General features: G+C 51.2%; 1 protein-coding gene across 12 annotated transcripts; it reads left to right on the forward strand.

The window, feature by feature from the left end:
* The first annotated feature begins 53695 nt into the window (after positions 1 to 53695).
* Tle3 (TLE family member 3, transcriptional corepressor) lies at positions 53696 to 101734 on the forward strand. Of its 12 annotated transcripts, none has more exons than XM_052762979.1 (20): positions 53696 to 53802; positions 54297 to 54397; positions 54861 to 54924; positions 55876 to 55920; positions 74640 to 74702; positions 76189 to 76293; positions 83779 to 83983; positions 85419 to 85435; positions 89376 to 89495; positions 90366 to 90416; positions 90861 to 91013; positions 91382 to 91523; positions 92064 to 92263; positions 94256 to 94332; positions 95318 to 95567; positions 95915 to 96162; positions 97017 to 97164; positions 97777 to 97927; positions 98716 to 98792; positions 99793 to 101734. In XM_052762979.1, the coding sequence occupies exons 1-20, from the start codon at positions 53779 to 53781 to the stop codon at positions 99898 to 99900; spliced, it is 2349 nt and encodes a 782-aa protein (XP_052618939.1). In that variant the 5' UTR covers positions 53696 to 53778; the 3' UTR covers positions 99901 to 101734. The 12 variants fall into 12 exon arrangements, with proteins under 12 accessions (XP_052618939.1, XP_052618961.1, XP_052618955.1 ...); XM_052763001.1 differs by having other exon boundaries at positions 92064 to 92248; XM_052762995.1 differs by having other exon boundaries at positions 91382 to 91514.
* Positions 101735 to 142120: the final 40386 nt, after the last annotated feature.

Below are 142120 nucleotides of genomic sequence, written 5' to 3' on the forward strand. Positions count from 1 at the left end.
CCTGACTCAGGGGTGAAGGCTGAGTGAGATCATAGTTAGAAAAGGGCTTATGAATGACACAGGGCTCTCAAGGGCTCCTCGCCTCCAGACCCCTGTGGTGCCTCCCTCCAGTGAGCCTCCTGGGATGGACAGCGTTAGACAGAAGGGCTGATGGGGGATCCTTCCTTCCATTCTCTCCAACGTTAGGTGTGAGGTGAAAATGAGGAACAGAGGACCCCTGGGGGCTTGGTCCAGTTTGGCCTCAACCTCTGTCGTCCAAGGCCCAGAGCTCACTGCTGAGCCCCACCCTGCCTTGCTGAGATCTGCAGGTCTTGGTGCTGCTTGGAGAAGCCCCACAGAGTCGGAGCAGAACCAATCGAGGGCAAGGACTGTGCCAGGAGGAAGCCCTGAGCATGTGCCAATACTGAGCCAAGATGGGAGGTTATTTTTAGAGGCAGCCTGGTGAGGTAGCCGTCTGTCCTGTTCTACACTGACAGGGAGATACCCTCTGCAGGAGAGAAGAACTTCATGGTCTAGCCCTCAGATTCTCCTGGCCTCCTCTGAGCCTGACAGAGCTTTCTTCCTCCAGGGAGCCAGCCAACCTGCCAATGGTTCCTTAGTCTCAATTTTGTGTGCACAGAAGCAGGATGGAATAAGAGAGTCATTAAGTGCCTTGAACAGCCTCTCCACGCCAGGTGTCTTAGAGGTATCTTTCATATAATTCTCCCAGAAAACTGCAGAGACAGCCTTGCTCTTTCACGTTTTACAGGGGAGAACACTCACCCTCAGAGAGAGTAAGTAACTTGCCCAGGATCACCCAGCTTGTGGATGGTAATGCTAGAACTTTAACCCAAATCTCGCCTTCCTTTCACTTCATGCTGATTCATGAAAACATGTCACTCCCTCTGAGATGAGGACCCTGGAGACTCTGGTCTGACCACAGCGCTTCCTTCATTCCTGTGACGTTCAGCTCCAACCTTCCCCTGAACCTTGCAGGCTGCTTGAGTGAGTCAGCCCTGGCTCCAGGATACCACTGAGGACAATGGACATTTATTGTCTACTGTAAACCAGGCCCTGGGCTCTGTTCAAGCCTACAATCAACTCATGAGGTAGTGGAAAGACAGCCACACACACTGGGGCTCCTGAGATGCTCATCCTTTGTGGCCCAGGCTGCGCCTCTATTCTTCCATGTATTCAGCTCAAGGACAATGCTTAAGACCCCACAGATAAGGAAAATCAGGGCTGGGAGAGCATTTGGGGCAGGACCCCTATCCCACTGTGTGGCTAGCTAAACTTCTCTTCTTTTCTTCCTTCTTCCTTGGCACGTTTGAGTCAACTTCTTCTGGCCCCAGGCCTCGAAGACCCCCTCAGACACGCACCTTTAGCCCCCGGCTTACAGGCCAGAGCCCCTGACCCCTCTCACTCTGCCATTTGCAGATGAGAGAGGATGGAAAGGCCTGTGAACTGCATGCTGACAGACAAGACAATGGTCTCTTCTTGTTTACTTACTCTACCCTCGTCTGCTCCAGCCCTCCAGAGAGGCCGTCCACCCTGAGCAGGGAAGTTCAGAAGCCAGGACCAGGGTGTGGTGTGTTCTCCTGGTACCTGTATCTCTCTGGGAGCCAGAGGCCTCGGGCAGAGTTCAGCGGGGTTAAGAGACTCAAGTACATAGAATGGAGATGCACATTCGAAGGTACAGGAATCCAGCCTTTCGTCAGAAGTCAAGGTCAGGGGAAGGCCTTGGGAGTCGGGGGAGACAGAGAGTAGGTTCTAGAGGAAGAACTCGGATGGGAGCCCAGAGCCCAGGGTCCTGTCTCTCTGGCCACCCGTACTACTTGGGCTGAGGTTGGGGTCCATTCCATCATGGGGGTAAGGGTCCCTTAAGTATCCTCTTAGTTCTTTAAAGTAGTGGGTTAAGATGAGCCCACCTCTGGGCTGTCGTAGGGGCCCTAGTGACAAGGCAGCACATGTGAGAACATGTTAGATAGGCAGGGGTCTGCAGCGTGTGCATGCAGTCAGCCACTGCAGATTGTAATCCCTTCCACTCACCAGCTCATGTCTTCCCAGCCCCCAGCACAACTGGATGAATGGCTGGTTTTCCGAAAGATACAGCAGTTAATTTTAGTTTAAGAAGAAGAAAAAGAAAAATTACAGAAGGAAAATTGCAATAGGAATGGGAGGGCTTACAGAAGGAAGAAGATGGACTAATGGAGATGGAGTCACAATAAGGTTTTCTCCACAGTAATTCCAATAATTAAAATGTCTCAGAGCCCAAACTCAAAAGAATGGAACAGCATGTTTCCCCACACAGAGGCTATATTACGTCATCACCCACTGTGATTACATCATCCTCAGTGGCAACTCAGTAATAGGTCCCATGCTTCCCAATTAATCAGCCCCATCACTTCCAATTCAAGTCATGAAGGGGGTGTGTGTGTGTGTGTGTGTGTGTGTGTGTGTGTGTGTGTGTGTGGTGGGGGAGGGGTTGCTCCACCTGGGTTTATGGCCCTATCTTTGTAGATGGGGAAATGGGTCTCAGACTCAAGCAAGGGTCCCTTAGCTCGGGAGAGAGGCCTGATTAGCTTTGCAAACAGCCTGGGCAATAATAACAGGGCCTCCTTTTACTCCACTCCCCAGGACAAGGAATGGCCTTGGTGACTGGTGCCTATTGACAGCCCAGATCTGGGAGGAAGGACGGCCCAGATGGGGTTCCAGACAAGGCACATGGGCCCAGGAGCCTCTCCAGCAGTAAGGAAGCAAAGGTGATCCCGCTCCAGCTGAGCTGGCTGTCCCTTTCCCCTCAGGGAACCCTGATTAAGCTGGGCCCTTTCAGAGCAGTGAAGGATGGAAATGAGAGAGGAGGGGATGAGCAGCAGACAGGCAGGGAAGGGCTTCTCTCTTGGAGAGGAGACAGTACCTATTTAGGCTAGACTCAGGGCAGGCTCTGCCCAGCTACTGCCTCTTAGCACTTTAATCAAATGCCTTGCGGATGGGTTAGCTCAATGTCAAAAATCCAATCGGATACATTTATTGGCCTGACAACCAATTTTCTGCGATGTATCATCAGGGACTGATGGTCCGTTCCCTGGCGGCAAAGGAGTTGGCGATAATGGAGCTGGGAGAGCTACTGTGTGCCCTCAATATTGTCTCAGGCAGTCACAGGCAGTGGGGGGGGACGAGGGGGGAAGGAGGCTGAGCCCAGAGGAGCAGATAGGTGGACAGATGGGAAGATAGATGGAGCTAGATTTGAACCTCCTCTCCCTCCACCAGGCAGGCCCTTTACAGGCCATGTGACCTGGGGGCACTGCCACCTCCTAGCCTCTGTCTCCCTTCCCAGCATCCTTGACAGCCCTTCCAGGTAGACTTGGAGAGGATCGCTGATGCAAGCCACAGACTCAACCCTGCTCACCCTCCCCCCCTCCCACAGGGCTTTTGCTCAGGTTCCGGTTACCTGGAGCATCCATGATGCATTTCTTTTTTCTATAGCTTGCCTGCTTGTTTTGCCCCTGCTCTGGCCATCAGCTCACACCATCCTTCCCCACACAGCGTCCCCCAAGCAGAGCAAGCAGGTCCAACACCTTTGCTCTAGTAGCATGATTTCCGAGCTGCGGCTTCCGACATTCTGCCCGGCTCTGTGGCCAAGGTTGGCAGCAACACCACCACTCAGCCGTAGCCCACCACGAGCACACCTGTGGCTCAACAAAGATGGGAGGCTACCTGTTGTACAAAAGGCACGTGTGAGGTAGGAAACAGCGGGGTCTCTCAATGAGAGGCGGAAGAGTTAAGCATTTCTCCCACCCCACTAGCACCAGGCAAGGGGAGGATTTTTTTAAAATTTTTTATTTATGTAAATCGGTGTTTTGTCTGCATGTATGTCTGTGTGAAGGTGTTGGACCACCGGAACTGGAGTTACAGACAGTTGTGGGCTGCCATGGGGATGCTGGGAATTGAACCTAGGTCCTCTGGAAGAGCAGCTGGTGCTCTTAACCACTGAGCCATCTCTCCAGCCTGCAAGGGGAGGATTTAAGGAAGGAAGGGAGCACTCTACATGGGAAGGTAGTCATGAATCTCATCCAGGAGGAAGGATCCATCAAAGCCAGGGTTTATGATCTTGAAGGCAGCCATGGACCCTGATACCAGCCAGGGTTGGGAATATGTGGCCATCCCTATGAAATGACATTCTTGATTATTGTCTGAGTTCAGATGTCACTGAGCAGTCTTATCTGTGTTTTGTTCTTGGCCTTGTCTGACAGTCCTGTTCTAGAACCCTGCTTATTTCCAGGAGATCCTGAAGCCAGTTGAAAGGACCTGGCCAGCTCCTGCTGTCCAGGGCTGTCTGTGTCCTCCAGAACAGGGGTTAAGCCTGGAACAGAGCACACTGGCAGCTGTGGCCTCATCTGCCCAAGAGGTTGCAGCATGCAAGGCAGGTCTGTGGGATTGTGCAGCTGAAACCAATGGCATGGGGGTGCAGCCGGAGGTCAGGAGCAGACCCCGTGTGCCAGCTAATCATACAGATAACAGAGTGACAGCTCTCTGCAAGGTAAAAGTGCGGGCTCTGGCGAAGGATTAGCTTTATCTCCGGCTCCTTCCTCCCTGGACGCTGGCCTGGAGGTTCACAAGCTGTTCAAAATCTCAAAGCCTTGAGAGACAGGAAGAGAGAGGGCTCAGAGTACCACAGAAGCCTGAAGCCCAACCCAATCGGGCAGGCTAGCAGGACTGCTATTTATCCTGAGGACGGCCCTGACCTTTCCCCAACAGGGACAGATGCGGGGAGCCTGGCTGCATCCTTCCCCTTTAAAACAAGAAATGGAACCATTACTCACAAAGCCCAGCCATTTATCATGGTCTGGGGACATTAATTTGACAGTGTGTCATTTTCCATTTGGTTTGGGCCCGGTGGAGGCTGCCCTCGAAACACCTTCAATTAAATGCAGCTAATAGCACAGAGCTATTTTGAGCAAGGAGGGCCTCTACCTCCCCCCAGGGCTGTGGCATGCGTGTGCTGGGGGAAGGGGTGCTGCTGGGAAGTATGGTGCAGGGTGATCCAGGGACAGATGATTCTTGGGTTCCCACGGCAGGCAGAGCGCACACAGGGTGGGCAGAGTGAGAGAGCATCCTCCTTGTCTTTGGGATGAAAAAAAAGATCCCAGTAAGCAGCTAGGCTGCACTGTGGCCCCGGCCATAGGAAGAGGATAGACCAGTGCCCTTTCCTGGCACGGACAAAACACAAGTTTTAGAGTCTTAAGTGCTTGGGAGTGGATCTAGCTGTTCTGTCTCCTGAGGAGTGACCTTAGATAGGTCCCATAATCACTCTGGGCCTGTTTCTTTCGTAAATGGAGCCAAGTCTTTTCCACAGCACATTTTGATGGTTCTTATTATCTTGTGAATACACAACAAACAACATACCCCAGGGATGTATTCATTTATAGAGGATAACTCAGAATAGCCTTGCTTACATTCTGAATTTTAGAAATGAGCGAAGACCGCTGCATCCTGAACACACAGGTCTCTTCCTTCAGTGGGACTCAGGAAGTACAAAGTGCTTCAGGCTGAGCCTTCGGGCTCCAGAGTTAGACTCTGGATTCTAGTCCCAGCTTGATCACCTGTGTGGCCTGGAACAATCTGCTTGACTTCTCTGGGCCTTAGTGCCCTGGCCTGGGAAATGGAGATCAGCCAGCCAGCCAGCGCTCCCTGGCAAAGCTGATCGGATGAGAGGCTGTGAACGAATACCAGCTTCAAGTCAACCTTTTATGATCACTGCTCTGTTCTCCTCCTCGCTTAAGCCCTGGGTTTAGAAGATGGCCCTGATGTCACTGGTTACCTCATTTCAGACACATGCTAGGCATTTAGTGTGGAGGACTTTGTTCTAGCCTCATGGTGTTCGAAGGCAGGTGGCATTAGGAGATCTGTTGTTTCTATTTTCGAAGAAGACTATAAAGGGGCTGGAGATGTGGCTCAGTCGGTAGAGAGCTTGCCTGGCATATGAGAGATCCTGAGTCCCCTCCCCAGTACCACATAAACCAGATGTGGTAGTGCAAGCCTGCAATCCCAATACTTGGGAGGTGGGAGCAGGGGGATCAGAAGTTCAAGGTCATCCTCAGCTGCATAGTGAGTTTGAGGCCTGCTTAGAGTGCATGAGACCTTGCCTCTCTCAATCAATCAATCAATCAATCAATTAATGCAAGCTGGTCCTGAAGGCATAGGCCTATTAGCCCAGCTACTAGAGAGGATGGAAGAGTCAGGAAGATTTTAAGTTCAGTAAGTTCAAGGCCTGCCTAGTTCAAAGAGAGAGAGAGAGAGAGAGAGAGAGAGAGAGAGAGAGAGAGAGAGATCACAGCCAGACTGGGCAACTTTTTAAAATCCTGTCTCAAAATGAAAACCAAAAAAGGACTTGGGATATAACTGTAGCTCAATGGTAGAGCACTTTGCTATGTGGGGCCTAGGTCCAATTTCAAGTACTGGGGAGGAAAAATTGTCCGCAATTCCACACGTTCACACTCACACCTTCTGCTCTACTGAGAAGGGCCCTGGGGCTCAGCCTGATATGCTCAAGGTTTGAGGGTGAATGGTGGAGTCAAGATGGCTCCAGGCAGGTAGCATCAAAGCCTGTCCCTCCAGTCTGTGGAGCACAGAGCTCTTCAAGCAGCCCATAGGTCTGCAAGAAGCCCCAGGCTCTAGAGGCAAAGAGTAATACAAAAGTTCTGCATCCACATGTCCATCCATCCCCAGCTTAAACCTCTTGGCACTACAAAGCCATGGTCAGTTAGGAGGCTAGAAAGACCCTGTAAGAATCAAAGCAATGCTTTATACATGGGGAGGGGTACCCAATGGTCTGCATAGCATTCAAGCCATCAGGCACTTGGGGATGCTGGGACCCACACTCTAAGTGTCAATGCCCAGTCAGCCTCATATCAGCTCTTATCACAGGAAGAGCTCTGACAGCCACAGGCACCAAGAGCCCCAATTTACAACTCATCCAGCAGAGCTTCCTGCTAAGTGCAGTATTGATTCCTCCAGAGCACTGTGCTGGAGGTTAGCCACAGCCCACCTTGTGCTACCACAGAGATGCTGTTTGTCACAAGCAAGACGCTTTAAATCCCAGCCATGCTCCAGACCTGCCTGACTCAGATTTCCTTAGCTAGGCAGCGCCAGCACCCTGGGCTCTTTCCCAACCAGGAAAGCTTTTCCCAACACAGGCTTTTCTGTGGCCCTGGTTCAGCACTGGCTCCTTTCTCTCTCTGGGCCCTGTCTTCCCATCTGCAAAATGGAACCTTGTAAAGAAGGGAACTGAAGTCAGACATGATCGTACAAGCCTGACTTGTATTGTAGGTACTCAGGAGGCTGAGACAGGAAGGTAGTGAGCTCAAGGCCAGCCTAGACAATTTAATGAGATTCTAATGCCACATTAAAGGCAAAAACTAAGGATAGGGGTAGGTCCGAGGATGTCACCAAGTAGTAGAGAGCTTGCCTAGCATATTCCAGGCCCTAGGTTCAATCCCTAGTACTGGCTAGAAGGAGGGGGGTTACCATGGTGCATACCTGTAGCCCCCAATTATTAAAGCCATTCAGGAGGCTGAAGCAGGAGGATTGCAAGTTCCAGGCTAGCCTGGGATAGATAGCAAGAATCTGTCCCAGTTGAGTGGACACAAAGGGATGGAAGGGGATAGACCAGGAGAGGAGAGGAGAGAAGGGAGAGTGGGGAGGAGAGAAGAGGAGAGGGGAGGAGAGGAGAGGAGAGTGGGGAGGAGAGGAGAGGAGAGGAGAGGAGAGGAGAGAGGGGAGAGTGGGGAGGAGAGAGGGGAGAGTGGGGAGGAGAGGATAGGAGAGGAGAGGAGAGAAGGGAGAGTGGGGAGGAGAGAGGGGAGAGTGGGGAGGAGAGAAGAGTGGGGAGGAGAGGAGAGGAGAGGAGAGGAGAGGAGAGGAGAGGAGAGGAGAGGAGAGGAGAGGAGAGGAGAGGAGAGAGGGGAGGAGAGAGGCCACATTCTCTTCTTCCCTCAGTATTTTTTTCCTAATCGGTTGAGGCAAGCATACAGACATTTCTCAGCAAGAATGGATGCTTTTGTCGCGTCCCCAGACTGCCCAGCACAGGGCGCCAGGGCAGATCACAGGCGACCAGAATTTTATTTTATTTTTTTTTTTTTTGGTTTTTCGAGACAGGGTTTCTCTGTGTAGCTTTGCGCCTGTCCTGGAACTCACTTGGTAGCCCAGGCTGGCCTCGAACTCACAGAGATCCGCCTGGCTCTGCCTCCCGAGTGCTGGGATTAAAGGCGTGCGCCACCACCGCCCGGCTGCGACCAGAATTTTAAACAAGACACCACATACAGTCACCAAAAACCAAGCCGGGTGGTTTCTCAAGACTGTTTCTCTCTCTTGCCCACAGGTGTAAGAGCTCTTAGAGGGCAGCCTGGCAGAATGGGCCAGGGCTTTACAACAGTTCATATCCTTTGCAGCCATCCTAAGACAAGGATGCGACGTGTAGGAGCACACAGGCTGGTGGGGAAAAGTAAGGTCAAATACATGCCGAGCAATACGGGACTTGCTGGTTAAGTAACCATCCCACGTTTTCTTGATGAGATATAAAATATTATATCACAATAAAGAAAGAAGTTTATAAAACTCACAGCTACAGGAAAAAATAGATGCTTCAGCAGTAGGAAAAATAAATCATGGTTCCAATCTGGTTAAACATAGTCGATTAAATATACCTTGACCTTCTCTCACTAGCAACGTTTCATTAAACTGACAATAAAGGAAGATGAGGACTGAAATCCGAAGTCTGAAGTGGTTTGTGACATCAGGGGATGAGAGACTTCAACAACTACCTGGGCTCTGGAAAGCAGACGGGTGAGCGGTCGTTGACACAGCGAAGTGGCGAGAGCTACAAACCACAGCCCTCCCGGAGGGGTCCCAGGGAGAAACATGGAGCTGTCTTAAGGAATTCTCCAGAGACTCTTAGCTTCAGAGCATCGACTCTGCAAAGCTCCACGGTGGTGTGCAGAGTTGAAGATGATTAAAAGTCCCCAGATGGGGCAGCTGCCCTCTCAGGTCCCTTCCACCTCCACAACAGCCACGCCATGGTGTCTGACTTCATTTGCAACTACAGAAGTAGAAAACAAGGGCATCAAGCTTTCAACCCATGACAGAAATGTCATTTCCAACAGAAATCTGTACTTAGCCTGATCATAAATCAAGCATGACTATGGAATAGCTATTGAATCCCATGCACCTCTTCTTAGGAAGTTACTATAAGATGATGTGCTTCAGACAAGCAAGGGAGTCAACAAGGAAATGGGAGCACGTAGGACATGGGAGGCAGAAGATCTCACTCAGGCAGCATTTCAGAAGACTGGGATGGAGGGGGCTGGAAGCCTTTGAGAATCCGGGAAGCTGTCTTGAGGCAGGCAAGCACCCAGGATAGCTTGGCAAACTGGCATTCTGCTTGGTTTGGGCTATGACCATTCCCACTTCCGATAAAGGAGCAGCAGCCTAGTTCTTTGACCTGCACACTGTGCACACACACTCCTCTTCAAACACTACTCCTAGCAACTTCAGAAACCCACCTCTGTCAGGCTACGACCCCTCCGAACAACCATCAACACTGGACAGTTTCTATTTCTCTGGTAAATCCTGGTCTAAGAGTAGGAAGACCGATCTAGTCTGAACTGGTTTGGGGCACATGCCTAATAAGGTAAAATTTTGTCCTCGAGTGAACTTTTAAGGGAGAATCCCCTATTTGCCATCTTATGCTCATATATAATTAGGTGTAAAGATGATTAAAATCAGATGCATTATGGGAAGGGATATGCCCAGTAGAAAAACTTATATGACCGAATCTATCAATCAAAACATAAAACCACCCTCATCCCACCCCTAGTAGCCAAACTCCTCTTCGGCCCCATAAAGAAGAGGCCCACACAGTGACTGGAGCACTGGGGAACGTCCCTCCTCTGTGGCTTGCTGTTCCCTTGCAGCATAGTCTGACCCTTTCTGTAGTTTTGCTTTGAGTCAAACGTCCTTGCTACGTGTGAAATCTGTGTGAGCCTTCACTTCAACTCCTTGATTAAAAGGCCGAGAACCTGGTAACACCTGGCCCACACCCTGATTGTCATTAACAGTCACAGAAATGCAACTGAGGGGGGAGATGAGAGAGGCACGGAGGTAAACTTAAATATTATCCAGGGTGCTGTTTCAGACTTTTAGAAAGCGGTACTGGTAGGCATTCAGTGGGGTTCTCAGAACAGAGAAAAGTGAGCAACTGATAAAGGCAAAGAGATGTAATACCGAGAAAAACCAAAGCGACATACCAGAAGCGGAATGGAATCCTGGTGGTGGGGGAATGGTGCTACAGCCATGGTAATGTAAACACAGTCCCAAACTGTGATTTAACGGACAACAGGAGGGCAGAGAGAGCCCCTGAGCAGGCACAGCAGCTAAATCCTCAGTGACCAAAGCCAGAAGTCAATAGGTTATGTGGGCAGCCCCAGAGCAAGGCATTTAGAAACATATGAAGATAAATAGGGGGCTGGGATCAAACTCAGGCCCTCATGACATAAAGCAAATAGTTTACTGACTGGTTATTCCTCCCCAGACCCAAGCAACCTTTTATTTTTTTATTGTTTCAGATGGGGTTTCTCTGTGTAGCTTTGGCTGTCCTGGAACTCATTCTGTAGACCATGCTGGCCTCAAACTCAGAGATCTACTTGCCTCTGCCTGCTGAGTGCTGGGATTAAAGGGCTGTGCCACCACTGCCCAGTTAAGGTCCCAGTCTACCTTTTAATAAGGAGGAAAATCTGGCCTGCAAACTAGCTCAGTAGGTAGAGGTGTTTGCTGCCGGACCTGATGACTGAGTTCCGTCCCTGGAACCCATGCAAATTGTCCTCTGACCTCAGCACAAGTGCTGCAGTGCATGCACACACACAAACCCACACACACACAAAATAAAATAAATGTAAAACAAAGAATTGGATAAATTAGAGACGCAGTAACTAAGGCGGATGAAACTGGTTTCCTTGGAGAGTAATGGAGGTGTGTGCACTCCGGGGCAGGGGACAGCTCGTTTGCATACAAAGCAAATGTTTGGATTTATTTAGATTACTTGGAGAAAGGTAAGAATTAATTTCCAATTTCCTCCAACTCGGTTGTAAATGTCAGCTCCCTGTGTGGTTTCTGGAGCCAGGCTGACCCCTCTCCACATTATGCCCCAATGGAACTGCTAAGTGTGAGCATCAAGACTCAGTCCTTTACTGAGTTCATGAATAGGACTGTGGCTTCCTGTTTGCTCCCAACCCGATTCTTTCACTTTCCTGTTCCTCGCTCTGATCCCCTACAGGGTGTCCATATTTTTGGTCTCTGGTGTTCTGTGGTTTCAGAGATACTCTTGGTCTGAGTCAGCACTTCAATCTTGGTTTTCTCTCTCTCTTCTCTCCTGGGTTCCCATTGCCCAGGGTGAGGGCTTCTCACCCAGCCCCAGGCTCCTTGGCTGCCCTATTTACACTGCCCCTGCCTATCAGCTCGCTGCTGATTGGAGCAAAGAGGAGTGCTCCACCCAAGCCCAGCCAATCCAATTGCTCTCTTTGGGAAATTGGTAATTGAGTTTGAGAGTCAGACAGCTGGGCTGCTTTCTCAAACACTGGAAATGTAAATGAAGGCACTGTGGGCTGGATGAGTTCCAGGTATATGGGCATGAAGGGCAGACAGTCAAACAGTCATCTGGAGAGACAGCAGGAAGGAGAGACTTAGACAATCGGTGGGGACGCCAGCTGGAGACTTGCGGAGTTAAGTAGACAAGACAAGGGAGGAGCTGGTTACTAATGGCCCTTCTTAGGGCTTTGAATCCATGAGGAGTTTGTTTCCTTAGGCCAAAGCACCTTTCATGATAAAGGTGACTTGAATTAGTGTCTGTCACTTATGACCCCAAGAATCTTAAATGAAAACCAACTCAGCCCATCTCCCTGTCCTTGGCCCGGATGAGGCAGTGATAAACAGACAGTTATGTCTCTGAGGCTCCAGTAACCTATTCCTCCGTTGGGACTGCCCTCCCGCTGCCCTGTAGCCAGGGATGAAGCATAGCATCGATAGACTCTCTTTTGGTTTTTCGAGACAAGAGTTCTCTCTGTATCCCTGGCTGTCCTGGAACTCACTCAGTAGACCAGACCGGCCTTGAACTCAGAGATCCGCCTGCCTCTGCCTCCTGAGTGCTGGGATTAAAGGCGTGTGCTACCACCACCCCACCACTGGACTCAGGACCAACAGACTTCTTAAGCAGAGGCTGGGAGGGTGAGGCTGGGCTCCTTTCCCCAAGAGTAAGCCTCCTTACTCTTGTTCTGTAGGACAGTCGCTGCCCCAGGGACACTCAGGGGCCACTACTTCTCCAGATTTTTCCCCTAAGTTCCTTCTTGTCTGACTTAGCCTAACTTCCTGTCACAGGAAGCCCAGGAGCCTTAGGAGGGAGGAATCAGGGCAGACTGGGTGTGCAGGCCTTGCATGTAGCTCTGGCCATTTCCATGGCTTCAAGAGGCCATGCCTTGTTTGTGGGGAGAGTGCTCTTCTCAGCTGCAGTCGTTGGAGGGTGCCACTGGGCTTGGCAGGCAGTGGCCACTTTGGAAAGAGTCCCCAAATGACAGATAGTACATGGCCACTGGACAGACACAGCCCCAGAGAGGTGGAAAGAACTTGAAACATGGGCCTGCAGATCCGTGGAGCCCGCCCTGGGCTGTACAACTGTGTCCCTGTGTTAACCACTAGGCTACCTGGACCTAAGAAGCAAGCTAGGATCTGGCTGCAGGGAGATTATAGAGTGCAGAGAGACTGATGGAGAAGAAGTAGTTTGTTTTTCTCCTTTTTCTTCTAAGAATTCTGTCTCCTTCTCCAGTTTTCATACTGTCATCCCTGTGACCATGTCCTCTCATGCCCAGATTCCCTTCCTACCACTCCCCCATCTCAGATAACCATGTGCCATATTCTTTCTCTTACTGTGGTAAAAACACTCTGACCAAAAGCAATTTGGGGGAGGAGAGGGTTTATTTGGCTTACACTTCCAGGTCACAGTCCATCACTGAGGGAAGTCAGAGCAGGGACTCAAGCAGAAACTAGGAGCAGAAACCATGGAGGGACCCTGCTTGCTTGTAGACCTATGCTGAGCTATCTTCCTTATACAGCCCAGGCCGCCATACCTAGGGATGGCGCCACCCACAGTGGGCTGGGGCCTCCCACATCAATTAACGTCAAGACAGTCCCCCACAGGGATTTCTGATCTAAGCAATTCCTTAACCTAGGCTTTCCTCTCAGATGACTCTAGTCTGGCTATCTCATGTCAACAATTAGAGCTAACTGGGCCACCAAGTGAATTTGGTATGTATTCTTCGGTGTTCCTACACAAGTGGAACCAATCCTAAATAGACGTTACATAAGAAACACAAAAGCAGGTCATAGTGTTATCCAAAGTGTGGATCATGTTGCACACATTTTCCTGCATCTTGCTTTTTTCTCTCGACATTATCACTCCATCCCCAGTGAACTGGTACTGATTCTCTTTAATGGGTTTGTAAGTGCCCATGGTTTATGTACTAGCATGTATTCGACATTCTCTTAACGGGGGCGGCGGGGGGGAGGGGGGTTGGTGGTGGTGTGTGTGTGGCACTGTGTTTCTCTCTCTCTCTCTCCCTCTGTGTGTGTGTGTATGTCTGTGTGTGTGTGTGTGTATGTGTTTGAACATTCTGCAATAAACATCCTTTACTTACGTTTACACTTGATGGAGTTTTCATCTCCCCAGGCCAGATTCCCAAGAGTGAGATTGCTAGGCCAAAGGGGGTGTGCACTTGATTTTATTTTATTTTATTTTATTTTAGGAGCTGTTGCCAGGGTGCTTCTAATAGTATTGTGTCTCTTTGCGTTTCCTCTGCTACATGAGAGGGTACACTTTCCCCACATTCCATAAGAGTAGCAAGGAATACTAGAAATACTAAGATCAGTAGCATTGGGATATTGAGACAATGGAGGTTTGTCTCCCCTGTGTTCCTTCTAATACCATTTTTCAATGTTTTCCCCTTTAAAAACAGGAAAGTTGCAGTGTGTCTATTTGAACCATCCTCAGCCTCACCCTACTTTTCCATACAGTACTCCCTGCCCGAGTCCCAGCCACCTTTAGCTCCATCACAACTTCATTAGTTCATTCTCACACGTGGCAGACCCCAGAAACTTCAGGAGAACCCTGACCTTTCTAGAGTGGATTTGCTGAGGTCACCTGTGTCAAAGACACGTGGCACTGCAGTAGAGAGACTTCTGGAACTGGTCTGAAGTTGAAATTGTGCCTTTCCCAAGTCACAAACCTGTGAAATAGACACGAGGGTGGCTACATCACATGGTTGTAAAGAGCTAAGTGTAGATGTAACCAACCGCCTTATTAAATAAGAAACACAGAACCAATGCAAAGAAGAAAGTCAAGAGATACCACATAGCTAAGTGCTTAATATTCAGAACTGCTCAGAAAACGCCTGGCTTGCGGCACAGATGGTCTGGTCTGTGACATCCGTGTCACTCTGGTGCTGTCACTGTGAGATCAAATGTCCCAAGATGCTTTTCTGGGCATGCTGAGAATCTGCAAGGGTCTCGTGTAGGTCTCTGAATTGAATCTGATTGGACTCTGTGCCTTCCTCTACATGCCAGTGTGGCATTGCTCTCCCTGTTCTTGGAGGACCTACAATTAGGTCAGGTGATGTGTCTGCATCTCTACTCCTCTAGTGTCAGCCTGCTGGACAGGCTGCTCTCAGCAGGCCCTGGATTTGGCACTTGCCTTAACTCGCCGGGTCACCATTTTGAAAGTCTTGAGGACTGATGCCACTTGTCACAGAATCTGTCCTGTTTTGCACGAGACCCAAGGTCTCAAGTATCCCATGCTGGCCTTGAGGGAGTTAAGTAACCAAGGATGACCTTGAACTCCTGATCCACCTATCTTCAGCTCCCGAGTGCTGGGATCACAGACAGGCATCGGCACACCTGGTTTAATCAGTGATGGGGATGGAATACAGAGCTTTGGGCACGCTAGGCAAGCACTGTCCCGACTGAGCGATTTCTCCAGGCCCATAAGTGTGTGTGAATGGAGTCATCCAAACACCCAATGATACTGTTCCACCTTCTAAGTGCTACAGAAACTGAAGTGCACCAGGGACCATCCACGGAATATGGTGCGCGGCTACTTCCAGCCTTGGCTAAAGTCAGACGTGCCCAGACTCGGTGCCCATAAACCAGAAAATGACTAGCTCAATCAGCCCAGGAGTCAGCTCTGTGGTCTCCACGGCAGGCCTGGGGCTGAGACGGTCGCAGGAGGTGTCTGTCACCCAGGCTTGGAGCTGATCTGGGGCATGACAGGCTCTGCCTCTGTATTCTGTGAAAGGCCTGTTTTCCAGACCCCTGTGGGCAGGCCTTCCAGTCTGTTTGGGTGTTCTGAAGTTGGCCATATTTGGGGTACACCCCTGAGGACTCTGAAGTGGGTCCATCTCCAAACAAGGCCTTCCCTTAGCTTAAAGGGGGTAACCTTTCTCTACATGTAGTCTGACTAAAGCAGGGAGGTCACGGGCCTTAGAGTGATGACAGGCCATATTAGCAAACTGAGGCTCCTAGAGGTCCTTTGATGTGACACTCAGCCTACTTCCCTCACCCTCATGTCCTGGGGCCACGTGCATCCCTAGTTTCTCAGTGTGGCCTTTTCTCTTTCCTCCACTATCCTCCTCTGCCCTGAAATGTCCTCTCCCCCAACATGGCATCAGGTCCGGGGCACTTGGTGCTAGGCATGATGGCATTGGATCAGCAGCTGCCAAGCTGCCTTGAGTTTGCAGAAAGTGTGGGGCCCCTGAGAGACTGCCAACATTTCAAAAGCCCTGCTCGGAATCACACGTGGGCCTAAACTTAGATTCTATGGAAGGCACGCTGGACTCCAAGGGCTGAGATGTAGGTGGAACCCAATCCACACGGCCAGCTCAATTTATTTTACCCGGGCATTCAGGCTGGTTAAGAACGATGAAGCGGGGCTAGGGCGTGCCTCAGTGGGTAGAATATGATGAAAGTTCAATACCTAGCACTGCATAAAGCCAGGCCTATTGGTGCACATCTGCAATCCCAGTCCTTGAGAGGTAGAGGTAGAAAGGTCGGGAGTTCAAAGTCATCCTCGGCTACATAGGGAGTTAGAGGCCAGACTGGAATGCATGAGGCTTGTTCTCAAAAAGGGAGTGCCTGTGATAAAGAGCTGAGACCAGGTTAACCGGAGCAGCCTCGCTAAAAAATTCAGATTCCGTTGCCTTGAGTCCATCCAACATCTGTCTCACCCCAACATTGCCACCCCCTGCATTCCTCCAAGGTCAGTCTTCTGCCCTGGGTCTAACCTAAAATTTACGTTTTGTAGGACGCTTCCTGTAAGCTCTGCCTAAAAGTTATATGGGCTTTCCAGTGTCTGTCCCTTCCCTACTCCTCCCCCAGGGTCGTCCTGAGGACATGGGGTTTACCCGCTAAGGGGGAGCAGGGATGTCACATCCCCAGTATCAACGAAATTTATGAGTCACGGATATCGTCAGACCTGGCTTTCATTTGACTTCACTCGCCACTTCCTTTCTTCTATTAATTTCTCCCAACAGCCCACTTATCTTCCCTCTTGGAGGCCTGCCCACCATCACTTTCCCTGCCGCCGATAGAGCCTATCTCTAATAGGCAAAAGCACTCAGCGCAGTGATTGCAAAGAGCTGGCCTGCTCAAGCACTCCCAAGTAACTCGCTGTGGCTCATCAAATGTCAAAACAACCTCCCAGGTGATCTGGAGGAGCTTGGTGACAGGAAGACAGTGACCACCAAGCCACCAAGAACAGACCACGTTTGGTCAGTGGAAAGCAAGGACGCCAGTTTCCATCAGGGTGGGTTCCTGGTGGCAGAGTGTGGCTGGTTGTTCCTGGGATCAACTGCCCTGCGGTTGGTGGCACTTGGCCTTTTTTAATTTCCTCTTTTCCTTTGAAGGCAAGGAGATGCGCTGTGCCAAAGGTCAGCTGTGTGGTGGTTGAATTTTTTTTTTTTTTTTTTTGACGACAAAGTGTGGCAAGGCCTCTGAATCACAGGAGCAACAGGGCGGTGAGGGGGAGAGAAGGCACTTCTCACTTGGACTTGGGCAAGCTGATGCCACTCTAGACTTGTGTTCTCTGCTGGAATAGGAGTGAACTGGGTTAAATGGTCCCTGAGGTCCTTGAAGCGGTAGGGTGATTCAACGCTTTCCTGTACTCGGCAGTTTAAAGGACATTTCCATGCTTGCTACTTCATTTGATGTTCAGGGTAACCCCAACATGGAGCCAGGAGAGGGGTAATTATCTCCATTTTATAGGACTGAAATGAACCAATCACGGGCACCTTCATCTCCACCCAGGAATTCATAGACCTCCCTGCCTACCTCAAGATCTGCCAAGAGGGAAGTGGAAGGCCTCCTCCAGCTCATACCACAAGGCAGTCCCTCCTCCTGTCACACACAGAGATGCCCAACTGTCCTGCTGTCATCAGTCCCATGGGGGCAGGAGCACCCATGGTTTGGGCACGGAAAGGTGTCTGGCAAGACTTGGATCCACTGGGGTTTGCAGGCACTGTGGGGTTACCACCCACTGCCTGCTTCTGGCCTTCGAAAATGGTCGCTGCAGTTCTCTGGTGACTGTTGTGCCCAGAGAGGTCATGGCAGAGCTCTTCTAGTGCACATGACCCTAGCACTCAGGGGTCACAGCAGCCTAGGCTCCCCAAAGTCCCTTGAGTTCCCCAGAGGTACCACCCACCACTCTATCCAACCTCAGGCTTGAGAGTAAGTGGTTCTCTGCCTGCAGCCCATTCCTACCTCAAGTTTACAACAAACAGCTGGAAGGGCCTGTCTGGTGCCAAGCTGCTGTGCCCTCTCCTTACTTGGCACATGCTGAGTCTCCTAGGCACGGCTCTGTAGAGTAGCGAATGCTTCCATGTCCTATCCCGGGATTCAGAGCCCTTGTGTCTGGCCTGGAGACCACTGGTCCACAGACCCATCTTCCCCTTAGCTCACAGCTCCTTGAAGGCAGAGGCTGTGGCCTAGTCCTCTGCAGCTCCGGCTGGACCCCAGCTGTGCTGAGACCACCGTGAAGGGAGGACATAGCTTAGGAAGGTCCAAAGGCAAGCTGTAGCTAGGAATGCTCAACCTTTGATGCTGATAAACCATGTTGTCATCTACAAAGTTCATGTCCCAGAACCACACCATTGTGCCGCAAGAAACAAACAAAAGAATCGGGGCGGGGCACCAGGGGGAGCTCCAAATTCCTATTTTAAGAGTAAGTTCACAAGTTCATGTTGGACTTAAAACTGTCCCTGCCCAGACGTTGTCCAACCCCTGCCCCCGCGCTCCTGGCTAGGCTGCGCTGAAAGCCAGTTCTATCTCTTATCAATATGTCATTCAAGCCTCTCTGAGTCTCAGTCTTCCCATCCACTAAATGGGGACAGTGGCATGACTGATTTTATCCAGACTAGAGAGAGGAGCTTAGCACATCCCAGGCGCAGTCGGGAGCCGCAGACATTGCTGTCCTTGGGGAATTCCCTAAAGATTCCTAGGAGCACCAAGAAAGCCCCGAGGTCTCCAGAGTCTGCAGGACTGCACAGGGAGAGCTGGCAGCTCCTTCTCTCCGCTCCCTCCTCCAGCCCCAGTTGGTTGGAAAACCCCCTTGTCAGGTTGGCCAGACAGCTGGGCTGTTTTTCTTTCACTTGTTGACACAGGGAAGACCTGGCTACCCGCAGAGCCTGGCTGGGCCTCCCTCTCTTTGAAGTGCAAACACTGGGCTGTGTGTTTTGGGCCCCTCTGAAGGGCCATTCCTGGTGAAAGACCAGGTTTTGAAATACTTCACCCCTTGTTTGCTCTTGGAAACTTGTTGGTGCTCAGATCTCTCAAGGCCCATGTTCCAGGGGGCTGAAGGTGCTGAGTAAGGACACATTTAGGTCCCAGCTGGGACATACCACCCTCTGCTCCCTGACTGAGCCTGCATGAGCCACCTAAGCTGAAGAGGATCCCTACTCAGGAGTGCAGGCTTAGCTTTGGAGAACCCAATGCACAGGGGTATGAAGTGAGCCAGGAGCATGGGGGTAGCTCACGCAGGAGAACAAGCAGGGCCTGATGGGGCGGCAGAGCTACTCCACAGCAGGATTTGGGGAGGTTTGATCTGCTTCTCTAGGAGGATGGGGCACAATCTGGATGCCATCTGCACCAGGAACTTTACAACCCTATGTATTCTAAGTCTCTTGAGGTGGGCAGGGCCAGCCCAGGCCACGGACAAACCTGATGGAGAACAGCTGGGCGGCGGTGGTGCATGTCTTTAATCCCAGCACTTGGGAGGCAGAGACAGGAGGATATCAGTGAGTTCGAGGACCTGGACCATGGTGAGGAAAGGCCCTGATGGGCTCTTCTGTCCTGTTCAGGGCCCGCTCGGTGAGCAGCCTTAGATGAAGAGGCATTAGGGAAGAGCCTAATGATGAAGGAGCTGAATCTCCAGAGAGCCCGGCACAAAGGCATCAAAGAGACGCAAGTATGCTGGGGGCAAGTTCAGGGCTTGGTTCTGCCAAACAAGAAGTGGAGAGGGCTAGAGAGGTGACAGAGCTGCCCAACTGCCCAAGAGCGGACTGTGGAAGGACCTCCTGCTGGAGGGCTAGAGAGGTGACAGAGCTGCCCAAGAGCTGACCATGGAAGGACCTCCCACTGGCCCTGTGTGTCACCACAGCTCAGCCTGAGTTCTCATACAACTCAGGACCACCTGCCCAGGGATGGCACCACCCACAATGGTCATTAATCATTAATCAGTCATTAATCAAGAAAATATCCCACAGACTTGCCTACAGGATAATCTTATAGTGGCATTTTCTCAATTAAGATTCCCTCTTCCAGGATAGGTCTAGGTTTGTGTCAAATTGACAAACCCCAACCAGCACACTGTGCGAGATCACAAGCTTTCCAGAGCTTCTGCCCCAAACCGATGCACCTTCTCTCCAGAAAGGGAACCCTTCTGGAGCTGGAAGGATGATGACTCAGTCAATAAAGTACTTGTCACATGAGCACGAGGACCTAAGTTTGAAAAGAAAAGGTGACCCACATTTGTAATCCCAGAACTGGAGAGGCAGAGGCAGGTGGAACCCTGGGGCGCACTGGCCAGCCAGTCTAGCTGAAAACCCTGGACTCCCGAGCCACAGGCAGACCAGAACCTCTGGTTCAGAATGCTGAGACATGGGAGGGTGAGGAGATGGCTTGCTAAGAAAGAATACTTGCTGAGCAAGCAGGAGGACCCAAGTTTCCATCCCTAGCACCCACATAGTATGGTCACCTGAGTGGCTGTAACCCCAGCAGTAGGGGTGGTGGAGACAGGGTGATGCCTGGGGCTTGTTGGCTGCTAGCCTAGCTCCAGGTAAAGTTAGAGTCCCCATCTCAAAGGGATAAGGCCTATTGAAAATGCAGGACCCATGACGTCTTGCCCTGGCCTCTGTACAAGCACATGGGCATGTGCACCCCTCCCCCTAGACGCCAGGATGGTGAGCTGGGGCAGAGGCCGGAACACAGTCAGCAAGGGGAGATACACGGCCGGGAATCCCAATGAGGAAGGAAGCACAGATACCCAAAGCAAGGAGAGACCATGGTTGAGATGGAGCTGGTACAATGGCTGTCATACCGTGGAGCTTGAGGATGAGACAGCTGATAGTCTCAGCCCGGCTGCTACCTAGTTAAAAGAGAGTGGGCAAGTCCCTACTAAGCTGAGGCTCACTTTCCCCATCTGAAAAGTAGGTCTAAGATTACTGGAAAACAAGAGGGATTAAGGATACAGGGCACCTGGGCCAAAGAGCACCTGGGTGCTGTGCTGGATGGTGTGTGTGCGCGTGTGTGCGCGCGTGTCTGTTCAGGTTTGTGCAGGTGCACGCATGTGTATGGCTATGTGGAGCACAGAGGACATTGCTTAGTCGGATCTACCTTGTTTTTTCAGACAAGATCCCCCATTGGCCCGGAGACCACCCAGGAGGCTAGGCTGGCCAGCCAGCCAGCTCCAAGAATCCACTTGTCTCCACAAGAGAGCTGCGATTGAAGACATGTGCCACCACTCCTGGCTGTGGAGGCGGGGACAGGGCATGGGGGTGGGGGTGCTTGCAGAGGCCAGAAGCCAGGAGAGGGCTTCACATCCCCTGAAGCTGGAGTGACAGGTCGTTGTGAGCCACTCAACACAGGTGCTGGGAGAAGAACTCTGGTCCTTTGCAGAAACAGCTGAGAGAGCTCTCCAGTCCCTCACACCTTGCCTTTCTGTGTGTGTTCTGAAGCTCAGACTCAGGTCCTCATATTTCTGAGGCCAGCACTGTGCTGACTAAGTCTCCACAGCCGGGCCCTAGATGCTGCTTTCGATTACTGGAGGAAAAAAAAATGGTACTCCTCCAACCTGCCTACATACGGGCATCATCGGGGGAACCGTGGTAAGCCCTCAGGCCTCAGTAAACCACCCAGAGACTCCGGCTTCAATAGCCTGAGGTTAGCATGGGCATCGGGAGTCTCCAGGGCTCTCGAGATGATTTGAAAGTGCAGCTGAGGCTGAGAACCACCCTCCCCAAAGCCATTGTAACTCAACCCAACCCAGAAACAGATGTGGAGGGTCCAACCCAAGTTGCTGAGAAGCTGCCAAACCACTGTCTGGGTGCCCAGGGTCTGGAGGCAGAACCACATGCTTTAGAGAGCCTTCTGTCAACGTGGTTAATGTCTTTTAAGCTCTGGCTCTTAGGGGAATAAAGTTCAATTATCTGGAAAACTCACTTATGTGGAACCCCTCATTCCCTAATGACACCAGCTAAATGAGGTGTTACCATTCTGTAGATTCTCAAATTGGAGCCTTTGTGACTCTTCACCCACAAAACAGTATTATCCAAAAGCTTGTATTTGAAGTACACCCTCTCTGCCCTGGCGCCTCAGGCTGCTGGGGCCTGGTGAAAACATGCCTTAGGGCAAGGCCCCTTTGGTACAATGGAAAGATTTTTACTTCCAATAAAAGTGACATACCCACTCCGTGTGGCCTCAGCTCCGTGGGGCCTTGTAGCTCATTTGCAATGAAAAGGCACGTCCCCTTCGCTTCCACAATTAGTAAGCATGCCCAGCATGCCACCATGGATAGTCCGCTTCATCTCTCATCCTGAAAAGGCATGGATCCTTGGAGCATCACGTTTTTAAAAAAATATATAAAGAATAAACACCGGAGTTAAGATGTATCTTGGTGGGTAGAGTGTTGTAGAGCATGTCTGAAGGCCCAAGTTGGAATTACAGAATACACTGCACAGACTGACTGGTGGTGCGTGTCTGTAATCACAGCCCTAGGGAGAGGGAAGCAGGAGCCTCAGAATTTCATCCTCAGGTGCATAGCGAGTCGAGGTCAGCCTGAGCGATATGAGATCCTGTCTCGAATGGAAAGGACAGGGGGAAAAAAAACAGAAAAGTATAAAAATAAAGATGCTTCATTGGACATTTTTTTTTTCCTCTTTGGGTAGGGGGATAAGAGGGAAAGGCAGTTCTTTATTTTAAAGTCTCCTTTTGTTCTTAGGGACCCCACATAGGCAAACCCAGAGACGGAACGTTTTATCGATGGATTTTTATGACTCTCATAAAGAAAGAGTGAAAAGAAGGGGTCATGGCCCAGGGTGTTGCCACTGCCATCACCAAACAGGCCCTCGTCTGTTTACTTACTGCCTGGCTCCCCACTGGAAAAGGAGCCCCTGAGAAGGGACAGTGCCCCTTTTGTTTATTTCCCAGGCCCACAAGAGAGCCTTGCTGATAGTCAGTATGCAGCCAACGTGTGGAATGAAAATGATCTGGGAAGTATGGTTCGGACGAGTCCTAGGATGCACTCGACACCTGCTGTTGGACTTTTTCTTCACATGGGATGGTCTGTTCCATCCCTCACTCCAAAATGAGCATGAACCTTCTAAACACCTTGTATTGAGAGATAAAACTTGGAACTGATGCTGTACTAGTCGAGGACTAAACCTTGAGTTCCAATCCCCATGCTAAAGAAACTAGGCACAGTGGTACAAGCCTGTAATTCCAGCACAACGGGGTAGAGAGGAGAGGGGTATGGAGACAGGAGAGTCAGGTGTACATGCTGGGAGGAGTCATGCGTGTGTGCAGATGCTTTTGCATGTGTTTATGCACCTGTGGGGAGGCCAGAGGTCAACATTAAGTGTCCTTTTGGACTGTTTTCGGACTTATTTTTTTTAACTCATTTTTAAATGTCTTATTTTAGGTGTGTGTATACACGCATACACACCTGTATATTCAATTTTACTTATTCTTTAAATTAAAATTTTTAAATTAGCATTTCAGGTATTAGCTACCATGGCATTTTTGAACAAAGTATGTAGCAGTGATTCTTTCTCTCCCTAACCGCCCCCCCGCCCTTGGTCCCTGTGTATCCCCCCTGTCCACATCTCTTTTCCTCTCTCATGTCCCATATGTCATTTTACTCCCTCTCGCATGTCCTTCCTCATCACCGGAAAGTGTAACATTAAACAAGGTGACCCAAATTCAAAAAGACAGAAAACACACATTCTCACATGTGGATCTTTGCCTGTCAAGTCTTTATAAACAGGTATAAAACCGACGGTAACTAAAAAGGAGCTCCAAAGAGGGTAGAAATGGGCACTGGTATTTTTAGCTTAAACAGTACTTCTCAAACTTGATAGCCACTTGGAATCGGGTGGTATACTTTACCAACACCCAGGGACCCTGACTTAATATGGCTGAACTAAGGCTCGGACTTCAACAGTTTCCTGAAGGTGTCTAAGGCACTGTTGAGACTGACTTGCTTCTCTGTGAGGCAGGTGCCGGGAAGGACCCGGGGTGTTCAGAATCATCTTGTGGGTAGTGTCATACGAGTCACAGTGAGAAGATGAGTGTCCTGAAAATCTGCACCACCACCCGTTGGGATACAAATGTGCCGTCCTCAAGCCATCCATCTGTGAACCAAGACCAGCATGCTGCTGAGTTCAGGCTCGGCTTCCACTAGGCAGTCTGCAAGGCTGGGACAGGCCGCGCAGAGGCCGGACAGCTTCCAAGAGCAATAACAAAAGGAGCCCCGGCTAGGGCCAAGAAACGGCCACCTAAGAGCAGTGTCTTAACCCGCACACTTTTCAGGGCAAGCTCCTGGCTTTGGACTTCCAGGTTGTAAATGTATCCCCTGGCTCTCAACCCCTGGCCCTTGTTCTCTTCCATCACGATCCTTCCTGTCTCCAGTCCTTGCTGCCTACAGCAAAACCAGAAACAGCAGCCCAGCTTGTGCGGGGCACAGGGCCTATAAAACCTGGCTTCAACCTTCAAACACACAGGACAGGAGAGGAGAGGGGAGGAGGGGAGAGAAGGGGAGGGGAGAGGAGAGGAGAGGAGAGATATCTCCCTGAAGAGATTCTTAAAGCAGAATCAGAATAGATCAAGTCAGATAGCAAGGCCCATACCTGTAATCCCAGCATTCAGGAGTCTGAAGCTGAGCTGGAGGTCCACCTGATCTAAACAGCAAGACCCTTCCCCTTAACACATAGCCAGGGCTGTAAATGGCCAGCCACAGAGAGATGGATGACAGGTTAAATCAGGAATAAGGGAGAGCGCAGTTCAGAATTGTCAGGTGGATGGGCCAGCCACAGACCTTGTACATGTCGACAGCCCTGAGGCAGGGGTGGTCTTTGCAAAGGGGTAGCTTGGTGGGGTGGGTAGGAAGAAGTGACCACTTGCTCAGTGGCCAGTCCATGGTCATCTCTTATGGAGAACACCGTGCTTTATGTTATGTTGCTCCCCAAAGGTCTCTCCAGGCCAGTTTGTGATACTTCTCCAGGTTTCTATGTATTTCCTGCTGAATCCTCTGAGACTTGGCTATTGCAGAGATTCGGCCTCTGTGGAGAGCTTCTATGACCCCTGCCCAGTCGAACCCAGTGTCTCCTGCCTCTGTCCTCTACCCCCACACTTCCAGCTTTGATGAGATGGTTTCTGTTGCACTCTAGCTGGGCATCAGAGGAGGAGTTCATTGGTTAGTTTCAGGTCCTTCACAATATTACCATGGGGGAAATGGAAGTCAGCCTCACTTTTAGGGGAGTATGTGATAAACTGGAGTGGGACCTGGTGCCAATAATCAAGGTACATGCCTGTAGTGGTTTGAATGAAAATGGCCCCCATAGGCCCATAGGGAGTGGCACTGTTAGGGGGTGTGGCCTTGTTGGAGGAAGTGTGTCATGGTAGGGGGACTCTGAGGTTTCAGGAGCTCAAGCCAGACCCGGTGTCTCTCTCTTCCTGCTGCCTGCCAATCCAGATGTAGTACTCTCAGCTACTTTTCCAGCACCATGTCTGCCTACATGCCACCATGCTTCCTGCTATGACGATAATGGACTAAACCTCTGAACCTGTAAGTCAGCTCCAATTAAATGCTTTCCTTTATAAGAGTTGCCATGGTCATGGTGTCTCTTCACAGCAACAGAACACTGACTAAGACAATCCCCAAAGCAGATTGACAAGTTAAGCCCCAGGATCAGGTCTCATTCAGTTTGGTGATATTCTGATTCCAAGAGCCTCTGACTTTGGAAGTTGGCAGAGTCCCTACTTGAGCATGTAATCTGTCTTCTGTGTAGCATTAAAGAGAGATCCCTAGAGTTGGAAAAAACAAGGGCCAGACTACCCAAAGGCTGAACACTAGTCAGAGGACCATTGCTGACACCAGAGGCAGCACCCATGTACCCTTTACTACTCCAGTCCTGTTAGTAGCTAACAGGGTTCAGAGGTCTCAGGAGGTTGTCAATCAGCACTTCAGTGTTGATTTGGTCCTGAGGATGGAAGCCAGGGCTTCACGTACGCTGAGCACACTCTACCCCTGAAGGTGGCACTTTCTGTGCCCTTTCCTGACACTTAACATGCAGCCATCCTTCCTCCTCCCCACTGGCTCTGAGATGTAAGATGTTTACAAAGCACGGTCTCAGAAAAGGCCATTATGAAACCTGAAGGACTACTCACATGGCAACCCGCTCAGATTCTGAGGCTAAGAGGACTGCATTAGACCAACACCTGAAGTCAGAGGAGGTACTGAGGAGATGGCTTCGCGGGTAATGACACTTGCTCTGCAATTAGGAGGACCTGAGTTCAAATCCCCAGCTGCTGCACAAAAAGTTGCGCATGGATGTGCATATCTCTAACTCCAGGATTGGCGTGGGGGCAGGAGCCAGGCAGATCCTAAGAGATCACTGGCCAGCCAGTCTAGCCAAAAGGACAAGTTAAATGAGAGAGACCCTGTCTCAAGACAAAATGGCGGAGAGCGACAGAGAAAGACAGACACCTGCAATGTGCACCCAAACACACACACACACACACACACACACACACACACACACACACACACACACACAGAGAGAGAGAGAGAGAGAGAGAGAGAGAGAGAGAGAGAGAGACTTCCTAGGTATACTGTGCTAGTCCTGTGGAGGGGGGCTGTCTTTGTTTTTAATATCTTACTGATTATTCTTTCTCAAATATCCCTGGAAACAAGAGCTCCTGGTCTGGTAGAGGCAGGGTCATCTGGCCTGGTGTGGAGGCAGGGTCATCTGGCCTGGTGGAGGCGGGTGGGAAAGCAAGTCTTTTTAAAGATGCATGGGTTCTCGCTCTCTTTCATGGAATAGCATTTTACATTATTCATCACTATACCACAGCTGAGCAGACCTGGCAGACAGATAACTCAGAGGGTGAACTCAGCCACCACTGAAAGATCAGGGCTGCAGAGACACTCAGGGCCCAGAGGTAGCATCTCCAGTGTTTGTTTTCAAGTCATTAAATACTTAACAGAGGGGGAGCCCGAAAGCCCACATGTTCCAAACCACTGCAGAGGAAGCATTCATCAGAAATGAAGATAGAACCAGCCTGAAATCATAGCGTTCCTTTCTAAGGGCAAGATCATGTCCACTGAAAGATAACTTTAAGAACTCTGTCTGACAGGAAGCTATGCAACTGGGGCATGTGCTTAGATACAAGCAACCTGGACTCTCAGCTAGCTATCACTCTTCTTGTCTTATGTGTAAGAAGCCCAGCATTGGGATTGGCAACATGTCTCAGTAGGCAAAGGAGCTTGCTGCCAAGCCTATTAACCTGAGTTCAATTCCTGGGACCTACATGATAAACGGAGAAAACTGACTCCCGAAGTTGTACTCTGACCTAAACACACACACACACACACACACACACACACACACACACACACACACACACACACACACACACACACACAAGCTCAGTCTCTTAATAATGATGATGATAATAATCCCCAATGAGTGTTTTCAGATTCCCTGAAGCGCTTGCTCCTCAAGACTGGGGTTAGATTCTAGAAGGCTAAAGAACCCATGGAAGAAGTGCCCCTGACTGCCCACCACTCCACACCTTACGGAGGGATCACCTTCCGGTCCTTTTCCTTTCGTGGGGTTCCCTGGCAGAGCCCCAGCTCTTCTCATGGTGGTAGGAGACTCTGGGCCAGAGACAGTGACTTGGATGCTGACTGACTACTTCCTCCCTTCTAAACCCTACCTCAGATACATCACGATCACCACAGTCCCCAGGTGACGCAGATATCTTCAGGAGTCTCACTGGACTGACCAAAACATGGAGACCCAGACAGGCCGAGTCACCTGAATAAGTGTTGAAGCCATCTTGGAGCACAACTAGCTGGATTCCTGGACCCCAAGCTTGGCCTCGGGCAGCTGGGCCTTGCCCAGGTACAGGTGGAGCTTCAGCCTTCTTGGGCTCCTGGACCTCACTCTAAAGATGGGGGCAGGGTGGATATCTGGTGCCAACCTTCTCTAACTGGTTCCTGATCCACAGTGTTTCCAGAGTCAAGGCTTAACTGCCCCTTCAAAATGCAACGGAGGCCAGATTTGGGGCCAGGTCTTATGCCTCAGTCACTTTGACACTTAATTGCTTATTATTTAATTGCTGTATTGGGTAGTAAAAAGAAAAAGTGATCTACTGCAAAGTTATTAGCAAATTCCAGTTTTAGGGGAATAATTACTGAATTCTCTCTGTCTGGGTTGAGGAATTCCTTCCAAGATGCTCAGGGACATTAAGCATCTTCGCCAGGGCTGCTCACAGCTCTGTAATATGCAAATAAAGTAACTCTGTAATTACCAATAAAATGCTCACTGAAGTGACAAATTTTACTCAGTAGCGAATTGGGGGGGAAATGGCATCATTTGTTTTTTAAGGCTCCTTTAACCTTGTTAGCTGGCACTTGTCCTCAGGCTGTTTCATGGCCATTTAAAAAGACAAGGAAGCCCATGGGCCCCCTTCGGCAGGAAGAAAGCCCTCCTGGGAGCCCTCTCTTCACCAGCCCCGCTTGGTTCTGTGAGGGCATGGAGGGGCCACTCTGGGTACACAGAGTGTACCAGGCTAGCCAAAAGGTTTCTACATGTGCCAGGCATGTGTCTCAGGGCTGATCTTTCCAGACGGACTAAAAGGGACCCAAGTAACTTCTAATCCAGCCTTTCTGAGATCCGGCATGGTCGCTGGCCCCTGATTGTAAGACCTGTCCCTTGTACCTCAGAGGTGACCAACACTGAGCCCAGCTGCTCTGGGGCCTCAAGGCCTTTCACTAACAGTGTTCAATCAAGGCGACCTCATTCCTAGAGCTATCCAGATCCTCCCAAGGGTCTTTGGGGGTGTTGTTGTTGTTTCTGTGACTGTGATAAACACCCCGATGAGGTGTTTATCTTAATGGGGGGTAGGCTTATGAAGCCATCACGTGGGGGTTGGGGGGAGGTCACAGCAGCCAGAGTTTGAGGAACCTCGTCACATCGCGTTCACAGTCAAGCAGCAGTTATGGAATACTTGTGCTCCACTCCCTGTCTCCTTCTCATTCAGTCCAGGATCCATCCAGCCCACGGTATATGATGCTGCCCACACTCGGGGTGGATCCTCCCATCTCAATTAACCCAGCTAAGAAGAGTCCTCCCAGTCATGCCCATAGGTCAATCTGATCTACGATATCCTCACGGAGACTGCCTTCCCAGGTAACTCCAGATCCTGTCGAGTTAACAATCAACACTCACTATGCTTTGGTCAGCACGGGCTGGGTCAAACAAGTCCAAACTCCCACGGTGTAAATAATCAAACCGTAATTCTGGCTAGTCTTCCAGGTCTACCCTGGGTCAGTGAGGCACTCAGCAAAAAGAAAGCTGAGGAAACAGCCACCTAGTCAAACACGGTCACCCTGGTGGAAGAAACAGGAAATGCTCGGCACCCTAGAATGATGGCTACTTCCTCTCGCACGTCATTGGCTGGAACTGTTCCCCGTGGCTCCACCCAAGCCCTTCCAGGTCAAGAAATGAAATCCCACTCTGTGCCCGTGAGGAGAACCGGAAATGTAGGGCAAGAGCACTAATGACGACTGCAAAGGTGTGCTGTAAAGCTAAGAAGGGAAGCCTACAAGACGCTCAGTGGGTGAAAGGGCTTGCGGGCTAGCCTGATGACATGGGTTCAAGCTCTGGAGCCCGCATAACGAAGGTGGAAGGAGGGAGCCAACCCTGTCAAGTCGTTCTCGGACCTCTACACAGGTGCTGTTGCACACACTATCCCCCCGCCCCGCACCCCCCCCACACACACACATGTACACAATTAAAATTGTGTAGGAGTGAAATCCTTGGTGGGGTGAGAGACCGGGCATGCGCACAGAGCAAGTTCCACACAGCACCTAGGCTGAGCCAGTGTTGATTGCCAATGGATGCTAGGTGCACGCTTAGTGGTCAAGCATCCAGGTAACCCCAAATGCTCTGCCTGCCCCCCTCATACCCTTCTCTCTCCCTTCCATTCTTACTCTCCCTGGATCCCTAGGAACTGTGGCGAGGGGAGAAAGCCTTCAGATAAAGGAGGGCGACTCAACCTAGTGGAGGGGCAGAGGTGATGTGGAAGGAGGGAGGGCCTGGACAAAGGCAGGGCAGCTGGGGGGACCATGTGCAAGGTCAGCAGTATGGGGGGGGGGGGCAAATATCACAGTAGAAGGTCATCCAAGGATACTAACTACCTTCTCTAGAGGGGTCTCTTCAACAAACGAGGAAAAGGACTTCATTCTGTAGTCAATTCAGCACTCGGGAAAATTCCTTGATATGCCCTGCACATGACACTGAACTTGGAAAATTTTTCTGGGAAATGAGTCAAAATTGGATTGAGCAGAAACCTTGTTCCGAGGGCTGGGAGATGACTCGGTGGATAAGAGTGTTTGCTGTTCAAGCATGAGATCCTGAGTTCAAATTCCCAGTACCCGTGTAACAGCCAGGTGACCCTCCTGTAACCCCTGCACTGAGGAGAGGAGACAGGTGGATTCCCAGAGCTTGTCTAAGCCCCAAGTAGTGAGCTCCAGGTTCAGTGAGAGCCCCTATCTCAGGGGAACAAAGCAGATTAGTGGAAGAGGGCGGAATGTCCTCTCCCCCTGACTAATGCATGTGAACACAGGCATGTGCCAACCCTCCCCTCCAAGTCTTAAAATTGAAACTAAGACAGAGGAGAGATAGAAACGCTTATCTAAAACCCAGCTCCCTGCTGAGGCCTCCACCTCCCGACTGAAGTCCTGAGGCCTCGCCAAAGCCCCGGACAATTTCCCCGCAGCACAGAGAGCCTAACCTCCCCTTTCTCCTTCTGTAGCCAAAGGCTGCATTTCTGGGTGACCACATTTGCCCCTGGGATAAGTCTTTTCCCTTCTATTTGCATTAGTAACTGCTCAAAGTCTCACGAGGCCTTGGAGCCTTGCCAGCCACATCCTCTCACACTGGCCCAATTGTTTGTGGCAAATGCCTTGCTTTTGAACTCTGGACCTTTGAGAGGAAACAGTTTCAATAGGAATAACTCAGAACTCTCCCAGGCCCTGCCATCTGGGCGTCTGGAACGGAGCTTCCAGGATATATGGCTCTTTTGAAGGAAGCACATTCAATTGATGATTGTATTCTCATTTAATATGCCTAGGGAGTGGTCTTGTACACTGGCCAGTGGAGTTTTGTTTTGTTTTGTTTTTCATTCAACACTTACCAATCGATCTCCTACTGTGCCTGAGATACTGAGATGGATGTGGGGAAAGAAGATGGAGAGAGCAGAGAGACCTTATTTCCATACTATTTATTTATTTACCGGGCAGCCAGGGGGTGGGGGTGGGGGTGGGGGTGCTCCTCAAATACCTAGGCTGGCCATGAACTCACTAGGTAGTCAAGGATAAACTTGAACTTCCCATCCTCCTGCCTCCACCTCTGGAGTGCTGGGATTACAGATGTGTGCCCCATATCGCATTTAATTCCTACGTCTAGTGGGTTTGGAGAAAGAGCAGGAAGAGTAAAAGTATCTTTAAGGGGCTGGAGAGATTGCTCAGCAATTAAGAACACTTGTTACTCTTGCAGAGGACCCAGTTCGATTCCCAGCACCGACACAGTGGTTTACAACCATCTGTAACAACAGTTCCAGGGGATCAGAAGGCCTCTTCCGACTTCCTCAAGCATTAGGCATGCACATGGTGTACATACATACATGCAGGTGGTATACATACATACGTGCAGGCAAAACATTCATACCCATAAAATAAGATAAATCTAAAAAGATTTTCCAGTTATTGTTAAATCACTTCTTTGCTTCCCCATGTAAGGTAAGAGGCGTGTGCAAAGCAATTTCTGGCTCTGAAATGTAGAAGGTACCAGAATGTTAAAGAATGACTTTTAAGGGTGGTAGACATTTCTCAGCTCTCCTCTTTGGTTCCCATACCAATCTAAGACAGTTGGCCAGAAGCAGCAAAGCAGCCTCACTCCCCATTGCCTAACCCCTCTCCCCCCACTCCCCCACATTGTCATCCCCTTCCTCAAGGACCTGAGGACTCATCTCACATTCCTTGCCTCAGGTCCCTGAATAGCTACTGGGAACTCATGCCACCACAAAAAAAAAAAAAAAAAAAAAAAAAAACTTGCTCAGTCCTCCTCAGAGGCATGTCGACTTTCATTTGTCTCTGAGTGAGTGGGATGTTGGAGATGGGGACCCATATCTAGGAGACTCAGAAGCATAACCTGGGACCTCAGTCTGCTTCGATTCTCTGACTCAATAAAAGAGGCTGGGCAGGCAGAAGTGACCTCACGTGGCCATGTGCAGATGACACTCAGTGTTGCTGAAAGTGGATCATTTTGTTTGCAGGGGATGTCAGGGACGGCCATAGATGACCACATCAGCTCCCTTCTGCCAGCCTTGGGGTTAGGGATTGGGAGGGGCAGGGAAGCATAAGAGCTTGTCTTCACTCTTGAACCCACCACTCCCACCCAACTTGTCTCTCTCTGTCCCCCATCTTCCCCCACCCCAACCCAATGATATCCACACCCATCCACCCTACACCTCAAAAGGGTACCACTCTGTGCCAGTAATGTCCTTGGCCCCGGTCTGATCAGAGCTTAGACATCATCCCTACTTCACAGAAGAAACAGTAGGCCAAGCAGCAGTGTGTCCAACCCATGTGGAATGACCACGTGCAGCAGGGGACAGCTAAGAATGTGACTCAACACCAAGTCATGAAATTGCTTAAAATCTGAGGTGTTCTTTTTAAAGATACCTTTTCTTTTATAAGTTGACTGTACAGTATAAAGCCTGAACTTTGCAGATGCAAATTCCTGTTACCGTGTCAAAGAGCTGGACATGTTTGGTACTGGATCCTTCCTCAGCTATCTTCCCACTAGGGAATCTGACCTCTTTCCCCAAGCTATCTCTCTCTCTTCCCAGGAAAGAAGGAACCTAGAGACTCAGTGTCCATAAAGAGAAGGTTCTAGAACCCAAGGCTCCATGCTTTCCCCCTCTGACTTTTGCTCATCCTTGCATCTCTAAGGGAAGTCCCTGGTCTCCCTTGGGTCCTCCTCCCAACCCAAGAGTATTTATCTTTACCATGGGGCATGCTGGGGGTGGGGTAGGGCCGGGGAAGCTGATGAACAGTCTGCCAAGGGCTTTGAAGATGAAAAGCAGCCTTCAAGTATAGCTATTATCCTTCAACATCACTGGAGCTAATGAGGCCCTGGCTCCTGGAATCGGGTGGAAGGAGAAGTGGTGAGGGCAGGGGTGAGGATAGGGAGGGTTGCGCTCTCCTTCACCTTCTCTGGCAGACCCCAAAGGTCTTTGGCTGAAAGCACATGACCTGGGTGTGACCTGGGTCCCTGTTACCCACCCCTACCCCAACAGTCTGAGTTTCTGCCAGAAGGAGGCCAAGCACCCCCAGGGTCCTGAGGCAAGTGGAGGAGTAGAAAGAAGCAGGGTTTGCGGTCCAAGACACTTGGATTCCATCAAATCTGTAGCACTGAGCTCAGAGCCTGGCACCAATGCAAGTGACCTGTGACTATCTGAGGACAGAGCAGATGCCTCTGGTGCTAATTTTCTGGGGTTCTGGACTTTAGGTCTGTCCCAAATTAGCTCAAATGGCAAGGAAGACTCCTCCTGGAACCTCAGGGAGTTTCCTAAAATTGTCTTTGTCTCTGTCTCTGTTTCTGTCTCTCTGTCTCTGTCTGTCTTTGTCTCTCTCTCTCACAACACACACACACACACACACACACACACACACACACACACACACACACACACCATGCAGCCCTGTACAAGGTTGGGTAGGCTAGCTGGAGCCCTGACAGGAATCCACATCTTCTGGACCCCCTACCCCCCCATCCCCATGCCCCTAGGATCAATCTCATTTGCCTCTGGGCCTCTAGTGCCAGCCACTGGGGCAAAGTATATGATGCAAACTCAACAGTCTTGAAATTAACTGGTAAAGTTATTAGATTAAGGAGTCCTTGGCAAAGTCCCCTCAAAGCTTAACACCTGGGCTGGGTGTGGAGTTCATTTGGCAGGGTTCCTGCCTAGCATGCAGGAAGCTCTGGGTTCTGTCCACAGAGCTGCATGAACTGGGTGTGTCGTGGCCTTGCAGCATCCAGAAGGCAGAGACAGGAGGATCAGAAGTTCAAGGTCATCCTCAGCTGTTTAGTGGGTTCAGAGCCTGGGCTAAATGAGACCCTGTCTAAAACAACAACAAAACCTAACACTGGACTCCATCTTTGCTGCTGGGACAAGCTGATTTCTCCCCTGTAAAATGGGGGCCCCAGTCAGGCTTTTCCAGGAGCAAAAAGCCTGGGGTAGATTCCGATTCTGTACTTACTAAAGGCTGTTAGACTGCATTGGGTTCTTATTACTTGGCTTGTGACTGTGGTCTTTGTTACACAGATATTAACTCTCTCTGTTCTTTCTTCTTTACCTGGAATGCCTTTCGCCCCTTCACAGAGAAGGGACATGGGGAAGCAGATGGCATTTGGACAGTCCCAAAGACTGACACACATTAGCACCCCAGCAGTTCATGACCTCACATCTGATCCTTACCACAGGCTTGAAACCCAAAAGGGCAGGTGGACACTGCTCTCCCCATTTACAGATGAGAACGAGGAGGTACAGGGGGCAGGACATGGTGACGGCTGGGAGGGGGAAGCAGGCAGACTGCCACATGAGGAGCCATCACTGTGCCATCCGGAGAAAGGTCCCAAGCACTGAAGCGGCAGACACCGGGCTGTGAGAAGCATCCCCCGCCCTGCAGGAGTCAGCAGTCTAGCAAACCGACAAGCCAGGAAAAGGTAAATTAGTATCACAACTTGTCAAGACGATAAAGATGATAGGCAAAGTTTTATCATCATAAGTGAGAACAGTTCTCCAAGAAAAATGCTAATGGGGAGGGTTTGAGCTGAGCCCCCCAAAAGAGGAAGGTGGAGCTTTCCTCTGCTTCTGGCTGCTTTCCTCTGCTTCTGGCCGGCTGGCCACTGATTCTTACTTAAGTGTAAACGACCAGCAGCAGGTCCCAGTTCAGAAGCAGGGTTTACAAGTGACAGGAAAGAGGGGATCAGGAGGCCCTCAGAGAAAAGAAGGTTCTGGAAAAAAGAGAAGGCTCAGAATATGGGGAGGACTTGCAGAGGTAAGAATGTGGGTTGCAACTTCCAGGGGCTTTGCTAAAAACACAAAGCTGGGCTTGGAGGTCTGGTGAGATATTCCTGTTGACAAGGAGGAAGGATGTGTGCCTGCAGCTCCTAAGAGACAGGCAAGAATCTGAAGCTAGCAGGGCGGAAAATGGCAATCATCTGTCCCTGGGAGGAGGGTGCAGGAAGGAGGCAGTGCCCTGAGTAGAGCAGACAGAAAGCTGTGCAAGGTTCTCCTGAGGGATTCCCCTCTCCTTCCTTTCTCTCACCTGTCCTGCCTCAGGCCACTTCCTGCCTCCCTGCGGCCCGAGCAGTCTCTACTCTCTCTCTCTCTCTCTCTCTCTCTCTCTCTCTCTCTCTCTCTCTCTCTCTCTCTCTCTCGTGTGTTGTATGTACTTGTGTGAGCATGTGTGCACATCCAAGCGCGCGTGTGTGGAGGCCAGAGGTCACAGCTAGTTGTCTTCCTTTGTCATTCTCTATCTTGGTTTTTGAGACGGGATCTCTTGTCTCGGTTAAGGTTTCTGTTGCTGTGATAAACCCTAAGAAACCTGGAGAGGAATGAGTTTGTTTCCCTTAAGCTTCCAGATCACAGTCCATCATTGAAAGAAATTAGGGCAGGAACTGAAGGCAGGAACCTGGAGGCAGGAACCTGGAGGCAGGAAGTTATGCTGAGGCTACAGAGGACTGCTGCCGGCTTGCTCCTCGGGATTTGCTCAGCCTGCTTTCGTATACCATCCAGGACCAGCAGCCCAGGAGTGGCACCATATGCCCCAGTGAGCTGGGCTCACACACATCAATTATTAATCAAGAAAATCTACTGCAGACTTGCTTATAGGCCCATCTTATTTTTTGCAGGCATCATCTCTACTGAGAGTCCTTCTTCCCACATGCTCTGTCTTTCATCCCATTGACACAAAACTAACCCAGACAGTCTCTCACTGAAACTGGGGTTCATCCACATCAAGGCCCTAGGATCCTTCTAGCCACCCCTGCCCCGTGTTATGATTACCACCTTACCCAGACTTCTAATGTGAATGTTGGGGATCTGAACTCAGGTCCTCATTATCTCCCAAGTCTCTACTACAGATTTCATACTAAGGAAGCCCCAGTGGAGTTGAGGTGGAACAAAAGAGAAAAATGTGCTCCCAGGAAAAGGCTACCTTTTGCTCCCAATGGGCTCTGGGTAGGGGCATCTGCCCATGACTGTGGTATAAATACCCTCTCACAGTTTATCACTTGGCTGTGGGCAGTGGCACTGGGCGAAACAAATGAACGGGTATTGGAATCTGAGCCGCAGCACAGAACATTAGAGCTGGTGGCATGGCTGGGCCCTGTAGGTCTTTGGAGGACATGTGCTTTAGTGAGCAGGTGACATGGGTAGACAGTGGCCTCAGGCCTCTGCTTCTTCCATGGCTATGATAAAACCCTTGACAAACAAAACTTCGAGGGGAAAGGATTTGGGTTGGCTCACAATTCCAGGTGACAGTCCATTGTGGAGGAGGTCAAGTCAACAAGAACTTAAAGCCTGTGTGATGCCGCTGCCCACATTCAGAGTTGGGCCTTCCCACCTTAATGAATAATTAAGACAATCTCTCACAGGCACGCCCACAGACAACCTCATCTAGACAATTCTTCATTAAGCTGTTTTTCCCAAGTGATTCTAGGTTGTGTCATGTTGACAATTAAAGCTAACCACCTCACAGCTTTATATACTGGCCCCAGAGCTCCTGGTGTAAGTAGCTAGGCGAGAATGAATGATGATGGGTTAGAGCCTCATGAAAATTGCTGGTGGCTTTTTTTTTTTTTCAGACAGTGTGTCATGTAGCCCAGGCTAGCCAAGTTCACTACACTTCTGTGACACCCAGGTTGCACATGGCCTCTCCATAGCTCGGTACTATTGGAGTTATAGAGAGCCCAGGTAATAGCCTTGCAAGATCCTTGACATCTAACCTGCTAAGATCCCCAGAAAGGTCTGCCTCAGGATCAAAGAGGCCTGCAGGAAGTGTAGCTGTAAGGGAATCCTCCATGAAAGCCAGGGCCACTGAGGGAAAAGGGAAAATAGGGTCTTTACAATCTTCCCTCTTCCTGGAGTGTGGATCTGTGCAGTTTATCTGTTCTGACTGCCTTAGGGTCGCTTCTCTCTATTAATCCTATCTCAAAAATAAACAAAACAGGCCAGGTGGTGGAGGCGCATGCCTTTAATCCCAGCACTCGGGAGGCAGAGGCAGGCGGATCTCTGAGTTCAAGGTTAGCCTGGACTACGGAGTGAGTTCCAGGACAGCCAGGACTGTTACATAGAGAAACCCTGTCTCAAAAAACAAGGGGGGAAAAACTCACAAAAAAAAAAGGAAAAAGAAAACCCCCATTAGTAATATATTTTAAAACCTGTTTACTTTCTGTGTGTGGATGGGTTTCTTGCCTGCATGTCTGTGTACCCACCACACGCATGGTTGGTGCTTGTGGAGGTCAGAGTAGGGTGTTAGATCCTTTGAAACTGGAATTAGGGATGGTTGTGAGCCACCATGTTGTTGCTAGGACTCAAAGCCAGGTCCTCTGCAAGAGCAACAAGTGACCTAAACTCCTGAGCCATCTCTCCAGCCCCTATTTTTTTAATTAAAATAAAAACTGAGTAGAAGATTCAGAGGGTACCCCCAACACCCCACATCCCTTATCCCATTAGCAACGTCTCCAAGGAGATAGCATGTGTGCTGCAGTCTATCAGCCAACACTGACACACCATTATCACCTGAGCCCATGATTTACAGGGGAGTTATACATTCTCTGACTACTTTTGGAAACACGTTTTCTATGGACTTGACAAACGCATGGCACATCCTATTATTTGACCAGTATATGACATACATTGGGCAATATGGTAGAGACAACTGTTACAATCTCACACAGGGCAGGCCTATTCCCCTAACATATCCCATATGTTCCCACCTCATCCCTCCTCTTCCTCCACCCCAGCAACCAACACATCACCATTTTGCCTTTTCCTATCACTTTGTCTGCAGCCCTTTCAGATTGGCAGCCGCCTTCAGTAACTTGCATTTGGGTTTCTTGCCTGTCTTTTCAGGGCTGAGCAGCATATATCCTCTTCACCCCCGGACAATATTCCATGACTTGTAGGGACCACAGTGTAGCCAATTGCAGCTTGAAGGACATCCATCTTGGTAGTTTCACAGTCTGGGAAATGATAAATAAGTGAAAATGCCAAGGTGAACACAGTTGCTATGCATATCCAAGAGCGGGTTGCGAGGACGATATAAGCTTTCAACTTACTTGGCTGATGGTTGAGTATCACAGTAGCTTGGTTTTGTTTCTGTGATGGTCAGAGTGGAGCCCGGGCCTCATACACTCTAGGCAAACCCTCTACACTGAGCTGCATGCTCTTTGTAACGTGACTCTCATCATCTTCCAATCTCACTGAAGAGTTTTTGGGAGGCAAAGGTTGTGTCTTGCCCTTCTATATCTCCAAGATGTATATGTAATAGGTCCTTAATAAACATCTGCTGACATGGATGATGCAAATATATCCCGGGTTTTCCACGGCACTTCAGATTTCCTGTCATTCTGTTCTTTACAACCAAGGTGATTTAGTGCAAACACAGCCAAGCGAAGATTGAAAATGCTGGGTAAAGCCTTCCGTGCTAAAACAGGTCGCTGCCTGGCTGATTCCAAAGTCCCCTGTCAGATGGAAGTCTGGATATTCAGCTGCTGGAGGAAGGGGAGTGGGTAGGAAGACTGGGTACCACCAAGGCCTCTGTGGCCTTAGTGGCTTCCCACATGGGGCCCGGGTACTCCCCTATAAAATTAAGCACAGGGATTGAACCATCACACTTCCAAATTCCTTCAAGAGGGGACATTCTAGAATCTGAGGTCAGGGAGCTTCCTCTACCACTCTCTTGAGTAGACAGAGGCAGAGGAGGCAGTTGAGTGAGTAGAAGGTTAGGACTCTGTCAGGTGAGGGCCCACTCACTAAATGGGCCTCCTCCTCAGACCTGAAGAGGAAGGAAGAATGTAGGAGCCACCCCAACCCCCCCACACCTTATGGGAATGATGTTTTGTGCCTTTCATGTTCCTAGCCCATCCATTTTAACATGTTAATCCTAATAACATCCTCTGAACACTTTCTGAGGGCCCGGCTGGACTCTGTATCCCTAATGGATTCACACACACACACACACACACACACACGTGCATGTGTGAGTATGTGTGCATGCATGTATGTGGAGGCCAGAGGTCAGCCTAGAATATCTAGAGTACCATTACTTAGGGATCATTCACCTTGTTTTCTGAGACATGGGCTCCCAGGAGGACTTGGGGCAGACTGCCTGGCCAACGAACTATAGGGACATTCCTTTCTCTGCTTCCCCAGGGTTAGGGTTACAAGCATGTGCCGCCACACCTGGCTCTTAACATGAGTGCAGGGATGAAACTCGGGTCCTCAGGCTTGCATGGCAAGTTAATGCCTTGCCATGAGTTAACACCTCAGCCCTGCATTGAAGTTCCAGCCTCTGCCCACATGTGTTTACTGAGTGTACCCCCTTGCAGGAGGGACTGCTTTAGAGGTACAACAGTGAACAAGGCGGAGGCCCTGGCCTCATGGGGCTGACCCTCCAGGGGAGGGGACAGACAGCCAACTTAAGCGAGTTCCATGATTTGCTAGGAAATGATGACACAGTATTGTCACAGTTGACTGGGAGTAAGGAGGGTGTCAGCAGTGGTGAGGCAGAGTGAGGCCGACTTCAGTGTTAAATGAGTGACCAGGGCAGGTCACCAGCTCAGAGCTGAGGTCTCCACGGCAATGTGATGGAAGTGGGGGAGTGCGTCAGCTCAGTGAGTTCCGGGGAAAGAACCTTACAAATTGGGACCAGCCATCATGAAGGCCTGTAGGGAGGGCTATGTCTATCCCAGAGGAATGGGCCAGTGATGGGGGCTGAGGACACCAGGACAGGTGCAGAGGGCCTGCTGGACCCCATGAGGACTTGGGCTTTTCTCAGATGGAACTGGGAAGCCAGTGCACGGATTGGAGCAGCTGAGAGGCATGATGCCCACAATCTCCATGGGTAGTAGACTAAGACTAGTGGCAAGGAAGAAAAAGAGGTCTGTTAGAGTCACCATAGCCATCCAGTGGACCTGACCCTGGTGCTCCTTGACACTCACTTTAATCTTGGCCTGGAAGCTGTAACCTGGGCCCTGTGCCCGGGGCAGCCCTCAGTGACCAGGGGACATGGGGGGTTCCCAGCCTACTTCTCTTCCAGGTAGGCTGGGGATACCAGCTACCCAAGAGTGGAAAGTACCTTTCACCCACTTCTGAGCTGCCTGAACAAGATGCCATCCCAGTTGTACTTACCATTCTTGTCAGTTGTGTGGTGGAGGGGGGTGGCTTCCCACTCCACACCCCAGAAGCTAAACTCCCAAACACTGGAGCATTCCAGCAGCAGGCAGACTCAGAAGCAATACTCTTGCTCAAACCCATACAGTCTGCTAGTTCAGGAGCCAGCTGGGTGGGTGGGAGTGGAGTCAGGGAATAGCATGGGGCTCCTCCCAGCATTCTGGAAATGCCATGTGTTGGCCATGGAGTCAAGTGGTAGCCACCAACCGTTCCTAAGTCCAATAAAGACTGGGAACAGTGCTGGGTCTAGAGAAGTAGGGCTCTTGCTGTAGTTATTGGCTACCTGTTGGTAGAGGCACCTGGGACGCCTCACTTATCTCCACAGTGTGGTCTCTATCCAAGAAAGCCAGACGAACTTGAAGGGAAACTACCTGATTTCTAGTGCGGCTGGAAGGTCAGGCTTGTGGCACTCTGGTGGCTTGTTGATGTGATAAATGGCCTGACAAATGCAACTTCAAGAAGGAAGGGCTTATTCGGCTCCCAGTTGGAAGGTGCAGTCCATTATCGGGGAAGTGATGGTATCAGGCACTTGAGGTAGATGGTCACAGTGCACCCACAGTCAGGAAGCAGGGAGGGATGACTGCTGGCACTCAGCTTACCTTCCCCCTTCTTACTCAGCCCAGGTCTGCAGCTGTGGAACAGTGATGTCCACATTCAGGATGAGTCTTCTTACCTCAGGGTAACCTAGTCTAGAACTTCCCTCACAGACATGCCCAGAGGTTTGTCGCCTCGCTGATTCCGGATCCTGTTAAACTGGTGATCAGTAATAACCTTCACCCATGGTTACTTCCTGGAGGAGGGACCTATAGGTGTCCAACCGCAGAAGGGCAGGACAGCTGGGTGAAGGCATCAACTACAAATCCAACACACCTGGGTAGCACAGCTGGGAAGTGAGTCTTCTGACCAAGGAGGAGGTACCGAAAAGACTTCACAGGAGAAAAGAGTCTTGGAATGGAAGAGGTGGGGTCTTCCCACCGAGAGGAGGCAAGGAGTCCAGGTGAAAGGCCAGGGCCGTGAAAGGACAAGGCTGATGGCTACGGGAAGCTAGAGAAGGGTTTTGAGCGAAGTGGAAGTGCCCTGTTTGCTCAGAGGTCACCCTGGCTGGGAGAGCGGTACCCGGTGGGATTGCTGGGCTGGAGGCAGGTCGAGGCTTGAGTCTACTGCACTCTGCAGATTCCAGCTTCCCTCCACATCCAGATCTGCTCGGAGAAAGGAGTGGGAAGCTAGTGAGGGTGGGTGCTTGGGCCAGGCTGAGGCAGCTGGCTGCCCGCACCCCTCCCCCCAGCCCCCGGGAGCCCCCAGACTTGTTTGTTTTCCCTCTAAAGGGGGGGGGAGTCCTGCCCTTTGTGGGATTTCTGCTTGGGATGGGGAGGAGATGTCTCCGTGGGCTGTGCCTGGATTTCCAGCTATTGACACAGACTCTGACAATGAAAGCAAAGGCCAAGAGAGGCAGCGACAAGGTGGCTGATTAAAATGTTCTTCCGAGGGGTTGCTCAGCTCAGCCTGGGAAGGCTGGCTGGAAAACCCGGGCTGGAGCTCTTTCCTCCAGAACTGGGGGCCCAGTGAGATACAGGTGGTGCCTTACAAATTCTTGGGGAGTTTTTGCACCCCACCCCCACCCCGAAACCCTTGCTTCTGTTTCCCTCCTCCATAGCACCCGAAGTCACGCATGTAACCACAACTCCGAGATTCAGTTCTCTTTCTAAAATGAGGATGCCACTTGCTGGGGTTTTAGAGCAGACCCCCCTCCCCAAGAAAAGACTCAAGGTAGAGCAGGGCTACCCAGGCAAATAAGGACAAGAGGTCTTGTGAAATCTGAGTGTCAGGTACATGGCTTTGTTTGTTTCTTTGTTTAGTATGAATTTGTCCCAGGCAATATTTGGGATATTACGGTGCTAAATAACAGCCAGTTGCTGTTTAAACAAATTCTGAATCAACTAGAGAGGCCTTGAATTTGATTCGCTAAACTTGGGCCAAGGCAAAGTGTAAAAGATTCTGTGTGCCTCTTTGGAAAGCTGGATGGGGAGTAGGGTGGGGGAGCTTGGTGAAGTCATACAGAGCCCCCACCCCCACCCCCAGGAGCTCTGTAGGCTTTCAAAATTGTTCTAACCAAGGAGAGGTCAGTAGGCCTGTCTAGGTGCACCCTGCCCCAAGTCTCTGGCTTTCTATGACCTTGGGGGAGGTGGTTGTCTTCTATTGAAGACTGTTCTTGGGGTCTCTGGTCTGGTGGTGCTGGGAAGCAACACCTCTGCAGCCTACAGTCCCGTGAGCTGGCTGTGCAGACATGGCCGAGCCCAATCCTGACACCCACCTAGTGGTTATTGATTTTAGTAGTTTGTGAATACCAGCCAAGTTGCTTAGCCAACAGTCAACCAGGGCTGAGGCATATGTTTCTAAGGGCTCTCAGCTCCTTTTGGGGAGCCCTTCCTAAATGTGTATGTTGGCATTTCATCTATGGGCTCCATGTTCTCAGTCCCCATGCGTTGATGATCCCATGGTCAGTCTTTCCAGCCTGCAGTGCTGTGTTTGCGCCAACACTATCATGAGCTCCCTGAAGCTCAGACCCACAGATGTGTTGGGTAGAGCTCTCCTGTCAGGGTCTAGCCTGGCTCCCTTGAGTAAGGAATCCCATGTCTCCAACTAACCAGGCCACAGTTGACCTTCTGTTAACAGAAGCCCTGCATGTCAACTGGGCAGCCTGATTCTGCCTCCCAGTCCTGAGTGTAGCCTCTGTAAGGAAGGAGGCTGCAGGTGTCAAAGACAAGATCCCATCTTTTCATTTCTTCACACGTGGATGCTATATGTTCTACTACCTCAAAAAGCTACCCAAGCTGCCTATTTTTGAGTCAAGGTCTCATTGTGTAGACTAGGCTTGTCTTGAACTCACAGAGATCTGTTTCCTCTGCCTCCTAAGTGCTAGGATTAAATACACATACCACCAAGCCTGACTCTACATTGGCTTTTCCCAGGGCTCTCAGGGCCCTGTGCTTACCACTGACTTCTAGTGTTTGGGTCTCTGAATATCTAGCTTCCTGCCTTCCTAGTCTCCCATCAATGTGGGACACATTTAAGTTTCAAGTGCAGAGACTCCAATTCCAGGTAGAAAAGCAGGCATGCTTGGATTTAGGTGGAAGCTTAGGAGTCTGAGCTCATTGAGACAAAGAAGCTGATGAGTCCTCACTCATTCAGAATCGCTGACAGTCACAGACGCCTTCCACTGACCTGTGTTACTTCTGCTCCATTTTCACAGCAACCATGTGGGAAGGTACTGCCATCATCCCATGTTACAGATGAGGAACCCAAGGTGTGTCTTGCACAAAACCCCACAGCAAAAAAGTCAAGTGCTCTTGCAGAGGACCCGGGTTTGGTTCCTAGCACTTGTGTTGAGTGGCTTACAACTGCCCATAGATCTAGTTCCAAGGGATATGGCACCCTCTCCAGCCTCTGAGGGTACCTGCACTCCCTTGCACATACCCTTCCCACACATACACATAGTTAAATAAAATAAAACCAAAATAATAATGATACAGAGAGGTAAAGATAGTCAGGAGGAGTCCAACCTGTCTACCTGTCTATGAACAGCTTGAGGATCACATGTCACCAGTATCAGTGTTCTTTCTTAGTGTGTGCACACTAGGAGCCCAAAGATCAACCTTGGGTGTCATTCCTTAGGAACCATTCACCTTGTCTTTTTAAGACAGGGTCTCTCACTGGCTTGGATTTCACTGAATAGGCTAGGCTGGCTGGCCAGTGAGCCTCAGATATTCACCTGTTTCCAACCTCCCCAGCACTGGGAGTTCAAATACACCCAGCTCTTTCCTGCACTTCACTGATGGGGGCGTTTCCCCAGTCCCAGAATCACCATTACGAATCAATAATATCAGGGAGGATCAGCAAGTTGGTCCCACAGGTAAAGGTGCTTGCCACCAAGTCCGGTGACTGGAATTTGATTCCCAGGATCCATAGTAGGAGAGAACTGATTTCCTCAAGTTGTCTTCTGATTCTCATATGTGCACCATGCTGTGTGTGTGTGTATGTGCTCATATGCACATTTGTGCGTGTGTACACACATGCACATTCATGAGTGAGCATACACACACACACACACACACACACACACAAAGTAAATTAAATGCACTTTAAAAAACAATTAAAAAAAATTAGGGAAAGATGACATATTCACAAAAGCCCAAGCCAGGCTGCAGGTATCTTGGAAAGAAGGTGCTGAAGGAAGCAGAAGTCTATGAGGCCAGGCCAGGCACCGGGTCCGGAAACCAGACACTCTTCTGTTTGAAACAGACCACACTGATAGAAGAAATTACTGTATTAGGATAGAAGAGAGGGCTAGGACCATGAGCTCCAGGAATTGAAATTAAAATGCCATAGAACTCACCTGCCGAAGGGGCTACCTCTATTTTTTTTAACTGTAGTAAAAACCATAGTATATAAAATCTGCCACCATTAGATGGACAAAGGCTAGTGTTAACTATTCACAGTCACGCAGTTCATTTTTAGACTTCTTCATCTTGCCAAGTCGAAACTCTGTAGCCCTAACCACTGCACTTGTCCCGCCCCCGCATGGCATCCAGCAATCTACTTTCTGTTTCTCTGAGCCTGGCTACTGTAGTAGCTCATTAGAGCTGATTCATAAAACAGTTGTCTACGACCACCTTCCCTCAGTGTCAACCTCTCAAGACTCATCCACACTGTAGCATGTGACTGGACTTCTTTCTTTTTAAAGGCTGAGTAACATTTCATTGTATACACGTGTCAAATATTCTTTATCTATCCATTTGCCTTATGGCCTACATTTAGGTCACTTCCACCCCTTGGTCATGGTGAACAATCCTGCAATATACATGCAGTTGTGCAACTATCTCTTTCAGACTCTGTTTTCAATTCTTTTGGGTACATACACAAGAAGTGGGGCCTCTCTGTCACATGGTAATTCTATTTTTAACACCTTGAGGAACTGCCACACTGACTTCGAATCAGTTGCACAATTTCACAGTCCCACCAACAGCACACAAGGGTTCGAGTCTCTCCACAGCCTCGATAACACTTGTTATTTTCTGTTAGATCTTAAAATATATTTATTTATTATTAGTGTAAGTGTACGTGTTTGTGCATGATGGGAAGGGGCACACATTTGTAGGTCAAAGGACAGTGATGCTACAGAGTCAATTCCCCCCTATTTCTGTGGGTTTCAGGACTTGCATGGGTGGGGAGTGTCTCTGAGGTCACAGTCTCTACTTCCCCGTCTTCTCTCTGCCCCATTACCTTTGAAGGCCCCAGAACTTCCCCCAGAACTCTGTTGGAAACCCTGACTGGTTTATGGAAAGAATCAGTTTCAGTACCAGAGAACCTAACTTCCACCCCCATGTTCTCCCCAACGTGAAGGACTAGACCCTCGGACTATGAGCCAAAAATAAACCCTTCCGCCCCTAAGTTGTTTTGATCTTGTGTTTTGTTATAGTAACAGGAAAGTAACTAATACAGTATATGCAAGTTACCCAGACTCCTCACTATTAGGAGTAGGAGCCATATAGTATATAGAATGTGGTAGCTTTCTTGGCACTGAAGTATGCTTCGAAGCCTCCACTCACTGCAGATATCAGTGGTGGGCTAGCAAAATGGCTCACCGAGTTAACCCATTTGCAGCCAAGTCTGACTACCAGAGTTTGATCCCTAGGACCCGCAAGGTAGGAGAGAACTGACTCCCAAAAGTTGTCCTCTGACCTCCACACGCACACTAACACAGAAATGATGAGAGAATAAACAAATTAATAATAATAATAATAATAATAATAATTATCTCAAACCAGATAACAGTGTACCCCTACAATTGAGTTGTGACAACAAAAAATGTCTTTGGATATTGCCTAATGTCCCCTAGAGGTCAAAATCACCCTCAGTTAGGAACCAGCAGGTAAGCACACTTGATAGGCAATTAAACTAGCATTGTGTGTGCATGAGAAACACACACTTGTAAATCCATGAGTAGAATTGGAAGGGTAAAACAAAAAAGGCTGTCAGGCAGATACCTTCTTCTCTCTCCTCCAACTCCAGCTCAGTCCCACCATCAAAGAGCATGTGCACAGGGCCGGAGTTCTGTTCCAACCTTCATCCAGGCCTGATGCTTCCCGAAGCACCCTCCCTCTCCCCAACCCCCACCCTTGCTAAGATGGATGCGTTAATACCAGCAAACTATTTCTTAATCTCCTAAGCCTCAGCTTTGAATCTTTAAAAAGGAAAGAGAAACGGCACAAATCTCTTAATTAGGACGCCCAATCACTTCGATAAATATTTACCCGGTTCCAGCATGAGGCATGGAAACCCGGCGCCATTAGTCAATAGAGGTCAGCAAAGTGCACCTTGGGAACAGCAGGATGCAATTCAGCCTAGCTTGGGAGGAGGTGTCAGGAGAATGTTTCCAGTCTCGGGCTTCTGCTAAAGACAGGTGAACAAACACATTCCATGCCTACTCTGCACACCTGCCCCCCACAAAGTCCCAGGTGGACATGATAGCCTATTTGTAAATCATCACCTGGTAGTCTGGTTGCCTTAGCTTTCTAAACAGAGGTAGTGGGGACACCAAGCAGATCCAATATCCCAGGGCTCTCCAGAGAATCCTAGCTGGGCTGCTTTGCTATTGTCTGGAACTCTACTCTCAGTCAACCAAGGCCACAGCACTTCACAGGCAGTTACTCGTACTGTCAACTCCAACTCAATACCCAGTGTTATTTCCTGTGCAGTTTGAACACCGAGGCTCTGTGACATGCAGCCTAGACTTAGATAGCCTTGTGTCTACCCAAAGGCAAGGGCTTCTCGTACATTCTAGTACCTGCATATTGTAGGCTTTCAGTAAACTCTTGATGAGTCAGCACCCAGACACCATTCTTCCCATTTTACAGCTGTAGGAACAGAGACTGCAGAGTGGATTCCTCCCTCCTGACCTTAGCAGCCTTCGGGACATCCTCCATCAGATGAGAAGGTTCTTAGGGTGGGTGTGGGGTGAGGACAAGGGTTTTTTAGAGAGGCCAGCGCTGTTAGGCAGTAAAGAAGCTATAAAGAAGGGAGACTACCTTGGAAGGCTGTGGGAGAGAGAAAGCTCCTCCTGGTCTCTTCCCCACCAGAGCTTTTGTCTGCCCTTATGGGCTGAGCTCAAATCCTACCTTCCCAACAAGTCCTCAGAGAAGCCCTTCACACCTATCTGGACTGTAGGTGGTACTCAGGTTTCTTTCTGCCTCTACCCATCCCCACCCCCTCAAAGGTTAGCTTCGAATTATCCTCCCTCCCAGTCTTTCCTTCCTGCCCTCATCAACCTCTCCCTGATGGGTTCAGAGGTTGTAGGGATAGCCAAGGTTATCAAGGACTATGGAAAAGAATGGGAATTTCAGAGTCAAGAGATAGTTGTGCATGCTCTGGGACTTTCCTGGGGGCTCAGAGGGACTCTGCTGCTCCTGATGGGCTTTGGTCGGAACCATGCCTGACTTTGCTGTCCTCGTCTGGCTGGACCACACACACACACACACACACACACACACACACACACACACACACACAAAATGTTACAGAAGCTGAATCCCCAGCTGTTGGTATGTTCTCATCAGGGCCACCACAGCTAACTGTCATCGATCACTTAATGTGCCAGGCCTATATACCAAGTGCCACTTGAATGGTCTCCATCGATCTCGGAAGCAATACTCCAAGGTGGACAGGACTGTTATCTTCACTCAACAGATGAGGAAATGGAGGCTTACAGAGAGTCCACAAATGCCCCAAAGTCACCGAACTTGACCCAGCTAGAGAGTTGGAAGAGAGCTTAAGAGACCGTGGGAAGTCCCTTCACCAATAGGAGCCTCAGCCCTCTTTCCTGAAGTGAGCTGTGTTCATCTTGCAGTCCTGACTGGCAGGGCAAGCGTCGTTAAGTTGTGGACTCTGGAGCTGAGTTGCTTGGATTCCAGTCCGTCAACCACTACAGTGACCTTGAGTAAGTCATTGTACCAGAGAGTGGTATCAGTTGCCCATCTGCTCAGTGGGAGTGCCATCAGTGGCACTGCCCTCATTCTTTGGGCCAGGATTAAATGTGTTAATATTTTCCCAGCGCTTAGGATGGAATCTGGTGCAGAGTAAGCACTGTCTTAAGTTTGTTAAACAAATACAAATTCCCCTTCTTCTAGCATGTCATGGTGAGGTGCTGCCTTGTGGAGGAAGGTCTGGAATGACTGACGGATGGGGGTGGGTGGGAAGGGGGGGCAGACTTGCTCTAGCACTGAACATAAACAATAAGGGAACCACAGAATTAACCAAAGGGGGTGGGTGGGGTGGTGATGAGGGAGAATACTCTCCTCTTTGGCCAGCTCAGACAAGAGCTTTCCCAAAAACCAATGCCAGTAGCTGTTGGGGGTTGGGGATGACAGGAGGAGAGGTTGTTTCCAACCCCATCCCAGACCCTGAGACCAGTTCCTCAAAGGGCAGGCCACAGTCTGGTGGCTGGCCAGAGGCAGTTCCCTTAATTCCCGAGAAAAACATAATAACACTCATCTAAGGTGTTTCAGATTTATTTTTAAGTAACCAGAGAAGCATCTCTGTCCCCACTCCAAGTTCCCACAGTCATCCTACATCCCAAATGAGGAGCTGGAGGGGGAGGGGGGAGGAGGGGGCTCCGCTGCTTCAGATCCACCCCGGTCTTTCCATCCCACCGTGTGACTTTTTTTTTTTTTAAATGTGCCAGGAATTCCTCTCCCACGTGGGGTGGACTCCGAGGTACTCAATTAAGCAGCCAATGAAAAGTCTGCTCTCCGGTAGCAAATGACCCTGACACTTCTTGTAACATAAACAGTTGAAACGCTTCCAATTAGAACTGGAGACAGAGCTGTTTGAAGTCTTTTTCTTCAGTCCCCTCCTTTTTAAAAATAGTTGTCAAGCCTTCGGACAGGGTGTTGTGTGCATCTTTCTCTAGCATAAAATAAGCATATTTCCTTTTCTTACAAAATTTGTGGGGTGGCATTCTGAGCAGTGGCAAGCTTTGAACTTAAGGGACTCGAACCTGGTTATGAGCCCTCTCTGCTCTGGGTTCTGGTCACAGAGAAAGGGTTGAGAGCCAAGGTGAAGGGGCAAACCGGGAGCCAGAGGCTCCACCTCCAGACCTCTAGAGGGCTAGAATGAATGAATGAGTGAATGTCTGTCAGCTAATGCTCATATGGATTCGTCTTGCACAAAGATGTTTCTGAGTTTGGCGGTGGATCTGGCTGTCCTGGATTCCAATTCTGACCTCTCTGCCTAGCTCGAGGCCCATTAGTAAGCTTTGTTTCTGTGTTTGTTTTCAGCCTCTCTTTTCTACCCTATAAGACGGGCCATCAGCCAGGCCTTGGGAGTGAAATGAGGACGTAGTGGGTAACCAAGGCCTGCGTTGTACCTATTAAACGCTCAAGGGCTGTCCTTCCTCACTGTGGGGCGCGCCGCTGCAGTTCGGCTCTGCCGTGGGGGCGGCGCTCGGCAAAACCGCATCCATCACACTCATCCTTCGTGTGGCAGGCCCGGTGCTGGCGCCCTGGGTTCACAGGAGAACTCAGTGTGGAGGCTGCCTTGCACCAGCTCACGCTGACTCGTGGGGTACTCGGGAACACCACTGTCCCGGCAGGAGACACGCAGACAGGAGACAGAGCTGCAATGCTTTTCTGTACACAGTCCGCGTAGACTCGACCTGGAAGCCCAGGGCCTCGGTGGCCGCCAGTGGGAGGGCGCCGTCGTCGTCGGAGACAGTCCATAGGGAGACCGAGGAGAGGGAGGCCGAGCTAGGCGCCTTGGCCCGGGCATCTTGAAGGCATTGTGTTTAATAAATCTGGGCGACAAGCACACCCGCTATCTCCCCCCTCTCTTCTCGGCTCCCAAATCAAGACCTGCTGTAGGACCCCCAGTTTAAGGGGTCTTAAAACCCCTACACTTTGATTAGCAGCTTCAAAGAGATCCCTTTAAAGTTCTCCTTTCTCCCCAACCCCATATCTCCTCCCCCTTGACATCCCTCCCCCACCACTCCCAGGACCAGGACAACAAAACACTAAATGCAAGTTTAAAGGGGGGCGATGAAGAGAGAGTCTCCGACTTCCTCCTCAACGCGGTCCATAGAAATTACCTATTTCATACGTGCGCACGAGTCGGAACATCGTGGAGTTTGGGTTTTGATTTTCTTTCTTTCTTTTTTCTTTCCTTTTTCTTCTTCTTCTTCTTTTTTTTAAACAGGGTTTGTGTGTGTTTTTTACCTTTTATTATTTAAATTGATACGTTTCATTACTAGGGAGAAAAATAAAATATTCCTTTGATACACAAAATCAAATTGATATTTAGCCTCTGCTTACTTTTTTATGCATGGCTCCTTTATACCACATGGTAGTGACAGATTGTTTGAGCTGGAAGGAAAAGCCATTCAAAGCTAATTAAGCAGCCATTCCAAGCACTATTTGCAAGCGGGAGGCTCAGAAGCCTCGGCATTTGTCAGCGCTCCCCCACCCCGCGTGGTTTTGACTGACAGCTCTAGTCAAGGACTGACAGCTCCCGGCATCTCCACCAATCAGTAGTCGAGAGGCTCTTTGCTTGTCTATGATTGGTCCCTAGGCTTGCTCTGGGGCGTGGCCGGCGCGCCCCACGTGGGGGCTGGAGCGAGAAAGGGGCGGGCCTGGTAGGAAGCGGGTGCGCCCACCCGTGACGTAAGGGGGAGGGCAAAGAAGGGGGAGGGGAGAGGGAAGCTCAAAAGAGGAGCCATTTTGAGACTAATGGATGCTGCGGCCAGATGCTCGCATCTGCCGAGCTGGGCTTCTCCCTGCCCCCCTCCCCTTTTCGGTGCGCGCCGTACACGATTTATGTTTTTATTTAGGAGAATAAATAAATGAAGAGGAGAGCGCGGTCGCGGCCGGCGGCCGGAGCGGGTTCTGGGAGGCTCCATCTCGGGGCGGCCGCTCACGTGGAGGTCCCCGCGCGCTCCCAACTCCTCATTAAGATGCAAACGCGAACCTCGGGCTCCTAATGAGGGGAAAAATATAGATTCCGGGGGCGCGCGGCGGCTCGCGCGCGCCCGCAGCGGGCCCGGAGTGCGTGCTTGCGTGCGTGCTTGGTGGGAAAGCAGAGAGGGACCCGGGGACACCTGGGCGGCCCACTTAGTGGTGGCTCTCCGAGGCCCGCGGACCCAGGGTGGGCAGTATGCCCGACGCGACCCCTGCCTGCGAGCAAATGGGCCCCAGAGTCTAATGTCTGCGCCCCCTTGGGCGTCAAGACTGGTTACCGTGGCAGCTCCAGGCTCGCAGTCGCTCTTCCACGGGTGGCTGCCGATGCATATGGTACGGGCCGGCCAGCAGGCCAAGAAACCGGGTCGGAGCTCTGGGTCGGAGCCGGGAGAGCCCCAACTCCGTGCATGCCCTTCACCACCGCGGGCCCGGAGCGCAGCTGAGGAGCCCGCTTTGACAAGGCTGCGGCCAGGACGTAGCTGTCCCCAAAGGGCAAGAACCCCGAACGGGGCCAGCCGCACTGCTGAGCCTGTTGTCCGCAGACAGCCGGGCCCTTCCATCTGCGCTGCCCGCCAAGCCAGAGTTCTCAGACTTCCCCCTCGGCGGCGGCCGCCGCGCATCAGAGGCGCTGTTTATTTGGCTTTCTGAAAAGAAGGGCGAATGAACAAAGGAGGAAAAGCGGGGCGCCCAAGGGTGGAAGAGGGGACAGGAACGGATGAAAGAAAGAGAAACTCAGTTTGGGGAGCAGGCTTAGAGGTCGGAGGTAACTTTGGGAGCCAGCATTTTATCGGTCCTAAATCTTCTGAAGTGAAAACATTAAACTGACAAAGTGATTCTGTTTGTTTTATAGTATCTAATTGGGCTGCTTTGCAGCCCTAATGAGATTAGAGGGGGCAATCGCTCGCCGCCTTTACAGAATCAACTGATCCATTACTACCAGCCACAGGTTTTGAGGATTGTACAGCTTGTCCTTTTTTTTTTCCCTTTTGTTGTTACTCGTTTTCTTTTCCTCCCCTCCCGCCAAATAATTATTTGCTAGTAGATCGTGGGAAAAAAAAGAAGAAAAAAAAAACCCTAGCAGCCCAGCACTATAATATATATCTATTTATTATATGTCTTTCGGTTAATTCCTGATGTGAGGAGCGCTGTTTTTCACTCCCAAGCGAAAGTCACCAGCGGGTAGGGCCTGATTGCTACTTTTCATGCATAGTTTTAGACACAAGAGGGCATTGTGACGTCGCGCCCAGCGGCGCCCAGTCGCAGTCCGAGTCCCGTGGCCCCACGTGGGAGCCTCGCGCTCCCATTGGCCGACGCTAGGCGAAGCCGCCACATTATTTTGTTACTTTTCAGTCCCTATTTGGAACTGCTCTCGCGGCAGTTCAGACCTCGTGCTCGGCCCCCTTCGCCTGTCTGTGTGTGGTATACGCAGGTCCGAGGCACTTTTTGTGTGTGTGTGTGCGTGTATGTGTGTGTGTTGAGTGCGTGTGTTTGGGGGGTTTGTCGGGGCGCGGAGAGGAGAGCCAGGCTGAGAGGAAGCAAAGAAGCCGCAGAGCTCCCGGGCTCGGGCTACGTCTTCCCCTCCGTGCTCTCCAGCCTGCGCGCTCCGAGGCGGCAGGGACGCCGACCGCTCCTCGCCAGGGACGCTGACGCTCTACTTGGGAGCAGAGAGGACCCCTTCGCCGAGGCTTCTCATGCCCGTTGGAGTTAGGATGCCAGGGCGCATGATTTGCACCGACTGAGCCCGGAGTTCCTCCTCGGCCCTGGGAAGGGCTGGCGGCGGCGACCGGAGCAGAAGGAACAGCAGGCTCTCCTCTCCGAGGGGGGGCGTCGAAGCGCCCTCGCTGGGCTGCAGCCCTCATCCTCGGTCCTCAAGCCGTCACCCCGGTGGCCTGCCTCCTTTCTCTTCTCGCTGCGAATTCCGGGCCCGGCCACCTCTGGGACCCGACCCGCGCGCCCCGGATGCTCTGGGCTGCCCAGACGCGCCCCCCTTCAGCCTCATCGTGCTGAGTGACCAGCGAGGGGGCAGGAGGATCCCCCCCTCCCCGGCCTCGGGATCCCGCACTGGAGCCACCAGGGAGCCGACGATGTCCGCACAGCCCCGGCTTCTGACACTGTCCACGCAGCCGGGGGAAGGCGGCTGGCCGAAGCTGGCCGAGCCCTAAGCGCACAAAGCGCGAGCCCGCCGACGACTTTGCCGCTTGCTCCGCCGCTCTTTGTCTGCACTTGGGGCGCACGCCCGACTCTGGGATTTCGCTGCGAGAGCGGGCTGGGGGGGGCTGGGGCGAGCTCTCGGTTCCCCGGCCGCCCCCCGCTCGGGCTCGCCTCCCCCCTCCCCCGCACATCCCCGGCTCGGGCTCTCGGCGCTTCCAAGCTCTCGGAATCGCGACCCCTCCCTGCCATGTATCCGCAAGGCAGACATCCGGTGAGTAATTGCAACTAGGCTTATTTAAGCATCTATCATGGCAGGGTAAACGAGGCAGTTTATCTAGCACCTCCATTTTGCTTGTTGCTACCTTTATGGTGCGCGCGCGTGTGTGCGTTCACACAAAGGGGCTGGGGTGGGGGGGGGGCGCAGTAGAGAGCTAAGGGTAATTGCGCTCGAGTGGCCGGGGGCGGCCTGTCTTGGAGGGGGACTCTGGCTCTCTCCCCGGACCCCTCTCCCAAGTCTTCCAAGTCACCCCCGTGGCACTTGGCCGTGGGAACCCTCCTGGCTTTGGGGATGGTCGGGGCGCCCTCTTCCCGGCCCCGTCGGGAGAGCGGAGAAAAACTTGCTAGGAAGGTTCTGGGCCATGGGGTGGTGGCCTTGCCGGTGGCGCCCGGCGGGAAGGAACCAGGGACCCAGCGGAGGCAAGGGGCTTCGTGGAGCCCGTCTGATGTGCCCACTCCTCTCCCCTGTGTCGTTCTCGTGGGCTCCAGGCTCCCCATCAACCTGGGCAGCCGGGATTTAAATTCACTGTGGCCGAGTCCTGTGACAGGATCAAAGACGAATTCCAGTTCCTGCAAGCTCAGTATCACAGGTAAGGTGGACAGGGGGTGGCCCGGGGCTGGCGAGGAGGGCGGCCGCGCGCGCGCTCCTGCTACCCCCCGCGGGGACAGAGGGGACGCCGACCCCGGGCAGCGGGGTGGCTGGGCCTCCGCCTTTTGTTTTCCCTCTCGGTGCGCGCCGCCTTAACCCTTTGCGTTCTGCGGCCGCCTCGCTCCCGACACCCCGCCCGGTGGGGGGTCAGGGTCTTGATCCGGCGTCAGGGGCCGCCCCCGCGTGGCCGCGATGAGTCCCCTCGCAGATCAAGGGAAGTTTGGAGTTGGTACAGCCAGGCTCCGGGTGGCAGGCGGCCACCCCTACTGCCCAGAGGATGCTCGATAATGGGGGTGCTCAGGGTGCTGGGGAAGTGGAGAGAAGTGACTCCGAGGCCCTGGGGTCCGGGTCTCTGAGGAAGCCGTGTAGGCGCCAGGCCTGAGCGCCTCCTCCTGCCCCCACAGCCTCAAAGTGGAGTACGACAAGCTGGCGAACGAGAAGACGGAGATGCAGCGCCATTATGTGATGGTGAGAGGCAGCCCGCAGCAGGGCGGAGGGAGGGCAGGGCAGGGCACCCAGGCTATGGGTCCAGCTGGGACCGTCGCAGGCCTGAGCCAGGCCGGGCTTCAGGACAGCCCTTTGGAGGACTCTCTTCTTCAGCTTCCTCTTCCCGGCCACTTGGAGGAGGGCTGGTGAGAGTAGGGGCCGAAAGAGAAACAAACCCGCATTCCAGGCCACCTTTGTAAAGAGCTTTTCATTTGTGTTTTGAAGGTTTCCCTGGGGGCTGGTTGCCTTAACATTGAGTAGGGTGAGCCGGTGTCAGAGTTGTATAAAAATCCCTCCTGGAGTCCTCCTGGGAGTCTTCGGAAACTTTTCTGTTTGGCAGCTGGGATCTAGCCAGAATGGGACAGAAGGGCCTGCCTTCCCTAGAGTTTTTCCAGATTGGAGGAACCTTTTAAAGCCCTCTACATCCGTGTCCCCTCCTGGAGGACTTCCTTAGTTGGGAGTCTGGACCTCCCCGAGCCAGACCATGTTTTAACTTAGTGTCTTCCTTCAAGTTGACACCTTCCTTTTGGGAGTGGGCATGGGAGCCACTAAAGGGCAGGCCAGCCGCTGTCTTTCCACATAAGAGACCTTCCACCTAGTGCTGAATAACTCTCAGAGGACAAGAGGAGGCGGGTGTGGAGCATTCCCTGTAGAGCCCGTACCTTGTATAAACAGCATGTATGGCACATGGGGTGTTTGTGGGAGGGGAGGCCCGGCTCTTCTTCCTATTGTGTGTAAGATTCTCTTGAGTGGAGAGGAACGCTTGGCCACTTCCCCTATCAGCTTTTGAACCTCCATAGGCTGTCTTTGTGGGTGGACTAAAGCTTCTTTGGACCCAGTGAATGGTTTAGCCAGAGCCTGGGGGAGTGGGGGGGGGGTAAAAAGGAGTGATGTCCCTGTGTTGCCTGCTAATGGCATTTTTTTAATTTGTAGTACTATGAGATGTCCTATGGCTTGAACATTGAAATGCACAAACAGGTACGTGCTTTTTCTCTTTAATAAATGTATATATGTATCTATAGAAAACTTAAAATATGTGGATATGGGGGGGGGCATGGGTCCTCATTTGAAAATGAGCCTGGTCTTCCCACTGGGCCATTAAGGGTGAATGTTCAGTGAGTTCCTGCTGCTGGGGCTTTGCTGTTCCTTGGTTATGTTGCCTCATTAGCATTTGTTCTGGTGAACTTAGGCCTGGTCTGGGATCTGGGTAGAAAGTTGGACTGTAGGTACCCCAGGATATGCCCTAGCTACCAACACCTGGAGGACTGCTTTTTTTATCTGTTTAATGTAAAATTCTCAAAAAGGAAATGCAGGCGAAGCCCCCCCTCCCCCCTTGCTTTTCTTTCTTTTTCTTGCAAATAAAAAAAAAAAAACAGTGATGTACTGCCTTGATAAAATTACACTTCAAGGGCCTTAAAAGCCAGGCTGAGCTGTCTAAATGTAAGGGAATGAAGCCACGAACAGCCTAGAGTAACTTAAAGCCAGAGTGAAATGCAAACCTCGCGCCATGCGTTTAGGGGGAGTTTCTCAACTCTTCCTTTGGAGGCAGCTATGCCCCCATTTCACAGGAGGCAGCTGAAGAAGCCCTTGGGTGAAGTAGCTTGCCCAGGGGCCAGCCTTGCCAGGCCTTTTGAGATGGCTGGCAGTTGAGCTCAGCTTTGTAATCCTGAAGTCAAACCAGTTTAGCTAGTGTGGTATCCTTTGATGGATATGTAAACTACCTCACCTTGTCACCCTTCTAATAACAGTATACCTCAAACCCAGCAAATAGAAACACCCTTTATCTCAGTGCCTATCAGTAGCTAGTCCTGAGCTAGGCCAGGCCGTGGGAGAGGCCTGTTTGTCTATTTGTGTTCCGAGGAGAGGCTGCCTATAATTTGGCTTGGCGGACGATTAGCATCGACTTGGCACGTATAAACGGCGCGCAGGCCGGTTGTTCTTTTTAACAATTGGTGTTCTTGAAATCTCAGAAGGCTGTTGACTCATTCTAGCCTTTGGTGACCGTGACTTGAATGGATTTTCTGCTCTAAATTAACAGTCATTTACAAGGTTTAAATTTTGTTCTTTAAAGGGGGCAGGACCCAGGGCAGGTGAGAAGGGCAGGTGACCCTGAGGGCAAGCGTGCAGATTCCTGCCCGCTCCAGTGGCTTCCTATAGAGCCTTTTGAATCTGGTTTCCTTTCCCTCCTGTAGGGAGCCCTGCTGTTGGGTGAAGGGTAGCCAGAAAGGGGCCAGCATTTAGTGAGCAATGTGGGAAGCCAGCTGTGGTTTCCTGAGGAATTGGTTCCCTAGGCATGCACACATGGAGGCCACCGCATTTTCACTTCTTGGCCCACAGAAATAATAAACAGACATTGCTTTATATGTAAAGAAGGTTCTCCTGGGGAGGACAGACCAGAAATGGGTTCTGCCTCATTCTAGGTAGAACTGGCCCAAGCCTGGCTGGTTTAGGAAGAATGCATGATGAAATGAAACTGAGTTTCAGGTGTTTTAAGGACTTTGGTGTGTTATACAAAGTACCACTTCTTCCCTTTCTCCAGTCCTCCCCTCCCTCTGTGAATAGTATCTTGGGCGTGTTTTAAAGAGAGTAATTGCACCCAGGTTCAAAATTTATAGCAGTAGTTGTTGTTGTAAGAGCTTCTAATTAAGGTGTAATATGTCCTTGCATGTTGAGGTCTGCATGGGTGGTGTTGCCCGTGTCTGAGTGGATGGTTGTTGGGCACAAAGAAGTCACCTTGGCTGGCAGAGCAGAACTGTCTGAGCCCTGGGGATGCCGTGAACCCAGAAGGGTTAAGTATCTCAATGCTCTTGGTGGTGGGGCTTCTGTACAGAGCAGCTGTGTTCGTCTGGGATTCCTGGCCATTTCCCAAACAGGGTTCTCAGATGGGAGAGTGCCTGAGATCTGGCCACATTGTCTTCATTAATCCTCTCTCAGTGGTGGATAGAGCGATCTTTGCCCTCTTTTTATAGGTGGGGAAACCAAGGCATCCAGGAAGCTGGCATGGCAAGAGCTAGGGCTCATTTCAGAGCCTCTGGCTTCTGCAGCTAGGCCGTTTGCTCCTGGTGCCTTACCTTTGCCTTCCAACCCCTTCCCAGCACCAACGCATGCCAAGACGTCTCTGGGTTGGGTGAACTCACCCTGTGGCTGTGTAGGAACAAAGAGGCAAAGAGGTGGAGAAACCCTGACTGAGAGAGGAGAAACACAACCCTGACCTAATGGCGCGCTGGCCACTCCCTAGGCCTACAGGGTTCTGTAGAAGAAAACCCTGCCACTAATTGTAGTGTGGGTCTTGGGTGCATTTGGCGATGGTGGTTAGGCCTGAGCAAACAAGTTTATCAGCTGACCTGTTTAGCGGTTGACTGGTGTTTTATCTGCACACACAATCAAGTGACTGAAATGCTTGAATTATTCATGCAGTGTCCTGCCCTCTAGACTTGACTGTGTGATTACATCTGCCTGGAACAAACAGGCTGGATTCTTCATCTTTAAGCAAGTGGGGGTGGGGACTGTATGTACTTTTATATAATAGATGGTCTACAGAGCCAGCACCTTGGGAAAGTATGTCTGTCCATCCTCGACCTGCACACACACACACACACACACACACACACACACACACACACACACACACATTTCACCACCGCCACCACCACATATTTTTTCAAAAGCTCTTCTTCACTGGCTCCATGGGAAATGCCAATTAGCTGAGAACCTTGCGTTCTGCCAGATGGTCCCCAAGTATTGACAGAGGGCAGCTGATGAGGTACGTCCAGCCCGCTTTTATTTTACTGAGAGGTTAAACTCACTGAGGCTGGCTCTGTCCCTGGCTGCTGCTCTGTCCCCGTCTCCTCCCCCCACCCCCCATCTCTCTCTCTTTCAAGCTGTCAAATCCCAGAAACGTAATAAATGGGTCCTCCTACTCTTTTGCCTCCCTCCCTAATTATGGCAAAGCAAAGATTACAGAATCACAGGCCTGGCTGGGACTCTGAAGAGGTCACCACCTCCCCCGGGCTCCCGCTTCCAGGCAGGGTGTCAAGGATGATTCAGCGAGGGCCAGGGAGGCGATGATGGCTGACCGGCTGGCTCATCAGTTCCCGTCTTGTTCCTGCAGCCTGCAGCGCCTTTCCAGTGTCAGCAGCACATGACAAAGCCAGCTTAGAAACAGGCTCCAGAGCAACTGTCATGCAGTGCTGGGGGAAGCCGGCAGGCTGGCCTTCCACCCTCCGGTGGTGAGCACTGATGTTTGGCAAGCTGACTTGAGGCGTCTTGATTTGGGGGCAGCATCATGCCGATACTAGACAGTCCCTGTTTTTGGTAACCCAAGCAAGTTCCAGAGCCCCAGAGCTGGAAGAGCCCTTCGGCTTCTTAGGCAAACCTTTCATGTCATGGATGAGGAAACAGGCCCAGAGACTGGAGCTGCTATACCCAGATCCCTGCTGCTGCTTTCCTCCTCCGACCCCTGGCCTCTCCGGTAGCCAGCCTCTCCTGGTAACTCACAGCACGCTGTGCCTTTAATTACCTCCGCTTGTTCCACGCTGTGTGATCCAGCCAGGTTCAGGCTGCAGACTTGGCTCCACCAAAGTCCAAAGTATCCCGTTTGGGGTTGTATAACCGTGTCAGCTGAACCCTCTGTGTTCAGAGTCCCATCTCCCTTCGCCAGCTATTTGCACAACTAATGATTGGACGGGTTTGGTAATAACACAGAGGGCAGCTGCCCAGATGAGGAGAGGGCAGGATAACCTGTGACTGTTGTACCCCGGCCACAAGGTGGCCATCTACCCAGCACTGAAAAGAGCTGAAGGCTTCCAGGCAAAGCAGCTTAAAGGACTGTGTGGCCAGAGAGCCACCAGGCGACAGGGTTTTCTGGAAGGATGCTGCCAAGGAGTTGACCGGGCTCGGTGGCAGTAAGGTGGGGGTGCAGGCACTCCAACCCTAGGGCAGTGCCTGTTTGTGTGGCCTCTGGGTTGAGCTGTGAAATTGACTTCTTTACTGGGAGCACCTTCCATTCATGCCCTGGATTCTGTGTGATCTCAGCTGCCTTGTGGCTCCTCCCTGGAAATATGGGGGTTGTGTGATCTCCCTGGAAGGGTCCCATCCCTGCTCTACCTTGGGAATGACCGTGCCTGAAACTCCTTTTACTTTGTCCTGTCCAGCTAGAGGGTGACCCAACCCTCAAGGCTGCCTGCCTCTCATCTCCGGCTTCTGTGGATCCCTTGTCTGTAGGAGACGATAGAACTGTACAGAGCGACGCTCTCTGTACTTCTCGGGCTTTTCCTTCTTGTGCATTTGACCGTTGAGACCGACTCTAGAACTAGATAAAGATAGCTAAGCCTGCTGGGAACCCTACTCCCAATTCTACTATTCCAGAAACTTTCCTGAAGCAGGAGTGGGTGGCGGGCCAAGAGTTCCTCCCGCTCCTCGTCCTTGTCCTCGTCCTCCTCCTCCTCATCCTCCTCGTCCTCCTCGTCCTCCTCGTCCTCCTCCTCCTCCTCCTCCTCCATCGTCCTCTTTGGAGTCCCCCCTCTGCCCAGGAAGGGTCGCCTTTCCTGAGGCCCTCGATTCCATATTGTTGAAGGAGAGTTAGCCAAGGAATAAATTCCCTTTTTACATAGGAAAATGTTTTTCTGTATCGTTGTACAAAATCCTGGGACACCGGGAGGCGGTAAACACCTCTCAGCGGGGCTCTCCCCTGTGATCTGCCACAACACAATGTGAACCTTCTTATCTCATTTCGGAGCTGTGGAGGATGCCCCTTTGCCAAGCACACTCAGTGTGTAATAGGTGCTCAGTAAACACGTGGGGTTTCCTTCTTTGGGTTGTGGGTGGGTGGGTGGACCTGCACTGCATAGAGCCCTGAGAAGGAAGTGGGGGGTTGTGACTGTGGGTTGCCTGCCGGTCTACAGGCTGCTCTCTGTGGTTCAGCACACAGTCTCCTCATCAGCAAAATGAGAGAGTTGGATCCCTTCCCAAAACGGTTATTAGGGGTCTGGGATGTGCTTGGGTGTGGGCCGGGCTTGGTTACGCGGACAAATGAGACACCATTCCCTCCGCTGGGCCATCAGGCCTCTAAATAAGTAATTGCGATGCGGTGAGGTAAGCGCTGAGGCGGCCGCTGCGACACACTTGCTTCACTCTTCCTGGGAAAGCGGAGACGGGTCAGAGAGGATGTCCCTGCAGAAGGACTGTTACTTGAGTGGGGCCGTCTCAAGGGAGGGTGGGAGGGGAGTTGTTGAAGGCAGAAGCCGGCAGCCAGAGCTGCTCCCAGGTGACAACAGCTCCTGAGATGGCCGTGAAGTACATTCAGGAAGCCACGGTCAGGAAGAATGGATGGGGGGAGGGCAGAGGCCCCGCACTTGAGGAGTGAGGCGAGGTGGTGACATTTTGCAGCACAGCATTATCCAAAGGCCTCTCCACCCTCACAGTCACCACGACTCAGTGGCTCCCTCCGTCCCCATATGGCTCTCCGGGCTGGGCCTGGCTCCAGTCCATCTGGCATGGAGTGGGGGTGGGGGTGGGGTGCTTGGGGCGTCTGCGGCCGCCCCTGTCTGCTTCCCCACCATCATGCTCTGGTTTGAACTCTATTCCCCAAAGTGGCATTGTCTCCTTTCTCATACTGGTAATTCTGTAATGACTGGGTATGACCTGCCCCTCCCCCATATTTAATTCTCATCAGCCCGGCTCTCCACTTTGCTATTAATGATAGCAGCCAGCAAAATAGCTTTCAACATGCCATTGACAGTCTGGCTTAAGAGCGCTCTTGAAGTAGTGCTAGACAGCTCAAAGCACCCATAATTGTGTACCAGAGTGAGAACTGCACGCTCAAGGGCCTTGTTTTTATATGCTTAAAGGGACAATATCTTGTTTTCAACAAATGCTCTCTGAGACACATCCAAGATGCTTCCTTCCTTTCTCTTGTACCTCTCCTCCTCTTGGCTCCTTCTCTTTCTTGGGCCTTTGAGAATAAAGGCCCCCCCCCCCTCCAGCTGGGGCTAAGAGAACTTAGGGAGAGGAATGACCTACCCTGAGAGCAGTGAGATATATATTGGGCTTGTTTAAGGCATCTTTCACTCCAGACCCAAAACTGTGGGTCCGCTTTTCCTTGCTGACATCAGGGCCTCAAGTTTCTCAAGGAGGGAGCGGGGAGTCTCAGTTCTGATTGTTATAGAGTTTTCAAATTCTTTTGTTTGCTGGGCATGTTATATGACAGCCAGAGACTGGGGGGTTTGGGCTACTGAGCAACGGCTGAATGCAGACGCTGCCGTGACAGGACGTGGAGAACAGTTGTTGGAGCCAAGCTTTACTGCCTGGTCAGATTTCAGGAGGCCCCTTCCTACTGAAGAGCTCTTGGGTCTAAGGGGCCTGTTTGGAAACCAGGATTATAGGTAGTGTGGGACTGGTATTCTTAATTGAAAGGCTGTACCAAGCCTGAGGGAAGCCAGAGGAGATCTCTGGTAACTTTAGAGAGTTTCCTGAACAGAGCCCCTGGCCTCCTTTCTCTGCACCTCAGCCACCCCATGAGTGATGGTGAAGTAAGAACCCAGTGCCGAGTTGTGGGAAGGGTAGGGGTGAGGTCAGAGAGGTGGGGAAGCCTGGAGTTTAGCTGTAGGTGGTCCTCACGTCTCTCCATAACCAAGTCTCTCCATAACCAAGTCTCACCATAGCCAAGTTCTCTCGGCAAAAGGTAGGAGCCTGGGTCCCTTTCCTTTACCCATTCTTTTTTTTTTTTTTTTTTAAATTCAATTTAACTTTATTTTATGTGCATTGGTGTGAGTGTATCAGATCCCCTGGAACTGGAGTTACAGACAGTCATGAGCTGCCATGTGGGTGCTGGGAATTGAATCCCGGTCCTCTGGAAGAGCAGTCAGTGCTCTTAACCTCTTAATTGCTGAGCCATGTCTCCAGCCCTTCCTTTACCCACTCTTGAGTGACGGTCCAACGGTCGGAGACAGTTACTACATCTTTGCATATGGACACAAAAACTGGTGATTTTGCACATGTCATAGACGAGAGTAATGTAGCCACTTCAGACTCCTGCAGCGCTTGATCGCAAAGCAGATGAGCCGTTTTCGTCTGAAGTACTGGGCCGTTGGCTTCCAGAGCAAGTGTATGAGACGCCTATAGACCTGGGTGTGGAGATGACCTATATGTGTCTGGAGAGGGGGCTGCCTCTCCGTGTGGGTGTAGAGGGGTGGGGATGTGAAGCAGTAGGTCTGTGAGGGACGGGGTGGTTTTGTGTTGGCTGAGCCTTGATGCCTCCCTGGTAGTCAGGAGATAGGCCAGTTTGTAGGAGACTCAGGCAGAAGGATGCCTGCTGCAGTCCAGAGTTCTCCTCCTGCTCATGTGCTGATCACCCAGGGCGTTCTCGGGTCCCTAAGGCCTAGGAGCTCTAAAGGTTATATTGTAAAGCGGGTGGTTAGTGTCCTGCACCTTGATTGGAAAGTATTTTCTGTTTGTTTTTCATTATATCCGATATCAGGTCAAAAGCGGAAGGGAGGGAAGGTGCAGGAGAAGAAGAGGTGATAGAGCTGAGGTGTGGTCAGGAGTGAGGAAGGGCCAGGCAACCCTGCTCTGTCTGGGCTGAAGGAAAGCGTGAGGTCTGCCTTACTGTGGCTTTGGTGGCGGGGCTCCTAGGGCTTGGCCTTGTTTCTCTTGCCTTTCCATCCTCTCTTAGGTTTGGGTTGGTTGCTTGTAATTCTGAGAAAGACTCTGACGCTGCTAAGCATGTTTAATTTATATTGGAAGGCTCCGTCTCCCCTCAGGTGGAGACACAAACTCAGCCAGAGCTCTTCCCCTTGGTCCTGTCTCAAGGGATTGTGCAGTACAACTTGGGTCAGGGCGAACACCTCCTTCTGGTTGACTCAAGGCTTTGGACTCCACCCAGGCCGGCAGCCGGGTGAAGGAGAAGGGAGACTGAGGCAAGGCCGCCTCCACTCCCCAAGATATTAAGGTCTTTCTTGACTCAGGGTCTGAAACTGAGGTCGCTGGTCGGATAAGCAACACACACTTGCTTAGTGGAAGAGGAGGGTGGTTTAGTGTAGACCAGTGTGCAGGGAGTGGAGTCAGCCCTAGCCTTGGATTTGAGTGGGCATCGTGCCCTCACCTTCACACTGGCCTCCAAGTGGAGAGGGACAGTCAGTGGGATGCAGGTGACCCGTGGGGCTGGGTGACCAGCATGGTAGAGTTGGATGGCAGCGGGGTGGAACAATGTTCTGGGGTCACGCAGGTACCCCGGCTCGTCTCAAGCACCACTGCTGTTTTTCCTAGCAGAGCCCCTTCCTTTGGTTTCTCTCCAGGACAAGACCGCAGCTTTGCCTTGGAGAAGTCCTGGGGGTGGAGGGAGGGGGCCAGTCTGGTGGAATGGAGGTTAAAGCAGGTCCTGCCTCTGCCCGTCAGGGATCTCACACATTATCCCATAGGAAGAGTCACCCGCAGCTGCCCTCCTCCGCTGCCACAGTCCTCCTGTGGTGTTGACTCTAGTTTTTCCCGTCACGCCCTGGGGTTGAGGAGGGTGGAGGACATCCTGCAGCCTTTAGCTTCCCCCCTCCCTTGCTGTTTCACCAAATTCTTACCCTGCTTCTTCTCAAGAGACCCCTTCTTTGCAGACCCCTTGGACGCCTATATTGAAAGCTCAGGGACATTTCCCAGGCCTACAAGGTTGGGGCAGGATTTCTGACGAGCCTGTCTTTACATGGGTGACTCGGTGAGGATATGTGTAGATTTGGATGGAGTGTTGTGCATGGAGTCCAGGACCTCCAGAGGCAGAAAACCAGGAGCATGGGGAGTGGGGGATGGGATTCTCTGGATTCCCTGCTGTGGATGATTGAAAGCTGATTGGCCAGTAGCCAGGCAGGAAGTATAGGCGGGACAAAGAGAGAGGAGAAGTCTGGGAGGTGGAAGGCTGAGTCAGGAGACACTGCCAGTTGCTGCCATGACAAGCAACATGTAAGGTACTGGTAAGCCATGAGCCACATGGCAAGGTATAGATTTATGGAAATGGGTTAATTTAAGATATAAGAACAGCTAGCAAGAAGCCTGAGCCATTAGTATAAGCATCTGAGTGATTATTTTGTAAGTGGGCTGCGGCGGGACTGCAGGGGCTTGGTGAGACTGCGGGGGCAAGCTTGGCGAGACCCGGAGAGAAACTCCAGCTACAATTCCTCTCTCTAGAGTGCTGCTTTAGAGTGGGTCTCTGTCCCTTGATCTGTGCCCCACCAGCGTGACTCTGGGCAGCTACTTGACCTCTGTGAGCTTCTGTGAGTGCTAGCATATGTAATCCTACCTGCGAGAGGAGCAGGGTTGTCCAGAGTTTTCACAGTGTGGAAGTGCTTGTGTATCTTCACTGCCCAACATGGTCGCCGTTCGCTGCACGAACTGCCGAGCAATTGAAATGTGGCCCCGTGGTGGCTGAGGAACTGAGTTTTAGATGCTGTTTAAATCCAGTTGCACTAGCCCCTGTGTGGCACGTGGCTTTTCTGTGTGGCATGTGGCTTTCTGGACATTGCAGGTTTTGGGGAGAGCCATGGGGTTTATGGGAAGGGATGTCCAGGGTGCACACAGACAGGTCTCAGCAGGGTGTTCTCACGGCGGGACAGATAGAACCTCAAAATTTCCAGGACCCCAGAGAGGGAGGAGGATGAAGAGGAGAGGAAGGGGCCAGGGTCCCTTGGGCCCCTTTCATGTTGTTGCCTAGCCACTCTGCATCCCAACCCTGCAGTATATGTGAACCATCCCAAGCATCATGTAGCAGGTGCACTGCTGTTTGAAGGGGCTGGATGACTTGTGTGTGGTCTCACGGGTGGACCCATTGGCAGGGTCAGGTCAGGAAACCACATCTGTTGACCTGGGCCGTATCGTGATTCCCCACCCCAGAACCACTTTGGGCTTTGGTTCCAGTGCTGAGAAGTCTTTGCGGTAAAAATGCATGCACTGGGGTCTCTTCAGCCTCCCCTGGGCTCTAACCCACCCTTGCTTGTCAGTAGCACTGTTGTGGTCCTGACACGTTTCCTGACATTGCTGATTGTCTCGTCCTCTGAGGGCCAGAATCAGCCCTGGTTGAGAGGACCCTTCCTGTAAGGGAAGAATCAGGTTCTTAGAGCTGGGAGACTGGGTCACTTCTGGCTTGGTCTGTGGAGAGCAACCCCTTGCCCTCTCGAGACCTCATATACCTCATCTGTGAAGTGGGCTGAGAAGATCAGTTACAGAGTGAGCAGATGGTGAGATGAGCGCCCCAACTTAATTTCCATGGCCTGTAAAATGCCTCAACTTACTTGAGGAAAGGAGACCCGTTGACCCTCTGAATTTTAATTTAAGGAGGGGATGTGCTCCAGGCTTGTGAGCTCTAATAGAATAGGGCTCTGTTTCTGCCTACTCAGTCTGCTGCATACCACCTCGATTTTCCCTTCATGCTACCTCCGTTTCCCAGAGAGGCCCCTGTCCTCAAAATGTCAAAGCAGTTGGTTTCATTTGTAGCCCTGACCTGGTGAGGAGACCCCCAAAATTTAATGAGCTGCCTCAGCAAGGGTAATGTGACTTTTACAGCCTGTTGAGGGGCAAGGGGGAGATTTGCATAATGCTCCAAGGGGGGATTAGGTGGCTGGGGGTTGCCATGGCAACCCTACAGGGATGAATTGAGAATTTTTCCTCCTCACAGGAGTTGGCCAATGGAGTCTGGGAAGGTGGGGGAGGGAACAGGGGGTTATCCGAGGGGAGGCGGAGGAAAGGGGAGGGGGGCTCCTGGGATGAGTGGGCAGCTTGGGGGAAGGTGTAATCTGAAAAGCTCCCTCTGTTCTGTCCATACAAGCGAGCTCTTTGAGCGCTGTCTCCCTTCGTAGGGGGCGGGAGGCAAGCAGTTTAATGTGTTTGGGAACCAAGAAATTAAAGTGAACAAATATTTAAAGATTATTGGATCTTGTTAACAGGAAGCTGGGTGGATGGAAAGTGAGAGTCAGAGAAATGAAAGTCTTAGAGCTCTGGGGGTGGGGGTGGGGGGACGTGGGCTGTCATCTGGGCTCAGTTCCGCCTTCCGATGTGCAGTGCCTCCATGGCCCTGTGGGTGCTCCTGTGCTTGGCACCTGGGCCTATCAGAGAGCTCTCAGTGTGTTATACCCCTGCCCACACCTCCTCCATGCTGCAGAAACAGGCCCAGGACAGCAAGGACAGCCCTCCGGGACTGGGCTGCAGTTCCTTCCCACTCAGCCCCTCCCCCGCTCGCTTGCCTGGCATGTAGACTTCTTACAAGAACAAGGAAGGCTAATTTCTTTCAGGGAAGTGCCTAGAAGGGTCATGTCACCACTCAGAAACCCCAGGCTCTGGGAAGCCCGTGTGACTTCCTTCCTCTCAGGGGAAGGGCACAGGGGCTGCTGCATGAGGCGTCCACCCCAGGCTAGCCTTGCCATTCTGGCCCTGTATAAGACAAAGGTCTTTGGGGTCATGTGGAGGCACAGGCCCTTCCTCGTACTCAGTCTTCCTAGCATAAAGACCCCAGCAGGCTTCTTCAGAGGGCGTAAATATTTAATGGTGTTGTAGTTATATATAATTTAATCAATATGTCAGTGCTAAGAGAGCCTTTAAAGAGGCTCACCTATCACCAAGCAATCTGTGATGTAAACCCGCCCCCCCGCCCCCCCCCCGCCTTTTTTCTGCCCCAGAAGCGGCAAGCATCATCTCCCAGGCTGCTAAGTGGATCATTTATCCCTTTCTCACTCCTCAGCAGGGGCTGTGGCGTGGAGGGAATGGGGCCTGGGAACACCACCCTGGCTTTTGTTAGCCGCCTTGCCCCTCCCCCTCCCCTATTGTCCTTCCTTTGTTGATAAATACCACCTGGCTCAACCCGTGGAGAAACTGCCTAGCCAAGGGTACCAGCTTAGTCAATAATTGAGGGGCTATTCATTTAGAAGTGCCTAGGAAATACAAGGGATATGTCCAGTCAAGATTGCCCAGCCACTTTGTTCTGGAATCTTCTAATCCTTGGTTGCTGGGTGGTTATGAAGCTTGGCCCAGAGTCAGTTCCATCTTTACACAGCTCCCACCCCAGACTCCTCTCCGTTTAATGCAGGATGAAGCAGGTTCTCTTTAGTTACCCAGAGAACCAGGTAAAACTTGATTCAAGTTGGGGAATCCCAGAGCTGATCTGATGCCCCACCTCAGATGCAGGAGTCTAGAGGATTAACCGGAGGTCCTGAGACAGGACTGGGCTTTCCAGAGATCACATCAGCAGGCTGGACACAGTTGGAACGGAAATCATTGGTTCTGTAGGGCTTTGCTCGCACTTCAGGTAGGCAGGCGTCTGTTCCTTGTCTTTCTCCCATGTATCTGCAAATGGGTGTCTAGACTCACATCGCGACTGTCCAGGACACTGTCCTGATCTCCAAGGAAGACACCCTTATTTTAGAGGTCTCACCGGGAGCCTGGTTGGGCTGGACAGCCCTTTGCCCACCCAGCAGACATGGTGCTACATCCCAGTAAATAAATGAGAGTTTTGATGAAGGAGTGTTTCTTTGTACACCTCAAGATCTGTCCAGGAGGTCCTTAGAGAGGTGTCACCACTGCTTGTATCAGCCGGCGTCCCGTTGGTGTCACAAAACACCTTGACCAAAGCAACGGAAGGGGGTTGGGAGATGTCTGAGTTGGTAAAACACCTGCTCTGCAGACATGAGGACCTGAGTTCGGATCCCAACACCTGCCAAAGCGCTTGTGTGATTCCAGCCGGGGGAAAGGGACAGAGACAAGCTGACTCCCTAAAGTTCACAGCCGGCATGGCCAAATTGATGAGTTCAAGGTTCAGTGAGAGAGACCCTGTCTCAAAAAATAAGGTCAGGGAAGACAGCTCCAAGTTGACCTCTGGCCTCCATGTGCACACACACGCTCACACACACACGCACGCCTGCACACAAACGTGCATACAGCATGCACACGCAGAAAGCCAGTTACGGAAGGAAGGGTTTATCTTGGCTCCTAGATTGAGGGTACAGTTGGTCGTGGGGGGGGGGGGCACGGCAGCAGGGGGCATCTGGTCCTATTCTTCTGCAACAGGAAAGCGAGTGCTGGCGCCCTGCTTACTTTCTCCTTTTTCCATAGTTCAGGACCCCAGCTCACAGGATAGCATAGGCCAGCCTGCATGTAGGCTCAGCCTTTCTACCACCTCATCCCCACCCAGAGTCTCTCACTGGCACGTGCAGAGGTTTGTCTCCTAGGGGATGCCAGAGCCGGTCAGGTTGATAATACTGGCCATCATGTTTACCTTGCGGAAGCCTCTAGGGCGGTTGTATGCAGTGGAAGTGTTGGACAGTTGGACGAAAAGCTTGAGAAGATACGACGCCAGGGCCCAGCCCTAGCCAGCACCACAGCAGGCCCGCCCACTGTCGAGTACTCACTCATCCAGCTGTCAGGGTGTGGCTTGGTACAGCCCCACGGCTCTTTCATGTAGGCATTTATGTGGTGCTCTGTTTCGCAGAGCTGTCTGAGGAAGTGGGAAGTCGGGCCATTCAGAAGCGTGTGGCGGTCTAGAGTCTGACTCTGGCCCCCGGGACCTAAATGAGCCGCCTGGTCTGCCCTTGCCTCTTCCAGGTAAAATGAAAAGCCTGGAGAAGGGAAGTGGTTTGCCTAAACTGGTTGGAGACATCCGGGAGTAGGCGCGGGGCCATTTCTTCCAGCTTTAGAGGTTCCGGAGCTCCTTCACATGGCAGGTCTCTCCCCCACCTTGTGTCTGGTCTGGCTGAGGGAAAATGGAATGTGCTCTCAGAGTCCGCCGGTACAGGCGACCAGGCAGTTTACAGCTAACTAGCAGTGAGACAGTCTAGTGGAGTGCCTGTCAGAGACACTGCACTGTGTCGAGCGTGGTCAGTTAGAGGAGGCAAACGGGCCAAAGACTGACGGGATCACGCTGGAGGCCAGCCGCCGCAGCACGTGAGGGCTGGGGGTGAGGACCAAGAGTTGACTCCCTCCTCCCCTTAACTCAGTGTCATAGATCAAGGGTCAGGGGTGGTCTGAAGTTGGAGCAGATGCAGTAGCAGACCGCTCTTCCAGGCACGCACTTACAGGGTGTTCAAGTATCCTCAGCTTTCGGCCAGACGTCCAGAGGTCTTGCTTTAATAAGGAGAGCAGCGTCAAACGGGCGCTCCAGAGGCACAGGGAACAGATTGCTCTTTGGGAAATTACACTTGCCCCCCACTATCTTGTTTTCTGTCGTTTATTTGCCTAACAATCTCAACAGAGACTCGGGGCAGATGTTCCTCCCCAGCGCCCAGTTGGTAGCGCAGACTCTGAAAGGGACCCAGGCCCTTCCCTGGCTGCATCTGTCTGTATCTCAGAGATTAGTAACAGTGTCTTTCCACCGCCAGCGCCGCCACCTTTGAACTGTACATAAAAAGCACCTTGAAAGGCCAGAGCAGCCTCCCCAGACACCTTTCGCTAGAATGTTCAAAGCAAGCCACCCTCCCCTCCCGCCACCTCGCAGGTGCATCTGAAGTTGGGACTCACAGGCAGAGATGCCTTGTGTCCCCAAGAGGTGGGGAGGAGGGGTCGGGCTCGCCGGACCCCAGCTGCCACACTGGTAACAGATTGTGCCTGAGCGCTGGGAGTTTTCTAGCACACACTCTAGCTCCAGCTTGTAGTGTGGGACCTGTCCTAATTGTTGAAATCACACGTCGAGATTCTTGTCCCCCTTTTTTTGGAGCGAGTGCTTAGAGGTTGTTTGAGTTGGATCAAATGCTGTTTGGACAGCTGTTGTAATCAGAAATGCTGTCAATCATTAGCCTCGACGGTCGATTTTCTTTCAAAAACATTTCTCTGAGCTGTCTCAGCCTACTGAAATTTGGCTTCCTGGCCGGAAGTCATTTAGTGGAGTAGCTTAATTGCTGCGTGTCAGTTTCCCCATCTGGAAAATAGAGATTGTTGGTAGGTGCCTTCCGGCAGGGCTGTGACAGTTGACATGTACACAGAGTGCTGGTGGCAGTCGGCTTGGTCAATGTTTCCCTGTTATTCTCAAGAGTGGTTCTGTCTGGGCAGCTCGTTCCCCTTCCTCTAGCACATGGTTCTCAACTCCTAACGCTGCGACCCTTTGGTATAGTTCTTCATGTGGTGACCCCAACCATAAAATTGTCTTCATTGCTACTTGATAACTGTAATTTTGCTACTGTTGTGAATCATAATGTAAATATCTGATGCGCAGGATATCTGATATGTGACCCCTGTGAAAGGGTTGTTTGTATCCCCCCAAAGGGGTCGTGACCCACAGGTTGAGAACCACTGCTCTAACATGGACCCTCCCAAGAAATTGGTAAATAGCTTTTTTTTACCCATCTCTGGGCTCGTTGGAGTACCGAGCAGGCTGGGTACACGATGGGGAAGGCCGAGTCTGTGCTTCTCTGTGGAGAGCAGACAAAGAAAGGTGTAGTAGCCGACTGCTCGTGCTGTGAGGCAGGACAGGAAACGGAAGCAAACACAAGCCCCAGACAGGGAAGCCTGGTGGTTATAAAAGTTCTCCAGGCATATTCCAGAGGCTTGCCCCGCCCCCCAAGTGCTCCTGGTGACTTGTCTCAATCCTTCCTGCCAGCCAGCGGCCTCTCTATCACGCTTGAGCTTGGGTGTCAGTACCACAGGCCTCTAGAGGTTCTTGTCTCTGGTGTTGTTCTATAGCTCTTGTGCTTAGTCAGTGTTTGTGGAAGATGGGTGGAGTAGGAGGACCGGTGACATGGAGTGACAGCTTAGCCTCAGCCACCCACAGGGCTCCTGAGCAATCCAGCTTTGGTCACTTGGTGGCTAGGATTCCAGGCCTTGACTTGAGCATGGCTATGCAAAATCCCAGGGGATTCCCTCCCCCCACTTTTTAAAATTTTATTTCATGTGCTTTGGTGTTTTGCCTTGCATGTATGTCTGTGTGAGGGTGTCGGATCTCCTGGAACTGGAGTTACAGACAGTTGTGAGCTGCCATTTGAGAGCTGGGGATTGAACCCCGGTCCTCTGGAAGAGCAGCTGGTACTCTTAACCACTGAGCCATTTCTCCTGCCCTGGATCCCTTTTCTTAACGACAGGATACTGGGCTTTGGACCTGGCAAGGTGTGAGAAGTTTCCTGTAGGAAACTGGTGGGCACAAGCTTGCTACAGGTGTGGGGAAGAGGAAGGGCAACTCTGTTTAATTTTCTCTAACGGCCAAGACCCTGACCCTTAACCTGCTTTAGAGGATATAAGTTCTGAAACCATTGTGAGCTCTAGTAGGTCAGATGGCCGGCAGGGATCAGAGTCGGCCTCTGCCTTCCTGCCTGTGTATGTGGGGAATTGATGGGGCAACGAGAGACCCAGTGAACTGGCTTGTGGTTGGCCTGGCTAAGCATATACTTTCACCCTGTTGGTAAAGAGCTTGAGCCACTGCCCACCCCCACCCCCTTTCCACTGGTCTGTCAACACTTTGCCCACCACAGCCCCTCTCACAGATGCTGCTCACATCGGGAATCCTGGCCACAGACACGCTACAACATGAAGTCTATACACACACACACACACACACACACACACACACACACACACACAGAGTGGGGCTGGGGAGATGGCTAATACAGTCACTAATGCCCAGTACTAGGGTTTGTAGAGTCAGGAGGATCCTAGGAGCTCATTGGCTTGCCAGCCTAGCTGAACTGGAGAGCCCCAGATTCAGTAGAGATCTGTCTCAAAACATCAGATGGAAGGTAAAGGGAAAGACACTAGTGTCAGGCTCTGACCTGCACAGGCACAGACAGCGTGCATGTACCACACAGACACACCAGGAAAGAGAATAAATACTAGTAATGTTACTCTCTGGCCAGCTTATTTATTGAGCACGTACTGTTTTCCAGACCCACAGATTTATTGAGCGCGTACTGTTTTCCCGTCATTGCCACCCTGGGTGTTCGAGGCAAGAGTCCTTGGGCCGGTGTGCCACCTCAGCAGCTGGGCTGCTGGGCTGGTGTTCGCTCTTGATAGGTCCTCCCATCCTTCACTAGCACATATGACATGAGCAAATTCGTTCTCTGTTGGTTAAGAGTGAGAACCAGGCTAGCTCATTGATTTTAGACCTCTGGCTCTCACCTGTATTTCATCCCCCTTCTCTACTCATTGTGGACGAAGAACAAGTGGGAAGGGCCCTGGTTTGGGGGTACGCTTCTTCCTGTTTATGTGGTCTGATTGAGGCTATACAAAGTGATCCTCCAAGGGTCCTTGTGGCATGAATGGCAGACATCCCTGGAAAGAGGCCAGAGTCAAGCTTCGGTTAAGACTTTTGCAATATACAAAACAGCCCAGTGGAACGAACAATTTAGGACCAGCAAGGTTGAGAAACCTTGGTGTGTGGAGTTCTTATTGCTCTCTGCCACCATTGTGCAAATGTGGGTCCTACCAGCTCTCAGCTGGAATGCTACTTGCTCCTACCCAAGAAAGCTTGGAAATTGGGGACCATACTAATGCAGTTGGTCTGGAGTCTGAAGGACAGGCCTTCACAGTAAAGAATTGTTCTGGTACAAATGCCCGGAGCAGTGCCTGCTGGGACATCTGGCCCTATTCCTGAGGAGACCCAAGTGTTCCATCATGGCCCTCTCTCCACCCAGGAATGTGTACTATGGTAGACAGGTTCTCTGGATTGGATTGCCTGGCCCTTGCAGTCATAGGACACAGGGCTGCCAAAGCCCATTAGGCTCTTGTCAGTTCTGTTCTCTCCACAAACCAGAGACATTTTTTTTTTAGTGCCCAGAGGTGGAAAGGGAGCTGGCCCCAGGAATTCCCCAAGGCCAGCTTCTGTTGGTGAGGCTTCAGAGGGCATTGTTTAACTGAGGCACACTAGATTTCGCATGCAGAATCATCTGACATGCAGATGATCACAGGATTTTAAAAGGCTGTTGTCATGGTTTTGTCTGAAAGATCGCTGCGTGCTGATGAAAGCTTTGAAGGCTGCTCTGAGACCTTAGTCCTGGCTGCTCAGGATTCAGACAAGATAAGAAAGTCAATTCCAAGAGTCATCTGTCAGCGTCCCAGGCCTTCCTGTCGGGCTTAGTTAACCATTTAGCAGCACTCTTGATCTGAGATCTGAGTCACACATAGTCCCGCCGGAAGCGCTTGGTATTCTAAACATGGGCTTGGCTGGGAGGCTGGGGGGACAGAGAATATTCTGCTGTTCTGTGACCAGCCTGTTTGAGGGTATAAGGAACCACTGGGTTCCATTCTTAGACTAGGCCGTAAGAACTGAAGACCTACTGCTGTGTTTTCTGACTGTTCTGCCAGGGTTAGAAGGATGGTGGAAGCAGAAGGTGAGGGAGCCCCACGTACCGCTACATGTGAGGCTGACTCTGGGAGAGCCTTTCACTCTGTGATGCCCAGGGGCTCTAGTGCCTTTGACCTCTGCAGTTTGGAGCGTCATTGGGCAGAGTGGTTCTTTCAACACTAGATTTCAGTTTTGTCATGGGTTTTCTGGAATGTGGAGTGGTTTTTGTTTTGATATAGTAGGGATTCTCCATAGAGGATGTCCCTTGTGACCCGCCTAGCATAGGCTACCTCCTCTATGAACTGGGAGCATTCTAAAATGTGATCATGGAGCCCATAGTAAGGGGCTGCAGTGGGCAGGCGTGTGTGCGTGCGTGCGTTCATGCGGGTGGGTTTGTGTGCACGCAACATGTACTACTTTGACTTGTCGTTTCAGTGACTTGATTTATTTGTGGTCTCTGTTTCCTTTGCAGACAGAGATTGCAAAGAGACTGAACACAATTTTAGCCCAGATCATGCCTTTCCTGTCCCAAGAGGTAAGACCTTCTTCTGTTTCCTCCTCCTCTGCCCAGGGCAGCACAGTGTGGCCAGATCTCTCTACAGCCCGAGCTCAGCCCTGTCTATCATACTGATCCAGCTGATGGGATTAACAAGCCTTCTCCAGCCCATCAGGGGGCGGGGGTCATATCACAGGGACCACGTGCTCCTTTTTCAATGGGAGAATGGTCCTCTGCCACACCTGAGTCTGAAGAGGAGGGTCTTGGTCTTCATCTGCAGCAGTGATGGGCACCATGACCAATGTCCTACCTGCACATCCTCACTGGCCTCTGCTTTCCTGGGAATAGTTCCTGTACCTGGTTCCAACCAGGTTCACCAACCAGGCTGGCTGGTTGGTGGTGGCAAAGGTCGGACCCTGTGTGGGGTGCTGGCTCCCCAGGTGCAAGGTATCCTCTCCAGAGGAATGACATGCGAGTCTTGTTACTTGACGCTTGAGAGAACCCCCACTGGAGGCAAGGGCTGGACTCTGGAGCCTTGTGAGGGAAGAATCTCCAAAGAGGCTCCAGAGGTATGGGAAAGACTGATGGGTTGACCTCACTGGCCCCTGTTTCTGTCCTGTCTGATCCCAGCACAAGCAGGGCCAGGATCCACCCTCCATTCTCCTTGGTCGCTGGGACTGTATTAGCTCCCTGGTGGAGTTCTGAATCTGAGATGGTGACCAGGTTCTGACTAAATAAATAGAAGAATTAGATATGGCGGTGCCTGGCGTACCCAGTAAGGGAGGTGACATTGTGTTGGGTTGGTGCTACCTCAGGGAATATGTGGCACTTAATTTTTAATAATAGACTTTAGTTTTTCGAGAACAGATTTAGGTTTGGCAAGATTGAGCGGAAAGTACAAAGGTTTCCCATAGCCTCCCCACACCAGGGTGGAGTATTGGTTAGAATTTCAAGTCCACACCAGCACATCATTGCCTTCAGAAGTCCTGAGACCCTGTTAGAGTGTCTTCAGCCATTTTCACTTTATTTTTCCTAGCTAGACTCTTGGCTTTCCCTTTTGGTAGCCAAAGATCAGATTCACAGTTCTTCTTAGGCCTTTGAATGTAAATCCCCCATGTTCTGTTTCAGTCACCACTAGCCACTCCAGGTGCAAGTCCTGAAATTCGATGCCCTGTGTGATTACAGTCCATGGTACCATGCCTAGAAAATAATCCCTCCAATATGTAACATGCAGCTGATGTTCATATTGCATAGAATAAAGGTTTCCCTGTATGTGAGGCTGAGGAGGTCGTGGGCCAGTAGCCATCTGTGGTACTCATCTCTGCTTTCCTTAGAAAGCCCTCCGTTCTCATTGAAAAGACTGATAGAAGAAAGGGACATCATTTAGACCTTCGTCCCTGCGTCCTGGGCCTGTTGAGTGGGTCTCTTTCTGTCTTCTCTGGGAAAGGGTCCTAGAGGCTCCCGGTGCCCAGTGATGGAGGCTGTTGAAGAGGGCCACACCTGATGATGCTTTATGTCCCCCCAGCATCAGCAGCAAGTGGCCCAGGCAGTGGAACGCGCCAAGCAGGTCACCATGACGGAGCTGAACGCCATCATCGGGGTACGTGGACTCCCCAATCTGCCTCTCACCGTGTGTATAGCCCTTTTATTCCTCTCATTTACCATGACCAGAGATGAACTCTGACCTTCGGTGCTCTCAAAGAATGGCAGCCCCCTGGCCCACAGCTTCCCTAGGCAGCTGAGGCCTTGGATCCACTGGGCTCTTTCCACAGTGGCTTCACCATCGTCTCCTAGTCCCCAACCTAAAGAAATCCCAGACACATCTCGAGTCTATCTACCTATAATGTCATTCGCTTCCACATCCCCGGGCATCTTGTGCCTCTGACTTGCAGAAGGTGCTGATCAGTGCCTGGCTGCTGCCTCCCCTCCCCGCTCCCCAAGGCTGGGCTGCCCTTCTTTGGCCTCCTGGGGTCAGAACCATCTCTGCTGTTTATTTATGTGCACGGTGCTGTGACAGTCTTGGGGTTGGGGTCTTGCTGCTCCATGCGCTGGGCTGCATGGCTGAGCACTCTTTCATACGTCCTTTTGAATATCAGCTGTACACCCCGGTGGAACCTGGATGAGGCCTCTGGCACAGGCAGTTCAGTGGTTCCTCCCGGTGTTAGTTCCTGTGGGAGCTGCTGGGGACCGAGGAGGACTTAAGCCTGTTTTGCTTCTTGGCGGTGCTGAGGGGAAAGTCAGCCCTGCCTGCTGTGTGGGAAGAGCCAAGAGGCTTGGTGCTGGGAAGCAGCGCCCCAGGGAGAGAAGCCACGGTGCTTTAAAGCTTGAAGTATCTTCTGTGATTGTCTAGCCCAGGGTTCAGAAATACTTTAAAAAGTTTGTTCTCTGGTAATTTCATCATACATATAGTGTAGTGTAGCTAGAGTTTTCCTGCCTGGCCCACAGTCAGGATAAATCTCTCTCACCTGCCAGTCCCACAGCTGCTCAGACCCAACCAAATAAACACAGAGACTTATATTGGTTACAAACTGTATGGCCGTGGCAGGCTTCTTGCGAACTGTTCTTACAGCTTAAATTAATCCATTTCCATTAATCTATACCTTGCCACATGGCTTGTGGCTTACCGGCATCTTCACATGCTGTTTGTCATCCTGGCAGCAGGCAGTGTCTCTCTGACTCAGCCTTCCACTTCTCAGCTTTATTCTCCTCCTTGTCCCGCCTACACTTCCTGCCTAGCCAATGGCCAATCAGTGTTTTATTTATTGACTAATCAGCAACACATTTGCCATACAGAACATCCCACAGCAGTGTAGTCTGATCCTGTTCACCCCACTACCCTCTTCTGTAAAAGTATTCTTTTCCATTTATTATTGAACTCGTGTGTGGTCATACATGTCGCAGCATGTGTGTTGGCTGTGGAAGGATGATATGCAGGAAGCCAGTTCTCTCCTTCCACTGTGTGGGACCCCGTAATCAAACTCCAGTTGTCAGGTTTGGCCGGAGGCGTTTCCACCCGCTGAACCACCTCACTGCCCTTCCCCCTACTCGTGTCTTCCCACTTCCTCTGAACCCCTTCTTCCCAAAAGTCCCCCTTTTACTGAGAAGGATGTGGGGGTGGGGTGGGGTGTAATTTACTGGAACACAGAACCCACGGTCTGGGTTGAAATCTAGAACCTGAGAATTCTTTGTTGCCCTGTGCATTTTTAGATACTCAGCAACAACCTTGCTCTGTACCCCCTGAGTGTGATAGCAACCCCTCCCCCGCCATACACACACACCCTTATGCACCCAAAATGTCTCCAAATGGACAAAAGGGCCTCTGGTTGCAAACCACTGGCTTGGTCCGGTGCCGTTATTTCACAGAGATTTAGCCATCAAGACAACCTGAGAGCGGGCTCTTTCTGCCTGCCTCGAGCATCCCTGTGCCCGGCCTGGGTCCTGCAAGGGTGGTACAGGGAGTGTAGGTGGGATAAGCCCCCGGATGTCTTCAGAAGTCTCTCTCGTCCAGCTCCTTGTCCTCATTCCCTTCCAGTCCTCTCCTTAGGGTCTCCAGGGCGAGTTCTTCCACCTGTCTCTAGGGGTTACAGTTGACTTCCTTCCCCTCTCCCTCCCTCTTTGGAATTAAAATCCACATAGGAACATACTTTTTTTTTTTTTTTTTTTTTTTTTTTTTAAGAAAATAGTAAAATTGGGAAGCAGCACCATTGGATTTTCTCCAGTTCCTTGAAGTCGCGTTTAGGAAGCTACAAGTTAGGTCAAGGCAGCCCTAGGCAGATATTGGAATTCAATTAAGGCCCACGAGTGGGGCCTGTGACCCCCATTTTCAAGGTAATTGCTTCTTGGGCTCCGAGTGAGTGCGGCCATCGCCCTGTCATTAGGCAGGCAGCAGTCTAATCGCTCCGCGCCTGACAGAGCCTCACAAGGCAGGAATTGCCAGCAGCTGGGGCGAGCCGTGCTTGGTACTGGGGAGCTGTGCTTGACTGCCCTCCAGCGAGGGGCTTGTTTCTTTTCTCCTGGAGGAGAGAAGGGAGCCACCCTGCTAAGATAAGGACACAGGCAGGGCCATGCCTCCAGTCTGAGATCTCCTCATGTAGAAAGGACTAGCAGGGTCTCTAGTGGCGCACCTGGCTCCAGTCAGCTGATCGTGGCCTCCTGACATGGAGTTGGAGTCTAAAGTCCTCATTTAGCTGGGCTTCTAGCAATATCTGGAGCATGGATGCAGCCAGAAGCATGTCACAGGGTTGCGGTCTCCCAGGGGTCTTCCTCTAAGATCTGACAGGACACACCCAAGATTCGGAAGGTATGTGTGGAGAGCAGAAAGGACGGACAGGTGAAGGGACTTTGGCTGCTGGCCAAACCTTCCTCAGCTCCCATTTGGTCCCTAGGGAACTCATATCCCCTTGGGGATGGTGGGCCTAGAGATGGAGTCTCTTCCAGAACTTGCTTCATGCAAGGTTCTGTGGTGGACCCGAGGCCTTGGCACCGGAGATGGTGGGCGCTTGGCTACTTGGTCTGGACTGCCGAGAGAATTATTTAGGGGTTGTATGTGAAATGTTGACTTGATATTTTTCTTAAGAGGAGGAGGGAGTTTGGAGTTGTAGCTTGTCCCAGACTATGTAAGGTCTGTGAAGCCGTCCCAGGGCTTCCTGTCTGTCTTCACTCCGGGAGGTGACAGTGAGGTGACAGGCTGAGCAGGACTCAGGTGGTGGAAGTTTAGAAGGGACAGAGTTGTGGAGAGGCTGCCTTAGCATCAGCTTCTGTGAACCCAGAGGCTGAGGTAAAGCAGAGGAATGCAGAGTTAGGAATCTTGGCTCACATTGCTGCTGCGTAGTGGAGTTAGTTGGCCTTTGTGGCTGTCCCCTGTCTCTGAAGTGGGGATAGCAAAGATCCTTGTGACCTTTAAAAACTATCGCCAAGCCCAAAAGCTCTAATGCTGCGGGGAGCCTTGGGTACCCACTGAGCTGGGTGCAAGACCTGCTCTTCCCCATCCTCGGGGGTAGAGAGGAATCCTGTTATTTGGACCCTGTCTGCTTCCTCTGGTGCAGCTCTTGGCCTGTTTGGCTCTGGAATTGAAGCGGTTAGACAACTTCCCTAAGTTTAACTCAAATTATGAACCTCAGAACCGAAGCATCTAATCAGCTAGCAGAAGCATGAAGCGTGAGGTGTGTAATCCGGTTACACATGCTCTTCAAGCAAGATCTCCCAGCAGCCTCTGCTTCCAGCCACACCTGCCAATCCCAGACCACGGGCTCTAGGCACTCAGGGATGGAGTGTCCAGGAACCATCACGGGGACATGAGCTCTGATGTGTGTTTTTTGTCGTGAAATGGTCAAGGATGGAGAAGTGGATGTTCAGGAGTGTGCTTGGTTCTGTTTCTCAGCCCTCTGGGGGTTAAGGGCGGAAGGTCGAATCACTCACTTCCTTTCTTCTCACAATGGAGAAGTGCCAGTATTAGGAAGAACAGTACAAAGTGGAGGCGGGTGGCCTCAGACCTTGCCGTTGATGACATTTCTCGACCATTGAGAAAGCTTCAGTTGAAAGCCGCGTGACCCTCTCACTCAGACTAAACCGTTTTTTGAGTACTTTGTGCTCTGAAGCTGGAGGACAGAATACAAAGTATAGAAACATAGCCTGAGGGTGGCTGCATCCTGCTTGCCTGCCCTGGGAAGTGACAGGCCATGCTTCTACCTGCCTGAGAGTCAGATCATTGCCAGCTGTTCCTGGCCCCATCAAGGAGAAAACTTGGCTTCACTCTGTATTGTCACCAAGACCACTGCTGGCAGACCCTTCACCCAAAGAGCGCTGACGTCCACATGCATCCGTTCTTACCTTGTGTCAGAACTCACAGCTTGGCTCTTCCGTCACTCTGTCTGCAGTCTTCTGGGCCAGCCCCATGGTACCGTCAGACCACCCTGAGGAGACCGTGGGGTGTTTGTGGCTGTCCAGAGCCAGCTGCTCTTCTTGACTTTGTCGTAGAGGATACTCCTTGCTGAGACATCGAGGAACACCATGGTCTTATCTGAGGAGCTGCCATCTTTTGTTGGAAGTTTCTGCTGGGGATTTATCTGTGGATATTGTCTGCCCGTCGACACTGCTGTTCCAGCTGCCTCTCACTGGGCCTCCAAGGCTGCATCAGCCACCTTTGGATAAGGCTCTCTGCTGACTGTTTCCCTCCCCCTCTGCTGCTCACCTTCTCCAACATTTCACGTACCCAGAATGTGGGTAGAGGGATGTGCCAGGACTGGTGGAGGTGCTGGGTAGATAATGCGACGGCCCTGTCTTCCTGAAACTCTTAAGTTGCTTAAAGACGATGGTGACGATTGTACCTCTTCGCGAAGGTTGCTTGTACTCCAACGTTGCTTTTCCATGGAATAATGTGAGTTCTGCACAACCCAGGGGTGAGCTTCACTTTGGTGTCCATTTTGTAAGAAAATGGGGCCCAGAGAGGTCCAATGGCTTGTCCAGCTACTCATCGCTGATAGATGGAGCTGGAAATCCACCTCCAGTTGCTCCGCCTGAACCCAGGATCTGAGTTCTCCAAACTGGAAAAGGACATTTCCTCTGACCAGAAGAGTGAGAAGGCAGTCTGTTTTGACTGGGCAGAGTGGAGTGGGGGAAGAGACTTTACTGGGAAGGAGGAGAGTCCAGGTGTTCGGACGCATCTTTGGAAGACCCACGGTCTTCGATTAATCTACACACAGTCTTGCATGTCTGTGGCCAGCCACACCCCCTTTTGTCTCTTTAAGGCGTCTTGTTTTACTAGTTCTGCACTGTGCATTGTGGATTATGTACTCAAGTCCTTGCTTTCTGGGGTTTTAAGTAATTATCACCAGCAGAATTAAAGGACTTCCCAGCAAGAGGTTTAAAACCAACGGGGCCCCAGTGGAGAATCTTTGTAACGTTATCTCGATAAAAGCTGTGTGGTCCAGCCATACCATGGAATACTAAATAGTCATCCAAAAGGAAAGGCATTGTTTTTGTTTTTGTTTTTTTTTTTTCAGAACACTTTTTAAAGTGGGTCATATAACAGTATGGTCAGCAAGGGTTCATGTGTGGAGAATCATGGAAAACTGTAGATCTGAAAAATTTGGATTCCAGACAAGCTGACAGTGGCTTGGGAGGGCGGGATGAATGGGGAACTTAAAAAGAACAAAACCTTTAAATCTTAAAAACCAATTTTTTTACAATGAGTGTGTGCTATTTTTGTGAAGATCCTGAAAATACATTTTCTTTGAAAGGGAAGGTGGGGGAAGCTGTGTTTAGCTCTGAGAGTTCAGTCTTACCGAGAGGACTGGAGGTCTGCCTGGCATACCTGTGAGTCTGTTCCAAGAGCTCCCTAAGGGTCCACTGTGTCGCTAGCAGACCTAGAGTCATATCACTCTTAAGGCCAGTGACCACCAAATGCTTGCACAGGTGCCTAGCAGTAGGGGTCATCTCAGGTTCTCTGGGGTCCAGGGCAATGTCTGTGGGTGCCCAATCCTACGAATAGAGCTAAGGAATGGAGCCTCTGGGGCCAGAAGTGTAAGGCTGCCACAACAGGCTTGACTTGGAGGTAGCGCTAGGTCAGCAGTTTGAGGGGTGCATGGAAGCTTTTGATCCTTGAGCAAACATCTGTAAGGATTCCCCGGGCCCTGCTGACTTTGAGAACTGCTGTTTCACAGTGACAGGTACACACTCCCTCAGCCAGTGGGGACGGCTTGGCTTATTACGTCATTGCCGTGCATCTCCCTTACCTCCTCCCTGTTGCTTTGAAGTTCTTTGGAACACTCTGTAGATGATGTTAGTGGTTGACAGATCAAGAGTTCAAATCCCATTTAGGACTCATAGGACTTGGGCTGCCCACTCCAGTGCCCCTGTATCAGTTTGGTGTCTATAAAATAGGCAGAACCCTTTCTCAACTGGGTGACTGTCAGAATCACAGGATCTATTTGGATAATGCCCAGGGATTTATATGCACATACAGGTGGCCTTAGTGAAGAAGAATGATGTGTGCATGGGTGGGGACAAGCATGCCCAAGGCCCCAGCCAGTCCCAAGAAATATTTCCATCTCTGAGAAATACTTGAAGCCATATAACCTATCCCACAATGCCAATGGTTCTTGGCATAGTCTTATGAATAAGGGAGCATTCTCTCTTGGCTGCTGGGGGAGCTTGGAAGCCTCTGAGCTAGGAGCCTGGGCTTGGGAGCAAAATGAGATGGGGAGCCTTGATACTGGCAGTGGGAAGAGGGATCAGACAGCAGAGTCCCGGGGTTAGGTGTGGTGAGGAATGGGAAAATGGCAGTTATTGTGTGGGGCTGGGAATGCAGAGGTTGTTAGAACAGTGGGAGAGCCCTGTGGAAGTGCCAGGGACTGCCATGAAGCCCACCGGGCAGTGGCCACGTGCCCAAGCCCCCATTACCCTACTGTAGCCCTCTGCAGTAGGCGCTGCCTCCCCGCTTGTGCAGATGAGGAAATTTGAGGCTCAGGGAGTTGATTCCCTGTCCCAGCCATGCAGAGAGTAAGCACCAGAACCGGGACATGGCTCCTGACCTATCTGGTTTCAAAGGCTCTGCTCTTCCTGGGTCTGTGGTTCTGTGTTCTCTCTACTCTGATGGCCGAGGACATCAGCTTTCATTTCACCAGCCCTGGTACTTCTCTGCTCTGGCCTACCCTGTCCCCACTCTCCAAGCCTTTGGGCCTCTTCAGAATCACAGAGGCGCGTTGCCCAGGTTCCAGCTTTGGGTGGGAGGCGCTGGCTGCTGATGTTAAAAGGCATGTATGCATGAGCTATGAGCTTAAAAATGGATTCCTCTCAATTGAAAGGAAGCCCTAGTGACCGTGTGGGTTTTAAATGCATGCATTATTTATCTTGGGCTTGGAAACAGGCATGGGAAACTGTCCTGAAACTGGAGCTGGGGGATGACGATGGAAAACATAAATCTTCTACGTTGCAGTCCATTAACAGATTTTGTTTGGCAAGATGAGCATGTGGGCTGAGGGGGCAAGTGTGGGGGGCGGGGGGGGGGGGCGAGTTTCCCTGTCGCTTATCAGTGGAGGAGCGAGAGGGAGGGGCAGAGGTGACCCATCCTCTGCCCTGTCCGACCTGTCATGGCTTACCACCAACTTCATTGCAGCAGCAACAACTCCAGGCACAGCACCTCTCCCATGCCACGCATGGTCCCCCGGTCCAGCTGCCACCCCACCCGTCAGGCCTCCAACCTCCTGGGATCCCCCCAGTGACAGGAAGCAGCTCCGGGCTGCTGGCACTTGGTGCCCTGGGCAGCCAAGCCCACTTGGCGGTGAAGGATGAGAAGAACCACCATGAACTGGATCACAGAGGTGTGGCTCTGGGTGGGCTGGTGGGGGCAGGGGCGGGGCTGGGGCTGGGGCTGGACGACACACTGCAATTGGTCATGGCAGGCGCTGTCACCTAGCGTCTGGAGTTAGATAAGACTTGGGTCAGTGACCCGCCCTGGAAAGCAGTCTTAATTTATCCAGAACAGCCCCCATCTTCCCAATAGCACCCTGCCTGTTCTTTAGGGCCAGCCTAGCATGTCCTTCAGGATGCTTTGGCGATTGGATGGGGGCCTTTGTTTCCAGAAGCGCTTGAGTCGGGGCCCCAGTGTAGCCGTTTGTTGCTGTCTTCCTCTGTCTTGTGAGGTTCCTAGCAGTGCAGAAGCCTTAAAAGAGTCACACAGTTAGCACTCAAGCATTCCTGGGGGTGTTGCTCAGTAGGTAGGGTACTTGCCCAGCAGGGCCTGAGCCCTGAGTTCAATCCTTGGCACCATATAAACTAGGGGTGGAAGTGCATGGCTGTAAACCCAACACTGGGAGATGGAGGCCGAATGCAGAAGTTTATGGTAATTCTCAGCTGTGTAGTGAGTTCAAGGTCCAGCCCTGGGTATTTGAGACCCTGTCTCAGGCTAGTGAGTGGAGCATCTTAAAGTGCAGGTCTCAGCAATACTCCAGCAGAGAGGTGAGTAGAAAGATGAGGCCCCTCCAGGGAACAGCACTATTAGGGCTCAGGAGGACATCAGGGTTCAAAAGTGCCTGGCCCCATGCAGCCCCTTAATGAAGTCGCCCGCTTAGACGTTTGTTTGGCTTTTAGGTATTTACTGGGCCACACAGCCAGCATCTTCCCAATTCTCAGGGACTTTGGGGGAGGAGTCACCGTCCTAGCCCTAGTCCATGCTGTATCCTAGGAACCAGAGGCCACCTGTTTTGTCCCCTTTGGGCAGAGGAGGAGAGGACCATGGGAGCTGCTGCTTTGCTGGACTGGTGTAACCAGAGGCCTAAGCGTTTGGGGGCATTTTGGCAAAGAAATGGAAAATGGTGTTAAGAAAACTAATCAGTAAAAGTCACTCCTAAATTCCCTTGAATTTTTTTTTTTTGTTTGTTTTTAAGCAGTAACCTTCCCAGCTTCTGCTTGTAATTCCAGAAAGTTCAGTGACCAACAAGCCAGGTTCCTCAGACACATCAGGGAGAAGAGGGCTGATGGCCTCCCAAGCTATTCTGGGGACTGGTGGGAGGGCACTGCTGGAATTAGAATTGGGATGCCCAATTTCCAGACTGAGAACTATCACCCAGGGACATAGGCTAGGTAGGTCCTTGGGTGACGACAGTTCTAGCATCAGGCTAACCAGGGAGAGGTGGCTTTAGCAAATCACAAGTTAGCCGAGTTGAGAGTGACCTTTTACCTGGTCTGTTTTTTTCGTTTTTTCCGTTTCCTTGGGGGTCCTGACCCTCCTCCTGTCCTGACCTTCCCGCCCCACAGAGAGAGAGTCCAGCGCGGTAAGTGTGGGTGCTCTGGATCTTGGTGTGGGGGTGGGTACGGGAGGAGGGTGGGCCTGCCTGGGGGCTCGTTCCGAGAACAACAGGCCTGACAGGTAGCCCGTGCTGCCCACGGCTAACCCCAGAGTCCCCCGTTCTGCTCTGTGAGTGGAAGCTGGGGGTTTTTAATCATTTGTTTCTGTGTGCCCAAAGCTGGAAGACCTGGCTTCAGGGCTGGTGTGCAGGTGACAGTGTCTCCATTACAGATCCAGTGGTAGGGTAGGAGTTGCTGTCCTCTGTTGAAAGTGACCCTCTGTTAGGGAAGCCTGTGATCTCCAGGTGGTAGGCGCTTGCCTGAGTGAGCCCTAACTCCCCCTTACAGGAGTGGTCAGCTGGTGTCCTCAGCCTTGCATCTTCCAAGGGGCTTTTTGGAGTCATTGGGCTGAGCCGAGGACTCCAAACCCTGCTGTGTTCCCATGTCTCTTAGGCCACGGTTCATCCACCCTGTAGGTTGGGTGCATGCTCCCAGCATTATCCTGAATCCTCCTTCCTTCAAATGCCTGAGGTTTCTCTCTACTCTGCACTTTTACTCAGTTTAAGAAAGTGCTAGCAAGCAGGCATTAAGGCCAGGCCGCCTGCGTGTCTGCCAGCTCAGAGATTTGCTGTAAATCTTTCTGATCACACTGAGGCTCCGAGGTTCTGTTTCAAGTGAATAAGCCCTCTGAATAAGCGCAGTGGAGTCTGGATAAAAAAAAAAAAAAAAAATCCTCCAGCGATTAGCAAAGCTATTTTATTCCTCATCGCCATGCTCATATCCGGGACCATCTAATCTGCTAGGATGGCTTTGGTTATTACCTCATGTTAAGTAGGACTTGGAATGTCAGACCGTTAACTAGCCATCCAGGCAGCAGCCTCCTCAGGAAGCTCCCTCGCCCTGACCTGCCTTCCTTTCCCATCCCATCCCTGCCTCCACCCAGACTGTTTTCAAACCTCTTGTTAGTATGAGTCGGCTGTCTCCTCTTGCCCTGCCTGCGTGCTCAGAAATCCAGGTCCTCGCTTGGGCTCAGGAATGGCTAGGCACAGAAGAAAGGAGTGATTAAAGCTGAAAATCCATTTTGATTGCTTTGGTGTTGATCCTTAAATAGTGGCTTTTTTTTTTTTTTTTTTTTTTTTTGAGAGGCAGTTTGCCTACATAGAAGGCTGGATCATGTGTGCGTCCATCCGTGTGATATCTGCTCCCCCCACCCCCAATCCAGTCTCAGCCTTATGAGATGTTGGGTAGTGTCCTCCATTACCTTATGCATACCATGGGAGTTACCTTGCTCAGAGAGCCTCTCGGCTTTGATAGGAAGACCTCTTATAACAGGCCTCTTTACTTGGTCAGCCTTCTCCGGGAAGTGGGTGGTTGAAGCCAGACACCCTCCTTTTCATACCTATTCGCTTTTGGCCTTGTTCCCTCTTGAAAGCTTTCTGCTACACACTCAGAGAGACCCCAAGCTCTCAGCCCTTTGCCCCAGAATGCTCCCTGGCATCTGATCTGGGCCGACTCAACACAGGGACTGGAGAATGAACTGGAATGAATCCCATGCCATCCTAGGGCTGGGCAGCTCAGAGTGGATGCTAGTGTGTGTGTGTGTGTGTGGGGGGGGGGGGGGGATGGAGACTGTGTCCTCACCGCCATGGTGTCGGATGGCGGAGATTGAAATAATCAGCCTTAGGAAAACAGGTTGTCAACAGTCGAGGCCTCCGGCAGGAAGGACAAGACTGTGTCAGAGAGGGGAGGGGGCTGGGTGGACAGGCTGGAAGCTGTCCCAGAGGGGTTAGTCTGGAGTCCAATTAGAGGTAGCTTCATTCATATTTCCTTGCCTAGCTGAAGCAATAAAAAATACTTAGTTTTTTGGCTGCCTGCCAACCAGAGGCGGGCTGGATCGATGCCGCTAAATGCCTGACATGGCTCTCCGGTAGCGGCGAGGGTTTTCAGCCTGACTGCATGAGAAGAAAGAGTTCCCTGTTCTTGCACTAGGTCGCAAGGAGAAACACGAGCAGCCACCCTGTCCCCTCCCTCCTCTCCATCACCCGCCCTCGCAGGGGCAGCCAGCCTGAGGGGCTGGAAGCATTTCTGCTTAGCACGGGGTGGCCGCCACCATTGGAGGAAATGAAATGATGGTGATTTTTTTTTTTTTTTTTTCTCCTTTCTGCCTGTGCTTGCAGCAACTAATTGAATTGCGGCTGTGTGCGCATCGCCGCCACTCGCCCGGCTGCGGGGAAGGTTGAGCTGCAGCTCCATTATAACCTCCATTTTTTTTCTTCAAGGCTTGATAACTCTGCCATTTTAATTTGCTTCAGGCAGAAACTTGGCAGGGAAGGGCTGCCCAGAAAACCAGCTTAAGAAAGGAAATTAAGTTCTGCGGCTGGCTCCCTTCCGCACCGTTCCCCAAACCCATCCACCTGCTGGTCGCCCCGTTCCCTCCCAGTGAGCCCCTGTCCCCGGGCCAGCACTGGCCTCTAGTAAAATGGGGAAAGGAGAAGTGAAGATCACCCCACTTGCCTTCAGTGCCCTTCTTTGTGAGCAGATCTCGCTCTGTGTTCCCCCGTGACTCCACCATGCATCTTTAGCCTGCCTCCATCTGCAGACCTGTGGCCGCTCTCTTCCCTAGACCGCCCTGGGCGGGACAGAGAACGTCTTATTCATTCCGTCACTCCTGACATCAGTGTCCGTGTGAGCGTGGGGAGGTCTATCAGTTACTTTTCTTATCATTGATAAAATGACTGGATGAGGAAGGACTATTTATTTGGTTCACGGTTTGAGAGGGGACAATCCATTATGGCTACAGGAGCGGCTTGTGCCTGGGGCAGCAGGAGTGTGAGGTGACTGGTTACATGATGGCTACAGTTAGGAAGAGTCTGAGGCGGATCAGAACTTGCCTATAATCCTCTATGGCCTTGTGTCTGCCAGCCAGACTCTGTATCCAGAAGGTTCCAAGACCTCCCCAAACAGTGCCCTCAGCTGGGACCAAGTGTTCTAACACATTAGCCCGTGGGGGCGTTTCACATTCAAACCGTGGTGGGATGGTGCTGGAGGGATACACTGAGTTCTTAGAACGCATCCTGGAGGGGCACCAGACCCTCAAGGTTTGCAAATAGCCCTTGCCAGAGGCTCCCCCTCCATGGGCACAGCCTCAGGACATCCCATTTCCAGCCTTCCCTGCTGCACATCTGCCTCAGATTTTCTTATTTCTCCGGCCTTTCGTCCCTAGGGATTCTCGTCCCCTACTCTGTAGCAGAGGGAGAACTGAGGACTCTCATTGCTTTGCCCAGCATGAAGCCCCTGGATGTCCCTAGGGCTGCCTTCTGCTGGAGATCATAGCTTGGTCTGCAACCACACAGGACCCCTGCTGTCTAACTTGGACACTTGTCCCCTCCCTGAGGGGGTCCTATCTTTTCGAGGGAAAGAGTCCACAGGCTTTGTGTCTTCGTGACTCTGGTTTCCCTGCATTTGCCAGAGGCTTGGCTGTGGAGGAGCAGGGGTTCCGAGTTGCTCTTTTATACTTAGTGCTTTGTCGGCCGCCCCAGCGCCCTGCCGAACTTACAATGCAAGTTCTATGCCTGCCCCTGTCTGTGGCTCAGGTCTTAAAAGACTCATCTTTCCTTTGAGTAAATTGAGTGACAGGTGCCCCTTGCCCTCATGGGACTTGGCGTCAGACCAGGAAACAGCCCACTCACTGCAGGGTTCACTATTGGATAAGCAGCACTTTGCTTCCAAAAATGAAGATAATTTGGGGAAGCTCCCAGGGACCCAAGGTGCCCTGGGAGTATCCTGGGTGAACCGGATCTGCAGACACAGGGTGTCTGCCCACTTCCTTCTTCTGGCCCTCTGTCATCTGCTCTTGTTGAGTCAGAGAGGCTGTGTGCAATATTGCATTCAGCATCGAGTTCTGACCCCGAGATCCTCTTCTTCCAGAACAATTCAGTGTCACCCTCAGAAAGCCTCCGGGCCAGCGAGAAGCACCGGGGATCTGCAGACTACAACATGGAAGCCAAGAAGCGGAAAGCAGAAGAGAAGGACAGCCTGAGCCGATACGTACGTAGGGGCTGGCAAGTGGCGTCATCGGAGGGGGCTGTGTGCTGGGCTGTGGCCCCAACTCTAGTAGTTGGATACTGAGTCTAGAGACTGGCAGTGGGACGGGGCCCAGGGGGAGGCTCATACATGTCCTGTGGTCAGGTGAGACATTGGGAGAGAAGTGGACAGGGGAATTGTCCCAGCCTCCATGGAATCTGGGGGGAGCTGAAGGCTCATGTGGACAGTTTTCTGCTGCATCCACGCTCAAAGAGAGTTCCCTGGTGTACCTGAGTTTGAGCCTCACAGTCCTCCCGATACACCCCAGGCATTCAGCCACTGTAATGTAACAACCAGCTAGCATGACCCTGACCTTTGAAACCCCAGTGGGGGCATGACTGTGTGTCCTCCATTGCCAGACTGGACAGGGGTGAGATGTGAGACTAGAGGAGCTTGGGCCAGGCCCTCCTTGGCCCCCCTGGCTGCCCTGCGGCTCTGACCATGTTATACAAAGCTCAGCCGCACTGTGAAATGAAGCTAGTCTCCTGCCCCGGAGTGATGGGGGTGCAAAGATGAGACTTGCCTTCTGAATGACTGCAGCCAGAATACCAGCTGGGAAGGAGGTTCTGGCTTAGAAAGCTCGGGACTGAGATAAGGAGGCTGCTTATTCCAAGAGCCCCAGAGGCTGAGCTAGGAAGGACCCAGAAGGAAGGCCAGTTCCTGCTTGGGGTGCTGGTCAGGAAGGCAGAGGGTGCAGAAGTGGAGACAGCATGGGCTCTGGGGTTTGACGGGGGGGTGGGGGGTGGGGGCGAGGTTTTAGGGTGAAGGTTGCTTGAGCAGATCAGGAGTTGGTGTGGGCTCTGATTGGCCGCCTGGCTTCTCTGTGGCTTGCAGGACAGTGACGGTGACAAGAGTGACGACCTGGTGGTAGATGTCTCCAACGAGGTAAGGGTAGGCCCCAGTTGTAGGGCGTCCCCTGGATGGGGTGCTTTGGGACAAATTCTCTGTGGGTAAGGTCTGTTCTTCCTGCTGTCTGAGCAGGGCAATGGAGCCTCTGTTCTTGGAGCATCAGGGAAGCAGGACGGCAAGGTGGGCCTTTGATGCGTGGTGGCTTCCTGTGTGGGTGCTGGAAGGTCCCAAGTAGCAGTGGTCTTCAGTTCCCATAGTTTTCCCGGTGGCCATTTACAACCTTGCCAGTTAGCGTTCTGGACTTGTATGTGACCTGTCCTGGTCTCCAGGCCCTTGTTCAGGCCACCTGTGAGGTGAAGGGCTCAGGCTCTAGGTTGTTCAAAGCTAACTGCCTACCACCCAAGTCCTCTGCCTTCTTGTTGCCAGGGCAGGGGACACCTGCTTACAGCTTTCAGAGCTCTGTAACACTTCCGTTTTCAGGACCCAGCAACGCCTCGGGTGAGCCCAGCACACTCCCCTCCTGAAAATGGGCTGGACAAAGCTCGTGGCCTGAAGAAAGACGCCCCCACCAGCCCGGCCTCGGTGGCTTCTTCCAGTAGCACACCGTCCTCCAAGACAAAAGACCTTGGTCATGTATGTGGGGTCTGCCTTGGCACCTTACAGAGGTGGGGAAGGGGGCAAATGGGAGGTGTGCAGAGGCCAGAGCTCGAGCTCTGCCACTTGCAGGGTGGGAGTTGGGGTGTGGGAAGAAGTGGCCATTGGGATTGGCTGCATCTGAAGTCATTAACCCACCCTGGCTGAGCCTCTCACTGCTGAATGTATCAGAGCCTTGGTCCCTGCCTCTTTAAGTTAGATCCTTCACCACCATCCCTGCCAAGTAGGGACTTCTGTTCAACCCATGCTTGGCTTCACGTGGGACCAGGGCGGGCTAGGCATTTTGCCCAGCCCTTGGGAGAAAGGAATCCTCACGGCGTCTCTTGGTCTCTGTCTTCCCTTCTCAGAATGACAAATCTTCCACACCTGGGCTCAAATCCAACACACCAACGCCAAGGAATGATGCCCCAACTCCAGGCACCAGCACGACCCCGGGGCTCCGGTCAATGCCGGGCAAACCTCCAGGCATGGACCCGATAGGTATAATGGGTAGGCACCATGGACCCGGGTCGATCTGGTTGGGGAAGGGAGGGTGGTCTTTGCCCAGGCTGGAGCCAAACAGATGGTCAGGAGCATAGGAGCGTGTTTAAGCTAGGGCTTCGAAGGTCTGCCTGGTGATTTGCAACATCAGGTTTAAGGAAATAGAAGCCCGGACCTTAGACACCGCTCTAGCAGGGTTTATGAGGATCTTTGACACTGGTACATCAGAGGCTTCAAGGCTGCTCCTAGGCCAGGTGTGTGGAAGGAGTATCTGATAGGCTCTTAGACTAGACCTGTGTCCACTTCTGTTAACGGTTTTGTGAGGCCCCGAGCAAGCCCTCTTCTCTGGGCCTCATGTGCTGCCCTCTGAGAAGAAGTAAGCCCATCCTTGGGCTCTCCAGTCAAGAAATCCAGTTAGGCAGGTTCACCGTAGGCTGCTACAGAATGCAGGAGGGCTGTGGCCCAAGCTATGTCTAGCAGAAGGGTGAGCCCACTCTCGCTAATGCCCACTCCCCACTGATGCCCGCCTCTTGGTTCACCTCCTCACAGCCTCGGCCCTGCGCACACCCATCTCCATCACCAGCTCCTACGCGGCACCCTTTGCCATGATGAGCCACCATGAGATGAATGGTTCCCTCACCAGCCCGGGCGCCTACGCCGGCCTACACAACATCCCTCCCCAGATGAGTGCCGCCGCCGCCGCCGCCGCTGCCGCCTATGGCCGATCGCCAATGGTGAGCTTTGGAGCTGTACGTAGACCTTTTGGCTCCTTTTGCGGGGGGAGGGCACTGGGCAGGGAGTGGGAGCTGGGCAGGGTTGGTGTGGTACATGTCCCTGCATGCGGAAGGGACCCTGAGGCGTTTCCTTAGTTAGGGTTTCTATTGCTGCAAAATGAAACACCGTGACATAAAGCCATTTGGGGAGGAAAGGGTTCATTTTGCCCACAGTTCCATAGAACAGTTCATCATCGAAAGCAGTGAGGGCAGGAACTCAAGCAGGTCAGAAACCTGGAGGCAGGAGCTGGTACAGTGGCCACAGAGGGTGCTGCTTGCTGGCTTGCTCCCCCTGGCTTGCTCTGCCTGATTTCTTACAGAACCCCGAACCACCAGCCCAGGTACAGCACCGTCCACAGTGGGCTGGGCCCTTCCCCATCAATCACTAGTTAAGAAAAGGCCTTACAGCAGGATCTTACGGAGGCAGTTTTTCAATCGAGGTTCTCTCCTTTCGGGTGACTCTAACTTGTGTCCGGTTGACAGAAAACTAGCCAGCCCAGGTGTGGACACCTGATCACCTCCCTGGGGAGAGCACCTGTTTATAAGGAGTTTCCGTATGGGGTGGCACTCCTGGGCTTCAGCCCACCTGCCTGTTGGTTTCAGATAACTCAAGATAGCTCCGGAACTGCCCTTTCTAGTGTGAGGCCAGGGCTGAGACCCTGATAGGGGATCAGAGTCCCAAGAGCTTAGTGACATCTGGCCAGGTAGCAGGGGTTTGGGAGGTGGGGCTGGTGGTGACAATTGCTGTGGACAGACAGGATGAAGGCTGGCAGAGAGGACAGTTTTCCTCTACTCTTCCTGAACCTGGGGTGGCCTGATAGGGTTGAAGACTAGATATGGTAGAGTTGCAGTTTTCCTTAGGTATGATAGAGAGTAAATTCGGTAGAAAACTTTAGGTTCATTAAGATAGGGTAGATAATGGAGTATTTTCTTTTAAGTTGCCAAACACAAATGAACTGGAATTCATTACATTGTGAATGTAATCTGTACTTGGTAATTGTTCTTACTGTGTACAGTCTTATTATGTTAAAGTTAAAACCTTTCATTTTTTGTTTAGACAAAAAGGGGGAAATGGAGAATATTATTTCAAGGTGTGTTACTTTTGTTTATGCTCTAGGACGTTTGTTTAATGACACAAAGATGTGTTTGATAAAATAGAATTCACCTGTTGGGTCAGGAGGCTGCGTCAGCTACTAGCTGATAGGAAGGTGGTAGGGAGGAGCCAGGCGAGAAAGGGTTTATAGGGGCTGAGGTGGCTTTTTGGAGGACGCCAGCGAGGAGAGAAGGTGAGCTACTTGATATTCAGTCCCTGAAGAGCGGAATTCCACCTGAACCTTTGACTCTTGAGTTCTTTAGAGGGAGAGAGGGTTAGCTAAGTTCACTTTGTAGTTTTGCGAGAGTCGGAGCCGGAGGGAACAGATTTTCTTGCGGCCTCACCCCTGCTGGTAGCAGCAGAGTCACAGTTGCTGATTCAGACAGCTGTGGCTTCAAAGGCAGCCACCATTTAAATAAAGGACAAGAGCGGCCCTACTCCACAGGCTCACAGCACCCTCAGGAAGGAGAGAAGTGGGGCAGGGCCCACTCTGTCGGGCAGAGCAGAGAGGATACTGGTTAAGAGATGGGGTTTGAATCCCAGCACTCGGGAGGCAGAGCCAGGCGGATCTCTGTGAGTTCGAGGCCAGCCTGGGCTACCAAGTGAGTCCCAGGAAAGGCGCAAAGCTGCACAGAGAAACCCTGTCTCGAAAAACCAAAAAAAAAAAAAAAAAAAGAGATGGGGTTTGTATGGCCGTCCTGTGTGTTCCTGTCCGGGCAGGACCCTCGGCCTTCTCTGACATGGGCCCCACTCAGCAATGCTTTCACCTGGTTCTGGCGAAGTCTCAGGGTGCAGCAGGCCCGGATGATTGTGGCCGCGGGGAACCTGGGGAATGAGTGGTGGCAAACGGACTCGGAGTCATTCTTTCTTTACAGGTTGGTTTTGACCCTCACCCCCCGATGCGGGCCACAGGCTTGACCTCAGGTCTTGCCTCCATTCCTGGAGGGAAGCCGTAAGTGCTTGGCTGGTCTTCTTGCATGCTTCAGGGGGTAGACAAGGCTGATTCCCTCCCTCCATCCCCGGAGCACAGGGTCTTGCTGGATGCAACACCCTAGGCAAGGTCAGGACCCAAGGAAACCCAAAACTCTCTCCGCCAGGGCAACTGCGGGATGCTGAGGTCTGGATATTTGGCTCCGGGAGGTCAGAGTGCCTATAAGCAGAGCGCATGGATCTCTGTGGGCCCTGGAGACCCCCTCCTTGCCTCTAGTACTCCTGCTCTTCTGTAGAGCACATTACCCTGCTCTTTGCCCTGTGGGTTACTGGGAAATTGAAGACTGAGCCATGCATACCACATAAAAACTAGCCCTGTACTTTAAGAAATCACGTGCCATCATGGCCATTGGGAAGGCACCCACAGTAACACGGGCAGAACAAACTGGATCCCTGTGACTCATTGTTTGTCGTTAGAAGAACAGGAAAGTCTCTCTCTCTCTCTCTCTCTCTCTCTCTCTCTCTCTCTCTCTCTCTCTCTCTCCCTCCCCCTCTCCCTCTTCCCCTCTCCCCCTCTCCCTTCCCCTCCCCTTCTCCCCCTCTCCCTCTCTCTCTCCCCCCCACCTCCCCCTCCCTCTCTCCCCCTTTCTCCCCCTCTCTCCCTCTCTCCTTCACGCTCACACTCTCGCACATGCACATGCACACGCACGCACGCAGAGAGAGAGAGAGGAGAGAGGGCATTCCATAACACCCATGGAGCTCCTAAGCTGATTTGGAGCAAGGATGTATAATTGGAATAAAATTCAAGGTTGAAATATTAAGTAGGTCCTAACCTGATGGAGCCATCCCAGTACCAAGGGGCTCCAGGATTTCAGGGATTTGGGAGAGAGGAGCTTGGAATCGGGGCAGAAAATCATGGTGTGTCTATACATTGACTTGGAAAGGGCCCGAGGCACCCACCCACCCCCAGGGGTGGATGGCAGGAGTGACCCACCTCCTCCTTGCAGGGCGTACTCCTTCCATGTGAGCGCCGATGGGCAGATGCAGCCTGTGCCCTTCCCCCATGATGCGCTGGCAGGCCCCGGAATTCCCAGGCATGCCCGGCAGATCAACACGCTCAGCCACGGGGAGGTGGTGTGCGCGGTGACCATCAGCAACCCCACCCGTCACGTCTACACGGGTGGTAAGGGCTGCGTGAAGATATGGGACATCAGCCAGCCCGGCAGCAAGAGCCCCATCTCCCAGCTGGACTGCCTGGTAAGAATCCAGGGCATCTTCTGTAGCATGTAGGGGCCAGAGGAGAGCAGCAGGGCAGATCAGCTCTGGGGGAGGACTCCAGGTCTATGGCCCGGCTCAGCTCTGGGCAAGCTGGCTAACCACTCGGAGCCCTAGTTGGGGACATCTGCAAGGGGAGATGACAGCAGGATTCCCAGGCTCAAGACTTTGGAGAAAGGCGTGAGACATTGAATTGGGTGTAGCTTTGAGGATGGAGTAGTCGGTTAGGGGCTTAGGCACCTCATACGGATGCTCAGTTACCTCATGGGGCTTTCTTGGTCCACCAGAAAGCAGGTGGGTAGCACTTAACCCTGTCCTTCTCCTTCCAGAACAGGGATAACTACATCCGCTCGTGCAAGCTTCTCCCTGATGGGCGCACGCTCATTGTGGGTGGCGAGGCCAGCACGCTCACCATCTGGGACCTGGCCTCGCCCACACCCCGCATCAAGGCTGAGCTGACTTCCTCAGCTCCAGCCTGTTATGCCCTGGCCATCAGCCCTGATGCCAAAGTGTGTTTCTCCTGCTGCAGTGATGGGAACATTGCAGTGTGGGACCTGCACAACCAGACCCTGGTCAGGTGAGCCTGGCGAGGGGGCAGCTGGGGGTGTTTCTACCCACCCAGCCCATGAACTTGGCTCTCTTCGAGGCATGAGGGGTGGTCGGGTGCAAAGGCAACGGGCCGCTGGTGGAGGTCTCCTTGAGGAGCTTGGGGGAAAGTATGGGGTAGGGGGAGGCCGAACTTGGGGCAGTTCTGGTAAGCAGCTTGAGTGGAGACAGCGGAGGGTGGGAGAAAGAACTGCATGGCTTAGTGGTGAGGCCTGGGTGGGGCAGAGCTGCTGAGCTTTGTGTCTGTCTCCAAGACACCGTGTGCAGCTCCCTTGGGTTCTGTGTGAGCTGGGGGTGGTGCAGTGTCCCCGAGTCATACCACCCTGTGCAGTGGTAACAGCAGTGTCTGCCCACAGTCACTTCTCAGTGTGAGACACTCGGCATGTTTTGGACTGTAGCCTTATAGACTGTGTAGCCTGAGGAGGCTAGTTAGAGAGAGAGAAAGAGAGACTCTGCAGACTAGATTGAGGGGTGTGTTGTCCCAAAGGCAGGGCCTGCGACCCTAAACATCGTACAGAATTGTTTAGGATCTTCCTCTCCATTACCCTCACTAGAACAAAGTGGGCTCCCCGAGGGGCCCACCTGGATGCATACGGAATCAAGGGGTTACCCCTTTTCTCAGGGAGCCTGTCCTTGGTAGCACCCCTGAGTGGAGTGGGAGGGGCCTGGTCTCTGGTGCTGCTTCATACTATCTAAGGGTTCGAGGCATGTGATGCAGCCCTTTGGGCCTCTCTAGCTTGGCTGCAGAGCTGGCCTCCTCCCTGGGATGATTAGTAGTCAGGGCCTTCCTGGGGCTCACCTTTCTTCCTTGCTTGGCCTTCATAGGCAGTTCCAGGGCCACACAGATGGGGCCAGCTGTATAGACATCTCTCATGACGGCACTAAGCTATGGACGGGGGGCCTGGACAACACCGTGCGCTCCTGGGACCTGCGTGAGGGACGTCAGCTGCAGCAACACGATTTCACCTCCCAGGTGTGTAGCCCAAGCACTCTGCTCCCTCCTTTCTCAGGCTCCAGCACCTGTCAGGGGACAGAGGGACCACACAGGGTCATGACTGCCAAGGGACCAGCATGTGAGCCGCCTGGGAAGGTTTCTTGGATGAAGCCGCCCTAGTGTAGGGTGGGCGTGGCCTTGGAGAGGGACACACTTGAGTCATCCTGCTTTTCCCCAGCTAGCTCCCCGTGTTCCTCGGTTTGCTCATAGCTCCCTCCCACCTCTGGTGTGAGCGCCCGACTCAAGGCTCCTAAAAACCCTGACCATGATCATTGATATTTCTTGCTTTTAGACTTGCTTCATTATTTTAGCGTTCAGTACCTTAATGTGAAGTGTGGGTAGTTACTGATTTCTTAAGGAATGAGCACAGCTTGCAAAGTCAGCAAAGTACAGCCCCCTCCTGCTCTACCCTCAGAGCCAGCTTCCTCAGTGGGGTACAAAGGACCCCCTCCTCCCGGAGGAGGCAACAGGCAGCTGGTTATTGGCCTTGGTTTGTAAGTGGTGGGGGTGGAGTGAGAAGGGTCCAACCTTTCCAAGGGAGCTGTTCGAGCCTTGTGGGCAGAGGGGACACTGAACTGTCTGTCCTGGCAGATCTTCTCCCTGGGCTACTGCCCCACTGGGGAGTGGCTGGCTGTGGGCATGGAGAGCAGCAATGTGGAGGTCCTGCACCACACCAAGCCCGACAAGTACCAGCTGCACCTGCATGAGAGCTGCGTGCTGTCCCTCAAGTTTGCCTACTGTGGTAAGCCCGGGGACCCCAGCCTGGCGTGGGAGCCAGTGTGGGCAGCCTGGTCTGGTAAAGGCTGGGCAAACAGTGGGGTCCACAGTCTTTTGAGTAAGCTGAGCCCATGCCCCTCCAATGCCCTGGAGGGGAGAAGTATCTTCCTTGTCCCCCATCCTTGTCCCTTGGACACAGATGTCACCCTGGTGCCCTGAACTTGCAGGACAGTAGGCCAGAGCCCTTTCATGTTGACCTGGATCCTCTCTGAAGGTTATAGCTACAGTTTCTATGCAGCTGTAGACACATGGTGCCAACTCTTAGCCCCAGAGAAACTGGCTGGGAAGAGCGTATGGCTTTGGGGGGATGTTAGGAGCCACAGCCAGGAGCCCACCTGCAGGGGAGTCCTCTCTGTTGGTTCTCCATACTGTTGGGTTTGTGCTGTTTCTGGTGCTCTTCGTCACCTTCCAGTCATAGACTGGGGAAGGACCAGCTGACCTGCGTGGGGATCTTTTGGGGAGAAGCACTCAACACAGCTAACTGAATCTTACTTTCTTGTCCTGGCTCCTCCTGGCTCTCCCCCCCCCCCCCCCCCCCCCCCCCCCCCCCCCCCCCGGACAGCAAAGAAAGGCATCCTTTTAAGTATCTGAGTCTCACCTGTCACTGCTTTTCCGGAGTGGGGAACAGCAAGCACTAAGCCTGGGTTCAGCATGTCTGAGGGCGTTTCCCTGATGGGCAGACATGTCTGGGGTGGGTCCTGCTGTGCACAGCAGCCAGCCACAGTCTGAGGGTCCCTTTGCCTCTGCTTGCAGGCAAGTGGTTTGTGAGCACTGGGAAAGACAACCTTCTCAATGCCTGGAGGACGCCTTATGGAGCCAGCATCTTCCAGGTACCCCCTCCTGATCCTCTCTACTCCTTCTGAGTCAGGATATGGCCACAGTGATAGGGGAGGGCAGCAGGAGGCAGGAGAGGACGACTCTGGAGCCAGGAGCAGACCTGGCTCATCCCTGCCTAGCCCCTGCTGGATGGGGGACCCCAGAGGGGAGGATGTGGGGACGAGAGTGAGAGACACCCTCTGTTGTAATCCCCGAGGGTAAGAGCATCTATGAAGGGACTCAGTCACGTGGTACCTAGAGAGTGAAATAAAGTGAGTGTGGCTGGCTCCGGGCCGCTGGGCCATGGAGTAGCCATATCATCCAGTGAAACCCGTTCAGGTTAGGATGGCTACCCCAAACCATCAGCGTGAAGAGGCATTAGCATGGGCAAGCATTTTCACAGGTTTTAAGGATCTAGAGCCCGCTCCATCTCACACACACACACACACACACACACACAGCCCTCCACAATGTAACTCATAATCACTCACTCTCATGTTTTTCTTGCTCTTAAACACACACGATCACAGCAAACCACTTCCAGCTTCCTGCTTAAATGCCTGCCCCCATGTGCCACACATGTCCCTTGGGAGGTTTCTCGTTTGGTTGGTACCAGTCTTCCTGGCTGGTCCAGCTGAGTGTCCGTCTCTTGACGCTGCTGCTGTGGCTCCGAACGCTACTTCTCATCAGTAAACTTAGCAGAGACGCTCAGAGACTGCAGTGTCCTGTTTTCATCTCTCACCCTTCTGCCAGCCTTGAGCCTTTCTCCTAAAGCCAGCTCATGAGCTGTCCCATGTGGCGAGGCAGGCGGGAGAGGACTCCCTCAGCCCTAGGGGAGGTAGGCCTCTCCTTAGCAGTAGGGCTCCAGCCGGAGCCGGAGCGTGGGAAGTGATTTCGTTCAGAGCCCTGGAGTGCCAGGGAGTACCCAGTGCCAGGGAGTACCCGGAGTGAATTCCTGTCGGTTTTCTCCCCACACTAAATGTCTTCCTATTTCTCCATGTCTTCCTTCTCCAGTCTAAAGAATCCTCATCTGTCTTGAGCTGTGACATTTCAGCGGATGACAAATATATTGTAACAGGCTCTGGTGACAAGAAGGCCACAGTTTACGAGGTCATCTACTGAACAAGGACTCTAACAGGCCTGTCAAACTCTGGGAGACACCCACGCGGCCCTGACAGGGAGACGCTGGCCAGGCCCCCCGAGGATGGCAGAGGAATGGGGGAGCAGCATTGTGGGGCTGCCCTCCAGAAGGCGGAGAGGACGCACGCCCCTTCGTGGATTGATGTGTCTGACAGACTTGACGGGCTTTCTCTCCTCCCCCTTACCCGTGCTGGCAGATACTTCAAATAGATTTATCTGGAGGCTTCTGCTTCCGTTTCCCCTCCCCCCCCCCCCCCACACACACGCAGACGCCCTTAGGACTCTGTCTCTCCTCCCCTTTCTGACCTGTCCCCTCCCTACTCTGGGGTGGGGGACGCTGGAGTAGACTGTATTGTTGTTCTGGGGAGGGGTGCCTCATTCTGATGGTGCAGTGCACGAGGTTTATGAACAATGTAAATAAGAGACTGTGGTTGCTGACCGGCCGGCCAGTGAGGGAGGAGGCCCCTTCCCACCGATGCTCGTCATGTATTTTGCCTGCTGTATTTGTAATCCACTCATGGTGGTGGCTTTTCTTTCTTTCTTTTTTATTTTATTTTATTTTTTAACAGATGTTCCTGTGGGGAAGGTAGGCAGAAAGAGAAAGTGGGGGCGCGGAATGAGAAGCTTCCTGGGGATGGGCAAATCAGCCTGGCCCACTGGGAATGAAGTATACCTCCACAACGGGTTGTAGCACCAGTCAGGGCATGTACAGATGGAGTGATAGGCAGGTGGACAGACACGTTGATGGGCGGGCAGGACTGGTGGGATGGGCCAGCCTGGGCTATCATCCACAGGAACGGCGAGGATTTCCTGTGGATTCCTCTGCTCTGTCTGCCTCTCACCTTGCCCTCCCATCCATCCCTTGTCCCGCTGAGCCCTGTCTTTCTCTTTGGTGCACACTCAATCATTGTGAAGAGGAGTGGAAGTTCAAGGGAACTCCCTCTCTGACTCCTTCAGCGCAGCCTAGAAAGGATTCCTTGGGGGGGTGGGGGGACCCAGCGACTCAGCTCAGGGAGCAACCAGGGAAAAACAGCAACTGGTGTGGGTGCTTTTTTTTTTTTTTTTAATTTGAATAAAAAGAATTAGAAGTGATATCCTTTCATAAGATGCCTTCTCCCCTTTCCTGCTTTTCAGCCCTTTCTACTCCCTGAGGGGTGAAACTACTCCCTGAGGGGTGAAACGGTAACCCCGCCAGGGTTGTGAGTCTGAGGAGAGGGCTTCTCTTCCCACTCCTGGGCGGGGCTGGGGGCTGGAGGCCACAGCCTGGCGCACTATGGTAACTTGCAGCTGTCATAGGCCGACCGTCATCTGCAGGTATCGCCCCCTGGGTACCGATGTTTGTGGTATTAGGTTTGTTCGGTTTCGTTTTTGGTCTTTTGTTTTATTAAAGAAAAGCTAAAGACCGTGTGAGCCCTGCTGGTGGGCTCTCCATGGATGTAGCATATGGAAGAGAGTTTTTATATTGCATTTTTATGGATTATTTTATAATGTGGGACTCAGTGTAGGAAGAAAGGCGAGCGTCTGTGAATCCTGCCCATCTCCAGTGCTCTGGCTGAGCGGCTGCCCTCAACGGGATGGATGTTGGGACGTGGAAAGGCCATGGCACCCTGCACCTTCCTGAGAGGTGTGTCATGCCTGTCTGGAGTCTGTCCGTCTGTCTCTGGGTTTCAGATGGTCACTGGCCACCACTTGTTAAGGCTCTAGCCAGAAGGGAGGGTGAGGGTAGAAGAGAGTTATTCCTGAAGAAAAAAGAAAATTGAAAAGTCATTGTAATGAGCTGTTTTTATATTTTTAAAAGTTACTATTTAAAAAGGTTGGTTTGATTGTTGTGTTTTAATTACCTTTTCCTTCCAGTGTGTCAGTCATGCCTGGGAAAGCGGGGGGTGGGGGTGGGGGGGGGCCGTGGTTGGTCCAGTTGCATTCTGGAACCTGGGCAGCATCTCATCACGCAGTCCTATACCCATGTCACCTCAAAGCCATGTGTCCCTCCTTCCACCCCCTAAAAAGTCTGTACAGGACTGTTGGGCTTCCCGTAATCTGGAGCCTACATCACTGTCTCGGTCTAAGCACCAGGCAGAAGTAGACTGGGAACCCCTGGCTGAGACGGGCCTCAAGGGGCAGACAGGCCATGGAGTGGCCATAACCTCATGTATGGCTGTCTACAGGAAGCTACTGGGGCCAAATCATTAAGAAATTTCAAGTGAAATATAAGAGTGCCGTGACCTTCAGGATCCTGAAAATCTGCAGGGTTTTTTTTTTTTTCAAGCTTCATTAATGTAGATGTGACAGGAGACGTTCAGTCTCTGGATCACAAATGTGCTTTTAAGTGTTGAGCAAGGCAGACAGGGCAAGGCCAGGTGAGTGATCCCAGGAAGGCTGGGAAGGCAGAGGATATCGAAAATTAATTCTCTGGCCTTCGTACACCCATTACTGAAATAAGCCTCTTGCAGGACCCAGGATTTTAATGGTTCTCTGCTTGTTTCTGTGTCAAAGTCACTGTGAATCACACCAACAATTGCCTGCTGTCCCTTCGCGCAAGGAGAGCGGTTCTAAACAATTAGGGAGGGTGTCAGAATGAAGCAGTCTGTGTGCAGACGGAAGAGCTGTCCACTTGGGTCTTTTTGCTCGACGGGGAGCTAGCCGCAGGGAGGAAGAACTCAGTCTGAAGCTGTAGGCTGTGGCAGCTCCGTCCTCACCAGCAGACCCCTCTAGATGCCCTTTTCTCCACCCAGGGTCTGGCTAGGAGCCAGGGGCAGCTTCTAGCTGGTTGGAGTTGGGGCTTGTGGGCCGTGGGGGTGGGGGAGGGCACACAAGCCCCACTAAGTGACAGATGTATCTTGCAAGGACAGAAGGCCACTGTTCACTCCCATTTCTGAAAGATCTGGTCCAGGCTCCAGGGAGAGAAGCCAGATTGAGTCCCTGGCCCAGAATCCTGCAGGCAGTGTCTTTGCCACTCACCAGCCTCATGCAAGCTCACCAAGCCTGTCCCTGGACTTCAGTGCTCAACAGCCTCCTGGGGTCTCCCCTCCCCCACCCCCTGCCCAGTACATTGGCTTTAGAAATCAGTGTTTTCATGACGACTTGATTCCAGTGCAGCAAAAGAGTTGCCGAATGTTCCTCCTGATGTGCCCAAAGTAAACAATCCTGTATCACCTTCAACCTCTGCCCCCTCAAGAGGATGGAGACTGACAAGGGGCCTTGGTACCATTTTCCTAGGCTTTTTAAGAAGTCACTCCCTATTAGTTTGCTCTGGTGAAGAAAAAAAAAAAATCTAGGCTCTTGGTATTCAGCCATTGCATTTCCTGTGTCTTGTTACCTGTGGGTCTCTGCAGCTAAGTCTAGCTGCCCAGGTCAGACCTCAGCATCCAGCAGCTTGGACTAGCTTTTCAAGTCCAGAGCCTGGGTAGTAGTAAAAACTGATGCCTGGAGTTCTTCCTCTGTTCAAAGCAAGACCTTTTCAGTGGGAGGAGAGCCAGGTCATCTGTGATGGCCCCTGACTAGATCACTCCTCCCAGCTGCTCAGCAAAATAGCCCCTCTGCCATTTTTGCCTTCTAGGTACCTCCATCTAGATAGATGATTAACTATAGATGATTAACTTAAGGGCTCAAAGTATGGGATTCAGGGACCTGGATGTTAGGACTTAAAGGGGTGCTTTACAAGGCTGTTGGGTGTTATGAAATGGCCACTGACTGTCCCAAAATGATGGGAATATAGTTTTTACTTTTTAAGAACAAGGGATTGGAAAATAACATTTGAATCGTAAACTAGAGCAGGCCAACATTAAACGTCCATCTAATAATTATTTGACACTTATTTTGGTACTAATAATATTCTACACTCAAAAAACAAAAACCAGAAAAAGGCCCAGGTATGGTGGCACATGCCTTTAATCCCAGAACTTAGAAAGCAGAGGCAAGTGGATGTCTGTAAGTTCAAGACCAGCCTGGTCTACATAATGAGCATACTCTATACTCAGGAAAAATTTAAAAACTATTACACCAGCTGGCATAATGTCTTACTCCTGGAATTGCAGTACTTAGGAAGCTGAGGCAAGATGATTGCAATGAATATGAAGCTAGCCTGGGCTACATAATGAGGTTCAGGTCAGCCTGGACTACAGAGTAAGACCTTGTCTCACCTCTTACCCCGCTGCACCCCAGCCACCAACTCTGAACAAAATGACCTTTGGTGTCTGGAGGGATATCTATATTGAGTCATTTGATTCTTGCCCCCCCACACACACACACACATAGGGCATTTAAGTCCAAACCATCTCAACCTATCACCTGTGGCACTCACAGGAAGGACAGGAAGGGAGGAGAGGGCTGCCCGCTGGGCAGGACTCAACAGCTTGTTAGAAGGATTCTGATACAGGGAGTGAGGCTTCCTGGGCCCTCTCCAGTGTTACTGGTGAAAGATACCTCATGGAGAGCAGATGGCCCAGAGCAGTCATGGAAGTATTCTAGGGCTCACCTGCCCACCCTGCTCATCCATCCACCAGCCTTCTGTTACCTACTCTCTCATATGTTCTTTTACCCACTCATCTGTCTGGCGTTCATCTATCCCATCCATCCATCCAATGGGTGCTTATGTGATAGAATCTTAGATGTTGCCAGGCCTGGTTCTAGTTGCTAAGATACAAGGATCAATAAGACGATACCTTCACAGAGCTCTCAGCCATTGAGATAGTCACAAAGTTAGTTACTATGCTGTGTGATGACGTGGCAGAGGCTTTAACCTGGACAAGAGTCTCAGCACCAAGGGGCCCCATGAGGAGTAAGAGTTAAGCATACCTGAAGGATATAGATGGCATGCCAGAGGGAGGTGGGGAGGGATGTTAAGAGAAAAGGAACATGTTCTGAGATCTAGGGAAGAAGCATGATCCCAACACCATGCCCAACCCAACCTCGTCTAGTTCTTACTCCACCTTCCTCCTTCCCACTCCAGCCCAGCTTTCGCAAGCTCCAGTTCTTGCTGCCCCTTCCCTGGTGGTATTCCCCAGCCCAGAGTCAGGCTAATAGTATAGGCTGAGAAGACTGGTGAGGAGTTCTGGGCAAAGAAGGTCCCACTGAGCCCAGGGATGGAGGTAAATAGGGAGAAGGAGGAGCAGGGCTACAGCTCAGGAGCAGAAGGGTCAATGTCCATGCTGGACTCTAGACCACTGGACTCTCAGTGTGCCTGACATTAAAAGACCCTGGGATGTGCTCACTGATGACAAGGGCATCCTGGCTGTTGTCTGGGCAGCATACCATTCTAAGTGGGCCACTGCACTCAATGTCACTTCTGCACCCTATCATTCCCCTGCTTACTTAACTTGCATTAATGAATCTACCATTCCTGATGCCTGACCCACTGGCCAGACAGTTAACTGAGAGCTTAGGCACATCCCGGTACTTAGAAGTGTTAGTTAAGTGGATGGGAGAGTGTGTGATCAAAGCACTGCTAATATTCTACAGTGCTTTATGTATTTTGGTCAGAGCTTCATAAATAGCTCCTTTGCATGTCTGTAACTGTCCCACAAGATCCTTTCCTGTGTCCCATCAATAAGGGAATTTAATGAACACATTCCTTTTGTCCACATCACATTGATGTAGAGTTTCTATGACATCGATATTGGTCAGGAAGCTGGCTGGCTGAATAGATGGATAGACAGACAGATGGCTAGAGGTTGGACAGGCTGATAGATGTACTGATACGCAAAGGATAGATAGATAGATAGATAGATAGATAGATAGATAGATAGATAGATGTAGAAAGGATGTATGGGTGAGTAAAGGATGGATAGATGGATGATGGATGTGTGAATGGAGGGATAGTTATGGATGGGTGTATGGATTAAAAGATGGATAGATATGGATGAATGTGTGAATGGAAGGATGGATAGGTATATATGATGAATGATACATGGATGGTTGGATCATAAATGGATGAATTAATTGATTGGGAATTTGGACATGTGGATGTATGGTAGATTGGCTGACTCATAAGGGCATGCTTAGAGTCTCAGAACTGATCCCTTACAGGGAGGAGATTAGAAATCTTAGGGTGATGAGGATGGGAAAAAAGCCTGGAGACAAACAGAAATCTGCCCCTCTGGCCAGCGCAGACTCTTCCAATGTTAGGACCTCCACTGCATGCTCTCCCTGGCTCAGAGCATTCCCTCTGTGATACTACAGGGAGGGCCTATGGAATGTAGACAGCATCTCCCGGGATTCGCAAGTACAAGTTTCCTGTGCCAGCGTTTGACTATATGGTCCTATGTCTCAAACCTATTTATTATTAGATTTGAAAAGAGCAAGACTCAAATGTCCAATTCCAATAAAATGTCAAACTAAAGAGACACAGATAAGCTGGACTAGGGTCTGAGGAAACAGCTTAAGAGGGTAAAGGGCTTACACAGCAAGTGTGAGGACCTGAGTTTGACTCCCTAGCTGTTCCGGATGGTTTCGTGTCAACTTGACATAGCTAAAGTCATTTGAGAAGAGGGAACCTCAATTAAGAAAATGCCTCCGTAAGACTGAGTTGTAGGCAGGCCTGTAAAGGCAATTTCTTAATTAGTGATTTATGGAGAAGGGTCCAGGCCATTGTGGGTGGTGCCACCCTGGGTTGGTGGTCCTGGATTCTATAAGAAAGCAGACTGAGCACACCATGAGGAGCAAACCAGTAAGAAACACCCCTCCATGGCCTCTGCATCAGTTCCTGCTTCCAGGTTCCTACCCTGTTTTGAGTTCCCGTCCTGACTTCCTTTGATGGTGAACAATGATATGGAGGTGTAAGCCAAATAAATCCTTTCCTTCCCAACTTGCTTTTTGGTCATGGTGTTTCATTGCAGCAATAGAAACCCTAACTAAAACACCAACACACATGTAAAAAGTTGGGCTGGTGGGGGTGAATGTCTAAATCCAGCCCCTGGGATTTAATTCCAGGGGACTTGCTGGCTAGTCAGTCTAGTTGAAATGGTGAGCTCAAGGTTCAAGGAGAGACCCTGCCTCAAAGAGAGAGGTGGAGAAGCAGGTAAGGATGATATCCAGATGCCAATCTCTCTTCTCCACATGTGCCACACATGGGAGCTCACCCATGTACACACATACATAGCACATACATAAAAAAAACCAATATGTTGGACTAAATCAATTTTACTAGCATACCTGAAGGAAAAGGAACCCTCAAATAAAAACTCAGAAGGCAGAATGAGGAGTTCCCAAGCTCAGACTCACACCCAAACTACATAAAGCAAAGCTTGATCCAACGATGAGAAATGGAAGTTTTCACAAGCCTCTAATAGGAACTAGTAGACCACACGGAGAGGAATGAACACGGATAGAAAAGGTTTGAATGACATAATTGATAGGGTTATGAGGCAGAACCACACAGCCAACCTCTGCAAAGCACACATTATTTTCAAGGGCACCAGATGACTCAGGCTTACCAGCAAAATAAGCAGAGAAAGGCTCTTACAAAAGCCAACACCCATTCATGACTTTTAAAAAACGTATTTAGGATTTTATTTTTATTTCGTATGTACAGGTGTTTGCAGGTATGTCTGAGTACTGCTGAGTGCATTGCTCATGAAGGGAAGAAGAGGATGTCATATCCTCTGGAACTGGAGATCCAGATGGTTGTGAGCCATCATGTGGGTGATGGGGTTCGAACCCCAGTCCTCTGGAAGAGTAGACAGTGCTCTTGACAGCAGAGCCATCTCTTCAGCTCCTATGACTTTTCTTAAAGTATCAAAATAGAAAGCTAAAGTAGCCTGTAGCCAAGTATTAAATTCTGATAGAGCTTTAAAAGTATTATTTTAGCAAGAAAAAAACCCAAGAATATTCTTTTTATGATGTAAAATTTTTATTAGCATTTATCAATTGTACAAAGTAATGGGTTTTGTGATGGCTTTGCAGTTCTGTGCTTTGATGATATTTACCCCCCCCCAAATTAACCAATACAATAAGGCAAAATTAAGTGACAAACACAGACACAGTGATGAAATGAAACAGGGTTGTAATCATTTGCAGACATCTTGTCTGTGTATAGAGAGAATACACAACAATTAAAACAAATAAGAGAGTTTAGTTAAGTGATGGGATCCAAGATCAATACTCATTCATCAGTAGCACTCTTTCTCATAAGCAGAAACCAATGGGAAACCCAATATAGAGGAAAATGCATTTGCAACAATAAAAGCTATCCATGAATGAATCTACATAAGATATTTATGGAGGAAAACCACACCATTTTATCAAAGATTTAAAACACTATAGATCACAAGCTAAACTAGTGGGTGAAGAGAAAATTCGATTTCATTTAAAAAGCTGCCTTTCCGAGCAGTCTATAAATGTAATACTAAGCAAAGTCTGAGCAGGCTGTTTTCTGTGTAATGTGACACTAAAATGTGTATGAAGAGCAAGGGGCTAAAATATCAAATATGACTTTGAAGAGAAACATGGAAGGAGATAATAAGACAGTAAGACATCATAAAGTAACAGAAAAGTATGCTTTCAGTGTGGTGTAGATAGACCAAACAGAACATGCTTGTATGGAATCCACAGATGAATCCTGTGTAGAGGGAAATGAGACCCAAACACAGATGGTGGTAGCTTCAACAGAGGAAAGCATTATTTGGCAAATATTTCCTGGACAATGGACCACCTTTCCCCACACCCACAGTGCAGGGGTCAAACCTAGGACTTTGCACATGGTAGGCAAGTGTCCTACCATTCTCTTCGCTCACAGTTTCGTTGGTATCAGCTCAAAGTCCTTGGATCTGTTGATTCTGGCTTGTGGAGAAAGAAAACATCTTGACAGCAGGAGCCTGTGGCAGAGGCTACTCACTTCATAATGGACAGGAAGCAGAGGCAGAGTAAGAAGGAAGAACCAGGGCAAGATCCCAGCGACTGCTGCCTCATTAGGTCCCACCTCCCACAGTTCTTCTGCCTCTCAATAGTCTACTCAGATTTTGAGCTCATCAATGGATCAAGCCATTCATGAAGGCCAAGCTGCCCTGAGGGTCCAATCACTTTCCTTGGCTGGCAGTCAAGACCCCATGTTTGACTGTGTGGTCTTATACTCGCCCCACAACCCTAAGGAGAGAAAGGACCGTTGACACAAAATAGGAAGTAAAGCTATTATGAGAGATAGATGGATAAATGGTTGATAGATAGATGAGTTTGGTGTTAAAATTCAAACTTTACAACAAGAAATGCCAAGCAAGAAATAAGGAAACAGTAATAAAATAATAGGAATGCAATACTGACCATCAGCAAAACAAGGGCATCTAGACTGTATAATAAATGCAGATTCTTCTGAATCAGTACAGAATGCAAAAAGCTGAAGGAGTAGGTAGAAGACATTGGCAGGAACCCACTGGAGAGAGAGCCAGGGAGGTTGGTAAAGGCTCAGAAAGTCTCCATCTTGCTAGCTCTGAGGGAAATACAAATTGAAAAAAAATCACAGAGGGAACAATTCACTCCCATTGGATTGGTGAGTGTGTAGGTTTGACAGTAGGAAGCGGCTAGGGGATGGGGAAAGATTCATCTCGTCAAATACTTTGTCAGAGTGTAAACTACTTCAACCACTCTGCAGAGCAACTTGGCAATCTCAAATGGAAGCATCATGCCCTTAGGACCTGGCCACTCTGTGCCTAGGAATGGACCCTAGAGAAATTCTTCAACAAGTCTACAAAGAAATATGGATAGAACCAGTGTTGCTTCCTCATTTGAACAAAAACAACTAAAACAACCTGTTCCTTGATGGGAAAAGGGATTTTTAAAAACTATGCATTTTCTTATAGGATAAAAGCATTTATAGGTATTAATATGTGTGAACCAGAACTTTACGTATCAACTAGGCTAAGTCTTAAAACAATGATGCTGTTTGAAAAGAGTGAGTCTCGGGTTGGGGATTTAACTCAGTGGTAGAGCGCTTGCCTAGCAAGTGCAAGGCCCTGGGTTCGATCCTCAGCTCCAGAAAAAAGAAAAAAAAAAGAAAAGAAAAGAAAAAAAAAGAGTGAGTCTCAGAGACATGGTTCTGTTTATGTAAGACATAAACCCCCACATAAAAACTATTTGAGCACAGACATTAAATAGACATCTAGATAGATAGATGGTACATAGAAGGGGGGGGATGGATGATATACAGATGATAAATAGATGATGATAGATAGTAGAATATAGATAGTTACAGATGATATAGACACAGACATATAATGACCTGAGTAACCTCGCACCACCAGGAGAGGCAAAGAAGAGAAATGAGAGTTGGCAGAGTTCAGATTCATCTATCACATTTTATTGTTTTAAAAATGCAAGTCTGGGATTGTGGCTCAGTGGTAGAGTACTTACCTAGTATTCTATTTATGTGCCCCTGACTTTGATCCCTAACAGTGAGAGGAGAGAGAGAGAGAGAGAGAGAGAGAGAGAGAGAGAGAGAGAGAGACAGACAGACAGACAGAGAGAGAGAGAGAGGAACAAGGCAAAAAATCTTGAGAAAGCATTAAAATGTTTATAGTTTAGAAAGTCATGTCGTGGCTTTGGTAGTGTCATGTTTTTCAGATATACATTTAAAATACTCTATAGTTAAAGATTTAAGAAATAAAAAAAAGAGAGAGCCAGGAAGATCTGAACACCTCTACAATGGTTTCTGGTGACTAATAGGGTCTAGAGTAGCATGGTGTCTTCAGTGGCAAAGAACAAAGCCTCTAGAGCTCACTGAGTCACACATGCCACTTGATCGCTCCAGTCTCCAGTCCTGCATCTTACCACCATTATATACTGGAGGCTACATGAGCCATCCCTGGGTGTCTCGTGATGCTAACCATTTTCTTAGCAGGCAGGAGCAGCTGTTTCACATAGGAACAATGTGGGTAAGGTTTGTTTAGCTTGTCATTGTGAACAACAAACATAGAAAGTTGAGGGGACAGTGTAATGACTCCATGTAGCCACCACCCACCCACTCATGGTGCAGTCGCCTCCACTGAACTTTTTCTGGGAAGCCACAGACATGTCATCACTGAAGTAGTGAAAATTTTTTACCAAATCCCAGAGGTAAGATCTAATTGTAAAATATAACTGGATACCACCATTTAACAAATGAACAGTAATTTTAAATAGCATTGCTATGTTTGAATGTGACACACTCTCCAAGGGCTCCTGTGTTTGAACACATGGTGACCAGTTGGCATTGCTGCTTTGGGAGTTTGTGGAACCTTGGAGACTTGTGGTATTTCTAGGTCACTAGGGACAGGCTTTGATATCCTGTAATAGGTGACACCCACTTCCAGTTCCTGTCTGAGCTCTCTGCTTCCTGAGCTGTACAAAGATGGACAGACTAGCTGCCCAACTTTCCCACCGCCATGTCACAAGCCACGCCCACCGCCACGCCTCTCACCACGGGCCTGAAACGGGGAACCAAAGCAATCTCCCAGGGTCTGTCAGGCATTTGCCACGGATTCCAGAGATCCTAGAGCCTGTGTACATGCAGGCAGAGTTTGTGGAGTTTTAGGAAGCACATAGTTACCTGGGACTTTCTCCTTTTGTATGATGGCCTTCACTGATGATCCTTATGTAAATTCGTTAAATAATTAGTGTAACTGGAATCCTACGCCAGAGAAGCCCCAGTCTGGAAGGTCATAACTAAGTAGGCCCAGCTTCTCACCCTAGAAATCAAAAAGTAATATTGGAGCCGAGCGGCAGTGGCGCACGCCATTAATCCCAGCACTCGGGAGGCAGAGCCAGGTTGACCTCTGTGAATTCGAGGCCAGCCTGTTCTACAGAGTGAGTTCCAGGACAGGTACCAAAACTACACAGAGAAACCCTGTCTCGAAAACAAAAAACAAAACAAAACAAAAGTGGAAAGATTTTAGTCTACAGTGCCATTTCAGGTTGATATAGGTCACACATTTCTGCTCACAGTCCTCGTTTCAGACAAAATAATTCCTACTGTAAAATAATAATAATAATAATAACAATAATAATAATAATAATAATAATAAAGAAAAACCTAATGATCCACATTAAGGCTACCTTTCTTTTTGCATGTAGTGCTTTCTCAGGCTGTGTTTCATATAACACACCATCTTCTCCTTGACAGCATTCTCCTAGGGCCTTCCTCATGGTCCAGATTTAGTACTACCTGTCATACAAAGACCAACAGAGATTTCCCAAACACCCTGGCTCTTTAAGGTATCTTGTGTCTCTGCCCACTATTTGGTACCGCTGTTCCTGAATAATTTCAAATTTCCTTGCAAAAACAACTGGCTTGGTTCCACAATCTTAGGGTTTAAATAAACAAAAGGAAAAACAAAACAAAACAACAAAACATACACACACACACACACACACACACACACACACACACACACACACGAGGCCCAGTGTGCACTATTGCAAAGGACTGAGAGATTGTACTGTGGGTCCACACACTTATTTCTTGGCTTCACTGAGTAACAGTAGGAAGAAGCCCCAAGTTGAGAGATCAGGAAAAGCCCCAAGAATAAAAGGAACCCCAGTAATTGTATGGGACCATCAGTCTCCCCTCTTCACCTGAGACTGATCCATTGTGCTTGGCTAATGCTCAACGGACATTCTTTCTTCTGGCTGGCTGACCAACGTTGGTCGCTGTCATTTTAGGTCAAAAGCTCCAGTCCTGAGAGTCACGAAAGGCTGGGTGGCCATTCTGGTATGCTAAAGAGAAGAGGAGCATTGATGGACGGGCTCTCACTCGGAGAACAAACAGTGCTGGAGTAAACCCAGATCCGTCTCCAAGGGGCCGAAGGGGATGCTGGGATTTTACAGGGAAGGGGTTGGGGAGCTAGGGGCAGGGTTTGTATAGCTGAAAGCATGGGTAACTAGCCAGGCCAGTGATGTGACTGAGTTGTTATTGCGGTTGTTCTGTGAGGGCAGCAATCTGGTTCCCATGAGAAGATCGCTCCTGCTCTGAGATGCAGCCTCAGTTTCCATCATGGATAATTGTCACCTTTGGGGGTGATCTTATCAGGGGCGATCTGTCCTGCTTTACTTACTGTTGTTTCAGAGATACTGATCTATCTTGGATCATTCCTGGAACCCAGGGTAAAATGGCAGAGGAGACTTGACTCCAACTCCGGGAGGAGAAAACCAGGTAAAGAGCAAAAGACAGCTGGAGGGGACAGAGCGGAGCTGGGGAGGCCAGGAACCAAGTGTGCTTTCACTGGAGGTAACAGAAGGCAAAGGACTTTCAAATCTTGGAGTAAGAGGGAAACGGCCTCTCCCTTCCACCATTTTGCTACCTTGAAGCAGCGTGCACAGGAAGTACAACACAAATGCTCGATGTGCTTGCGTGTTCCAGTTTTGTTGTTGTTGTTGTTGTTGTTTTAAATAGTAGGTTGATACTTCAGTGACAAAAACAGTGTGAGGACGGTATGAGATGCTGGTGATAATATCAGGATCCTCAACAGCCGACCAGTCGGTGGGTAAAGCGCATGCTGAGTGCGGGATCCGAAGAACTGGTGTGAAGCCGCGGGGGCTGGGGCCAGGGCAGGGACAGTAGCGCTGGTCTGTAGTCCCCAGGACTCCTACAGTGAGGTGGGGGTGGGAGGCAGGCCAGCTCGCCTGGCGTACAAAGCAATGAACAAGATACCTATCTCACATCAGGTGTGAGGGCCAACGCTGACCTCCATGGGCGCACCCGTGACACGTGGACTTGCAGTCACATACACACACATGCACACACACACACACACACACACACACACACACAAAGATGTTTTTTAAATTGACCTCTGCAGATTTCTTTCTGAAAATACCATCATGATACTATGGATTTAAACAGATTTGGTGTGTTTCGGTCAAGAGATGTTATCCTCGACTCTTATCAGATTGTCCTCATCAAGAAGTCCCCCTGACACCTGAGACTTGGTAAGGATTTCCCCTCGGCCTTAACAGCATCCCTGCCGGCTACCGAAGGTTGGCTTCCAGTGGAGGAAGCCCTCCCCACACAAACCCGAGTCCTTTCAGTGAGAGTAGAACTAGACACCATAATCTGCAAATCTGCGTGCCAGGGAAGCTGGATGCTAATGGGATGGCCACTGTTTGGAGGCCTTTCTGGAGAGGAGATGGTGGGTTTTGTACATGTATGTGTGTGTGTGTGTGTTCATGTGTGTTTGTGTGTGCATATCTATATGCATGTGTGTTTGTCTTCATGTGTGTTAATATGTGCATATCTGTATACACGTGTGTTTGTGTGTTTATGCGTGTTTGTCTGCATGTGTGTGTGTGTGTGTGTGTGTGTGTGTGTGTGTGTGTCTCCAGGACTGCTGATATATGACATACAGAGTTACAGGACTTTATGTGGACTCCATGTTGCATCCGACTCTCCTTTCCATAGCAGATTCAATTTCGAGTGGGTCACATCAAAGTGAAGGTGAACGTCAAATCCTTCCTTTGCTGTATCCCTTTGCCCCTTGTCTCTGACACTCACCTGTGACTTTCTGGAGGGCAGAGATGCAGCTTTGGTCACGACTGTGTCCTTGGCTCCCAGCAGAGCGCCTGTGGTGCACAGGTGCCTGGTCAGCAGTCACTGAACGCCTGGAAGGCCACGCTTTCAACGAATAGTTTCCTTTCCTTAAATAGAGAAGTAGAAAGAATAGATTCTGAAAATTAGCTCAGGCCATGAAGCCAAGCCTCCCTACCCACCCAGTCATGCATTCATTCAATAACACAGGCAAAGCAGACCAGCGCTGGGGACTAGGGGTACCACAGCGGGGCCACGCCCTCCCAGAATGCACCTGCTGAGAGGAAAAACAAACACCTAGCATTAGCAACCAGTGGCTTGAACAGCACACTGTAGGGGTCCTCAGTAGGGGAGCTGGGCAGTTCTCAGGAGGAGCAGAGGGGGGTGTTTGAACTGGTTGTTGTAGGATAGGCAGGAGCTGGTTGAGAGGAGAGCGGATTTAGACGCACTAAGTCTCTGAGTAGATTAACTCACTGTAATGCTCAGTAGTTTCTTCCTAGAGGAGCGTAAAGGGCTGGGAGAGCCGCTGTGGGGCTACTCTTTAGAGAACTCCTAGTGTCCTCTACCATGGGCAGAGCCTCCTGGACCCAAATGTCAAAGAATCCCAGTGATCAGTAAACTGCTCCCTAATGGCATTTTCTCTAGCCCAGAACCCACCAACCAACAATGGCTTGCTTCTCTTTAAATTACTTTTGGAAAGAAAAAAAGGTCTATGTAAAGAGTAACTTGGTATGGCAATCCCAAATGAAAGCCCATTCTCTCAGGAGCTGACAATGACCAGTGTGCCCTGTCTCCAGCCCTTCCAGCTTCTTCTGTGTGAACGGAGAGGTGACCCGGTGTCATAAAGGAGCAGGGACCTCAACACTCACACCCCAGCTCGCTCCAGATCCATCTTTCCTGCCTGGTGGTTAATCACCAACTTGGCAGGTTCTGGAATCACCGGGGTGACAGGCCTTTGAGCATGCCTGTGACGTATTATTTAGACTAGGTTAACAGAGGTAGGAAGACCGCCTTAACTATGGGTAATACCATTCTATGCCAGACCAGATAAAAAGGAGAGAGCCTGGTGAGCACCAGCGTTCAATTTTCTCTGCTTCCTGACTGTGGGTGCCATGTGACCAGTGGCCCCAAACTCTGTGACATCTCCACCATGATGGATGATACCTTTGAACTGTAACACGAAATATCTCTACCTCCTTCCTTAAGTTACCTTGGTCTGGGTATTTTACCACAGCAACAGGAAAGTGACTTCTAGTACCTGCTCAGGAGCTTGTGACATTGCCAGTTGTGGGAATCCTGCTCTGGTCCGACCTCTGTGTTACAAGTGGAGAAACCGAGGCCCAGGAAACACAGGGAATGAACTAGAAGTTCCTTGGAAGCAGAAACTGTCAAATCTGGATGTCCCCAGCGCCTGGTGCATTTGCAGACCAGCTGCTCGAGCTGGGCACCCAGAGCCAGGTGCCTGGATTTTGCACCACAACCCTCCCCACCTCTACCAGCCCTCTCAGCTTCCTCTTTCAGTTCTTGTTGGGGGAATTCCAGGGACTGCGCCCTCCAGGGTAGCTAGCTGCGCTCTCCAGTCTGGGTCTCCAGAGTCTCAGTCTCTGGGTGACCAGATCAGCAAAGTATCGGGGAGAGAAGGACATAGCCTCACCCTCTCTGCTCCTCAGGGGCTCAGCAGGCCACAGTTCCAAGTCCCAGCCTGGGCCGTCATCTGCTCCATCCACCAGCCTGGAAGCCAGAGGTGGAAGACATCAAGGGGTTGGATGGGCATAGGAGTGGATGTGTCAGTGAAATGGGGGAGGGCAGCAGTCTCTGTCCTCCCACACTGGTCCCCCTCCTTGTGGGCAGCACAGCGTCTTGGCCGCCATGCCATTTTCTATGATCTACCTCTCCTAGGCCCTAGACTTCAGAAGCTAACAGGACCCAGCCAGAAACCAGGCATGGTAACACAAGCCCGCAATCCCAGCATTCAGGAGACAGAGGCAGGAGGATCAGCAGTTCAAGGTCATCCTGGGCTACCTATGAGTACAAAGCAAGCATGAGCTCAAAAATGACCCAAATAGCAACAAAGGAAAAAAACTAAGAGGATCCAGCCCTTGCCTCCAAGCTGTTGTTGGGGGTTGAACAACTAATGGTCCTGTCCTCAGATGACTGTAATATTCCTTGATCATTGTTCCCAGCACACTAGCATGAGGGCATGGGACCCATCAGAAAGGCACATGCTGAGTTTTGGGGTAAGGATAGCTTCCTGGAGTGAGGTCTGAGCTGGCCTCTGAAGGACAGTAGGTGAGGAAGGGCACAGGGGAGGACACGCTTTGGTTTGTACACACAGCTGCAGCATGTGCAAAGCCTGCCTCACAGGGACAGACAGAGGGATTCAAAGAACCTTTGAGGAGTCAGACATGCCCTTGGGGAGCCAAGGGGATGCTTGTCTGGGTGGGGTTTGGGGTTAGTCATCAGGGCCAGGAAGAGGCAAGGTGTCTCGGCAGTGAGCAGTTGGCAGGTAGACAGAACCACGGTGAGTGTGGCTTAGGCTTTGTGAGGCTCAGGAACTGAATGAGTGATGTGGAACAACCAGGGGCTGGGATGGAGCTCTATTGGCAGAGTGCTTGCTTAGCGTGCACAAGGCCTGGGTTGGAATCCCAGCATCACATAGAACTGGGTGTGGTGACATCTGCCTGTACTTCTTCACTTGGGAGGTGGAGGCAGGAGGATCAGAAGTTCTCAGTCAACCTGGGCTACACAAGAGGCCAACGTGGGCTGCATGAGACCCTGTCTCAAAAAAAAAAAGTGAATAATAAAGTCGAGCAAACATACAAAGAAGTATTGTTCTGGAACAACCAAGGGGAGGAGGGACCTGCTCCCCTCTTTTCCAGCTATTACCCCCGTCACTACCACTGGTCTCTCCAAGATGGGGACCAGTGCATCTGCTGGCCAGTGCGCAGGAGTCCTGTTGTCCGGAGACTTAGAGTTGCAAGTCCCAAGTTCTGGGTAGCCTAGTCCCTGCCACCCTGTATTAAGAAAAGCAGCTCTGCTGGGCGGGACAGCCAGGGCTGTTACACAGAAAAAAAAACCCTGTCTCAAAAAACCAAACCAAACCAAACACCAACACCACCACCACAACAAAACAGAAAGACAGGCAGTTCTGTTCTGTTCTTCTGTTCATCCCACCTCTCAGCCTTGTGGCATAGACCTCACCTCTGACTGCAGCCTCCATTTCCCTTACCAGTCCCTTCTGGTAGCCAAAACTGGAGCCTCCCCATATCTGGAGCAACTCCCACATGTTCCTATCGCTCCACAGCCCTGCCTGGGCTGAGAACCCCGGCCTCACGTCATAGACCCCTCTGCTATCACTGGGGACTTATTCTGGATCCCGGGGTGTATGGCCTGAGCTCGGCTCCACCTCCCTGAAGCTGAGTGTGCTGAGTGTGGCCCCAGTTTCCCACATCCCTCTGTCTACCATCCATCAAAACCAGAGGTGGGGGGCACTCTGAATTATGACTCTGCCCTTAGATGACTGTTTTGTGGATTGGTCTTTTGTGTATCTGTGCCTCAGTTTCTTCATCTGGAATATGGACAGGAAACCAGGTCTCAGAAAGCCAGCCTGTGCCACAGTGGATGAAAACCCCTGAGCACTCTTTTTTTTTTGGTTTTTCGAGACAGGGTTTCTCTGTGTAGCTTTGCGCCTGTCCTGAATCTCCCTCTATAGACCAGGCTGGCCTCGAACTCACGGAGATCCACCTGGCTCTGCCTCCAAGTGCTGGGATTAAAGGCATGTGTTACTACTGCCCGGCTGCTGAGCACTCCTAATTCCTCCCCCCTCAGAACGCCCTTCTTCACGTTGGATGCCAGAGCCAGCTCTTTGTGGAGGGGCCCAGAACCCCCACTTCCCCTACACCCCAAAGCACCACACTCAAGTCCTCGCCCGGCTCCAGGCAGCCGATCTCAGCACTCTGGGCCACCATGAACACAGCGGCTGCTTTCGCCCCTCAGGCGGCCACACTGAGCAGATGGCAGGGGAGGCGGCGAGCCTGTCAGCTGCTGTTATCTCTCGCTGATGACACGGAGTGTAAATTTTGTTGGCAGCAACTCCCTCCTGCCTCTGCATGCCACCAGCTTTAATCACTGTAATTGAGTTATAATGAATGATTGTGCGCTCACATTGTCTGAGCCAGGCACAGCCGGAACGAGCCCGTGAGCTGGGAGGCCCAGGCAGGGGGCTGCACTACTCAGAGAGGGGACAGGGCCTCCCCCGGGCCCCAGGCTGGAGTCCCCAGCTTTGCCTGCCCTCGGTTCCCTTCCCCAGTACGGAGGCGGCCATCTCCACAGTGGGTGCCCGGCGTGTGCTTCACCGCATTACCATTTTCAAATGACAATGAATTCAGAGTGTGGAGAATTTGGGAACTGTAGATAAGCCAGTAGAAAAAGAAGGACAGTCAGCAGAGGCCACTGTGTTTCTGACAGACATTGAGGTCACTGCATCCCAGCCCCGAGGGGACAGTCACCCTGCTGCTCTCTTCATTTTGGTAAATATTCTTTCAGACTTCGTGGCTTTAAAAAAAAAAAGGTAGACTCTCTAGCCCAGGCTAGCCTTGAACACACGATGAGTCTAACTTCCGTTCCTCTAACTCTCGAGTGCCAAGATCACAGGCACAAGGCTGGATTTATGCCATGCTGGGGGTCTAACCCAAGCCTTCGTGCGTGCCAGGCAAGCACTCTCAACTGGGCTACAGCCTCAGCCTTCAGACTTTCTCTTTTGTTTTGTTTTTCAAGACAGGGTTTCTCTGTGTAGCTCTGGCTGTCCTGGAACTCACTCTGTAGACCAGGCTGGCCTTGAACTCACAGAGATCTGCCTGCCTCTGCCTCCCGAGTCCTGGGATCTAAGTCTGGCTTTTCAGACTTTTTAAAACCCGTATGAGAAGGATTACAGTTGCTGCCGCCCTGTCCTGCTGTAGCGAGGTCTGAGTGGGTCTTCCCTTCACAAGACCTCTTGCAGCAACTCCTACAGGCACTCTGCTGGGGGAGGAGCCTTCTCCAGAGCTGGCAGCCAGGGCTCAGAGGCTGTGTGCACCGATCCCTCCTGGTTCCCACAGCTGGAAGGCTGGCTGGCTGCCTTGCTGAGCCCGCTTGAGCTGGGGCACTCAGAAAGCAAATGGCAGATGACTCTGCTGTGAGACATTAAGCATTTCTTCCTCTGCACTTTCTCCAGGCCCCCTCCACTCAACAGAGAAGAGGATTCCCCAGGTTAAGATGGAGGCTCTTACACACATACGCACACGTAAGCACTATAGCTCATGCAGGTGCTCGCACACACACACATACACACTCACTCGGACATTCAAAAGGAGTGAGCACCTGAGCCGAACCCTCTTCCAGGACACCAGCCATGTGCCCTGTGCAGTCCCTGGGTAATGACCATCCCAGTGCTTTGCTGCCTCTGGCTGAGTTGGGGTACAGCTGTGACAGTCTCAACTGACAACTTGACAGAATCTAGGATCACCTGGGAGATGGGCTTCTGGGCATGGTTAGGGGGGTTCTGTTGATTAGTCTTATTGAGATGGAAAGACCTGCCCACTGCGGGTGGCACCATTCCATGGGCTAGGATTTCTGCTCCATAAAAACAGGAAAGTGGGCCGAGTACCAGCATGCATTGCTCTCTGCTTCCTGACTGTGGATGCGATGTGAGCAGTCGCCTTAGACTCCTGCCGCTGAGTCTTCTCTGCCTTGATGGACTGCACCCTGGAACTGTGAGCTGAAATAATGCCTTTCCCCCTTAAGTTGCAAGTTGCTTTTGTTAGAGTTGTTGTTGTTGTTTTGTTTGTTTGTTTGTTTGTTTGTTTTTTAATCAAAGCCACAAGAAAAGAAGCTAAGGTAGGGCCCTACACAATTTTCCTGTTCCATCCCTGGGGGAGGGTGAGAGGGTCTTTTTAGGGTGTCCTTATAACTCTGAAGCTGCCCAGGTTCCTATGAGTTAAGCCAACAGGTGGTGCCACCCCAATACTTCCAGGGACTCGATGAGGACAGGGGGCAGAGGAGTCACCTGCAACTGGTGGGAATAACCCCCAGAGGACAATGCGGGGAAGAAAGGGTATGAACCCCTCTACTAGGCCGTGGTCATGTGGGCCAGAGCCTGACACCCTAACTCGAGAAGCAGTGAGCTGGAGGCCAGCAGACGGGAGCACATGCCAGATCCACATGACTCCTTCCCAGGCTTGCCCCGAGCCCGGGCACTCTGCTCTCCAAAGATGAGCTCAGAAGTCAGAGGTCACCTGATGGGTCTTCTACAATTCCCTGTAGCGGCGGCTTTTACCCGTCTCTTCCCTCCCTTCCTCCTTTCTTTCTTCTCCTCTTGTTTTTTTTTAAGATGGTGTCCTGCAAGTCTTGCTGGCCTTGAATTCACTTTGTAATTGAAGATGACCTTTAGCTCCTGATCCACACCCCTGCCCCCGAAAGTGCTGGGATTATAGGCACACACACACACACACACATCCTAGCACAGATTTTATTTTCTAGCAAGTGACAATAATTTTATTACTAAAATGTGTAAATAAACATTTTTATAGAGATGTTTGCAAACAAATAATATTTACAATACTTAAATAATACTTCTTTCTAGAGATGCAGCCACTGAGTCCTCTAGGGTAGGAGGCCCTGTGCTTCTGGGCTACACCCTTTCCTCCGTTTTTCTTCTGCACCCACAAACTAATAGATGCTCAGCCCCATGAAACCTGTGCATTGAAAGCCGGGCCCTAGAAGAGGTGCTGACCAGCTCTCAGCCTCTGACCCCTTCATCCCTCGTCATTCGAGCAGAGTGGAGCTCGTGAGTCCGACTGACTGACATGAGCCTCCCTCCCAGCAAGCCATGATGCTTGTTTCTTGGAGTGCCTCTTGGGAAGGCTTGTCAAGTGCCCTTTGGAGGCTGGCTCCTCAGAAAACAATGATTACTGTCGTGAAGTGTTCTCTGTGAGCACACGGCCCAGGTTTTAGGATTTTCTGTGCCTTGAACCTTCTCTTTTGATGGCGCTCCCATTTCTAGGATGAAAAGCCCCTTCTCTGGCTGTCTGGGGAAGCTTAGGCAGGTGCCAGCCTTTGTGTTCTGGATGTTCCGGGAGCACAAGGGATGCCAACAAGGGGTACATGTCCCGTCCCTTTACTGTCTCCCAGGCCTTCCTCAAATCCAGGACCAGGAGTCTAAACCACAGAGAGATTTAAAAACTTGCCCAAAGTCCCACAAGTATATGAAGGTACAGTGTCACATGTCCTGTGTGCCGGGCTAGTCACTGGGAGACACAGCTCATGTTCCCCAAACAGCCACATTTCCAGTTTCTTGGCAGACCCCAGAGCTTCAGGTGACAGCTGATGCCTCCCTGTGCATCACTCTCGCGAATACATAGACATTGGCCCATACACGCACGAACATGTGCATTCACAGTGCTGTTTGCTGCAGTTCACTCCATGCTCCACTCTGCTGTCTGCTGCTGGATTCTCTCCCTGAGCCCCACTGGCAGGGCCTATGAGCTGAAGGGGAGTGGGGCTCCTCCTCTTAGGATATACCACAAGGAGCCCTAGAGTGTCCTGGAGCAGAGACACTCTCCTCACAAATGCATGACACAGTGGCCACCCTAGCGTGAGTGCTCTGAAGAGATCTTGAAGCATTGCCCCCACAGCCCTCTGTGGCCAAAGTGCTTCGCCACCCCTGTCCTTTCTCCTGGTGAGGGGGTGAGCTCCTATTGTTTTCTCCAAACCTGGGGTAGCTCGGCTTGGTAGAGGTCCAAAAATCTGCGCTTCCTGCCCTAAATGAAGCCTACTTCACTTAGGGTCCCATGCTATCAGAAGGGGACTCTTAAGCACAGGCCAGGAACATAGGAAGCAGGGATGAGGCAGCTGTTCCCACAGGGGACCTCAGCTCAGGTCAGGGCCCCCTTCTCTTCCCAGTACCTCATCTGATCTTACCTTGAGCTCACCCCAGCCCTACCACCTGCCAGGACTTCCTAGCAGAACAGGCATCAGGGTGCGGCCTGCATTTGATACCTCTTTCTACAGGACTAGGCATCAGCGTTTTCCCAGGGATACAGACTCTGCCCTGGACCTAGACAGCCCTGAACACTTACGGTACGGAAAGTGACCGATGGCCCAGAGCCACTGAGCTTCCTCAGTGGCCCAGGGGGTGGGCGGGCTCTCGCCATGCTCTTTGCCTGGTCTGGGTGACCCTGCGGTGGGCAGAGTTCTGGATCCAGCACCTGTATGTGTTGGCGATGTGGTGGGGGCACAGGGACAGAGTCTCTCTGGACCCCAGTCCCTTCACTGGTCTCCCAGGGTTACAGGTTTGAGAAGAAATTTGGTGAAAGTAAGTCTTGTAAGGGCCGAGGATACAGCACAGTTGGTAGAGTACACACACCCAAAACTGGGTTTGCTCTCCAGTACTGCATGAACTCAGTGTGGTAGAATATACCTGTAACACCAGCATTCGGGAGGTAGGGGTGGGAGGATCAGAATTTCAACGTTATCCTGGACTACGTAGTGAGTTTGCCAGCCTGGGCTACATGAGACCCTGTCTCAAAAAAAAAAAAAAGAAAAAGAAAAGAAAAGTGTATCTTGTGGACAGTTATGTGCTGCTTGAAGGAGGGATGAGGAACTGTGGCTGACCTTGGAGTATGACCACCACAAGTCTAGCTTCCCTGAGCCAGACCTCAGTCTCCGCTGGAAGTTGGTTTGTCCTACAGGCTGGCCCAGGCCTTGACCTTCAGCCTTGGGTCCCCTCTAGACACACGTTCTTCTCAAAAGAGGTGCTTGCACGAGCGGTCCTTGGCTCATGGGGTGTTCGGCAGAGATGCTTTCATCTGGCCTGGGAGGGGTTTGGAGTGGAGTTAGCGGGGTCTCTTGAAGGGCGTCTCAGATGACAAGCGGTAAGTGGTCTCTGACCTGTGGCTGCTCAAGAGACCGGCACTTGCGTCACAGACGAGTAACTCCTCCTGCCTCTTAGAACCACTGCTGCTGGGGCAGCTCAAAGGGACTTCTGGGAGCCTGTCGCCCATCGGCCCATCAGGAAGGGTTTCATCCTCGTGGCCTCCAGATTGACCCGCCACGTCACCACATCACAGGGGCAAAGCCAGGGCAGAGATGGATGGTCACAGAGTGAGATGTGAGCCCGGCCAGGGCCCGCACATTGTCTGTTCCTACCTGCTGCCTCTAGAGCATGCTGGGCAACAATGTCTGTCTACCTGCCAGGATGCCCTTGGCTAGCGAGTGCTTGGCCAAGTCCATTGTTTCACTCTAGGTCAGGCCGACCTGGGCCTCGCCGCCGTATTGGATGAGACCCAGGAGGCTGCTACAACAGCTGCTGCCATGTGACCTGGCTCTGTACCCACGGATTTGGTGCCATGGCAGCCATACTTGGCAAGGAGTGGACGGCGCTCCTTGGTTCCTTCTGAATGTGACCATTTAGGAGAAACTGGTGGGTGAGAGAAATGGGGCTGAGGAAAACAGCAGTGAGCTTTGGAGGAGAGGTGACCAGGAAGGCCACGTTCTCCATTTCAGGGAGGATGAATCCATAACAGCCAGGAACAGTGCATTCTGGCCCGGTCCACAGTCATACCTTAGGCAAGGGTCCTAAAAAACGGTGCTCTCGGCTCAGGGCCAGTGAGTATCGGAGGGATTGCTCACATCTGACCAGCAGGCTTAGGGAACAGTGTAGACAAGGGTGAGGAAGGCAGGCAGAGACAAAGGGCTTGAGTGCAGCCTTCTCAGGGGACAGGGAGCCCAGAATAAATCCAGGATAGACTCCCCAAGGTGTTGCCCCTAGCTGCCATTCTGGGAGAACTGAATGACCTGTGGCATACAAGGCACTTGGCAGACTGTGTAGGACGTAGGCGATGGTCAATGATGAGGAAAGAACACATTCACCTGGGTGCTGGGAGTCAAACTGAAGAAGGGCCTCACGCTTGCCCTCACAGCGAACCCTTTACTGGTAGTCATTTCCTGGGCCCTTGGCTAGGGCTTTCCCAGCAGCCTGTGAGGGTGGGATTTGCATCCAGAGCGTGAACAAGGCACTGAACTGAGCTGTGTAGAGCTGCTTTTTCTGACCCAGGGCTTGGCTGCCCCCTACAGTAGCCAGTACTGCTGAGAAGGACTAATGGAGCCGTGCTGGAGAAAGATAGCCCGGGGAAGCTGGGGGGGAGGTGGGGGAGCGCGACCGAATGGTACAGGTGGAATCCTCACAGGGCACTGCAGTCTGGGGAGCTCCTCCCCTACTGTCTTAGTTTCCAATTGCTGTGATCAAAAGCAAATGGGGAGGAAAGGGTTTATTTAGATTACAAGCCCAGATCACAGTCCATAACTGAGGGAGGTCAAGGCAGGAACTTGAAGAAGAGGCCGTGGGGGAATGTTGCTTACTGACTTGCTCCTCATGGCTTCCTTAGCCTGCTTTCTTATAGAACCCAGGACCACCTGCCCACAGTGGGCTGGGCCCTCCCACATCAATCACGAATTAAGAAAACGCCCTACAGGCGTGTCTACAGGCCTTTTTCTCAGATGAAGCTCTCTCTTTCCAGATGACCCTGGCTTGTGTCAAGGTGACACACAAAACCGAACCGTCGCTTCACCCACTTTGAGAACTCGTCTTCTGAGTTCGAGGCCTGCCTCCCAGCCTCCCGGCCAGCGCCGAGTCCCCAGGAGAGACCAACCTACTCTGCCGCTCACTCGCTAGCAAAAGTGGCTTTTTATCTTTGTCTTTGGGGAAGTAATACATTCAAGTCTTCAGAGCCCACTGTTACCCACACTAGTTAATCCATCAGCCTTTCCCTCAAAGACATGCACCCCCGGGATCTGCACACTTGATGTTTTTTTTTTTTTTTTTTTTTTTTTTAGCATCAGCAGACTTACAAAGCTAATGTGGGTTTGCTTGGGCAGTAACGCTAGGAGGGCATTTGAGTGTGGGCTGTGGCATAACCATCAGGATGGCGCCTACTGCTCCCTCCCTCCCTGCCTGATGCAAGAGGCCCTCAGCAAGCTGAGGTGGCTATTCCCCTGTAAAGGTTTGAGGTGCCTCGAGGGTGCTGTAAATGTAACCCTGGGTGTGGATCTGGTGTGCCCTTGTACGCCCTGTCTCCACGGGTCTCTGTGTGGGGGATCTCTTTGATGCCTTTGTTTTTAAAACTCGGCAAAACCAAACACACACTTTGTGAGCCGCCCCTGTCCTGCCTTGGAGGTCTTGACGAGGAACGTTCTGAAAAAGCCTTGGGAGGCAGGTCTCCCCCCTCCCCCAAAGGTAAATTCCAGGAGGATGAGGGCTGTAGAGGACTCAGGGAGACAGCTGGCTGGTGGCCAATGCGCCTTGTAAAAAGGATCCCTGGTGCCTGTGGAACCAAGATGAAACAATTCTTTGGAATTAACCAAGCTAATTTTGACGAGCAAACATTTTGCTACAATGAAAGTTTTTATTGTAGCATATAAAAGTCAAAACAACACCCAGTCCCCTTGGGGGAGACAGGCGGGAGGAAGAGGAAAAGCAGGCGAGCGCCCAGGCTCTAACTAATCATTGTGAAATCAAAAGTGCTCAGCTCCACCAAATTAAATGCACCTAAAAATACCCAGAGAGGAGCCTGAAGGAGAGCCCCGGAAGCTGAAAGAATCCCATAACCCAGGCTCTTCAACACAACCCATTGTGTTCCAGGAAAGAGGAGGGCCAGAGAGAAAGCTTCTGGAATATTCCTTAGGAACCATTGCCCGGCTCTCATCAGAACCTAGACTGCAACTTGTTAAGGATCCAACCCGGAAGCTTCCAGACAAGCAAAATATCTCAGTGACACCCAACACTTCTTAAGCCAGCCTCAAAGGCCTGGCCCCATCAAGAACACAGACATTCGCCACCACAGCATCACACCATCACACTATCACACCTGCCATCACCGCAAACATCTGGAAAAGGGGTGGAGTCCCAGCACCACAGCAGGGCAGAGCTGCCTGCAGATGGGGAGTCCCAGAGTCCTACCTCGGATTCAGGCTTGCCGTGGGATCCAGAGGATCTCTTGGTGATTTCTTGGTGCCCTCCTCTGTAGGAGCAATATGTACCCTGTGGAGGCCATGTCGCCAGAGAATACCAGTCAGATTGAGGGGTCATTTGGAAAGTAGGCTGAAGGCACTGTGAAGGTGATTTCATTTGAGAATATCCTGAGGCTCTTCAGCCGTCATCCCAGTGTCCTGTGAGGCAGGGGCCACCTACCCTCAGCTCTTCTCAAGCTGGGAGACCTTTGGTCATGCTGCTTAACCCCTGAGTCTCAGTTTTCTCATGCATACAAGTAGGAATCATTTTAAGGTTGTAGTGGAGGCTGGCCCTTGCCGGAAGCTTGTGAGAGGGGCCGAGGACAAATCTCAGGGGTAGAGCACTCACTTAGCATCTGCAAGACCCCGGGTTTGAGTCTCTCCTCTGGAAAGACGGGATGGACCGGAAGGACAACAAAGGGAAGAGATGGGAAGTGAAGTGGGGGAGGGAAGGGAGGAGAAAGAAAGATCAGAGGCAGGAATGGGGTATGTGCCTATGATCTCGGTGCTTGGGAAATGGAGGCAGAAGGGTCAGGAATTCAAGGTCATCTTTGGCTACTAACTTATCTCAAGGAAGAAAAAGAAGGAGGAAGAAAAGAGAAAAAAAGAGAGACAAATATAAATTGATCTATCAAGCCAAGGCATGGTGGTACACCCCTATAGACATTAGGATGGTGGTTCACACCTATAGACATTAGGGTGGTGGTTCACACCTATAGACATTAGGATGGAGGTTCACACCTATAGACATTAGGATGGAGGTACACACATATATACATTAGGATGGAGGTTCACACCTATAGACATTAGGATGGTTATATATACCTATAGACATTAGGATGGTGGTTCACACCTATAGACATTAGGATGGTGGTTCACACCTATAGACATTAGGATGGAGGTTCACACCTATAGATATTAGGATGGTGGTACACACCTATAGACATTAGGATGGTGGTTCACACCTATAGACATTAGGATGGTGGTACACACCTATAGACATTAGGATGGAGTTGCACACCTATAGACATTAGGATGGTGGTTCACACCTATAGACATTAGGATGGTGGTTCACACCTATAGACATTAGGATGGTGGTTCACACCTATAGACATTAGGATGGTGGTTCACACCTATAGACATTAGGATGGTGGTTCACACCTATAGACATTAGGATGGTGGTTCACACCTATAGACATTAGGATGGTGGTACACACCTATAGACATTAGGATGGAGGTGCACACCTATAGACATTAGGATGGTGGTTCACACCTATAGACATTAGGATGGAGGTACACACCTATAGACATTAGGATGGAGGTTCACACCTATAGACATTAGGATGGTGGTTCACACCTATCCACATTAGGATGGTGGTTCATACCTATAGACATTAGGATGGTGGTTCACACCTATAGACATTAGGATGGTGGTTCACAACTATAGACATTAGGATGGTGGTTCACATCTGTAGACATTAGGATGGTGGTTCACACCTATCCACATTAGGATAGTAGCAGAAGGATTACTGCTGCAAATGCAGACTGGATTGCACAGTGGGTTAAAGGCTAGCCTGGGCTATGAAGTTTGATCCTGTCTTAAAAGAGGAAGTAGAGGAGGAAGAAGAAAGGAAGGAAGGAAAGAAGTTTTGAAGCCTTTAAGGATTCTTGCACAAGTGCCTTGCCCTCCCCCTCAGTAAGTGCTGGGCACGTGTGTGAGCTGTTGGTATTGTCTACTCTCTCCCACCCATCATCACTCTGGTTTCACAGATGAGCTCTAAGTGGTCAGGAGACTTCTCCCTGGTCCTCCAGCCAGTGTAAGGCAGAGTTAGAGTCTGCTGACTCTGCCCCACCTCCCTCCTTGGTGGGTACTCCATCCAGCCTGGAGAGAGGCAGGGAGGATGTTGGGAGAGTGTGAGCTTGTGGGAGGGCCTCAGCGAAGCTGTAAATAACAATAGCAGCTGCTTGGCTTTAACATTCGTGATTTCAATTCCTAGATGACTCCACAAGGCAACTGTTCTCATCTCCACTTTACTTGTGCCCCCATCGTGTTCAGGGAGGCTTGAACAGGATCTCAGATCTGTCAGGCTCCAGGGCCTGGGTCTTTCCAATGAGCCAAAACGTAGTGGCTTAGAATTGTCCTTGAACTGACAGCCCTTCTGAATCCTGAGCTGGCTATTTCTAGGTTCCCCTAGACACCTAACCAATGCCCCAAGTCCTGTGGCCCAGAAGACCTCAGGGCAGCTTGCTGCACCCTCCTTTGAAGCATTTCAGGTGGGCTCCAGCATGGCCCTTTCCGCCTGGCTCTTGTCTCTTCCTGCTGCTGACTGACGACAGGTCACACTGCAAGGATGAACTGAGTGATTCAGGGGAACCGTGTACAATGGAAACCAAGGTTATAGGTCACTGGATATCCGACTCAGAAGGCCAGGTAGAACAGAGAAGACAACAAGGCCTAGCAGCCAGGGAAGGGGATGTGCTGGGGAACTCCTTGTCTCATGCACAGAAGGTACATGAGTGAAGAGGGACCAGGTAGAAATCCCTTCCAAGAGCTCTTGGAATCCATGGGATCTTGGGTGCAGGCTCGCTTGTATGCTTCATTCCTGGGCACACACATTCAAGCTCTAGCTTCTCTGTGGAGGAGGCTCGGCAGGTATTGCCTGCCACTCACCCCATGGGGAAGCCAGGGCTCACCTGCACCCAAGATCACGTGCATGATGTACCTGGAAACTTTATCACAGGTTGGACATCCCAAAACTGACCTCAGATCTGGGAGGATCTGGCAGGGCTCAGTGGCTGGAAGCAGCTGTGTTCCTTCCTGTTTCTGCTGCAAACCAGGCCAAGGCCAGCTGAACCTTGACTTTTGCAGCAGGTAAGGAAACAAAGCAAGAACTCATGTCAACCAGGCATGACACATGCCAGTCTCTGTGTCCCTTCTTCAGGCTTAGATCTTGAGGTGTAGTTATAGGGCTGGAGAGGCTAGGTCTGGCCTTGGACCTCTGGATGTTAAATAAGTAAGTCATTCATCCTCTAGTCCTTCTCTCTAAAGTGAGGAGACTGGGCTGGCAAGATGGCTCAGTGGGTATGGGTAACTGTACTTGCCACCAAGGCTGATGACCTGGGACCCACACAGTAGAAGGAGAAACCAACTCCTACAAATTGTCCTCTGACCTTGACATGCATGCCATGGGTTGTGTGTGCCTCTCCCATCAATCAATATCAATCAATCAGTCAATCAATCAATGTAATTAAAAAAAATAAAGACGAGTGTCTGCGATCCTTCTTAGCCCTTCTGTATGCCGTGCTCCTAGCCTCTCTCACATATCCAACAGCACACAGGGAGATGTAGACACACACAGACAGCATTTCCTGTGTCACACGGGCTCTAAACTTTATCACAGGTTGGACATCCCAAAACTGACCTCAGAATTTGCCAAATCTGGCTTCACATTGGAGCTTCTGGGAGCTTTAAAAGTCCCCTATGCTTGGCCACATCCCAGACCCACCAGTCTTGTGGGCTAACTCCAACCATCAGTATCGGTGAACGCCTCCAGAAGACTCTAGCAGGTAGCAAAGGCTGACACTCCCATTTCACTTCTCCACCCACCCAAGAGCCCTCTCAGTGAGTTACAGAGGCACTCTCCACCATCAGCTGCAGAACCCGGGGGTCCAGCCGCTGCTGGCCTCTCTCCGGCACGTCCAATAATAATAATCCCTAGGTTCTAATCACCCTCATAAAGAGCAGGGCTGTGCTACCATGAGTCAAAATTCCTCTGCTATTCCAGAGAAAGCTGAGCAAAATGACCCCTTCCATTCAGACACTGGGTAAGGGGGAGTGTCTCAGACCCCTCAGAGAAAAGCTGCACAGAGGACTATGTGTGGAATCCCGTAGTGTACAAGCAATGGGCTAGCCTGGAAGTCAGAAGATCAGGAAAAGCCTCAGATCTGGCCTTGAGTGGGTGTGGCCTCTTGCCTGTGACCTCTCAGCTCCCCTAGGGGCCAAGTTTCACCGAGGCTAAGGTGTGGTGGGAGAGGATAGCTTCATGGCTGGCCTCACTTCTGTGCATGTTGCTAGTATTTTGGTCCTCTGTGGCCTCCCTGAGGGACTGAGTTTGGACAGCTGAGCTGCCAGCAGGTACAGCATGCAGACGACCTCCTCATGCTTGCTCACTGGGGCCAGGCAGGGCCAACAGCACTGAGTGTCTAACATAAGCCACGCAGGTGGTCAGTCCATCTAATAAGCAGTCCCAGTAAACAAAGTCCTGCCCGTCATCACAGGGATGCCCTTCGTGCCTGGACTTCAATGAGTCATGGAGAGAGGCGAGGGAGATGGGGAGGAAATGGGATGGTTTTGAGCATTTGCTGTATACTAATAAGTTCCTGGGGGCATTTTTCACCTATTACTGCACGGATCCGCAGAATCGGGATCATCTTTGCAAGCTAAGGGAACAGAACGTCCATAGGAGAAAATGAGCTCAGATCTGTCCCTGGCACCAGGCAATCACTGCAAACTGGGTTAGAGCTAGAAGTCCGGGCTCTTCAGCTCATGCCTCCCATGGCAGCCCTCTTCCCCATGCAACCCAGCCATCCATGTTACAGGCAGCCTCTGGCTAGGCCCAGTAGGAACTAGTCCCCAGGGTACCAGCCTGGCTCCTGGCCTGCTGCTCCCTTGCCCGCCCCCCACCCCCACCCCAGCTGCCTGGGGTGTATGAGAACATCTGAAGGCAATAGGCTTCAACACGACGGTTCAAAGGGAGATAGATAGAGATCAAAGGCAGAGGAGGTCAAAGGAGTTAGATCACCCTGGGATTAACATGGGGAGCTGCTCTCCCTCACACAGAAGCCTCCAGGAGGCTTGCCTGGTGCCCTCAGAGCAGCTCCGGCTTGGAATTCCAGCCTCTGTCAGCTAGTGCTGGGGCAGAGGGAGGGCCGGAGACTGACAGTCTCACAGGAGGAGCAAGGGTCAAAGGTGGGTGGGGTGGGGGATGGGGGTGAGGAACCGGAACAGAACAGGCCTGCCACCACAGCCAAAGACAGAGCCACAGACACTAAGTGGACCAGTGTTTCACAGAAACGAAGAGGAGAAAGAGGAAGAAGAGGAGGAGAAAGGGCAGAGGCGCCAGAGGACATGGGAGGAACACAACAGTCCCAAGACTAGCCACAGGGGTCGTCTCCAGCTGGTGGCCAGGGTGCCTTCCCTCCTTCCCATGGAGGTTGCCAGGCAGAGGCTGGTAGCCAACCCTCCAAACAGGCTGGAGGATTTCTGAGAAGCTAGGATTTTCATTCTGCAGCTTCTAAGTGACAGACACCCCCATCACTTCCCCAGAGCTCAAGAAAGGCAAGCCTCTGTTAGCCCCCAGTGGCCGAGGTTTCTCCTCCTGGCTTGCTATCTCTTCCAGCCCATGTGCTCAGTGCCTGTAAGGCCTGCCCCAGGCTCCCCTTCCTTCTCCAAGAAGCCCATGGGGTCTTAGTCCTCAGGGATCTCTCCAGGCTGCTGTCACTTAGAGTGACCCAGTATCCGTGTCCTAAAATTCAGGCCAATAAGCACCCTGCTCCTCTCCCTTCCAATCCTAGGCTTTCTGGCATGTTCATGGAAAGCTCTCATAAGGCCCTAGAGCACGCTGCTTGGACTCTTATAAGGCTTGTTGCCTTGCTGTGAGGCCCCCAGTTGGCTTTCAGTCTGGAAAGCAGGGAACAGAGCAAGGAAGGGGCAGGCAAGCTTCTCAGGCCTGACCTGCATCAGCCCCACCCAACACCAGGCCTTATTCTGGAGTCTCCCCAGGGTCCCAGCTGAGCAGTAGGGTGCACATTGCACCTTACTAACCTGGCTGGGTTCTGAGAACCCAACCTGGCCCCATCTGCTCTCTCACTTCTCCTTCTCGGTGGCTGGGCATCTGCTGAGCACCCCACATCCTTGTCCTCACCTCAACCAGACACACCCTCTTCCTTTCCCCAGAGACTTCCCCCTGGACTGGTCCTCTGAGCCAAAATGAGACCCTTGGTCTCTTCCAGTGGGTGAGGGAATGCCAGTCTCTGCCCCTTGCCCAGAGGATCAAGGGCTGCCCCGACGGTCCCATACTCAAAACACTACCCCCAGGCTGGACCCGATAAAGAGGGTCAAGCAAGGGACAGCAGCTCTGCCAGCTCCCAGTCACAATGCTGTCCCCATTGGCTGCAACGACCGAAGCAGCAGTGCATGATGGATCAGAACATCCCTGAGCACAGCACCTGCAGCGTCTAGGCCGACAGAGGCGCCCAGGTGCCCAAGACACCAGACACGGGGGCCTAGAGACCTGCTGTGGGTCACATAGCCAGTGGGTAGTGAAGAATCACAGCCACAGTTCCCGAGTCCTCTGCTTGGCAAGGCGGGGCTCTGTGGCTGTGCTGTGTGGTCTTGGGTGAATGCCGTGATGTTTCTGAGCCTCAGGCTCCCCATGAAGAAAAACGAGGACTTGGACTCATTGGGTTCGTCACCTCACTTTTGTAACCATCCTTGCAGGAAGGAAGATTCTGAAGAAACACAGGCACTCCCTCCCTCTGGCTGTCAGACCAGAGCTGACGATGGGACTCAAGACACTGGGGTTTCCCTGGGACTTTCATGCTAGGAGAAGGAAAAGCTTGGGTCCCGGGAGCCAGAAAGGGAGAACTTATTTCCCAGAAAGCGATCTCACAGAATTCTCATAACTTGTCAGACCACCTTGCAAGAGAGAATAGGGCCAAGACAGCGATGGGGTCACACCTTGACCACAACCGCTTAGCTCTGCACACCTCCTGCACCCTGTGTAAACCTGGGGCTCCTGTCAGGACCCTGAAGACAGACACAGGGCTGCTAAGGAGGGTCACCACACCCCTTTGTTCCTCTTCTCAAGCAGATAAGTCTCCATTTTCTGCTTCTCACCATTACTTGCCTGTTTGGATTATTGGGGGCCAGTGGTCAAGCCTAGCCTGGAAGGGCTGCCAGAACCCAGGCTCAATGCTAACAACTCTCCGCAACATTTCCTGTTCTGGTACTCGCAAATTCCGTGTGAAGAACTCTGCCATTCCATGTGGGGACATCATAAGGATATGGAATCAGCACGGACTGAAGATGGAGCCTGGAGCAGGAGCCCTGCAAAGACCACTTCCTGGCTTGCTCCCTTTGGCTGACTCAGACTGACATCTTATACACTCGAAGACCACCTGCCCATGGTGCCACCACCCATAGTGATCTGGACTCTCCCACATCAACATCAATGAGAAAATGTTACCTCATATTTACCCATATGCCAATGTGGAGGGAATTCCTCAATTGAGATTCCCTCCCCCCAGATATTTCTTGTTTTGGGTCAAGTTTAAACAACAACAACAACAACAATAATCAGCACAGGCACAGATCTTTTTTTGTTGTTGTTTTGTTTTGTTTTTAGAGACAAGGTTTCTCTGTGTAGCTTTGGAGCCTGTCCTGAAACTCACTCTGTAGCCCAGGCTGACCTTGAACTCACAGAGATCCTCCTGCCTCTGCCTCCTGAGTGCTGGGATTAAAGACGGGCAAGGATTAAAGACGGGCACCACCACCGCCCCGCCACAGGCACAGATCTTATGATGCAGTGGGTATGAGAAGCAGGTCACTTGGGATTCAGATGTCAGAGCCCAAGGGATAGGCCTTGGCCAAGGTCTGTTGAAGAGGCTAGGGTGGCTGGGGGCATTTGGCTCCGTGAATTAATCAGGAGGGCAGGAGGGTTGGATGGGAGAGGAAGGGAGATGACAAGCATGTGAGGTATGGTGGGCAGCCTGCAAAGTGACTGCCCGCCAGAAGGGGAGAAAGCAAAGACCTTCTAGCAACTTCCTTTTCCAGCCCTCTCTTCTAAGTGAGCGTCTTTTAATTTATTATGGGAGAGATTTTAAATCATCCTCCCTCTCCCTGCCCACCTCTGTCCTCCACTGCTGAGATTTCCTGGGACTATAAATTTTGTTTTAATGACAGTTTAGAAAATGAGCAAATCTTTGCTGACACTTTTATCACCTCCAGAATACTTTTAATAAGAGGTTTCAGTAGATTGCATTCCTGGAGGGGGAGGGGAGAGGCCAGCCTGAAGTTCTAGTGACCTAGGAAGACTGCTCTTCCAGTCCAGTCCCAGTTCAACAGCCCAGTGCCACCCACGCATGCAATCCTCACTTCCAAGGGAGTCCCCACTAAGGGCCCTAGTTCCCCCCCCCCCCCGCCCCCCTCCGCACCAGCCCCAGCCTGTTAACCCACTCAGTCAGTAGCCTTGGGCAGATCCATCCCTCCCCATGTCCCTCCACCTCATCTGTAAAAATCTTGCCTATATGCAAGAGATAATTAGTGCAGACCTATTAATAATGATTAAACATAATTAGCCACTGACATTCAGTACCACACCTTGTTCTCAGACCGGCAAATCAGGCCCTTGAACATTTCTCAACCTGAGAACAGAGCCAGCCCCACTGGGCTGGAAAGCGTGGGGCCAGCCACCCTGTCGATGACTGCCTGGTACAGCAAGCTGCAGATGACTCTGTGTGCTCCCTAGTCAGGTGTCGGGGAGCTGGCAGGGCTCCGCAGTGCCTGCGGCAAGGTGCTACCTTTCAGGGTTCTCAGTAAAGCTAGGGAAGTGAAACACAGGGCCCCCAGGGAGGCCAGGAGGAAAGCTGGCCTCGGAGTAGCTGGGCTGCAGCAGCAGGGCCCCCCTGAGGAGAGCAACAGCAACTGATGCCTGAACCAAAGACTGATGGGAGAGAGTGGTGGGACTTGTCACCACTTAGGGACTGAAAAAGATCAGAGCCTGGGAGCGACAGGGCATTTAAAGAGAGAGATACAGAAGCTGAGAGCCAGCTGGGTAGAAGACAGGGCAGCATCAAGGCTTGAGAAGGTGGAGTTTGGGGGCTATAAGAACGACACCCTCAGGAGGTGTGGCTCAGCCAGTGAGTGACCTCTAAAACGGCTATTTTAAAATACAGCAGAGGGACAGACCAATGCCATTTTCTTTAAGACACACTCTCTCGTCAGGTACGGTGGTGCACATGGGTAATGCCAGGACCAGGGAGGATGAAGCAGAAGGGCTGAGATCCCAAGCCAGCCTGCACTACCTAATGAGTTCCGGTCTCAAAAAGCCAAGTGCCAGAGATAGAGCTCAGTGGTAGAGTACCTAGCATGCACAGTGTCTGGGGTGCAGCCCATCACTGTGAGGATGATCAGATACATCACTGATGGCTTTTTTTTTAAAAATGGGGTCACCCACTGGCTAACCCACACCTCTTGGGTTTGTCATTCTTGTGGTAGCCCCCAGAGAAAGAGGATCGTATGTTATCTAATTTCTCTGCTCAGAGCTCCAGGCATTTACTGAACACCTACTGTGTGCCAGTCACCAAGCTTGACACTTTCAGCACTGAGACATTTAAAGAGCTCAGTCAGCGTAGGGGCGTGAACACGGGGTGTGACTGTGCACACTTGGAATCCCAGCACTAGGGAGATGGAGACAGGTGGAACCTTGGGGCTTACTGGTCAGTTAGGCCATCCTCCTAAGTGAGCTCCAGGCTGGTGAGAGAGAGTGTCTCAAAAACAAAACAAAACAAAAGCAAAAAACAAAAAACAGGGCACCAAGAAATGAGAGCTGATGTTGTCCTCTGACCTCCATGTGCATGTGCACATACATGCATGCGTAACCCCTGTATATGTGCATATGCACACACATGAATATGCATGCACACACATATATGTGCACAAGGAGAGCCCAGAGAGGCTGGCTGTGCTCCTAAGACCACACAGAAGCAGCCTCCGTTCATGGTTTGAATCGGGTAACTTGGCTCCAGGGCCCACAAACTCCAGCCCCTAGAGAGCTGAGTCTCCCTACCTCTGACCCAGCAGGGGAAGGAGCATCAGGTGACCCTGGCTCAGAAGCAGAGCCAGCATCAGGACACTAAAGGACAAGTCTCTGTCTCATTCGGGGAGAGGCTGCATTTCACTACATTTTCCTCAGTACGTTCGGAGAGCTGGACACTGGCATGAGAACTCATGATTGAGGAGGGCTAGTGTAGCCACACCATGTCTGTGGGTCATGAGCAAGCCGCTGCCCTGCTGAAGCCTACCCTGGCTGCCAGTGTCACTGAGCGTTCCAATCTCAGAAGGCCAGGGCTTCCCACACTTAGCTCCTGGCCCAGATTCGGCCTTCATTCTGTAATTGGTAGCTATTATTGTTATTATGGCTATAACTATAGATCATTAATTTACAGTTTAAAAATGCTTCACCTATTTCATTTTGCACTGTTCTTTTATTGGAGAATTAAATTTTTATGGGAAATTCTCCTAATTGGCTGGATTCGGTGTCATCTCTGCTCCTTGCAGGCTGGCTGCACCTGTAAGCAGTGTTGGGCAGGACTTCTCTCTGGCCGTGGCCTCCAAGGATTCTTGTCCTCATCTTTGACATGAAATGACGACTTCTGCGCTGGGCTCTGCCCTGTTGGGCTCCATGAATGCCATCTTCCATTCTGACCATGCCCCCCACAGACAGTGAGATTAGAGAGCCTGCCTGAAGTCACTGTACTGGCATTCAGAGCTGGGTTTGTCTGTCACTAAGGCCCATGGCTCCCAGAAAGCAGATCTGGAGTATGGGAGACAATCTGTAATGGAGACAGCCTTGTGATAACAGAAAGAGGAACCGGCTAGTGGCCGTCCTCAGAACAATAGGGTCTTTCCAGTGATGCTTCCTCACTGAGTATTAGTGAACCTGGAAGAAGCATCACCCAGAGGGATGGCACCAGTGACCATCAAGTGTCCCCTCCATGCCATGGGAAGCCAAGTCCTTCTTTGGAGTTCTTATGGAGTTGTCTCCTTGGCTCCTGTTCTGGCTTCTCTGCTCTGTGTGCTATTAAGGGACCTGATGCACAGCAGGGAAGGGACTCACAGTAGCCCCTTGCTCTTGCCCAGGCTCTAGGGTTTGCAGAGCCCTTTTCCATTCACCTTGGTGTCTGAGTGATTGAGGGGCAGCATCCTTGTGGATTGGAGCACACGCTTGAGGGGCACCTGTGGATTGGAACACACAGTTGAGGGGCATCTGCGAATTGGAACACAAGATTGAGGGGCCCCTGTGGATTGGAACACACACTTGAGGGTCACGTTTCTTGGGTTCAAGTCCCTGTGGACCTTGAACAAGTTACTTGACTTCTCTGAAACCACTTTCTTTAGATAAGGACTGGGGAGGCTGCCATCTACACAGGTGTTGTATATGAGTTCCCTGGTTCCAGGCATCTGTACACACACTTGATTATAGGCAGTATTAAATCCAGTTAACTCCTAAAGCCCATGAATGAGTAGAAAACATGGAAAGCTAACCATGCTTTAATAAATCAGTGTTAAGCATGTCCACATCTAAGGTAGCTAATAGGATCTCTTATCTGTTAAGCCAAATTCTTTACACTCTATTTGGTTTAATTGGGTACCTGAGCTTGGATCTGCCCAAGGTGGGCTCAACCAGAGCCCAGTCTGTCTGCTCAGAACTCCGTCCAAAGCACATGGATGTGCGGTCACGTAGCGGGTGCTCAATGCATCTTTGCTGCTGGATCAATGGTCTCATTGATGCTCAAGCCTTGCACCAGCCCTTTGAAGTAAAAGCCATTATCATCCCTACCCACACATGAGGAACAGAAGGGTTGAAGAGGAGAGGCGAACAGAGCCATGGGGGCTGATGCTTGATGTGATTAGAGTTCAGATTTGGGCTTCTGGTTCACCACTCTGCTGTGAGCCCAATTGTCCTGCTAGGGACCCATCTTTCCCCAGACAGATGACCAGAAGCTGCATCCTAAGCTTGGAGCTCTGAGCACACTCACTCCAATGAGCAGATTAGAGACAGTAGTCTGGGGCTGGGCTCTGGGTCTCTGGGGAGCAGGCATGAATGGGGCAACCGCACAAGAGGGGTAGATGACCAAGGACTGTGTACACCATAGCCGTATCCCCAGGTGGCAAGAGCAGATATGTAACAGCATGCAAATCTCTGTATCCCTATTACAGGAAGGAACCCAATTAAACTGAGTGTGTGTGTGTGTGTGTGTGTGTGTGTGTGTGTGTGTGTGTGTGTGTCCCTATGTCCCTAGAAAGAAGTGAGCAGTAGCTGCAGTGAGCTGTGGGGAGAGCGTGAGAGCTGCTGCCAGGTCTCTCTGTGGGACCGAGAGGTGGCCTGGAGGATCTGCAGAGAGGAGCCCAGTAGCATCTTCAAGGCCTGCCTTGGGCATGCAGCTTTCCTCATGGAGTGATGGGATGGTGGGGGGCTTTCTTCAGGGCTCCAGCAAGTCTCCTGGGGACAGAGGCCGTTAACTCAGCTCCATCTTCCCTGAGCACCTAGCAGGCCCACACTGACTTATCTACTCCCCATAGGTACCCAGGTCTGGAATGCCGAAGTTCCCGAATAACATAGCATGCACTGTAGCTGCCCATACTCATACCCTACTATACTTTAAACTGTCTCTCTGGGATGCCCGTTCGAATTCAACACAAATGTCCCTGGATCAAAGTGGTACAATATATTTTGAGGAGCAAAGGCAAGAACAAAGTCTGTTACGTGTTCAATACAATGGTGATTTTTTTTCCCCATGCGTATTTCCAACCCACAGTTGGTTAATGGAAATTCATTGACCCAGGGAGCTGATGGGACCTGTTATTTTTTCTAGGCCACAGGGTGCTGAAAGCTCCTGTTGAAAATCGCCTGCCTTATGAGAAAAGAATTTCAACTCTAGACCTGATGACTCTGAGTCCAGTGCTTGGGGAACTTCCTTTCATCTGGATCATCGAGAGAATGCCATGCTGTTGACTACTGCCCAGCAACAGGTCCTCCTGGATACTGCACCAGAAGGCCTTATGGATGCCTAGGCAGAAAGTAGGAGAGGGCTGAAGCTCTCTGAACATGGCTATCACTCCATAAAATAAAGGCATAAAGGGGGCTCAGGGTTGTTTTCAGTCCTCGGGTCTGGGTCATTGTGTCTTCACTTCTTGTGAGTGCCGAGGAGGCGGACACTGATGGGACCCTACCTATGCCTGTGTTCAAAGCTCAGTGGATGAGTCTGGGAGTGTCCCTTTCTGACCCCAGCCATGTGTAAGCAGATCTCGGAAGTAATTTGTCTTCTTTGTTCCGGGTCACATGAAAAAAATCCGGAAAGGTGCTCCAGAGCCCCTGCCAGCAGCCTGCCTCCTTCCTCAGTGTCTAAGCCGAATGACCACAGAGGCTGAAGCTTGATTTCCCAGGGTCAATCTTTGCTCTGCCCATGAACCACTGTGCAGTTGGGAGCTGTGAATTAACTTCTTTGGTCTCCTAGCCTCTCCCCAAGGCAAGGATCACCACGGCCCCCACTTTCATAGACTCATGCCAATCCACGAGGCCTCAACACTGTAGCTGTGGTTATTATTCTCCAGAGCCCTGCTCTGATGTCCTGAATTCCCCAACACTAGGCACAGTGGGTTCTGATAAAACTTCCCGGCAGCTGTGTTGTGTCTTTATGCTGTGGACTGTGTGTGCAGAAATGCATGAGTTTATCCCAGAGCTTTGTCCTAGTGCATGCCAGAGTGGCACATAAGAAGACCATGCCCATTTACTCCATCTCCGAAGTCCTAAGAGATCTGAATCCTGAAACTCTTCCTGTCCGAGGAATTTGGTGAAGGCACTATGGTCCTGAGCGCTCTCTGTCACCCCCTTTCAAGTGCTGAAAGGACACAAACATGGTTCTCATTGTCCAGACAGAAAAACTTGGGGGCTATCAGGCTTGTCCTGGGCACTACAGCTGGGAAAGGTAAGGTTAGAGGCTGATCCCAGCCTCTGCAGATCTGCCGCTGGTTCCTCTGTCGCCTTCCTCGATGTCAGGCCCCTGAGGCCAGAGAGCCTGTGTCTTGTCCCTCATCCCAAGCACACCCCAAGCACCAAGTCTTTACCTGTTTAAGATTTTGTGGGTGAATGGAAACACACACAAGCAGGAGATGGGGTAATCTCTGCTTGACTTGTTGAGCAACGGCCTGAAGAGACTTGTAGACAGAACTCTAGGGGGGACACCCAGTGAGCCTCGAACCCTACCATCTGTACCCCAGTCCCAGTCTGCCCGATGTGGGTCTGTTTCTGTCTGTTGAATGCACCACAGAGGGCCTGAGAAGGAGTAGTCCAATGAGGGTCCCACCTCACACAGCCCCTTGCTTGATGCTGCTGCAGATTTGGTGAGACCACATGGATCCTGATGGGTATCAGGACAGTTGGGGCCATCAGGGTACAGCTGCGTGCTTATATTTCCAAGAAACCTTGCTGCCAGTGGGCCCTGGAAAAATGGGCTCCTCCCCACTTTATGAGGACAGCTGGGTGCCCGGGAGAGACCTTCAAAAGTCGCTGCTGGGGCTCCTCTCTAGAGTGCATCACTCTGTCCCAGCTCCAGGGAGGATGACACCATTGGGATCCAGCCACCACTCACTGTAGCCTCCCTCTCCCTCCTTCAGAGAGAAGATACCCCAGAACTGCATGCTTCCCTTCTGTGGAGGAAGTAGTCTCCTATAAGGGGGCCTCCCCTGGGGACACAGAAAGTGTGTACTGTCCCCAGCCTGCCTACCATCTGGGGACACGGAGGCGGTGGGAACAAGGTGACATTTCAGAGGTTTCTGGTTCAGCAAAGGAAAGCCAATGCTGTTGTTATTTGGGTTTATTGTTCCTGCACCGTACTGTCCCCTGAGCCTGGTTTGCCTGCCTGGTGTCACCTGTTGTCACCAGCCCCACAATTGCTGCTGCCCACCCTCCGAGTTGCATTGCTGGGAAAGGGCATTCATCATGTGCCATTTGCTGAATAAGCCCCACCTTCTCTCTCTAGCTGATTACCAGATGGCGGACCCACTGAAGACTCTGGGGCACCTCTGAGAGAAGCCCCTGGCTGGTCGCTGAGTAGAAGAGTCTTTCCTTCCTTTGCTACCTACCCATCCATGTCCCCCACTTCTTTCCCAATGAAAAATGACCCTGTGATTCCATGAAGTTCTCTGGCCACAGAGAACATTTGGAGAAAATGATTGCGACTCTGTTAATGACTGCTGGGTCAGGTGTTTATGTCGCAGAGGGCAGTATAAAAAACTGTCCTGTTGGCAGTCCACAGGAAGGCAGAGGAGCACAGAGGTAAGGTGGCGAAATGTGCACCTGAGGAGGACGGAGCAGGGTTCCTGCAGCCCCCGAGGGTGGAGTTTGTTAGTACAGGAACCCTTGTGCTTCTTGGGAAGGAAAGTCTCCACCTCCCAGCAGAGTCTGCAAGGACTGTGACCATTCTCCTCCCTCCTTTGAAGTCTTACTCCTGGGTGACAGGGTCTCAATCTCACTTCCTGCCTCGGCTCCACTCTCCTATCACCAGTAGACAGAGCAGCATGTCCAGTGAGAGGTCAAAGGCTGAGTCTGCTTTCTGTGGCCGTGTGTCCTGGCTGCAGATTTTCCACCTCCACGAAGTAAGCCTTGACGCACTTCCTGTCTCCCTTGGGAGCTATAGGCAGACCCCTTATGTTTTTGTCCATGCTTGCCCAGGACTATCCTGCTGTTCTTTTTCTGCCAGCAGACCTCAGGAGGACAGCAGCTGGTACAAGACAGGGTAAGCCCTTCCCCAGCCCAGGTAGTAGCTAGTCTCAGCTCCAACCAGCCAGCAGAGATGGAGAAGGGCAAGTCATGTGATGCAACCCTGCCCCAA

This window comes from Peromyscus californicus, unplaced genomic scaffold (genome assembly GCF_007827085.1).
Source record: "Peromyscus californicus insignis strain IS unplaced genomic scaffold, ASM782708v3 Scaffold_11__1_contigs__length_118956290, whole genome shotgun sequence".
Lineage (NCBI taxonomy): Eukaryota > Metazoa > Chordata > Mammalia > Rodentia > Cricetidae > Peromyscus > Peromyscus californicus.

What these genes read in the sequence shown, in the direction of transcription:
- Tle3 (XM_052762979.1), top strand. Translation starts at nt 53,779, where the DNA reads ATGTATCCGCAAGGCAGACATCCG. An exon ending in TGGTAGATGTCTCCAACGAG is followed by an intron (nt 90,417 to 90,860) that starts GTAAGGGTAGGC and finishes TTCCGTTTTCAG; the next exon opens with GACCCAGCAACGCCTCGGGT. An exon ending in CAATGGTGAGCTTTGGAGCT is followed by an intron (nt 92,264 to 94,255) that starts GTACGTAGACCT and finishes CTTTCTTTACAG; the next exon opens with GTTGGTTTTGACCCTCACCC.